This window comes from Danio rerio, chromosome 5 (genome assembly GCF_049306965.1).
Source record: "Danio rerio strain Tuebingen ecotype United States chromosome 5, GRCz12tu, whole genome shotgun sequence".
NCBI classification, from domain to species: Eukaryota; Metazoa; Chordata; class Actinopteri; order Cypriniformes; family Danionidae; genus Danio; species Danio rerio.
The window spans coordinates 48,709,040-48,853,218 of NC_133180.1; the positions used below are offsets into that span (position 1 = coordinate 48,709,040).

At 42.6% G+C, this 144,179-nt stretch overlaps 2 protein-coding genes across 12 annotated transcripts; both read right to left on the bottom strand.

Annotated features, from left to right (window-relative positions):
* Positions 1–10,722: 10,722 nt before the first annotated feature.
* LOC101884613 (uncharacterized) lies at positions 10,723–82,621 on the bottom strand. 11 transcript variants are annotated; one of them, XM_073951397.1, is made up of 24 exons: positions 82,529–82,621; positions 81,763–81,949; positions 81,340–81,498; positions 80,719–80,814; positions 50,556–50,706; positions 48,939–48,995; positions 47,136–47,828; positions 46,929–47,010; positions 43,612–43,686; positions 43,129–43,210; positions 42,931–42,964; positions 42,425–42,478; positions 42,287–42,308; positions 42,051–42,080; positions 13,569–13,740; positions 13,215–13,449; positions 12,864–13,137; positions 12,599–12,716; positions 12,432–12,508; positions 12,089–12,269; positions 11,746–11,993; positions 11,449–11,620; positions 11,221–11,369; positions 10,723–11,127 (listed from the first exon to the last, which is right to left on the bottom strand). In XM_073951397.1, the coding sequence occupies exons 18-22, from the start codon at positions 12,615–12,617 to the stop codon at positions 11,567–11,569; spliced, it is 579 nt and encodes a 192-aa protein (XP_073807498.1). In that variant the 5' UTR covers positions 12,618–12,716; positions 12,864–13,137; positions 13,215–13,449; positions 13,569–13,740; positions 42,051–42,080; positions 42,287–42,308; positions 42,425–42,478; positions 42,931–42,964; positions 43,129–43,210; positions 43,612–43,686; positions 46,929–47,010; positions 47,136–47,828; positions 48,939–48,995; positions 50,556–50,706; positions 80,719–80,814; positions 81,340–81,498; positions 81,763–81,949; positions 82,529–82,621; the 3' UTR covers positions 10,723–11,127; positions 11,221–11,369; positions 11,449–11,566. The 11 variants fall into 11 exon arrangements, with proteins under 11 accessions (XP_073807498.1, XP_073807492.1, XP_073807490.1 ...); XM_073951391.1 differs by having other exon boundaries at positions 12,599–12,766; XM_073951389.1 differs by lacking the exon at positions 42,425–42,478 and having other exon boundaries at positions 12,599–12,766.
* Positions 82,622–94,083: 11,462 nt separating this feature from the next.
* Positions 94,084–95,680, bottom strand: cox7c (cytochrome c oxidase subunit 7C). The gene is given in 3 exon segments (NM_199995.1): positions 94,084–94,171; positions 94,332–94,469; positions 95,546–95,680. Coding segments are annotated over 2 exon segments (192 nt in total). The 5' UTR covers positions 95,621–95,680; the 3' UTR covers positions 94,084–94,171; positions 94,332–94,352.
* Between the last annotated feature and the right edge of the window lie 48,499 nt (positions 95,681–144,179).

The following is a 144,179-nucleotide window of genomic DNA, read 5'->3' on the forward strand; positions in this document are numbered from 1 at the left end:
ATATGACAAAATGCTGACAGTCATTCTGTGTTAATGTATAGGGTGCCACTACCATGTGTGTGATCTTAAAGACACTGGTTTCACCCTAAAAGTGTGCCCTAACATTCTAAATTGTTTTATATTCAGAAGAATTGACACTGAGTTTTGTGCTGGATTTGCTTTTGAACCTATTCTGAGTTTAAGCAGTTATAGTGACCCCGTGTGGTGATTTTGAGAATCATCTTGGATGTAAGTTGAGTGAAATCAAATTATCAACTGTTATTTGTTGAACCATTGATTTAAACCTGTTATTTGTTCAACCTTTGATTTAGAAAATGTTAAAAATCACTTAAGATCACAACCAAGAAAATCCAAATAAAAGAATGAGTAAAATACAAAAATGTATTTGAGCAAATCTGAAACCTGACTGTGTCAATAGATTTATTTTGTTAACTGTCAACATGTATATAAAGGAAGATCACAAGCAGATTAATTGTGTATGTTGAAATGCATGTTTACTGTAAGCAAATGGCAGAGATGTGTATTGGAGCTGTGATGAATTCTGCCATGCCAGGAGGAGTCATCCCATGCTTGGAATAGCATGTAATATTTTCTCAGCTTACACTATACTATATAATATGTATTTATATGTATTTTTGAGAATATCATAAAGTGCCAGTGTGATAAAATGGGATGTTACTTAAAGGGCATATGTGATGAAAATCTAATTTTGTAAGCCTTTTGTGTAAAGGAGGCCAGCTAGTGAAGTGCTGTGTAGGTAAACCTCACTCTGTTGACCGCTAAAATGTGTTCTAGCGATAAATGCTAGAGGTCATGGTCTTTAGCCTCCTTGTTAGAGCAACTGTCTCCCATGCAGAGAGTTGCTGGTTTGATCCCAACTCGGAGCGGGTTGGGTGGTGTAGGACCGGCGAGGTTACATTTGAACTGTGTGTAGCTACAGTGGGTCCACAGTCATACTGGTGTAATATAAGCCCAACAAGTCTCTCTTTTTCTTTTTTTTCTGACGTCAAAATAGAACACACATCCCAGTGATTTTGAGGCCTACTGCAACGTAGAAGTGTGGTTTTCCCTGCCAACCGAATTGACAGACGCCATGTTTCTATAATAATATATATTAATATTTAGTTTACATATTAATACATCATTATTCATGTACTGTTATTGTAAAGTGTTACCATAATATGCCCACAGAACATTTTTTGCTAATAAACAGTTTAAAATACTTGTTCCAACTTTCTAGTCTCAATTTTTCTAAGTTTTAAAAGTTCTAAACATTTTTAAAACAGCTTGTTTGTAATAAAGACAGTAAAATTACAGTCTAATTCTTAACCACAATAGCCACTACGGCCGCATGGTGTCGCAGAGTGTAGCTGTGTGTGTTGCTCTGTAAGAATGTGTTTTAACCATGGCAGTTCGAACTGTAGTTCTGCCGAGCGACTAAAAAGTTATCAGCATGATGGTAAAAAACTGTACAATCTAGTCAAACCATTCTTCTGTAATCTTATACCAAAAAAAAAAAATAAGAGCAGTTTTAATAGCTTAAAATGTGGGAGAGCATAGACATTATGTGATTGTATTGTATTTCAGTATGGAGGAATTAAAGGGCCATGACACCCCCCACTTTCGGTTTAAGTCTACTTCAGAATTTTTTCAAAAGATGCATGATTAATGTGCGTGGAGTTCCGTGAGCATCGGGCAGGAGTGGGCGTGGCCAGCAGGGGAGAAGGGGAGCCAATAACACAAACCGTGAGGAGACGCATGAGTTTATAGTACAGTTAAAATGAAAAAGAAATAAACAGTAATTTAATGCCCTGCTACATTTGTTATTCGTAATTTCATATACACATAACCACAATTTATATCATTATAAAGATAAGGTGTGTTCATGTGAACACTATGAATGAGGATTCGCCCAAGATCCCCGTGTCTAAATTATAGATCTTGAATGCAGACTCAGTGCAGCAGGTCTCCTCAACTGTCTATTTTAACCATTAGCCCTGCTGGTAATATAGAGGATTTAGGCAAACACAGCAGCACGGCGATGTGTCTGAATGTGAAAGAACTCCTGATAAAAGTCAACGTCCGCCCTTCTTCAATTCTCGCACTGCTCTCCCGACAAAAATGCTTGCAGCACACACAAAGCTTTGCTGTATGATCGGCCCTGACAGGATCGCGGGGAAAAACATGCAACAAACCCCGTGGATCATGGAAACAAAGACATACGAGCCTTCATAAAAGCGGTTGATCTGTGTCTCACAGCTTGCTTGAAACTGGCAGGTCTGCCTTCGGAAAGCACGTACTCTCATGAATAATTAAGCAGCCAGCTCTTCTCATAGGATAAGAAAACTCCGCTATGAATAATAATGAGAAACCGACGCATCATCATTGCACTTGCAGTACTGCGCTACGTCGCCGATTTTGATCCCGCCCCAAAAATTATTTTAAACCCGGAAGCTGAAATTAGCTGACAAAAGCTCAAAATTATCAAGTTTTCCCCACAATTAAAGCTGACAGGTGCTAACATTGTCTTAACTGATGCTCAACACACACAAATCTGTTAATATAAAAAAAGAAGTTCTCCAGGGTGTCCTGAACCTTTAAGTGTTAATGTTAAATCAAAAGTAATTCACAAACACTTGAATATGAAATTATTTAATGACAATAATTCTCTATGGTTACAACTGAATTAATTACAAATTACTGTATAAAATTATAAATTATGAAATGATAAAAATGTGATAATAATTGTACCCAGCTTAAATATAAAAAATAAAGTTACCCGAGGTAGAAGACAGGGGGAGGGAGAGAAAAAGAGATTCTTAGGCCTCAAAAAGCCTGAGAGCAGTAGAGCCAGAAAAGATAACCTCCAGAGCAGGAGAGAAGCAGAGCAGGAAAAGACCAGGACAGGAAAAAGGACAGAGCTAAGTTTACCACCTATTTTGTATCTTTCTTGACAATGTGACCAAAGCCTATATACTAAGACAATAAAACTGACCAATCAACATGTGACCACATCATAAAAAAGTCCACACACCTGGCCATCTTATCCGTATCTGCCTTTGGAAACAGTATGGACCTTCTTTGGTGAAAAAGAAATGCTTTGCCATATAAACAAATGCATATGATAATTTTAATTCCTACAAGTCCTCCCTGTCACCATACCTTGCGTTCTTGCTACCTTCCTCTATTTAGTGTTACAGATCACCTTTCTCACCTGCTTTTATTTGCAGTCACAGGAACACCAGTCATTTTGGCTAATTCTTTCCACCTGTTTCTCATTTTCTTTTTCCCCATTTATAGCACGTTATTTCCCTTCATGTTTGTCAGTATGTTGTCGCTTGTGTGTCTGTGTGAAGCATTCTGTTACTCACCCTGTATATGTGTTCAGGACTTCCAGTGAGCGAGCATCCCGTTATTGTGGAGTTTTTCTGTCCCAGTGTTCCCTCACCTTCTCGCTCCAGCCATCTTGCTTTCCCCCAGAGACTTCCAGGGTAGCCTTTACTATAATCCTCCTGACTGGCCGGGCCAGAGAATGGGGGACGGCGATGTGGGAAAACAAGAATGAATACTGCAACTCATTTAAAGCCTTCTCCGACAAACTCAAAAAGGTGTTCGACCGTTCCCCGCTGCAGACCGAGACTGCCAGAGCACTAGCGGCACTTCAACAAGCGGACCGATCAGTGGCGGATTATTCCATCGAGTTACGCACCCTGGCGGCAAACAGCGGCTGGAATGTCAAGGCTCAATGGGACCACTTCCTTCACGGCTTGGCGGAGTACATTAAAGACGAGATTTTCTCGCTCGAGCTGCCGTCCAGTCTGGATGGGCTCATTGATCTCGCCATCCATGTTGACAACCGGCTCGTGCTCAGGGCGCGTCATAGCAGAGGCGGAGTCAACGAGTTTTCACCTAGCGCGCTGGATGTACTCGTTTCACAACAGCCCGAATTTTCGGAGGAGGAGCCGATGCAAGTCGGAAGAGCTCGTTTGTCAGCGACGGAGCGATGCTTTCGCATTTTCTAACCTTTCGCATTTCTAGGGGGACGGGGCATCAGGTGGCCGCGTGCCTTGTTAGAGAGCGACATAAGCCATCTAAGGGCGGAGTTACGGTGCACTGCCCAGGGGTCGGGCGTCGCTCCAAGCCTGGTTAAATGTTAAGGGTCTTGTTAAGCAGGTGTCTGCCCTTATTGATTCCGGTGCGGAAGGGGACTGGGTATTTCTATGGTCGCTCTGGATAACCCCATTTCAGCCAAAACACTTTGCGGCTCTCACCTAGCTTTTATAACTCACTGCACTGTTCCCCTCACACTCACACTTTCAGGCAATCACGTGGAGCAGTTACAGTTTCTCCTCATTCACTCTCCCACGGCTACACTAGTGTTGGGTCACACCTGGCTAGTCAAGCATAACCCTCATATTGATTGGGCTCTTAGCTCTGTATCTTCATGGAGTACCTATTGTTTGTCTCAATGTCTTGGTTTTGCATGTTCTCCCTTTTCTTCTCATTCTATGTTGCAGGAGGAGGTGAGCGTGACTGGCGTACCTGTCGCTTGCCATGATTTGTGAGCGGTATTCAGTAAGTCCCGGGCTTCATCTCTTCCTCCTCACCACCTGTACGACTATGCTATTGACCTATTACCCGGTACTTCTCCACCTAGGGGACGTCTATACTCTCTGACTAGACCCGAGAGGGAGGCCATGGAGAAATACATCCACGATTCTCTAGCAGCAGGTATTATACGTCCTTCTTCCTCTCCAGCTGGGTCGGGGGGGTTTTTTGTGGAGAAAAAAGATGGATCTCTGCGCCCCTGCATTGATTATCGGGGGTTGAATGATATCACGGTAAAGAACCGTTATCCATTGGCACTGATGTCATTAGCCTTCGATCTCCTGCATGAGGCAACCATCTTTTCTAAATTAGATCTCCGCAACGCCTACCACCTAGTTCGGATTAGGGAGGGGGACGAATGGAAGACCGCCTTCAACACCCCTACTGGTCATTTTGAGTATCTTGTTATGCCCTTTGGGCTCTCAAATTCACCGGCGGTCTTCCAGGCACTCATCAATGACATGCTCAGGGACATGGTAAATCGCTTTGTGTTCGTCTATCTTGATGACATTCTGATTTTTTTCCCAGAATGAACAGGAGCATGTCCAGCACGTCAGGCGGGTGCTTCAGCGGCTGCTGGAGAATCGTCTATTCGCCAAGGTGGAGAAGTGTGAGTTCCATACACAGTCGGTTTCATTCCTGGGGTTTGTTCTGTCACCCGAGGGATTGCGAATGGATCCTGCCAAGGTAAAAGCTGTTGCGGATTGGCCAACCCCAGACAGTCGCAAGGTGGACCAGCGGGTTCTGGGGTTTACCAATTTTTACAGGCGATTCATACGCAATTTTAGTCAAGTTGCTCTACCTCTGATTAATCTCACCTCCATCCACAAACGATTTGAGTGGTCCCCTCAGGCTCAAACTGCCTTCTCTGAATAAAAGAGGCGCTTTACTTCTTCACCCATTTTGGTTAATCCAGACCCGTCCTGTCAGTTTGTGTTGGAGGTTGATGCATCAGAGGTAGGAATAGGGGCCATTTTGTCCCAACGGTCATCATCAGACGACAAAATACACCATTTGCCTTCTTTTCCCACTGACTAACCCCTTCGGAGCGAAACTACGACACCGGAAACAGGGAGTTACTGGCTGTCAGGTTGGCGTTGGGTGAGTGGCGTCACTGGCTAGAGGGATCGGGGGTCCCCTTCGTTACCTGGACCGACCATAAGAATTTGGAGTACATTAGATCTGCCAAACGACTTAACTCTCGTCAGGCTCGTTGGGCATTGTTTTTGGGCCGGTTTGATTTCCACATCTCCTATCGCCCGGGGTCCAAGAACGGTAAAGCTGACGCCCTGTCGCGTTTGAGTGAGGTTGAACCCAAACCCACCTCTCCGGTTGCTGTTCTCCCACCCGAACGTGTGGTTGGAGCGGTAGCCTGGGGGGTTGAGTCTTTAGTCCACAAGGCACTCCGCACCATCGTTGCGCCCACAAAGTGCCCTAGTAATTTGCTTTATGTGCCTGAGTCGGTCTGGACCAAGATTTTACAGTGGGGTCACTCATCCGAGCTAGCCTGCCACACAGGAGCAGATCGCACCATTGGGTTAATTAAGCAACGGTTCTGGTGGCCCTCGATAGTACGGGACACTCGTGAGTTTGTGTTGGCTTGTCCGGTCTGTGCGGTAGCCAAAAGCTCTAATCGACCCCCAGCAGGGTTTCTCCGGCCACTGCCTGTCCCTTAGCGACCCTGGTCACACATAGCTATGGACTTTGTCACTGGATTACCCCCATCCAGTGGCAACACTGTAGTCCTCACTGTGGTGGACAGATTCTCGAAGGCGGCACACTTTATTCCCCTCCCCGAATTGCCTTCAGCGAGGGAGACAGCAGCCATCGTTTTGGACCACGTTTTCCGTATTCATGGCCTCCCGGTTGGCGTGGTTTCAGACAGGGGTCACCAATTTGTGTCCAGGTTTGGGCAGAATTCTGCCGACAGCTGGGGGCGAAGGCTACCCTTTCTTCTGGGTACCACCCACAGACCAACGGCCAGGCCGAACGAACTAATCAGGACCTGGAGAGGGTCCTGCGTTGCGTTGCGTCAGGGGAACTGTCATCTTGGAGTTCCAGGTTAACCATGGTCGAATACGCTTATAACTCTCTCCCGGTCTCGTCTACGGGGTTGTCCGTAAGGTCATCGGACCTTTTCCCATTACCAAGGTGCTCAGTCCTGTGGCGGTTCGACTCAAATTAAGCCCTTGGTTCAGTAATATTCACCCAGTCTTTCATGTGTCTAAAATCAAACCTGTTATTCGCTCCCCCCTGCAGCCCTTAACCTCTGCCCTCCCACCTCCCAGGCTGGTTGAGGGTGCACTTACATACACAGTGCACCGTCTCCTGGATGTGAGGAGGAGAGGTAGAGGTTATCAGTATCTGGTAGGCTGAATGGGTTATGGTCCGGAGGAGAGATGTTGGATCCCAGCTCGGGATATTCTGGATATTTTCTCTAAATTTGAGTTCTTCTTTGCCCGTGACACTCCCCTGGCACTGTTGTGACACATAAAGCAAAAGCTGACATTAAAGATGAAAATATGCTTTCTGTTGTGTGCTGCTGTCATCTTCAGAGTCCCTGTTCAGGCTTGTTGCAGGTATAAAGTTGGTCAATCTTTGTTGTCCTGGTGTAGCACTGTTTGTATGCAAATGGTCCTTCATAGTCGCACAAGAATAGGTGCTGAGGAACGCAGGGAATCCCTGCTCTTCTCTTGAAGTAAATCAGAAGACGTGAACCTTTTCTGCTTGGATTCTGTATTTGAAAACAGCAAATAGCACAAAAACAGCACAAGCAAACACATAGCATTTGTCATTGATAAAAGGATTGATGTAGCCAGTTTGAGTTCTTTTCAAGCAAAATGCACAAATAGCATTTCTTGTAGAGATGTCAATGTCACAAATGCAACAATAATTCAGCATTTTGGATTTAGAATCCTAATTTACATTTTGATATAACTTTTTGAAACAAATAACAAGTAACTGGTTAAATAATCAAAAGAAATCAAAATAACCAAATCATTGGAAAATTCATAATTATGATTAAGCCTGAAGACTTAAAAAACATGTAAAATCTATATGAAGCAGAGTCAGATAAATTGTGAATTTGACTGTGTGTGAAGATTTGAAAAGTTGTTCTCTGTGTGACAGTGTTCCAGCTGGGGCTATGTGTTTGTGTAAACATGCTCCTTACAAAGGGTTAAAGTTTTACGGCAGTGTTGTAAAATTTAGTCTTGTTGTAACAGGGATACAGCGTGGAATTTGAGTTTGAGATGTGTGTAATCTGGTTTAAAATACTTCCAAATCAATGTTCTTTAAGGAGCATGATAAAGTGCAATGGTCAAGGCTGAAACCTGTAAAAAAAGCATTTTCATAATTACTGCAATTATTACACTGGAGCCACAAGGCAGTTATATACTCCTGTTTGTAGTTAAAACTGCAGCTATATTGAGGATAGCAGAGATTTCCACTTTTAGGAGATGAGACTCATCCCACATAGGAAACACAAGTACCTTAAAATTAATGAATTTTAGCATACAGTTAATGCCTTTTTATACATGCAGTCTAAAATGCATTTGTGGCTTCCTAAACCTCAAACCTGGGTGTTTTTTTGGAAAGCACGATATATCGGTGACCATATTGTAATTGTACAGAACTGCCTGCCTCGCGCACACGTGGGCGGAACTTGTTTAGACTTGTCCAATGTACTATAATGGAGCTTTTCTCACATTGTTTATTCTTTCAAAGTCCGTTCTTTCTTCATGTGGTATTGCTATGCATTAATAACTCAGTAACCATATTCATCATCATTGTACTCATTAATTCTTTGTGTCATTGTGTATTTTGCTTTAAATCGCCTCAGGAAAAATATTTACATGTGCAAACATCACATACACATGTGCTTAACAACTCGTTGAGTTGTTTGTAATCTAATATGATTATTTGATATTATCAACGCGTTGCTTGCCATGTGTTGTTAATGTAAGAATGTATTCAGTTTGATCAGAATATTCATATTGATTATAACGAGTGCCCGTGGGGACTGTCACCGCACACACACACACACAGGCTGATCTAACAGCCTTCAGAGCAGCACGAGGGAGAGGTGGGGTGTGCTGGTCACTGAATCCAGCATAGGAGCTCTCAACTCGCCGCACATTCAGTCTTTATATTATGCTCTGCATTTGTCATAAAGTCATCTGAGCTCAATGCTTAGCTGCTCCTTCTGCAGTTGAGTAAAACTCACAGCAGTTTGTCATAAACTTTTCATCGATCATTTTTCCCGCAATTGACAGCAAGAATGAACATAGAATCATTGTCTGTATCAAGCCTTTTGCTTGTACAGTGGCTCTGAACTGTCAAAACACCTCTAAAAATGGCTTTTTCGGACATGACATATTTGTACATGTACATTACTGTAACACATTTTATTCAAGAACATTTGAGCTGGTTTTAGTCCCTAGCTCTTTCATTTTCATTTTGTTTAAAATATATTTAACTTGCTTGTTGATTAAATCTCATTTTGTTATTTAACCTATTATTTTTATGCAACAGTCAAGTTGCATGTTAATTTGCTATGAAGAAAAGGAAGTAATTAATTTTTTGCATGCTGATTTATGTGAAATCGTGAATATAGGTCTGTATAATCACCTTGCAATTTTGAAATCATAGCTTTTTCTGCTTTGAGTATAAACTATTCAGTTCATAAGAGCAGTTCAATCTTTCATGAAGTTTGCTGTATAAAAATGTTACATTTTGAAATATTTTATAATTATCGGCCTATATGTATCAGCTAACGGCCTCCAAGTCTTAAGAGTTATCGGTTATTCGGGTATTACTTAGTCTGCATGTACATGTAGTATCCCAAAATACCATTGTGTTCTATAGCAATAAAAATAAGTATATCACAAATATAACAAATATAAAAATGCAAACAGAATCAGAAATTATTAACTTTTATTGCTATTAGGCTACTAAGCTGCCAGTAAATGAAGTTAACAGTTGCAGGCCTTGTATTAACAATGCAGTTAGTTTACTTAGTGTGTTATTAGCAGATTTGCAGATGAGCCCCAGCATTTACAGCGAGGGAATGACATCAGATGCGGTGCAGAGTTTGTTGTTATCTTAGAAACAAGATATATTACTTACACATTATATATATTATTTACATAATGCTTACAGCATTCAAAGTAACATGGTAAACAATATAGAGACTGCTATAGGATTGAATGTGCGAATATAAAACCAACTTTACTTCTATAGTGAGGAATGCTATAAACTAACACAATCCAAATTTGAAGTAAATTTGTTTTACATCTATACAAACGTTTGAAGCACTGAACAGTCAATTTGTATTATTCATATGTATATAATTTTATAGCAACGTGTTTAAGAGTGTTAATGTTTTATACCAGTAAAAACATTAGTATAGCAACTTGTGTTGGATAGTAATAACCTCTTATGTCAATACAAATATTTGTTATTATAAGTTGTTATACAAGTTAACAAAGAAAACAAATTTCTATATTTATTATTTGTTTATGGTCACATAGACAATTTTATTTGTCTACTGAAGTTAATATGTATTATTCATATGTAACTATATATCATAGCAAGCTGTTTTAGATTTACGTTTTATGCCACTACAAACATTTATGTTCTTGTAAGTTATTATAAAAATTTACATTTTTTATTTATTGTCACATAGGAAATTGTTTTGTCCACAAAATGTAATCATTATTATTCATATGCATAAACATGTAATATCATATCAGTTTGTTTTGGAGTGTTAAAGTTGTATGCCAATCCAAACACTTATGTTATTATGAATTATTATACAAGTATTTGTTGTCTGAAAACTTCACCCCCCCCCCCCCAATCTTACCATCGTAGGTTACAAGAAGGATTAACCAGATTCCAGACCCACCAACATGCATGATACACCATCCAGGCTTTGAACCCAACTGTCTGAATCCATATACACTGCAGAACATCTATAACATTTACCAATGTGATTATGGGCGTCTAAGGCTTAGAACAACAGAGTAAGTACATTTTGTTTAACCCCACAAATAATAACATTAGTGCAACCACTTTGATATGGGATAAAAAGAACATGTAAATCATGACAATTGATTCAGATATGTTAATCAAACGATCTTTATTCCCAAAATAAATTGTCACACAGATTTTTAAAAAAAAGTCTTTATTTCTTTTAGGCAGTTCCGCTACCTGGCGTACCGCAGTTTTGTCAGCTGGTGCTGGGGCTACTTGGGTCGGAGTGTTCGTGTTGTAATTCCGTGCTGTGTTGTAACCCGGATACGGCAGGCATTTCCAGATCAGGCTGGTCGGTATGTTGGCTTCCGACCCCCTCTTGACTGAACCGAGACTTGTGATGGGCAATGGCTTCTTCCTTTGTTGGTCTGTCGTATTCTGCACAAAGGGGCTTGGGAATGGGAATTTTCTTCAATTCATCCACAAATGGAGAGGGGTCCATAATGATGACCTCGAAGACCAGTTTCAGTAGCTCCTCAACATATCCTATAATTATAATTTATATTGTAATTTTGTTATATATTTATTGAATGTAAATTACTTATTTATTTCTAAAAATAAAACTGTTTTATAACTTACTATAGGTTGGTTCTGTTTTTAATGCCCGTGTTGTCCATTCCCCTCTTTTTGATTTTGGCAACACCATTTTGTACATTGCTTGTCCTGTAGCGGTTGTGGCTTGTTGACGGTTTGCGTTTTCATTGTGATGAAACGCTGCAAGGTACAGTCTATAATAGCAAAGCAGACAATTAACAAAGAGAATAAACAAAAAAAGCAAACTGATATATGTTGTAATATTTTGAGTACCTGCACAGCATTCCCATGAACAGGAAAACAACGTTTTTTGGTGTAAATCTTAGAATAAGGCTGTGGAAAGCCTCAAGTGAAGATGTCTGATAATGATGACTCAATTTCTCAACATCCTTCAGCACCCTCTTGTTGCACAGTACTCTTTCAACTTTGAAGAGAGCCTGTGACCCTGCATTATTAGAAACTGTAAGTAATAGTACTTTCTCTTGTAGAATTAACTTCACCCAATTATTCATTCAATAAGTAGTGCAAGAAACACAAAGTGTATAAAAGTGACAAATTAACAATAACTACCTGGTTGAAACCATTTCTTTGGGTCCTTTGAAGCTCTAAGTGGATGTGCACACTTGGGAATAAAGCATTGTCATGCGTGTGCACATTCTGGAGGTGGTTAATCAGCGAAGTCCACTTGGCCACCTTCTCTGGTCCCGATGTAGAGGAAGTGGCGCACCAGTAAACATGATTTCTGATGCTACGTTGCCACTTCTTCACCAATTCACACTCCTTGTTTTTTCCCAGTTTATTTAATTTCTTAAACAAACCTGTTAAACAAAAAAAAATGAATAATAATAAACAATAATGAATAAAAACCTATTTCACTGTACATTCAAATGTGCTTAGAATGTCAAATACTAACCCTTCTCGAAGTGCCATACATCGTAGAACTGGGTTATCTTGCGCTCCCTGAGGTACTTCTGGATCTGTGGATGACGGTCGGTGACAATGTAATCCACCTCTAACCCGTTGTTCTCCAGTAGATCCAGACATCTCTTCAGCCCTTCTTTCTCCATATGGTAGCTACCTCCAACCTCATTGCTCTAAAAATGCATAGCAATATTAAAATTGGTTTATTTAAAAATTGTAATACATCTTTAGTCAATGTTATATATATATATATATATATATATATATATATATATATATATATATATATATATATATATATATATATATATATATATATATATGAATTTACACACCTGAACAAGCTGGAGGTCCACAATTGTATTACTCTGCATGTCCATTACTGTGTAGCTTCCAAATTTGGCTGAATGGCCTACACCAAAAAGTGGGAGCATAAATAAAATTCAACGTGAGAATATACTAAAATAATGGTTTAATAACTTAAGAAAAACGCATGACATACCTGGTGAGTCTGCACGCATATCTCCAGCAATAGCAGTCTTTCCTCCCTTTTTAACTTTGCTATTATGTTTTGCTGCTCACTTTTCCACTTATGAACAATTGCTGGTTCCAAAAAACTTCTGCAATGTCGATGAAATGTGTCATACTGGAACAAGTTTAATTGCACAGCCTTAAAAATATATACAAGAGAAAAAAAATGTGTATTCATAGATAATATTAACAATTTTGATTTCATAAAATCAGATATTCATAAAATAATTTACTACCTTCTGTAGTTGGATAAATGAGCCTCCTGTAAAATAAGTGGCTGCTTATAAGAGGACGTTTCCAACCGGTGTACTTCCAACAATTGGCTGGCTCTGCCACTTCCTGTTGTACATACACTTGGGGCAAATCTGGCTGAAAGCAACATATGTGCCCATGCGGTGTTGCTCCGTATCACACTTTGATTTGCAAATTGGACACGTTGCAAACAGCTCCCGCAAACATGTTTCAAAAACAATGTATTTTGCATCTCCATACATGGGCCTTTTCACAATCCTAGTAAATAAAGAATTATTTGTAAATTTTTAAAATAAATCCTCTTATAATAAACCTATAAAAAGGATATTACTTACAACATTTCTGATTCCTGTGAAATGGTTGTGTCGTCTGGTTTAAAAGTTGAGTCATAAGGTTCTGTCTCAAAGTCTATGTATGAGTCTTCCTCTTCCACCTCCTCCTCTTCCAATTCCAGATGAGGTCTTTTGGTTGTGCTGACACCAAGAGCCTTTATAGGTGTTGAGGCAAATGGTACATCAAAGGACGTCGTTATTGTGCCAACAGTTTCACATTTAACTGTTGCCTGTGACCCTTAAAAAGACAATTATGTAAGTTTAGTTTCAACAAATATAAGCTTTAGAGAGTGTTATTAAAATAAATTAGAGCTTTATTACTGAATGAAAATACAACAACATTTATACAAATTATACCTTTACTCCGAAAGTGCGACTCTTTCTGCGTTCTTAAGGACAGCTGTGTGCCAACAGATGTTTTTGTTATATCATCCGTTTGTGTAGTCACATTCACAGTTTCTAGAGAGTCAGTCTGACAAGCCACATCTACACGTGCACATCCACTTGAAATGGTCTGCTGTGATGTACTCTATACAAAAAAGGACAAAAAAAAATCTATAAAAATTACATGGGGCATAAACATAATTCATTTAAAATATCAATTTATTAAGAGGTAAAGTTGGTTTTATGTTCAGATATTCAGACATTCTCTATAATAATATTTCAGAAAAGTATTCTTTGCAAATTCTAAATAGAAAAAACATATTAGCAGCAAATGACTCTCCAAGTCATTGTTCACAGTGAATTAGGTTAATGTTGTTTAGAACTCATACTTGCATGCTTATTTCGATCTAATATATACAGTTACATGGTAAACAATATAGACTTCTAATTAAACGAATGTGCGAATATAAAACCAACTTCACCTCTGTACTTTAGGTAGGGAAAAAAGCGTTACTTTTCCCTCACACTTAAGAGCACAGTGTCTACGCGACATGATTCAACCGGAATTTGCTGCAGCGTTCGTGGTCTACCTCTTTTTGTTGTTATCCTGTTGTTGTGGGCGGGGCCGGTGGAGTTTCGATTTTCCCGGGTTTGCGCGTGCACGTGAATAACTTGGTTTCGTTCATACGTCATGGCGAAACACCTAATGATTCGGTATCAAGGCGACTCGTTTGAAGCAATAAGAGTCGACTCTTTTATATATGAATCAACAGTTTAAAACACTGTACATTTACAGATTTAAGCCTTAGCTGGACATTTCACTTCACATAGAGCTGTGTGACACACTAAATGGAAGGTTATTTTCAAAAAACCATAATATGGGCTCTTTAAAGAATTTCACATCTTGACCTTCTGGGAACATTACAACGGCCTTAACACCAAGGATGTTAAAAGAACGTTCTGAGAACGTCACATTATCCAATAAAGTCTGGCCCCCTATACATTCTGTAAAGGTCCCCCAAATAACGTCCCTCACACCTTTAAAGAACTCAACATTGTGACCTTCTCAGAACAATCTGGGAACGTTACTAAACAACGTCCTTAACGCCGAGGATGTTAGTTTAGTTTAGTTTAGTTTAGTTTGACTTTATTAATCCCCGGAGGGAAATTCACATGTCACAGCAGAGCTCTCCATACTAAAAATAGATAAATAAGTTACATACATATAAAAACAATAATAAGATTACATTTCATACTGCACACCTTGGTTCCAAAAACAACGAGTAAACACTTGTACATATCCAATATCTAATTCAAGTTCAGCACAATTCATGTTATAAGAACGTCACAATTTCCAAAAAAGTATGGTCGCCTAAACATTCTGAGAACGTTCTGAATGTTCTGTAAAGGTCCCCCAAAAACGTTTCCCACACCTTTAAAGAACTCAACATTGTGAACTTCTCAGAACGTCCTGGGAACATTTCTTGTTCCCCTTCGGGGGGAACTCCAGCACTATAAGTGGATTTGATTGTTAAAATCCACGTATTGGGAGATTCGGTTCAGAAGCTACTCGTCTGAAAGAGTATTGAACGGGCCTATTAAGAATGAATTGGCAGCGCAAGCCTGCGCAGGTGAGCGGCATAAGCAATCAACTGAGTATATAAGCTCACCTGGCGCCAGCAGACGCTATCCTTTTCGCTTCAGAGACTTTTCTGATCGAGCTTCATGAGGGTTCCTCCTGCTGTCTACAGCCACTTCGAGCGAACGAGTGTCTCCCGGTCCAGAGCGAGTCCACGCAGCGGCAGATGGTCGAGCTGGGTTTCTCCCTTGCCTGGCGTCCCTTTGGGTCCGGTCCTCCAGAGCGGTGCGTATTGTTGCAAAGCATCCTAAAAGAGCAACACAGTCGTGCAGCACGTCCTTTTCAGGACGGCGCTCCGCCTGTGCGTTTCTGGTTGCGGGGGTTTCCTGGCTCCGGATGATGGGCACGATCACTGCATTACATGTTTGGGGGTCCAGCATGTTAATGTGGTGCTCGGGGGCGGTTCATGTCGTCACTACGATGCCATGACCGTCGCACAGTTGAGATCGCGGCAAACTCTCGTGAGAGAGCGAGCCACCCCAGTCGCCTCCTGTTCTGCAGCGGGCGCTCGGGCAGATCTGAGGGTTCCAGCGAGAGATAAATCCGCCTCCTAAGGGCTCGCGGACCTCTCGCTCCTCCAAGCGCTCCATCCAAGCTTCGGGCGCTGGGAGTGATCCGTCTAATCAGATGGTAGCTCTCACGCTCGCTGACACCGGAGATCAGATGTCCTCCGCGGCATCGGAGGGTGGGCTTTCATTGTCCGACGATGATCCGGACCCGCTCGCCCCCTTCGGGCAGGTGAGCGCTGTCAAAACGGATACTGAAACGGATGTGTTAGCCGTGCTTTCCCAGGCTGCTTCGGCCGTGGGTTGGAGATGGTTTATCCCCCAGCTCCGCGGCCGGACCGACTAGAGGGGCGTTCCCTTCTTCCCGGCGACGCACAGTAGGCTCACGCGGTCTTAAAGAGCACCTTTTTTCTGCTCGTGCTGCGTGTCCCTCCACCCTCACCACTCTTGGTGGTGGAGCGGCCAGGGGGTATGTGGCGATTCCTCAGGTTAAGTGTGCGATGGCGGTTAATCCGCGCAGCGCCTCTTCTTGGCGGGGTCTGCCTCGTCTCCCATCCAAAGCCTGTGAGTTTTCGGCTCCCTCGGAGCTAGAGCTTACAAAGCTACGGACCAGGCTGCATCCGCCTTGCATGCGATAGCCACCGACCAGCGCTACCAAGCGCAGGCGCTGGCCGAGCTGCACGAGGGTGGGTCCAACCCAGGCTTATGAGCTTCGCACCGCAGCCGACTAAGCTCTTCGGACTACTAAGTCCGCTGCGTGTGCTTTGGGGAGGACGATGTCCATACTAGTGGTCCAGAAGCCCCACCTCTAACAAAACTTGGTTGATATGCGCGAAGTTGACAAAGTCCTCTTTCTTGACTCACCCATATCCCAAGCTGGTCGGCGACACAGTCTGCGAATTCACCCAGGAATTCGAGAAAGTGAGAGAGCAGTCCGATGGGTGATGTCTAATCGGCGGCCCTGTAAGCCCGCTCCGCCCGCCGTGCCATCCATACCTGCTCCTCGCCGAAGGCGCCCGCCTACGAGAGCTGCACCGCCCCCGCACTCGCCTCTGGCGAAGCGAGCGCGTCGAGCACCTCGGAAGCAGGCCACTCCCCCTGCCCAGAACGCCGCTAAGTCTGGCAACGGACCGCGAAGCGTCCCTGGGACAGGTCATCTGGAGAGGAGGGAACTTGCTCTTTCCCCGCTGGAGGGCGGGGCGCCATTTCCAACGGCACTTTTTACTGCCATGAAATGAAAGGGCACTTTTCCACTTCTCCGGAGGTGACAGCCTGAAATCTGCCAGTTTGAGCTCAGCTCTCTAGCTCGTAGGTTCAGTGCACTCCGCCAGTGGCTCACGGGCACTGCAGGCCCAGCCAGCCTGGGACGCGCCGCCTCTCAGCTTGCAAGGTCTGCATGCTCCGCCAGCGGCTCACGGGCGCTGGGGGGACGGTCTCCCTTTTCCCAGCCCCCAAGCCCCCCCTCCGGAGTCAGGGTGCGGAGCCAGAGCGAATCGCTCTCCTCCAGCTCGCGCTCCCCGGATCAGCACACCCGCTCCTCGCTGCCCCTCCGCGGGTACGTCAACGATTGCTGCGATGACGTCATTAGCGAGGGCTCTGCCCGCCTGGTTAGCGCGGGCCAGCCCCTCGCGGTGGCTCATACGCACGATCAGACTCGGCTACGAACTACAGTTCTCCAAATGGCCTCCCAGGTTACGGGCGTGTATTTCACCAGGGTCAATCCCCTGTCCGCCCCTGTCTTGCGAGAGGAGATTGCTGCCCTCCTGGCGAAGGGTGCAATCGAGCCGGTACCTCCAGCCGAGATGGAGAGCGGGTTTTACAGCCCGTACTTCATCGTACCCAAAAAGAGCGGTGGGTCACGGCCAATCCTAGATCTGCGTGTTTTGAATCGCTGCCTTCACAAGCTGTCGTTCAGAATGCTTACGCAGAGGCGCATCCTCCGATGCATTCGTCCTCAGGATTGGTTTGCAGCCCTAGACCTGAAGGACACGTATTTTCATGTCTCCATTCTTCCACGCCACCGTCAGTTTCTGCGGTTTGCGTTCGAAGGTCGAGCATGGCAGTACAAGGTCCTCCCCTTCGGGCTCTCTCTGTCTCCGCGGGTCTTCACCAAACTCGCGGAGGGTGCCCTAGCGCCTCTGCGGCTTGCGGGCATCCGCGTACTCAATTATCTCGATGACTGGCTGATTTTAGCCCACTCTCGGAAGCAATTGACTGCGCACAGAGACGAGGTGCTCCGGCATCTCCGCCTATTGGGGTTGCAGGTCAACTGGGAAAAGAGCAAACTCGCCCCGGTGCAGAGGATCTCTTTTCTCGGGATGGAGCTGGACTCGGTCACCATGGTAGCACGCCTCCTTGAAGAGCGCGCTCGCCTGCTGCTGAACTGTCTGAGGGAGCTCGACAGCAAGTTAGTGGTCCCACTGAAATATTTTCAGAGGCTCCTGGGGCATATGGCTTCTGCTGCGGCTGTCACGCCGCTCGGATTGCTCCATATGAGACCACTTCAGCACTGGCTTCAAGATCGAGTTCCGAGACGCGCATGGCATGCGGGCACACACTGAGTCGCTGTTACTGCGCTGTGTCGCCGCACCCTCAGCCCCTGGAACGACCCCTCGTTCCTGCAGGCCGGTGTGCCTCTGGGACAGGCGTCCAGTCATGTTGTTGTTTCGACAGATGCTTCCAGCACAGGCTGGGGAGCCGTGTGTCGCGGGCATGCAGCTGCGGGCCTGTGGGTAGGTGCCCAGCTGCATTGGCACATCAATCGCCTAGAGCTGTTGGCAGTGTTCCTTGCTCTTCGCCGTTTTTCTCCGGCGCTGGGGCAGCAACACGTGCTGGTCAGGACGGACAGTACGGCGGCGGCGGCGTATATCAACCGCTTGGGGGGTATGCGCTCTCGCCGCATGTCTCAGCTCGCCCGCCGTCTGCTCCTCTGGAGTTACCCGCGGCTGAAGTTGCTGCGCGCCATTCACATCACAGGTATGCTCAACCGTGCAGCTCTCACGGCAGCAGATTCACTCTGGAGAATGGAGACTCCACCCCGAGTCTGTCCAGCTGATATGGGCGCGATTCCGGGAGGCCCAGATCGATCTGTTTGCTTCCCCCGAGAACGCTCATTGCCAGTTGTTTTATTCCCTGACCGAGGGCTCTCTCGGCACGGATGCACTGGCCCACAGCTGGCCTCGGGGCGTACGCAAGTATGCGTTTCCCCCAGTGAGCCTGATCGCGCAGTTAATGTGCAAGTTCAGGGAGGACGAGGAGCAGGTTTTGTTAGTTGCGCCCCTCTGGCCCAATCGAACCTGGATATCAGAGCTCTCCCTCCTCGCGACGGCCCTCCCTTGGCAGATCCCTTTGAGAGAGGACCTACTTTCTCAGGGACAAGGCACCGTCTGGCACCCTCGTCACGATCTCTGGAACCTCCACGTGTGGTCCATAGACGCGAGGAAGACATAGGTAAGTTGCCGCCCGCGGTGGTTGATACCATCACTCAGGCTAGAGCCCCCTCCACGAGGCGCGCCTACGCCCTGAAGTGGAGTCTATTCACTGAGTGGTGTGGAAGACCCCCGATCTTGCCAGATCAGTGTTGTGCTCTCTTTCCTTCAAGAGAAGCTGGACAGCAGGCTGTCGCCCTCCACTCTCTAGGTTTATGCTGCTGCCATCTCCGCTCACCATGACGCGGTGGCTGGCGGCACCGTGGGAAAGCATAACCTCATCATCCGGTTCCTCAGAGGCGCTAGGCGAATTAATCCAACTCGCCCCCCTCTCACGCCCTCTTGGGATCTCGCCCTCGTTCTCACGAGCTTGCGATTTGATCCCTTCGAGCCACTCGATACAGTATCTTTAAGATTTCTGTCCCTGAAGACAGCTCTGCTGGTCGCGTTGGCCTCCATTAAGAGGGTCGGGGACCTGGAGGCATTTTCGGTCAGTGACTCGTGCCTGAAATTCGGGCTGGAATTTTCTCACTTTATCCTGAGACCCCGTCCGGGTTATGTGCCCAAAGTTCCTACCACTCCTTTTAGAGATCAGGTAGTAACCCTGCAAGCGCTGCCCCCGGAGGAGGCAGACTCATCCCTGTCCTTACTTTGTCCAGTTCGCGCTCTGCGCATTTATGTGGACCGTACTCAGAACTTTAGATCTTCTGAGCAGCTCTTTGTCTGTTATGGCGGAAGGCAGCAGGGAAGTGCCGTGTCTAAACAACGTTTATCCCACTGGATTGTGGAGGCCATTTCATGTGCTTATTTGAGCAGAGGCCAGCCGCGCCCCCCAGGAGTGCATGCGCACTCCACTAGGAGCGTTGCATCCTCTTGGGCGTGTGCGCGTGGCGCTTCTTTAACAGACATTTGTAGAGCTGCGGGCTGGGCGACACCCAACACATTTGCAAGATTTTATAATCTGCGAGTGGAGCCGGTTTCCTCAAGGGTGTTAGGTACCTTTGGTGATTGAGGAAACAACTCGTTAGGTGTTGTACACGCTTGCGGTGCCTTTTTTCCCTAACACGGAGAGATGTGCACCCTCCTCTCTGTCAGTAAAGTTCCCCATTCGGTGAGCCCTGCAGATTCCTCCGAGGCCCCCAGCACAGACTCAGCGCAGGAGTCACTTGCTGGCCCATTACGTAGTAGGTCTGCCCGTTGGTCAGCCCGCGTTTTGGGTATAGGTGCCTGCTATTTGTTTCCCCCTATTGGGTGCGGATGGTCTCCGCAGCGTCCTCCCTACTGGGATGGCACGCTTCCCAACGTACTGTCGTATTTTCCTAGAATTATCTAGACGCTAGCGACTCCCAAAAAAGATACCTATTCCGTAAAACTTCTTTTTGAAGTGGGATAAGTTAGGGCCAAGGGCACGTTGGAGGACCACGCCTCTCATGATCTGGGTGCGTCACGCTTGCCTGACCACTCTCTCATGGTGGGTGTTGGTAAGGTGCAGTCATTATGGCGCTTTCAATGGGCTCCCAAAACGTGGATTTTAACAATCAAATCCATTTATAGTGCTGGAGTTCCCCCTGAAGGGGAACGTTCGAGGTTACTAAAGTAACCCTTCGTTCCCCGAGGAGGGGAACAGAAGCACTATACTCCGTCGCCATAATGACTGTCCCTTAGCTGTTAAAAGTCTCTTCAGCTTAAAAAGGATGGCGTCTGCTGGCGCCAGGTGAGCTTATATACTCAGTTGATTGCTTATGCCGCTCACCTGCGCAGGCTTGCGCTGCCAATTCATTCTTAATTGGCCCGTTCAATACTCTTTCAGACGAGTAGCTTCTGAACCGAATCTCCCAATACGTGGATTTTAACAATCAAATCCACTTATAGTGTTTCCGTTCCCCTCCTCGGGGAACGAAGGGTTACTTTAGTAACCTCGAACGTTAACATCCTTAACACCACCGGGGATGTTATGGGAACGTTCTAAGAACGTCACAATTTCTAAAAAAAAAGTATGGTCCCCTAAACATTCTGAGAACGTTCTGAATGTTCTGTAAAGGTCCCCCAAAAACGTTTCCCACACCTTTTAAGAACTCAACATTGTGAACTTCTCAGAACGTCCTGGTAACATTTCTTGAGAACGTCCTTATACCGCCGGGGATGTTATGGGAACGTTCTGAGAACGTCACAATTTCCAAAAAAGTATGGTCCCCTAAACATTCTAAGAATGTTCTGTACAGGCCCCCAAAAACGTTTCCCACACCTTTAAAGAACTCTACATCTTGACCTTCTCAGAACGTCCTGGGAACGCCCTAGAGAACGTCCTTAATACCGATGGGGACGTTCTGAGAACGTTCTGGGAACATCAAATTTCTAGCTGGGTAAATTAGTCCAAATCAACAACATCTATGCTAGATCCTATAACACCTAATTATTAAAACAATTGTTTCCAAAGTTTCTGGACCTGTTCTTAGCATTTTGAATTTATCCCTACTTTTAGAATATGTTCCTAAAACCTTTAAATTAAGCCTCTTGACAAAAAAAAAAAAAAAAAAAAAAAAACAGCTTGATTCCTAAGAACTTGTAAATTTTAGACCCATTTCAAACCTGTCCTGTCTATCAAAGATACAAGAAAAAAAAAGTATGTGCTCAACTATGTTCACTCCTACAAAGAAACAATATTTATGAAAAATTTCAATCTGGATTTAGAGCATTTCATAGCACAAAAACAGCACTCCTAAGAGTTACAAATGACCTCCTCCTGTCATCCAATCATGGTTGCATTTCTCTTTTAGTGTTATTGGACCTTTTTGATACAATCAATCATAAAATTCTCCTTGATAGGCTAGAAAGTGATGTTGGTATTTTAGGAACTGCACTGGCCTGGTTCAGGTCTTATCTATCTGAACATTATCAATTTCTATCAGTTAATGAAGAGGTATCATACAGATCAAAAGTTCAATGTTGGGTACCACAAGGCTCAGTTCTTGGTCCCTTACTGTTCACACAATAAATGTTACCGCTAGTGATATTAAAAACATGGAGTTAGCTTCCACTGTTATGTTGATGACACACAACTTTATATCTCCTCTCAACCTGATAACTTGTATGAATTTACAAAATTAACAGATTGTATAGCTTATATCAAAAATTGGATGACTAAAACTTCTTATTAATAAATTCTGATAAAACTGAGGTCTTGCTTATTGGACTCAAAAACCTCACACACAAAAACCTAAAACACTGTTTAACCCTTGATGGATTCATAGTTCAGTCCTCATCTTTGTGAAAAAAAATTTAGGGTGTTTTTTTTTATAGCAACCTGTCAGTTGAAGGCCAGATTTCAAGCATCTGTAAAATCGAATTTTTTCATCTTAAAAATGTTGCTAAACTTTCACATATGCTATCATCGTCTGATGCGGAAAAGCTTATTCATGCTTTCATAACCTCTCGATTAGATTATTGTAATGTGTTACAAGGTGGTTTCCTGGCTGGCCTTATTAACAAACACTCTAGAACAAAGAAATATAATCATATTACTCCAGGTATTTCATCATTGCATTGGCTCCCTATTAAAATTTATACTTTTTTATTTTATTTTATTGACAACTTACAAAGCCCTGAATGGCTTAGTAGCCCAGGATTTGAAAGAGCTCCTGGTGTATTATAGCCCCTTGCATCCACTACGGTTAATTAATTCTGGACAATTGATTATTCCCAGAATATCAAAATCAACTGTAAGCAGTAGATCTTTCACCTAAACTCTGGAACAGCCTCCCTAGTACAGTTCGGGAAGCAGACACACTCTTGTCAGTTTAAGTGAGGTTTATTCATAAACTAATTTCGAGAGGATCATGTGCTTATGATTTATCACAGCCGGTCCCATATTTTGCTAATCACTATCTTCCAATGATATGAGCCCTAAGCTACTATAAAAACCCATAGTTACCAGCTCATTTTATTTTCGTTTAGAAGAACGCTCTGCTCCGCTCATCAACTAAAAAAAGCTACAAATGGTACACAAGCTACAAAAGCTTCAATCTACAAGCTTCAATCTACAAGCTTCATTTACATTTAGTCATTTAGCAGACGCTTTTATCCAAAGCAACTTACAAATGAGGACAAGGAAGCAATTTACACAACTATAAGAGCAACAATGAATTAGTGCTATGGGCAAGTTTCAGTTATGTAAAGTCTATAAGAAGGAAAGCATTAGTATTTTATTTTTTCTTGAGTACAGTTAGTGGTATAGCCAGAGTGGCAATTGCAGATTAGGAAGTGAAGTGGAGACTACATGGTTGAGTTTTTAGTCGTTTCTTGAAAACAGCGAGTGACTCTGCCATTCAAGCTACAGCAACAACAACAACTACTATTACAACTATTTCAACAACTACATCAACAGCTTAAACAACAACACCAAAACCTTCCACTGCAAAGTACCTCCACAACGCATTTGCTGTGTCTTCAACCATATTTCCCAGCAAGATATCAGCCAAAACTCCAAAGCTATTGCCATAAAACTGAACCCTCACCTTTTCCTAACAGTACAAATGCGATCCATTATTTAACAGATTGTTTGATGGAATGTGTTCAGCCATTCCAATAGCCATTTGACTTCTGAAAAGATTATTACCCAAGCAGTAAATATTAGCCAGCTATTGGAAAACAGTATGCCATCAAGCACAGAAGTCCAATTGTCCACTTTTATTCTCCTTTTTAGACCCAACCACAAAGCTCTGATCCTCGCAGTGGTACCTTTGAGCTCCAACTCCCGCAGGATTTACCCAGAATCCTCTCTTCTACACTCTACTTCCAATCACCTCTTCTCTCCTGTTTAGACATGACCCCAAGCTCTTACCCCCACAGGGGTCCTTTTGAGCTCCAACTTCCGCAGGAGTTACCAGAATCCTCTCTTCTACACTCTACTCTATCTACCTCTCTTCTCCCCTCTAGAAGGGAGGCCTTTTTACCCATCTTACTACATTATGTCCAGCCCCCTTATAGCTCCAGTCTCTTTACCCTTTATAACCCTACCTATTTTATGTCTCCTGCTTGAACCTATCTTTCATTCCACTTTATATCTAGCAGCCGGATATAGCTCTATTCTTTTTGCTTTTTTTTTTTTTCATAAATACGCGGCTGCTGTCCCGAGTGATTAATTACTGCAACTTGGGGAGTTCTGAGATTCACCGAGCTCAGGCTCCCCTGTCGCTCTGCCAACGGGAGAAAACCCTGGGCTCGAGGATCCCTTGAGCTCGGGGCTCTCTCCCGGGACAGCATGCCAAACAAGCTTGTATAAATTATCAGCTAAGTGTGAACTCTTAAAAAAACAGATTAAAGACACATCTCTTTGCATTAGCATCCACATAAAACACAAAAGCTGTAGAAATTCAAATCCCCTAAGAGATTGTTAGTCTGCATTATTTAGGACAACCAGAGTCGGGAACACTTCCCTAAAGGCATTATAATTTGAATAGCACCTGCGCTTATTTTAGACTTGTTTTTTTATTATTACCGAGGTTTCCATAATCCTGGACCAGGCTGTATCCTGAGCAGCTGCTGGGGGTTATGGAGAGGTGGAAATCATTGCGACAGACAAGACCTCACATTGAACCTGAAGGGAAAGCCTACATCAGCCATTGACCTCTCCCACCTGACGCTTCTCCACGATGGACGTCTGGCACTGTGGCGCTTGAACTGCAGCTCTGTGAAGGAAGTTTGGCCATGAGAGTGGTGGTTGTGCATGGCCTTTTTGCCCTGGGTTTTTATAATTCTTCGCTATCACCGGTTGGTGGGTTTATTTCCTCACCGTAGTCGTCACTGGCTTGCATGGTTTAGGGCCCGTGGAGCTGCACATCTGTGGAGTTTTTCTTCAGTGTTTGAACTCTCAGCAGTAAAAATTAAACCACAATGGACTGAACTAAACTGAACTTGCAGGTGTAATAAGTAATAATAAGTAAAACAAAATGCACAAATATCTGCAACTGTTTTGAATGATTGAAGTTTGAATGGTTAAAATGTTCAAGGTCTAAATGGTTGCAAAGGTCAGTGTCAAGCTCTTTGTTAATTTTTCTTTGGCTTAGTCCCTTATTTATCAGGGTCGCCACAGCAGAACAAACCACCAACTATTCTAGCACATGTTTTAAACAATTATATTAAATGCATTTAAAAAAAAAAAAAACTGCTCCATTTTCCTTCTTTCTGTAAAACTGCTTGGAGTCATGGCGAATCATGGCGAACACAGACTCCATTAATATTGCTCACAGGTCCTCTAGTATTTTTTTTTTAGATCTTAAAGTTAAGCATATAAATTGTTGGGGAGCAGCACAGCTGAACCTTGATGTAATTTTCTTATGCCAACTATTTCCCCCGAGGGAGTCTGACCAACTCTGCCTGAAATTAAATTAACAACCTGCTGGTGCATATGATCAGACCACTGACTCTATTTTCTTCAGATTGTTCTTAAAGACATAAGAGTGCCTGGAACTTTTATTAACCCGATATCTCACAGACTTGGACAGAAAGAGATGAACTGATATTAGGGAGAGATGGCATGACGGCTACTTATTCAATCTGCTGCTCAACCCAATGGATACATCTTTAATGAAGAAATGATTAATCTATTTTATAAAAGTTGAGAATTATAGAACGCAGCTCATTTATCACTGGCTAAAACCGAATGGTTAATTCCAGCTTGACTTACAGTGAGCCTGAAAAAGAACTCATTTAAAGCATTAGTCTTAGAAATCAGTGTCGTATGGAAGACATTTCTTTGAACTTTATAAAAGCAATGAACTTTTCAAAACCAGTTTTCATGTCAATCCTTGCAAAAATCATAAAAAGCGATTCAGGAAGGAACAACATATTACTATATATCACTATATCCACTATAGGGGAAAATCAACCTAAAGCTTGCAGCCTTGGAAATAATTTAGCAATGCAACAAAGTTAAAGCAGTAGCCAGTCAAGAACAAAACTGAAAAGGCTCAAAGAGCAATTGAATAATTTCATTAATGAAACTATTCAAAACAAAATGATTGAGAAATTTAGGCTGTCATTTATTTACGTTTTATAGGTTAACACATCAAGAAGCACACTGTCCTGATAATAATTTGCTTTTTGAGACACAGATCGAGTCATTGCGCAAAACATTACCTTACGCTAAATAAAAGTAAAGCAGCTTAACATAGCAGACATCAGTTGCAGACAGTTGGGAAATGCCATTTCCGGGGGATACAGAGTTGATTTGCGGGAGGTAGCAGGAGAGTGGGTGCTTGAAGAGCAGTGGGGGTGAGTTGCACATAATGTACCTGAAGAGCTAGGAGGGATGCGGTGGAAAGGGGTGTGCAACACATTTAAGGACCAGGCGGGAGATTATTCATTCATTTGCGGGCATCCGGGAGTCTTTTTGCATTTGCGAGATACTCCTGCAACTTCCAGAAGACTTGGGATATAGAAGCTCCAAAAATTTAAACTATGTCATTCTAGTTTTTAGAGTTGAAGTTAAGTTTAGTTCAGTTCAGTGTGATTTAATTTTCATTGCTGGAAGTCTAAAAACTGAAGAGCAAATCCATCGATGCTCGGCTCCAAAAATGCCAAACCAAACAAGCCAGTGGCGAGGAACAAACTTCACCAACTTAAGAATGTGAAGGACACAAAACCTTGAGAGAAATCAGGCTCAGTTGGGCATGACAATTTCTCCTCTATCCAAACGTCTTGTGCAGAGCTGCAGTCTAGTCAACGGAGCCTGGAAAACGCTGGACATCCATCATGGAGAAGCTGCAGGTGTAATGAGTAGTAATAAGTAAAAGAAAATGCACAAATACCAGCAATTGTTTTGAATGACTGAAAAGTTTAAATGGTTAACATTTTTGAAATTTTAAGATTCTATCTGTGTTCTGAATGATTTTGAGATATTGAACTTTAAAGTTTTTGCATTCCATACAGCAAACAGTATGTGAGTGACAATTGTTTTTAAATATAAAGTCTTAAAATGTAAACAACTTATAAAAAACACCCCATACGTACGATACGACGATACATGTTTAAATAGATCAGTGGCAGTCCCTAAAGAGCAGGATTCCCTAAAGCGGAATGAACAACCAACTATTCCAGCATATTGTTACGGTGAGGTGTGGCACGATTGACATTGAAATCATTCAATCAGCAGGTAGCACCACCTTTTTAAAGCCTGATTGGCTGTTGCTTGAGATGCGTCACGTCCTCTGTGCTTTGGCTTGGTGCATGTCTTTCCAGCTACAGGTAGATGCATGATGTTTTTTTTTATTTTTTTTTGTCATTTGTTTAAATGAGCCAATATTAAGATTTGCTTTTTGGCATTGTTATAGTGCATTGTGTGGCTGTGGAATTTTTCTGGGCTATTGTGGCTTGGATGAATGTTCACCTTAACAGTTATGTGGTAATGCTTTTAACTGGATAGATAATCAAGCAGCAACCTCCCGCTCTCCCTCGAAGCCAATACAGAAGTAACTGAAATTGTGCTCACAAACCATTCACATGGGCTCCGTTTCCCAGGTGAGTGAAATTATATACTTATGCAATCTCTATAAATGTGTTTGTTTTATTTAAGATCATTTATCATTTATATTTTTCTTTAGACCTGTAAAGCACACCAGAATCTGACAGATTGATTATAAAGCTATAGGCTCTAGAACATCATCTGAAGCATTATCATACAGTGTTATGCTGTGTTCACACCAGACGCGGAATGTGCAGATAAATCTTGCCGCGTGAACATTTATGTTTTCTCGCTTCATTCGCGCATCAAACCCCGCTTCATTTGCGCGTCAAATCCCACTTCATTTGCGCGTTAAACCCTGCTTCATTCGCGTGTCAAATTCACTTCAGAACAGACGCGGATTCGCGTGATGGGCAGGGCTTCTGTCTGCCCAGTGACTCTAGCTTCATAGCTAAATGGCTAACATAGATTTTATGAAGAAAATAACAGTGTTTATGTGCTTTATGAAGACTAAATAATAGCGTCGATACGTTTAGGGTCATGTCTGAGTCCACTACATCCTTTCATAGGTCCTTCCAGAGGTACATCCTTCCAGCTCTGTGAGCTCATAAACTCCTCCAGAAACTGAACCTGAATGACGGAGGCTTTCAGCGGTGCTTCTGACTGAGCCAAGCCCAGTTTGATGACTTGTTGTTGGTGTCAGCTGGAAGATTTCCCCCAGGACACCATCAACAGGTTCTACGTCACAATCATGCCCCCACAAGAGCAAGCTTCAGATTCTGAGTTCGGGTTTTCGAACTCGCGCGTTTCGCGCCGCAGGATGTCTATTCTCGCTTTTGCATTAACTTAACATGTAAATCACTCGCGCTTGACGCGCGTTCCGTGTCTGGTGTAAACACAGCATTATACCTGGATTTCATAAATAGTCTTGCATTTACTAACGCAGTCTATATCTGAAGTATTTGACAGTAATTCAAACAGTGATTTTAAAAGTCTAAACACTTTATTGATATATTGTACAACCAAGCACATGTGGTCAGAACACAAACGAGATCACAGGAAATGAAGTATTAAGCATTTCTCCCATAAGAAAGCCTTTCTAAGCACAATGCCAGAATGCATCTTTAGCTCCACTCACGCTCCGCATCTTTGCACTTATTTGGCATCTCCTGGTTGGTGTGATGACGCACAAACAAAATGGCGATGGTTGGCCACGCCCACTGGTAGCTTCTTTTAGGTTCTTTATAAACCTATGGGTGATGTCACGGATACTACGTCCATATTTTTACAGTCTATGTGGATAACATTCGAGGTTACAGAAGTAACCCTTTGTTCCCCGAGGAGGGGAACGGAAGTGCTATTAAATGGATTTGATTTTTGTGAAAATCCACGAAATGGGAGGATTCAGATCAGAAGCCGCTTGTCTGAAGAGTATTGAACGGGCCAATGAATGAAATGGATTGGCAGCTTAAGCTTGCGCAGGTGTGCTGCATTGCTAATTATCCCCAAGGGGGGATAGATGGCAGAGTTTACATATGGACTAGCCCTAAAAAGGGGGAGTACGCATAGCAAAAGAGTGGTTAGCGGAGAGGGAAGACATGGGTCCGCCCGGGGGGGGGCTTAACCGTGGCGGAACAAGCATATGGGATCGCCTAGTGGGGATCACGCATAGCAGGCACCTATACCCAAAACGCGGGCTGAACAGCGGGCAGACCTACAACGTAGTGGGCCAGCAAGTGACTCCTCCGCTGAGTCAGTGCTGGGGGCCACGGAGGAATCTGCAGGGCTCATCTGACAGGGAACTTTACAGACAGACTGACAGATAAAAAGGTGCACGTATCTCAGTGTTAGGGAAAATAGCGCAGCAAGCGTGTCTCAACATCCTACCGAGTTGTTTCCTCAATCACCAAAGGGTTACCTAATACCCTTGAGGAAACCGGCTTCACTCGCAGATTGTAAAACTTTGCAAATGTGTTGGGTGTCGCCCAGCTCGCAGCTCTACAGATGTCTGTTAGAGAGGCGCAGCGTGCACGCGCCCAAGAGGATGCAACGCTCCGAGTGGAGTGTGCACGCACTCCCGGGGGACACGGCTGACCTCGACTCGAATAAGCGAGTGAAATGGCATCCACAATCCAGTGGGATAATCTTTGTTTCGATACGGCACTTCCCTGCTGCCGACCGCCATAACAGACAAAGAGCTGCTCAGATGATCTAAAATTCTGAGTACGGTCCACATCAATGCGTAGAGCGCGTACTGGACAAAGTAAAGAAAGGGCTGGGTCTGCCTCCTCCCGGCACAGCGCTTGCAGGTTCACTACCTGATCTCTAAAGGTGGTGGTAGGAACCTTGGGCACATAACCCGGGCGGGGTCTCAGGATGACATGAGAGTAATCCGGCCCGAATTCCAGGCACGAGTCACTGACCGAAAATGCCTCCAGGTCCCCGACCCTCTTGATGGAGGCCAACGCGACCAGCAGAGCTGTCTTTAGGGACAGAAATCTTGAAGATACTGATTCGAGTGGCTCACAGGGATCTGCTCGCAAACTCGTGAGAACGAGGGCGAGATCCCAAGAGGGCATGAGAGGGGGGCGAGTTGGATTAATTCGCCTAGCACCCCTAAGGAACCGAATGATGAGGTTATGCTTTCCCACGGTGCTGCCAGCTACCACGTTATGATAAGCGGAGATTGCGGCCACGTATAGCTTGACAGTGGAGGGCGACAGCCTGCTGTCCAACTTCTTTTGAAGGAAAGAGAGCACAACACTGATCTGGCAGTTTCGGGGGTCTTCTCTGCGCGAGACACACCATTCAGTGAATAGACTCCACTTCAGGGCGTAGGTGTGCCTCGTGGAGGGGGCTCTAGCCTGAGTGATGGTATTAACCACCGCTGTCGGTAGGTTACCTAAGTCTTCCTCACGTCTAAGGAACAAACGTGGAGGTTCCAAAGATCAGGGCGAGGGTGCCAGATCGTGCATTGTCCCTGAGAGAGTAGGTCCTCTCTCAAAGGGATCCGCCAGGGGAGGGCCGTCGTGAGGAGTGAGAGCTCTGATATCCAGGTCTGGTTGGGCCAAAGGGGCGCAACTAGCAGAACCTGTTCCCCGTCCTCCCTGACCTTGCACAGTAACTGCGCGAGCAGGCTCACTGGGGGAAACGCGTACTTGCGCATGCCCCAAGGCCAGCTGTGGGCCAGTGCATCCATGCTGAGAGAGCCCTCAGTCAGGGAAAAAAACAACTGGCAATGAGCGTTCTCGGGGGAAGCAAACAGATCGATCTGGGCCTCCCCAACTCGCGCCCATATCAGCTGAACAGCCTCGGGGTGGAGTCTCCATTCTCGCACGATTGAGCGTGCATGGAGCGTGAATGGCGCGCAGTGATTTCAGCCGAGGGTGACTTCAGAGGAGCAGACGGCGGGCGAGCTGAGACATGCGGCGATAGCGCATACCCCCCATGCGGTTGATATACACCGCTGTCGCCGTACTGTCTGTCCTGACCAGCACTGGTAAAAAGCAGTGGAGAGCGAGGAACACTGCCAACAGCTCTAGGCGATTGATATGCCAATGCAACTGGGCACCCTTCCACAGGCCCGTAGCTGCATGCCCGCGACACACGGACCCCCAACCCGTGTTGGAAGCATCCGTTGAAAAACAACATGGCTGGACGCCTGTCCTAGAGGCACACCGGCCTCTTGGAACGAGGGGTCGTTCCAAGGGCTGAGGGTGCGGCGACACATCGCAGTAACAGAGTCCTGGTGTGTGCCTGCGTGCCATGCGCGTCCTTGGACCCAATCGTGAAGCCAGTGCTGCAGTGGTCTCATATAGAGCAATCTGAGCGGCGTGACGGCGGCTGCGGTTGCCATATGCCCCAGGAGCCTCTGAAAGAACTTCAGTGGGACCACTAGTTTGCTGTCGAGCTCTCTCAGACAGTTCAGCAACAGGCGAGCGCATTCCTCGGAGAGGTGCGCTACCATGGTGATCGAGTCCAGCTCCATCCCGAAAAAAGAGATTCTCTGCACGGGGGCGAGTTTGCTCTTTTCTCGGTTGACCTGAAGCCCCAGTAGGCAGAGATGCCGAAGCACCTTGTCCCTGTGCATAATCAATTGCTCTCGCGAGTGGGCTAAAATCAGCCAGTCGTCGAGATAATTCAGTATTTGTGTTATCTTTGTGTTAGTTCATTCATTTTATTGTCGGCTTTATTTTGTCCCTTTATTAATACAGGGTTGCCACAGTGAAATGAATCACCAACTTATCCAGCACAAGTTCTGTGCAGCAGATGCCCTTCCAGCTGCAACCAATCTCTGGGAAACATTCATACACACTTATACACTATGGACAAATTTAACCTACCCAATTCAGCTGTACCGCATGTCTATGGACTGTGGGGGAGCACCCGGAGGAAACCCACGCAAACTCCACACAGAAACACCAACTGACCCACCCAAGGCTCGAACCAGTGACCTTCTGGCTGTTAGGCGACAACACTACCTACTGCGCCACTACGTCGCCTTTTTGTGTTGTGCCATGTTTTTGTTTTGAGTTTTGTTAATATTATTTTCAGTTTGGGGTTTTTTGTTTTAAATTTATGCAGAGCATTCCTTGTTTAAGTTTAGATATTCTTTTGTGGGTTTATTATCATTATTATCGTCAAGTCTGTTGGGTATTTGGATCCAGAGTGTGTTTGGATGTAAGATGCTATGATTTACATCTAAAGTATGTTTTTTCACCTGATTGACCCACATATTGATCTTGGATTGTACTAAAAGAGCATTTATTTTTTCGTGCATTTATATATTTTTGATTTATTTCAGGAACTGAGGCCTTCCCCTGTGGATGACTGGACTTTTCCAAACTGGTGGTGGTGCTATTTACTGTGTGCTGTGGGACACTGAGTGCTTGATAGTGTGATTCAAGTGCACTGTGGTATGAGCATGTGCTGGGGTAAAGTCAGTCTACTTGTATCTAGTCAGTGGGAACCCAGATAGCAAGAACATTTGGGCCAAATGTGGTAGCGGGCACATGTGGCGTAGGTATGGGTTGGCTGAACAAATATGGGCCAGATTATTTCCATATATGTTTTGCAATAAATTCAGAATAGGCAGGGATGTTCTTCTGGTTCACAGCTCTTTTTGAAGTATGTGGCCCAGTTAACAAAAAACACATAAGATCCTAGTACAATTCAGCCATGGTTGACATCAATAAACATCCATCGACTTCTATCTGACTTTGGGATTGGATTTGGAAAACATGCAAAACTAAACAGACATCAGGCATGCCACACTTCAGAGTCCAAAACTACCGTGCAAGTTTGACATTCTTACCCCGTCATTTGCTGTAGGTAAGTGATTGTGGAGGGGTAAGCATGATCAAATACCCAATGTGTGGGGAGAGCATGCTCGGAGCCCAGCGGCTAATCAGCAGGCCAATAAGAAAAAATAAATAACACCTGTTTATTCTATTAATTGGACCTGAGAGACACCCTTCTTATGCTGTGTTCACACTAGACGCGGAACACGCGGATTAATCGCGCTATTTGCGCGTAAATAGCCGCATTAACATTTCAGTTTACTCACTTCATACGCGCGTCAAACCCCGCTTCATTCGCGTGTCAAATTCACATCAGAACAGACGCGGATTTGCATGATGGGCAGGGCTTCTGTCCGCCCGAAGACTCTTCTCTAGCTTATTAGCTAAATGGCTAACATGGATTTTATGAAGAAAATAAAAGTGTTTAAGTGCTTTATGAAGACTGAAAAACAGCGTCGATACGTTTAGGGTCGTGTCTGAGTCCACTACATTCTTTTAGAGGTGCATCCAGCTCTGTCAGCTCATAAACTCCTCCAGAAACTTAACCTGAATGACGGAGGCTTTCAGCGGTGCTTCTGACTGAGACAAGCCGAGTTTGATGAAATGTTGTTGGTGAAGGCTGGAGTATTTCCCTCGGAACACCGACAACAGGTTCTACATCACAATCACGCCCCCCAAAAGAGCAAGCTTTTGATTGGTTAACGCGGCGCAAACGTACGCTGAAGTTCAGATTTTCGAAATCGAGAGATTCACGTGAAACGCTCGAAACGCTCAATTCGCCCTGCGCAATTTGCGTCATTCGTGCCGCGGCATCCGCGCGTATCGTGCCGCAGGATGTCTATTTGCGCGTTTTCATTGACTTAACATGTAAATCACTCGCACTTGACGCGCGTTCCGCGTCTGGTGTGAACGCAGCATTAAGGAGAAGAGAGGGAGCAGTCGGTAGAAGACAGCTACGCATGTTGTGCATTTATAAAAATAAAAATATATTACTTACCTGATATCGCCTACCCTGTCTTCTTCTTCCCACACCTTAACGAACTTTATCACAGTGATGCCGAAACCCAGGAAGAAGGAACTTCGCTGCCAGAATGTTCACTCCGTCTACTAGTCCACATGCGGAAGTCATCCAGGCACTCGCTGTTCACCACCAAGAACAACGTCATGTGCAGGTGGAATTGAAGAAAGATCTAGAACATCGTTTCCAAGTACTCATGGAAAGCTTTGGTGGATGTTGGGTGTAATCAGACCTTTCATCCACCAAAGTCTGCTTCAAGACCCGACATTGGTAACAAATCACACTGTAAGGGTAAGGTGTGTACACGGGGATGTAATTCACTACGTCACACGTTGACTGTAAAGACTTTCCCCTTGAGAAGTTGCGTGATGAAACACTGAGACATGCACTCAAAAGAATGCAGGTTAAAGATAGGCAAAAACTCCAGCCTGATTGGTCTCTCTCCTATCCATATTTTGTGATCATTAAAAACAGGGTGTATCAAGTTACCCTAGACGCTTAGACAAAAGAAGATACAACTCAATTATTAGTACCAAAGAGCCATCGAGAAATTCTTTTCCAGGCAGCTTATTTTAATTCTATGGCCAGACATTTAGGTCAGGCGACCGCACTAAATTGCCTCATGACCCGATTCTTTTGGCTGGGCATTCATGGTGATTCAGCTGGTGAATGCACCGGCCACCCATTGCGCCCGTTACCAATTATGGAGATCCCCTTCGAGAGAATCGGTATGGATCTCATTGGGCTATTAGATAGATTCGCTCGCGGGCACCAGTTTGCATTAGTTCTAGTGGATTATGCAACCCGATACGCTGTGCGGGAAGTTCCCCAAGCCACGGGGTTTCCCCTTTCGAGCTTTATTATGGCAGACTGCCCTGAGGGATTTTGGATGTTGTTAAAGAGTCTTGGGAGGATGAATCTCCGCAAAGTAAAAATTAAATTCAAAAATCCTGGACCTACGAGCAAAATACCACACACTGGGGTGGCTCTCTATAGAGAACTTGCTCAAGGCCCAGGATAACCAGGGAACGGCCAAGCACTCTAGTCACCTGGGGCGATCATCTCTCAGCAAGCCAGATCCTCAACATCCAGCACCTCCTACGTGAATACTCTAATGTGTTCTTGCCTCTGCCTGGTCATACTAACCTGATTCAGCACCATATCGAGACTGAACCAGGCATGATCTATAGGACCCGGCCGTATTGCCTACCTGAACACAACTAAAAAGTAGTTTAGGAAGAATTGAGTAATATGCTGCTGCTTATTTAGATAACATCATCAGTTTCATTAATGATTGGCAGCAGCATATGCAACATCTGAGGGCGACATTGTCAGCGCTGAGAAAAGTGCAGCCAGTCCGAGAAGCAGGTAAGACAGTTTTTGGCACTGGCGGGGTAGTTTTGTTCCTTATTATTCGGCCCTCGTCAGCTCATTGACTGAGCTCACTAAAAAGGAGGGACCGGATACCTGACTTTGCTCTACCCTTTATTTTACAGAAGTATACTTCCAGTAGGGTCTGGGGACGGTTCTCTCCTAGGAGGTGGCAAGAGTGGAACGGCCGGTGCTGTACATTAGCTGCAAACTCAGTAAGAGTGAGGCTAAGTACAGCACCATAGAAAAGGAGTGTCTGGCGATCAGGTAGGGCGTTCTAACTCTTCATTATTACCTCCTGGGCAGAGAATTCTTCCTCTGTTCAGATCATGCTTCTCTCCAGTGGCTCCACTGCATGAAGGATACCAACATGCGGATCACCCGTTGGTGTCTAGCGTTACAGCCTTTTAAATTCAAACTGGTCCACAGGCCGGGTGCACAAATGGCTGTAGCCGCCTTCCTCTCTAGGGCGGTAGCTGGGGAGGGCTGCAGGCCGGATGGCTCCCCGGCCTGAGGCGGGTGGTGGGGTATGTAGAGATGTTAGCATGATCAACACCCAATGACGGGAAAAAGCATGCTCTAAGCCTGGCGGCTACTCAGCAGGCCAATCAGAAATAATAAATAACACCTGTTTATTCTAGTGATTGGACCGGAGAGACACCCTTCTTAAGTCGAAGAGAGGGAACATTCGGGAGAAGAGAGAGCACACACACACAGCTACGCGTGTTGTGCATTTATAAAAAATAAAAATATATTACTTACTTAATATCGCCGACCCTGTCTTCTTCCCACACAACAACAAACTTTATCACAGTGATAATTTGACATTTAAAGTGATTTTAGTTAAATATTCATTTTTAAATGTAAGTCGCAACTCATTGAGTGATTATTTATTCTATATTTAAGAAATGCGTCAAGTTGAATAGTATTTTCTCTTTGAAAGTGGTGCTTATGTAACGTTAGCGCTCCAACAGTTTGCGGTTTAAATTAATGTTATTGCCAATTTCCAATTATGACAGAATACATTAATTCATTTATTTTCTTTTTGGTTTAGTGGCTTTATTAATCAGCCGCAACCCATTTCTGAGATAAATTCACACACACTCATACACTACGGACAATTTAGCCTACCCAATTCACCTGTACCACATGTCTTTGGACTGTGAGGGAAACCGGAGCACCTGGAGGAAACCCACGTGAACGCAGTGAGAACATGCAAACTCCACACAGAAACGCCAACTGACCTAGCTGAGGCTCGAACCAGTGACCTACTTGCTGTGAGGTGACTGGCACTACGTACTGCGCCACTGCGTCACTATGACAGAGTAAGGTTTATTTATCATAAATAAATAAATTTGTAAAAATGTTCAGTCATGTTTCTGTGTGGTTTAGAAAGGTTTAAAATAAAAGCAGTCTCGTCAGGCTTAACATGATAGTGGAAGTCAAAAGAAAAAATGTCTTATGATTGTAAAATGGACTAACAATATAGGTATAATGTTTCTGTACAATATAGAGCCAGAACTCAACAACAAACTTTTATGAATCATTGTATTTTTGTTGTCTAATGGTAATTTAATATAATTAAATCTAATGTAACTGACTTCAATAACCCGGTTTGACCAGCGTGGTGCTGTAAAGAAGACAGTTTTCAGCTCTTCTGGGTTCCGTTCGAAAGAAGAGACCTTTACTCTTACGCCCCGTGTGAATGAGTCAATGCTTCCCATTCACTTTGAATGGGTGATGTCAGGCGTTGCCGAACTGCATTGTGGATCCGTCAGCGCCGCTTCAGAGGCGTTGCTCGCTGCAGAAGTTGGGACTAGCTCAACTTTTTAAGCGCCGACGGAAGCGTCAGCCAATCAGATCGCTGTATGCAAATACACCAGCTAGACAGTGGCCTATTGCTGACTGAATTTCATTGGCTGACGCTTCTATGACGATCGTTTCAGCTCGATCTTCAGACACGCCTTCAGTCAAGCATTGACGCTAAAGCCCCATGTGAATGGGGCGTTAGGCCCAATCCCAAATCTACCCCTTAGCCCTTCCTCTTACATTCACGTTCTTATGAAGGGGTAGGGGTGTCCCAGTTCCCTTTAGTTTGAAGGCATAGGGCTAAGGGCAAGGGGTAGATACCTCATCGAACAAAGATTTTTTAGGATCACACTCGAAACCAAAGGGTTAGAAAATTTTCCCATATTACACCAGCCACAGCTGCACCCGGAAGTAAGGAGATCCACAAAATAATATTTTTTGTCATTATGAATTTTTACAACAAACAAGGCCATGTTTTAATATATTCAGATCTGTGTTGGTCTTTTGCCATCATGCTTTAAAATAAATAAATAAATAAAATAAAAAATGCAAAATTTTGCGGCCTATAATCAATAATAATAACAACTCCTGTACAGCAGTTTCACAACATTCTGATAATCGATGACACTTCAATACACTGTCAGAAAAGTCTAGTGACTGAGAATGAGCTTTTTACTGTGTCTGCTATAATGTCAATGTTGTTTTATATTTAACGAATATCTCCACAATGTAAATGTGAAGTACAGTTATGATCTTATTGCCACATTATATAATTGTGATAACATAATATATGCCTTCAGCTATTTCCTGAAGGTAAATACTTATTTACATGTAATTTACATTACTTATTTACATTTACACCTGTGCTGTATGCTTTGTAAATACACAATTAGCAAGTCAAAATTAGCAGGTCATCAAAAAATTGGATACAGTCACAAAATTGGAATTTACCATCAAGATCTGCAGTGTTAATGCAGCCTGAGAAACACAGCCTAAACAAGCTAAATTGGACTTTTGTGCAGGATCGGGAGTAAACATATCTTCTGAATGTGAAGAGATGTGTAGCTGCTTATGGGGCCATTCACATATTGCATCTTATGGGCGAGCACGGGTTCGCATTGGGATTGCATATTGTGCACGCTCAAAATTCCCAAGCTCACCCAGTTGAAAACCATTAGTCACATGGCAAGAACTGACCGATCAGCTTCAGGCTTTGTATAGAATACCAAGAGGCGCAAGTACATCAATTAAATAAAAAATCATTGACGCAGCTTATTCTATCACAGAAAATTCTGTTTTTACTGTTGATATTTGGCGCAAGTAAATCAGGGAGTGACGATTGTGTTCTCCTCGACTTTTTGGATAAAAACGCTGCTTTATTTTTAGACGTTATAGTTTTGCACAAATTTATGTAATAGCCTATATTTTGATGGAAACACAGCTATTGCCTACATTTTTGTCACACACAGAACAAAGTCACGTACGAGGCTTGTCCTTTTTTTTAAAAATAATTAGCTTAACTTTCGACATGCACTGTTACTAGATTAATGGGATTATTATTCTGTCTAAAAATTATTTTATTACTGATTACCTTCTTAATGTTATATTAACCTCTATCACTTGATGAATAAAAAAGCAGACACATAACAAGTGCACTGTTAAATCTATTAAAACTATTAAAAGTGTATAAAAGTTTAGAAAAAAAGTATAAATCAACTCAGAGTTCAAGTTTAAACTCTGTGTTGTTTGAACCTCCATACTGAAACAGGCCCCTGGTCAGTCAGTTCTTTCGTTATAAAAGGATCTGAATTAAGTAATGTGCAGTTTTGTTGCTTCCGCACAAGAATGTAACTGCAACCTCAAGAGTCAGGAAACATGGTTTTGAAAACCTCTAATGTTCTCAATTGATGTGAGAGAGTGGTGAGCAGAGATTGTTTTAAGGTCTGAGTTGATTTACCGAGAGATTAAAAACTCTGAGTTTTCGGTTTCAGAATAGCTGATCTGAGTTGGGTCAATCAACTTTGAGTAGACCAACTCAGAGTTAAGTGCGCACACCGTGACTATAAAAAGGCATTATCAATGGAGCGCAGATATTAGGAGTGACTATGGCAACATCTCAAAAAAAGAGATCACCATTTCTTTCCCCAGCTGAACTTGATCTGCTCATGCAAAGTTATAGCACATATGAGTTTATATATTTGAAAAGAAGCAACCATCAGTGAAACAGAGACAGTTAGCATGGGAAAACAGCTGCTCAAGTTAATGCGTAATTTTTAATTTAAAGTATTTAAACATTTAAGTATAATAAAATAAGTAATGCAATGTGTGACGTTTATACTTTTTTTCTAAACTTTTATACACGTTTATCAGTTTTAATAGATTTAACAGTGCACTTGTGTGTCTGCCTTTTTATTGATTAAGTGATAGAGGTTGATGTAACATTAAGAACGTAAGCAGTGCTAAAAATAATTTTTAGACAGAATAACAATCTTATTAATCTAGTAACAGTGCATGTCGAATGTTAAGCTAAATATTTATGGAAAAAAGGACAAGCCTCGTACGTGACTTTTTTCTGTGTGTGACTAAAATGTAGGCAATAGCTGTGTTTCCATCAAAATACAGGCTATTACATAAATTTGTGCAAAACTGGAATAACGCCTAAAAGATGCGAATAAAGCAGCGTTTTTATCCAACGAGTCAAAAAGAACACAATCGTCACTTCCTGATTAACTTGCACCAAATATCAACAGTAAAAACAGAATTTACTGCGGTAGAACAAGCTGCGTCAATTATTTTTTATTTAATACTTGCTCCTCAAAAGACAATTGACACACAATGAACACGTGGGGGCATTTGAAGCCAGACGCGGAGACTCTTGACACGCTCCTAATGCTCGGAGGTAATTAATAATATACACTAATACTAAAACGGTTAAGGCATTGTAGAATGACTAAAACAACATTTAAGATGTTCTGCAGTGTGCTCAGTCTGCTGGTTTGTCCATTCACACACATTTTCATCATCATCTCTAACAAACTTTTTTTTAATGTACATACTGTAATTTAAGTGCACTTCGTAGTTTATGCACATCTTTTCTTATCAAATAAAAGTTTAACCTACGCAGTTATGCACATGTTTTATTATGCATATTTTCAAAAGTTATGTGAATCATGATGTTTCCATCAATCGTTTTTATGGGCGTCTCCAAAATGAGCTCTAAAATAGGTGGGTGGAAACGTAAGGCTCAGGCGAGAAATAAGCTTCATCTTTAAAAAAAGGGGAGGAGACCGACAGAAACTCAGAGTTTAGCATTATGCATATATCAATGTTTATGTAGGTTTTAAATAGTTACATTTAGAACTAAGACATTTGCTGAATCAATGTAATGGTTTAATAATGTTTTCTTAAATCATCAGCACATAAAAGGCACATCCACAAGAAAATATACAATGTGTTTCACCTTAAACATATTGGCTGGGTTTGCTGTTGGAGAAATGTGTTTTCCTAAAACAGTATGCAGCAATACACAGTGCAAAAAAAAAAAAAAAAACTACTTGTTTTTTTACACACTAGCTCTCACTAGCTATGTTTTCATCCTAAAATGCAAGTGAACTTTATGCGCAAACTGGATTATCACATGAAAGACGTGTGAATAAAGCAGCATTTCCATCCAACAAGTCAAAGCGAACAAAATTGTCACTTTCTGATTAACTGGCGCCAAATATCAACAGTAAAAACTGAATTTGCAGCAGTTGGAGAAGCCGCGTCAATCTTATATAATATATATAATAAATGACTTGCGCCTCAGAAAGCAATCCTGACACGCAGTGAACACGTGGTGGTGTTTGAAGGAGTCAGATGCGGAGCAGACACTCTTGATTCTGGAGGTCATTAATAATATAATATCACTAATAATGAAGTGGTATGGCGTTTTAAAATGACAAAAACAACATTTCAGATGGTTTACAGTGTGCTCAGCCTGCTGGTTTATCCATTCACACACATTTTCATCATCACAAAATCTCGTATAACAAAATCACATGACCTTTTTTTAATGTGCATACTGGAGTTTGTGCAGTAAGTGAGTTTATACGCATCTTTTCTTATCGAATAAAGTTTATCCTACTCCGTTATGCACATAAGTTTTTTATGCGCATTTTCAAAATGTATGCACATCATAACGTTTCCATCAAACATTTTTTTTGCGCATATGTAAAATATGCATAAAAATAGGTGAATGGAAACGTAGCTACTGAACATGCGATACCATAATACAAATAAAATGATTAAAACTCAACTGCTGCCGGTCAATAGACAGAAACAGACCAAAAAAAAATGAAAATGAGAGAAAGACAAGCCATACTGACAAACATATTGTCACATTTTGAACTTGCGTAGAGCCACTTGGTCTCATCATTTAAGCATTCTTCAAACAACTGAAAGTTCACTTCTGACTCCATTTTATTTCATGGATGAAGACGACTTTCCAGGGTCAACAATGGCAGTTAATCTTTTGATGTCATCTTTTAGAACATAAATTAATCTAAAAAGTTTCCTTTGAAATTCTTAAAGAGATTAATAGAAACTATACAGTATAGCTTGAACATAAGATCAATAGAAGCAATCCACATAATTTAAATGACACCAAGCAAAAACACTGGTCTGAAATCACAGCAAACTAAAGCAGTGACAACAAAAACTTGAAACAAATAATAAATGTTTAGAACACAATTTTTGCTTTTATACAATTTGTCAAAGGGTTCACTGAAAAAGTTGTGTTTCTTGCTTTCATTTAATAGGGGGTGTGCACTTTTTGAGGCTCTGGTGCCACTGTGGCCTGTTTCATATTTAACAAAGTTTAATATGTAAATTCTATTTTAGAGAGGACAACCCAATTGCTGTAACAAAAATTAATAAACATACCATTACTTCTGTGTGCTCTCCCAAATGTACCTGTAAAAAATGAAAAAATTTAACACTCTTTAAAAAATGAAATTAAATTCTTGTACAGGTGGGATCTACAACTCAGCGTAGTATAACTAAGCAATGATAAACTCTGTATATGTAACTGTAGGAATTTAGTTTGCCTGAGATACTTTTATACATTATTTTTATAGCCCTTAAGCCTATAAATAAGATCCCCCTGAAAGTTTACTTACCCTTCGTTTGCAGGAGACAAAACTAGACATTACAAAATAGAGAAAACCAGCATGTAAAATTTAAGGTACAAAAGAACACCATAATGAGCAACACACACAATAAACCTTTATGCAAAAGATATAAAAAAAAATGCATGCCTCTTTCAGTTCTGCCAGTTGGCCTGGAGAAAGATTTCTGAATTCTTCGTCTAACTATGCGAGTAGATCCAAATCCATCAATAAATGTAATTAAATTATATAAATTGCACCACAAAAAAAAAAAAAAAAAAACAATTCACATGAGTGATGTAAAAGCAAAACAGCAAACTATGTAAATATGTTTCACATCCCAATAAAGGATAATACTTGAAGCATATACTCTTGGGTCAGAACAAACTATAGCTAAGAAACAGTGTAAAATTTAATGTTCAAAGTCATTAAAACAGTTTATCAGTAAAGTGCGTAGTTCTTAATAAATCATCAGTGGAAAATAAAATAAAATAAAATAAAATTATAACATAGTCCAGTGTATTATAAGCACTTATAAGTTGGAAAAAAAAACTGCAAATATATCAATTATTACAAGACATAAAAATAAACATGAGACTAATTCTTTACATTCTGACTGAACATACTAAAATGGAAAAACAATTACTTAATATTACCTTGCCACATGTGAGACCTCATGTTGTCTCCTCTCTGACATGTGCAGTTTATCATAGAGGGTTTCGTCATTGGCATAAAACCAAATATAAAAATACATACACAGACACATATGAACATACATGCACCTACATACATCCATACATTAATAGACATGACCAATTGATAAACTTTATGGAAAAACAGTTTCTCAATATTACCTCAAGTGTGTGAAGCTGTGGCCACATGTGAGACCCCATGTCTCCTCTCTGATACATGCCGTTTATCATAGTGTTACGTCATCTGCACAAAACGTGTGTATATATTTAGAAAAACAAACTATAAAAAGCATTTTTTTAAATAAAAATTAAAAAATAGTACACGTCTCCAAGTTTGGCTGATGATACCTGGAAATTTATCAATCATACAACCTTCGTCAACATGTTCACAAATGCGAGAATCACCCGTGAAAGACCAAATCTTAATATTTCTATGTTTTCTTAATGTTTTTTTTTTTTTGTCTTTAGATATTGCAACAGTTACATTAATTAAACAGTTACATTAATTAAAATGGGTTACTATCTTTTTTTTTTTTTTTTTTGCATAGCCCAGTAGATTGTGAGCACTTTGACCAAAGTTGTATTCTTGTATTTTGTTGCTCAATTGTCTTTAATCGTTGATGACTTCTAAGAAACTGCACTTACTTCTATTTAAAGCTGAGGCAATTGGTGATGAACCATGCAGCCTTCTCTCTGATTTGGTTATGCGTGTTAGCTCACCTGTAAAAAAAAAAAAAAAAAAGAAAAAAAAAAAAGAAATGTTATCAATCTGAAATCAATAAAATAATAATAATTTCACAACTTTATAAAATTCTTACCAAATAAGTTAAGCTCCCCAAAATTGATTAATTAATATTTATTAATAAAGCTCCAATTGTTAAATAGAAACTAACAACATAGGCTAAACACTGTGCAGTTTAGAGCCAAGAAATTGTTTTTTACACCCTGTGAATGTACTTTGCACAATGTTGCATTCCAAGAATATACTGTAGCTCGGTTGCTTTTTTGTCTACATTAATCAAGCCTGTTATCACCAACTGTAACATGCCAATTAATTTTAATGGCTTTAAAAGTGTGCGATTTATAATTTGTATAATATAACAATAATATTATACTATAATATGTAACATGAAATTAGCTCATTTTATGAATATTAATAATCAACAATAACGGTTTATTCTTAATTATTAATATTCCGGCTTAAGCTTCAGTCAAACAAACATATGATTGTAAATGATCATGCTAGCGCGACCAAGCGGATTCCCAGATTATGAATATTAATTATCAACAATAACGAATTATTATTAATCATTAATGTTCCGGATCAATTTATTGTTAACTTGACAAAACGAACACAAGCAGAGCCGCCGCTCTTCCGAGCGGACACGGTAATCTATTCATTTAGAAATAGGGAATTTAATTGCTACTTCTTGTGAAGTAGATTAATCATTCAAAAGTTTTAAACAACTTATAATAGATAGGCAGGGGAATCGGTATTTCAGTGACATTTTCTCGTGAGGCAAACAATACAATTCATTTGATTATAAATGGAATTTATTGACTAGTCAGACGTAACACACAAACATACATTAAACACAAAACAAAGGTAAACCACGTGGAGATATCGGGTCTATAGAACGTGTAACAGCAAAGTGAAATGGTAAAGCCAGGAAATATAGATTTCAGATAAAAGAGTGACAAAACTTTCAGTTCCACACGCACCATTACGGACCACCAAGGTTATAAAAAACACCTTTTTGATAAAAGGGGCACAACTTAATCGCATAACTAAAATCACCTGGGGCCTCATGTATCAACGCTGCGTACGCACAAAAACTTTGCGTACGCCAGGTTTCACGCTCAGAATCGCTCACGTTTGGATTTACTAACAATGAACTGAACGTGGGAATGTGCGCAGGTTCACGGCAGCTTTCTGGCAGGCGTACGCACATTTTTTGTGCGTGTCTGTTTTATTTCCATTGGCGACTCCTAGAGGCAGTTGTGTTAAATTCTTCTCTACAAAGTGTCTGATCCTTGCAATGGCGTCTGTATGAGACGGGTTCATATAGTAGGTATGTAAGATTTCCATACCATACAGTTGACCAGCTAAACATTAAAGCACAATTTGCAGCAGTCGCCTGTTTTCCCAATGTAATCTGAGTAATCTACTGCACGCACATTGCTATAAAGACACTATGTGAAGATGAATTTGCATGCGTGAATCAGAAACATTTCCATTTAATAAATGTGCAAATAAAATATGATGCACAAACTTATTGATGATTCCTACTTGTCTTTCTCGTGATAAATAGTGGGCAAAATCTGATATGTAGCGGGGAAAAAAAGAAGAAAGAATTCATCAGACGCTGGATTCGAGCCGAGTTTATGCTCGAATGTGTCAGTACATGAACACATGTTTCTTATGAGGTGCGCCACTGAGACTGCTAAGGGTGCTGCAACATTTCACAGATATAAACCACACTATTTCTTTTTTTAAATGCACTCAGTGCGATGTTCAGACCCAACTGTGTTAACCGTATCAGCTAATCTCTCCCACTCTATTTTTTTCTTTTGTTGTTAATTCCGGAGAACAAACTTGCAAATAACACCGCTTTTCTCCGGTCTACCTCCGAAAGCAGCACCTCCATTTCACATTCTGTTCAAAGTTTCTCTTTTTGCTTGATTTTGCCGTTGCTTTTTCGTTGGGTTTTGCCATTAGCATAGTCATTAGCATATTCATACGGGGGAGGAGGCAGGGAGGGGTTTTGTGCTCGTGCATGTTGCGCTCAGTTTCACGTTCATTCAGATGTACAAAAGAATATGCGTGAGATTCGGCGTACGCAGTGTTTCATACATCTGAATTTTTTCTGCGTACGCACATTTACAGCTTTGTGCGTACGCAATGTTTTAGTAAGATTTCTACGCAAGTCTTCGTACATGAGGCCCCTGGTCTTTCATGTCTGGAGGTCTCTTTTATGCGTCTCTCTTCCGTCGTGATGAAACTCGATGTCCTTCTTAATGCGTGGAGTTTGTAATGCAGTTCGGACGAACACGATCGCACACTTTAAACTGAGTTACTTTTGCCGGAAAATAAAGAAAACGTGGCGGGAAAGTCCATGCGGCTGTGAAGAGCCGTGTGGCCCTTAAAGGGACCACCGTCAATGATGTTCCTTTTTGGGACGTTCTCTTTCTGCCCAGATGTTTGGGGGGAAGTGTGCTTATACCTGCGGGTCACGTGACAAACCGTACAGCATTCTGACCAATGATTTCAGGGGAAAGTTTGCGCGCGAACCTTCCTTTGTCTCGGGGCTGCTCATATGCAAATTTGAGTGTCCGCCTAAAGCATGCGGACAGGCATTTAATACAGGGCTTTAAAGAATAAAGCAATGCGAGTTATGCTCTCGCTCTATGCATCATGTGTTGTAAAATGTCAGCAGAAACCCATCGGTACCAAACATGGGGGGGTTGAAAGTACATCAACATAATTTTTCATATCCTTACAATATTTATGCTTTACAAAGGCCTAAATGGAACATGCATACAGGTTATAAGAGAGGTTACACAGGTAAGAAAAGTCAGAAATGAGATACAAAGTTTACAAAACATAACACATTGGTTTTGTGCTGGTTCAGGATTTGATGAGTCCATTTTCTTTCTGTCAGAACAGCCTCGTGGGGGTGTGTGTGTGTGTGTGTGTGTGTGTATGTATTTGGGCAGGAATGTCTTTGAAGCTTTCCTGCTCATCTTTCCAGTCCCCCCTGAACAACTTAAGCTGTCACGAAAATCCAGACTTCTTGGAGCCAGGAGTCGTAAAACCTTCTGACCAAAGCCAGACCGTGATAAAATCAATAAGAAATTTTATCTGTGGACTGTACGCTACAAATAGAAGAATCACTTTGACTATCACTAACAATTTCTGTAAATAACACAACTATTGTTCATCTCTTTAACAAGGCACTTACATCTTAATGAATGTTGATGGCTGTGAGACACATCTGGGGTTCTGGGTTGCAGGTGTTCACCCCTAAATGTCTATTGCTGTAACTACATGGTGAAATAAAAAAATGCAAGTAATGTAAATCTTGTACTGTAAATTTTAAATGGTTTCAAAAGATAATAAAAATTCCATATAGTAGGTCAATCAGAGCAAAAAAGGGGAGGTGGCATACCTCTGGGGGTACCTGTCAGTAGCGTATGCGAAGTCCGGCACCTCCCAGACGCCTTGCCCTGCTGGCAACACCCAGTAGTCCCGCCCTGCCGGCACCTCCCAGATGCCTCGCTGGAGGGCTGGAGGCAACTGGACTAAAGCCGGCTGGTCTGGAGGTCTTTGGGGAGTCGGCAGAGCTGGAGGCGACTGGACTGAAGACGGCTGAACTGGAGGCGACTAGACTGAAGCCGGCTGGACTGGAGCACTGTAACGAGCTGGCAGGGCTGGAGGCGACTGGACTGAAGCCGACACTGGAGGGCGCTCTGGGGCTGGAGCAACCCTCACTGAAGAAGCCTTTCTCTTCAGCCTCCGCTTTTGGGTGCAGGTTAACCCTTGGGGGTTGGTCATGGGCTGGGAGATGGTGCTTTTGGTGGTGAAAGGGGTCCATTTCCCCTCCAGGATCTTCCTCTCCTTCCTCAGGTAGGAATACTCCACCACCTCCCCTCAAGTCCATGTCTCAATTTTACCCAGCTCCCAATCGAATGGTTCATCCAATCCAGCCAGAAAGATGTGGATGAGGTTGGTCTCACTGAACCCAAGCCCCCGGACTGCCTCAAGGAGATCTTCGGCGAAGATGCCGAAGGGGGAGGGTTCTGCTGGTGAGGCAGTCCTCTGGCTAGGGGCTGGTCGTTGGGTTCTTCTTCCTGGGAGAGAGCTGGGCGCAGAAAAAAAAAAAAATTTCTGCTGAGTCCTCTGTTGGCCAGTTCGTACTGTCATGGTTTGGGTTGGGGAAAAAGGAGCGAGGACTAAAATACAGCAAACTATGGGTATTTATTAATAAAAATAAAAAGCAAAACAAACTACCCCGATGGGGAAAACACTAGCAAAACAAATAAACAAACAAACAAACTTGATTGGGCAGGCTGGTAGGGATCAGGGCTGGAACATATGACAGGACAAGGAGAGAAACGATGACATACAGTGACGAACTGGCACAGGACAGCAGACATGAGGGGATTATAAGCTGTAGCAAATTAACACACAAACAGATGAACATAATTAGTTAATAATGGGTTAACAAGGAGGTTGGGACTAGACAATAGACAGGAGAGCACATGACACAGAGACAACATAAGCCATGTGCTCACATAATACAGGACAAGTACAAATAGCCAATGAGAGAACTCATTAACCACACGTTCACAATAACAGGACAAGACGAAGCAGGCAGCCACAATGTAAACACATAGCCACGTGCTTGGAAAACACAAATAGACAAAAGACACGAGCACACGAAAGATGAACACCTTACTGTGCACTCACACATATGCAACGCGCATGTTTTATCTCAGCGTCAACCAAAACCGAAACCAACTAGACGAAAACACTGAGAAGGAAGTGCAATGCCACCAGAACAAAACACAAACACGAGTACAAGAGCACGCGCATCCGAGGTACGCAGAGCCTGCGCGGCCGCATCAAGCGGGAGCGCGCACGCTCTGCGCACACCAACGATGTCATGCGCGCACACAGAGACACACACAATGACAGAAACAGGACAAGACAGAGCAAGTTTCCGGACTCTGCCACCAATACAAGAATTCACAAGACCAGAGTGGCAGAACCCTGACATTTTTTTGTAATGATCTAGATGTGAAAAACTAACAATTTAACTATTAAATAGTTCAAGTGTTGGGCAGGTCACATCTAAGTGTTTTGGGCAGTGAATTGGACATCACATAGGACATATGGAATTTTAAAACATGAACAAATTTGTGCAGTGTTTATTTCACATATACACAACTAATCCCAGTTAACTACCTACCTTCTGTGGCTGAGCTTGACGGGGAAAAGCTTCAAAGTTGACTTTCTTGAACGTCAGCTGTACATATAGAGTAACTTTTTAACCATTTAAATAATCACCAAAAGCAGAAACAGAAAGGCAGTTTAATTGAAAAAGTATACTTAGAAATTGAGCAGTTTTCCTGTCTTGGGCTGTAGATCTTTAAATTTTGTCAGACGATCCGGCAAAGACACATTTGGTGTTAGATGGTTTGAGTTGAATTTGAGTACTTGTAGCTGAGGGAATATTGCAAATTCATGTTTGTAAGGGAGACACAATGCCTTTCTGTAGACATTCTTTCTGCTTCTCAGAATTATACTTCTTGCCATTTTCAAGTCACGACTGACGAACATAATGTTGAACAGCTTCGAATTGCATGACTTTTCAAACACACTATCACAGTCTGTTTCTCAGAGCATATCAATCCTTAGTGTTCCATCACTTTTTTTTCTCTGATAAATCCCACTACATTATCCATGAGTAGCACACAGTTGTCTGACATCTTTGATGTGATCTTTGTTTTTCTTAGTAATTGTCTTGCATGCATTTCAGTAGACTCTCTTTCTGCAAGTCTTTTTGTGACTTGCACCAGTGGTTGTTTTCCACTTCTCACAAGTTTTTTTTTTTTTTTTTTTTTTTTTTTTTAATAACCTGCAGGTGGTTCTCAAATGTAAAACAAGATATGTGGGTTAAGGAGCTGCGAAAGTTAGCTAAGTCATCAGCCAAGTGTTTGATGGAATGGTTGTTGTATGGTGGTAAGGTGGGTCCATAGAAATCCACTGATGTATCCAAAAAGTGCTCCAAAATGTCACCTGCATATCCTAGATAACATTCTCTCTTCCCATCCATGTCTTCCAAAAAAAATGTTCATGCCAACACTTAGACAAAGAAAGCGATGGCACTGGTCTTTAGTAAGTGCTTCCTTTAGGATTATCGGTCCTGTGTAAAGCATGAACTGACGTAGCTCAGTATCTTTCCACCTGTCTAATTCTGCCATGCCTCTTGGCTGCCTTGAAAACTCAGCGGGCAAAGCACCCTTCAAAATGACTGATGTTCATTTCTAATTTCTTAGAATACTCAGTCGACAGATCTGAGGGCCACACCACAAATATGTAAGAAGTCTTTTCGTAGCTTCAAGGCAAACAAGGTGCATGTAGTCAAGTGGAACCTGTTTGAAACATAAAATACCAGGTCTTACCAGAGGCCATACTTGCTTTTGATGGTGAGGTTATCCAGCTTGGTTGAACACCTCATCTTCTCTTTGTTCTGAAGGACCGTATGTTAAATACACTGCCTTTCCCTCCACCATTTGTGCTACTGCAATGCACTGCTCACATCCGTGCAAACTATTATGACTTTTAATGCATTTTAGAAAGGACCGTACAGTTATACAGTTTAGAGGATGCAAAATGAGTTGACAACGTCCCAAATTAATTCTAATACTTCTAAGAAGATCTTAGAATCACACCTGAGAAACCACAAAAGCAGAGATGTGGCTTTTCTTTAACTGCTTAAGATCAATCTGCACTAGATCAGCAAGAGACAACATTAGTTTGTGTTACTTGTGTCTATTTGCTGGAAGTCCTAAATTTCCCTCACCGGCTGGCCTTGGGGAAACACGGTGCTCCAGATTGGCTTGTGGCTTCGGTGACGTCCTTGGGATTCGCTCGTGGTCGGCTGTCGTTTACCGAGTTGACGGACTGATGAGAGTCGGTTTGTGGAAGTTCATGCAGTTTCGGCGGTCCTGAAACTTAATTTACATAGAGAATTTGTGGTGACCCAATAGCGTGGCGGAGCGGTGTCCGAGCAGGTGAACAGGGGCAGAAAGCAATAGCATGCGCAAGCCAGCTAATGCAAAAGCAAAGTTTCTTTGTTGCAGGGTGTTTTTAGGTGACCTGGTTTGGTCCATCCCCATGGCACTGTCTTTCAATGAACAGTTGCCATAAAGGGCGGGGCCATGCCCGTACTGACGTAGGAGGGGTCAATCATTAACAGACTGCATGTAGATTTAACGTGGCAAGTTTGTAACTTAATCACATTAAATGTTACAAGATCAATACTGTTTGCGCTAGTGATGCGCGATACTACTGATTTCCGATCCAATACCAAGTAAAATCAAGGCGAGTATCGGTGATACAGATCAGATACCGATACTTTGCCTAAAAATTACTGTTTGGGAAATTAAAGGAACAAGTAGTGTACTTTAAAGTGTCACTTCATACTGAATACGAGACATATTACGGGTTATTCTTGTTTATTGTTTATTGATAAAGACTTATCATACAAAAAAGAGCCAACTTACATATTTATCGACAGCATCTGAGCATGTATATCTTAAAATGCCTGCCTAAACATCTAACACCCATAATGATGCTCTGAAAGGCGTGGAGTAATAATTTCTTTAGAGAAGAACCCTATAATTTCTTTCTTCAAATGATATTGTTTTACACACACACGCATTTAAAATAATTCCAATATTAGTTTTGGTAAAAACGTGCACTTTATTTTCCATATTAATTGAAATCTATGCAAACGGTTCATACAGGACCAATTAAAACATAAAATCCTTTACGAAGGCTAACATGTATTCTAATTTCATATATAAAGCATATAAATAAATAAATAGATAAATAAATAATGAAGCTATTTATTAAGAAATGAAGTTTAATACTTTTTATTGATTAGGAAAAGAAAAAAATCATACTTTTATAATAATATTAATGGTGATGACGATTATTATTATTATTAAGTAGGATATTGTTTATTTAAGTTTTATGAAAAGTCTACTTTTACAATTTGACACATGTAAAAAGCATTAACGTATCCTACATTTTTTGTTTTCGCAAGCTTTAGAGACGTAACATATATTCTGTTTTAAATAATAGTTCACCTATAGCTTTTGCCATGAGACAAAAATGTGTTCCAAATGGCATCAATGTTTTCAAAGTGCACTGCGAAGGGAGCACAATTGTAAACATGAAGATTGCTAAAACTGACTTGAAAAATGCTTTGAACGCAAATTACACCTAAGAGTGATGACTTTAATGCTTTATTTAAAAAAATAATTTCAAGTTTAAATGTTAGAATATTCTGAATGAATAGGATATAGGGGGGGAAAGTGGGAATAGAACTCAGCCAGGAACTATGTTTCTATCTACAGCTCCAAAGGTATTGTTATAGCAAGCGAATGTGACGCGAGGGAATATGGGGGGAGAGAAGGGATTAACAAATCATCCACAAAGCAAATCCGACTACGCCACCTGAGAAGTTTTCTCCCAGGAAATAGAAACTGGCTCAAACATTACTCTTAGGCCACACAGGTTCAGTTCTCATATGAATAGGCAAGAGACGTGAGTATAGTATAAAAGTACAAAATTTATTTCCAGAATTTGTGGCAGATTAAAATAGTCACATAAAATTCTCTGAACTTTCTGCCAACACCTCCCTCCAATGTAACTGCAGTAAATAAAAAAAATAAAGAAAATGAATTTATAGAAAACAACAACAACAACAAGTTATTACAAAGTAAATATGAAAACTAAATTAACCGGAGAAATAAATTGAATAAACTAACTTACAGGGCTGAGGTCACACATAGGAGGGATCACCAGTGCTTCATATTGTTCAAAAAGCACACTTCCACACACACACACCACACCTGCACACTAAATTCACACACTCCACACGCCCAAACTGTCCACAGCAAAATTTCAAGTGCAGCGACACCACCACCACCACCTCAAGATCCTGCACCAGTGGGACCTCAGTTCCTGCAAGGAAAATCAAATCAAGTCAATATACGTGATAAATTATACAAGAGGAAAAAAACAAACCAAAATATTGTTGCGGGGGATTTTAATCACTCAAACTTAAAGACAGTGCTCCCTAAATTCCATCAAAACATTCTCTGCCACACAAGGGGAAACAAAACATTGGACCATGTTTACACAAACATAGCTGAAGCATACGCTGTGACCCCCCTCCCCCACCTGGGTCAGTCAGATCACCTTTCTTTGTTCCTTACCCCCAAATACTCACCCCTCATCGACCGTGTGAAGCCATCAGTGGGGACCATCAAAGTGTGGCCAGCGGGGGTAGACTCCACACTCCAGGACAGGTTTCAACGCACAGACTGGGGTATGTTTGCTTCCCAGGCCACACATGGCTCTCACACAGATATTGACAGTTACACTTCCTCTGTTCTGGAATATATCAACACCACCATAGACAGTGTTACAACCCAGAAACAAATCACCACATACACGAATCAGAAGCCATGGATGAACAAGGAGGTGTGCCTCCTGCTGAAGGCACGCAACACTGCCTTCAGATCATGGAATGCACAGGCCTACAGCACTTCCAGGGATAATCTGAAGAGGGGCAATCAAAAAGGCCAAGCACTGCTACAAGCTTAAGCTAGAGGAGCACTTTCCAACTCTGATCCTCGGTGTATGTGGCAAGGCATCCAGGCCACTACAAACCCAGCCAGTCCACACCCACAGCCACTGATGTCTCCTTCCTGAACGAGCTAAATGACTTTTATGCCCGCTTTGATAGAGACAATAAAGAACCCTACACCAGGATCACTTCCTCCACCGACCACTCACCTATCACTCTCACCTCCTCAGAAGTACACAACGCACTGAGTCATATCAATAGGCGTAAGGCTGCTGGACCAGATGGTATTTCTGGGCGTGTCCTCAAAGTATGTGCAGAACAGCTCGCTGAGGTATTCACAGACATTTTCAACCTGTCGCTCAACCTAGCAGCTGTGCCAACATGCTTTAAAACCACCTCCATTGTGCCAGTGCCCAAACACTTCAGCCCAACATGCCGGAATGACTACCGGCCTGTAGCACTCACACCCATCATCATGAAGTGCTTCGAGCGGTTGGTCCTGGCACATCTAAAAGACTCTCTGCCATCCACACTGGACCCACATCAGTTTGCCTACCGTGGCAACAGGAGCACAGATGATGCAGTCTCTATAGCACTGCACTCTGTACTCACACACCTGGGGCCTCATGTACTAAGATTTGCGTGGAAATCATACCAAAACATTGCGTATGCACAAAGCTGTAAATGTGTGTACGCAGAAAAAATTCAGATGTATGAAACACTGCGTACGCCGAATCTCAAGCATATTCTTTTGTACATCCGAATGAACGTGAAACTGAGCGCAACATGCACGAGCACAAAACCCCTCCCTGCCTCCTCCCCCGTATGAATATGCTAATGACTATACTTTGGCAAAACTCAACGAAAAAGCAATGGCAAAAGCAAGCAAAAAGAGAAACTTTGAACAGAATGTGAATTGGATCAGGCCACATCTGCTCCACCACCGTCACACTCAACACTGGTGTACCACAGGGCTGTGTGCTGAGCCCCTTCCTCTACTCCCTTTTTACCGTTGATTGTAGGCCTGTTAATAGATCCAACACCATCATCAAATTTGCAGATGACACCACAGTGATTAGTCTAATCAGCAACAATGATGAGACGGCCTACAGGGAGGAGATACAGCATCTGGCCACTTGGTGCACAGACAATAATCTGCTCCTTAACACCATTAAGACCAAGGAGCTCATTGTGGACTTCAGAAAGGGACGAACAGGCTCACATGATCCCATCCACATCAATAGGATGGCCGTTGAGCCTGTCTCATCCTTTAAGTTCCTGGGGACACACATCTCCAAAGGACCTTTCCTGGTCCACCAATACCTCCAGCCTGATCAAGAAGGCTCACCAGCGCCTATTCTTCTTAAGGCAACTGAAGAAGAACCAGCTTTCATCAGCCGTCTTGGTGAACTTCTACCGCTGCACAATAGAGAGCATTCTGACAAACTGTGTCACAGTCTGGTATGGAAGCTGCTCTGTTGCTGAGTGTAAGGCACTGCAGCGGGTGGTGAAAACTGCCCAAAGCATCACAGGGACCACACTGCCAGCCATAGAGGACATCCAGAAGAAACACTGTTTGCGATGAGCACGCAGTATTCTGAACGACACCTTTCACCCTGCTCACAGACAGTTTTCTCTCCTGCCCTCTGGCAGGCGCTTCAGGCTCCCCCGGACAAAAACCAGCAGACTGAGGAACAGCTTTATCCCCAGAGCTGTCTCCTTCCTGAACTCTGCCCCACACTGACTCTTTTGCCCCCCCAATACACCCCCACTCTCCTCTAACTTAAACTCCTCGCAATAACAGCGGCGCGTCTTCATTGGCTATCCGCTTGTTAAGTGGTGATGTGTTTGTGACGCATGTATACTGTTTCCAGGTCCAAGCCGCTATTCATTTGAGTGGAGAAATCATTCGTTTATGATCGCGTTTTATTCCTATCACACATTAAAGTTAATTTTACATAAAGTCATAGTGTACACTACTATCTCTGGGCTTGCTGCATAACAAATACCAAAATTTTAACTATTTATAAAACAATGAATCACTTTCTGGCCATCAGATATTAGGCATGGACATATATATTGCGATTGTGACTTTCAAAAGTATTTAATCGCTTTGTAAACATTTTTTCATTACCATTTCATGAATCTCCCCATTCAGTTGAATGGCAAGAGAGTGAGAGAGTGCTTGGACCCGGAAGCCGCTCCGCTCCGCTCCGCTCACACTTAAAGGGCCATGACACCCCCCTCTTTCGGTTAAAGTCTACTTCAGAATTTTTTCAAAAGATGCATGATTAATGGGCATGGAGCTCCGCGAGCATCGGGTAGGAGTGGGCGTGGCCAGCAGGGGAGAAGGGGAGCGAACAACTGCTATTGTCAGTTAGCTCACAAAATGAGACACAAAGAGGAGACGCATGAGTTTATAGCTCACAAAGTTAAAATGCAAAGAAATGAACAGTAATTTAATGCCCTGCTACATTTGCAATTTGTAATTTCATATACAGACAACCCCAATTTATATCATTATAAAGATGTGTGTTCATGTAAACACTATAAATGAGGATTCTCCCTCAATCCCCGTATCCAGCAGACTCAATGCAGCAGGTCTCCTGACCCGTCTATTTTAACCATTAACCCTGCTGGTAATCTGGAGGATTTGGGCAAACACAGCAGCACGGCGATGTGTCTGAATGTGAACGAATTCCGGATAAAAGACAGCGTCCACCATTCTCTAATTCTCGTGCTGCTCTCCCGACAAAAATGCTAGCAGCACACACACAGCTTTGCTGTATGATCGGCCCTGACAAGATGGGAAAACATGCAACAAACCCCGTGGATGATGGAAACAAACGCATATGAGCCTTCATGTATGGCTAAATACTGTGCCGTGGTTTCCGTGTCTCAGCTCGGGCTTGACACTGACAGGTCTGGCAGGTCTCATGAATAATTAAGCAGTCGGCTCTTCTCATAGGATAAGAGAACTCCGCTATGAATAATAATGAGAAACCGACGCGTCATCATTGCACTTGCAGTTCTGCGCTACGTCGCCGATTTTGATCCCGCCCCAAAAATCATTTTAAATCTGGAAACTGAAATTAGCTGACAAAAGCTCAAAATTATCCAGTTTTCCCCACAATTAAAGCTGACAGGTGCTAACATTGTCTTAACTGATGCTCAACACACACACATCTGTTAATATAAAAAAAAAAAGTTCTCCGGGGTGTCCTGAACCTTTAACAAGCGGATGACGCGGTTCGGCAGCAAGCAATCAGAATGAAGTAGTCATTCTGTAATCAGAGAACACAGACCTGTGAACTTTGGTTCCGACCACAGTTGTTCCCAAGAGTTTGATTATTGCGGGTTCTGGAATTTCAATTATTGAAAATCGCGACGACGTGGGGCCCCCTAATCACACGGGCCCCCCCCCGCGGTACGTGCCCTGCGGGCTCGTCCGCTACGCCACTGCTAGCTAGCGTGATCTGCAGGTGAACAGTGCTTTATTACGCACATGACTTGGCAGGCGGAAGAACAAGTAGTTCCGACTAAGTTGGAAAGTCACTAGCTTTCGTTCAATACCAGAAATCATACATTTTAGACTCAAACAGATCATTTTAATCTGCTAAAAGGGTTAAAATAACACATTGGTTAACCTGGTTGGTTGGAATATGAGGAAAACTATGGCATATTATTCAAAGATACATCTGCCTAAGTTCTAACCTTTTAAGAGATTGTATTTTATTCGTATGCATTATTTCTCTTTATCTCTACGAAATTGTACATCTGGCAGGATGTGCCCAAGGTGAGCACATGACCATGTAGAAGAGTCATTCAAAAGAGTCTCGTGGGGCAATTACTTAAGTTTTTCCAATGAAAATACTGTTAAGCCCCATTGTGAGTAATTTAAACATTTACTAAGTTAACTGAAAGGCACCAGAACATCTGCGGCCAAACTATTGATGCAACTATTCAAGTCTATTGGCGCTCTGTTATAGGGATGATTTAAGACTTCAAGCCAGTTCAATGACAGGCAATTTGGCACCCGGTTTTCAAGCCTGATTCGAACTAGTTTTGAGTTCTGCAACATTCTTAGCATTTCAACAGATGTATTGATTTGGGTTAGTTGTGCTCTGCTTTTGTTTTGAGTTTTGTATTATTTTCAGTTTGCTTTTTATTTTCAATTTTTGCAGAGCATTTCTTTTTGTTTTGTTATTTAGATATTTCTTTGGGTTTATTATTGTTATCATTAGTATAATTATTTGGAAGATTATCAACATTTATGTTGATGTTGAACCAGAATATGTGAGATGCTGTGATTCCAAGCTGTAGCTGTCTCTCAACCAGGGGGCTATTTAATAAAAGGTGGTTAAGAAAAGTGGGGATTAAAATCAAAAGCCTGACTTCAATTAGCCAAACTAAACGTCCACGCTTAAATTGGTTCCATAACAGCAAGTTGAAGATTATTTGATCAAACTTAGTCTGAGTTCAGTTTAAATAATCTAGTCAACTGCTCATGCATGTTTCTGTTGTGAAACCTTAAAAGTCGAGCATAGATACATCGATTATGTTGTGCACCACCCAGGCAACTTCGAGAACTGAAAGAGCTCTGAAATGAGACACAGCTGTTCACAGCAAGTGTGTCACGACTCTTAGACAAGGAGGATCCAAATGCGTATTTCAATGAACAGAGGACACACGAAAGTTCAAACAAAAGAGAGCCACAGGCCACACCGAAGACATCAGACAGCGGAGGATACTGGGAGACAACAGTTAGGAACAAGGACAAACAAGGACAACAAACGGACTGATAACCAGCACATACCACAGGAGGAATTATATAGCCAGCCAAATGAGGTTCAGCTGTAAGATGATAAGTCAGCTGATGACATCAGGGGCCTGTTTCAGAAAGGAGGTTAACTGAAAACTCAGAGTATTTTAACCCTGAAATGAGAGAAACTCTGAGTTTTCCGTTTCAAAATGGCAGGTTTGTTAAACTCGAGAAAGCAGGGTAAGTCAAGCCTGTTTCTGAAAGAAAGGTAACTTTAACTCAGAGTCAGTTACTGTGGTAACTTACTCTGTGAATCTAACCTGGTCAGAAGCAGGTTTTATTCTCTAAACTCAGAGTTTCTGTCGGTCTCCTCCCCTTTTTTAAAGATGAAGCGGTATTTCTCGCCTTAGTCTTACGTTTCCACCCACCTATTTTAATGCTCATTTTGGATACGTGCATAAAAACGATTGATAGAAACGTCATGATGCACATAACTTTTTAAAATATGCATAAAACACGCGCATAACTGAGTAGGATAAACTTTTATTCGATAAAAAATGTGCGCATAAACTACGATGGAAACACTTTTACTGAACAAATTACAGTATGTACATTAAAAAAAGATCATGATCATATGATAATGAAAATGTGTGTAAATGGACAAACCAGCAGGCTGGGCACACTGTAACGTGTCTTAAATATTGTTTTAGTCATTCTAAAATGCCTTAACTGTTTCAGTATTAGTGTATATTATTAATTACCTCCGAATGTCTGGTGCGTGTCAAGAGTCTCCGCGTCTCATGGCTTCAGACGCCCCCACGTGTTCATTGTGTTTCAGCATTGTCTTCTGACATCGAGGCACAAGTACATTAATTAGGCTAAATAAAGAATTAATTGACGCAGCTTCTTCTACCACAGTAAATTCTGTTTTTACTGTTGATATTTGGTGCCAGTTTAATCAGGAAGTGATGATTTTTTTTCTCTTTGACTCGTTGGATGGAATTTTATTTGCATCTTTTATGCAATATTCCAGTTTTGCACATAAATTTATGTAATATATTTGGATGGAAACATGGCTATTGCCTACATTTTAGTCACACACAGAAGAACTGTACGAGAATGGCTTATCCTTTTTTAATAAATAATTAAATTAAATTCACCTTCGACACGCACTGTAACTAGATTAATGGGATTATTATTCTTTCTAAAAATTATTTTTAGTACTGCTTACCTTCTAAATGTTATATTAACCTCTATCACTTGATCAATAAAAAAAGGCAGACACACAAGTGCACTGTTAAATCATTTAAAACTAATAAATGTATAAAAAAGTTTAGAAAAAAAATATAAACGTCACAAATTACATTACTTATTTTATTATACTTAAATATTTAAATACTTAAAAAGTGAAATTAGGCATTAACTTGAGCAGCTGTTTTCCCACGCTAACTGTCTCTTCTTCACTGATGGTTGCTTCTTTTCAAATATATACACTCATATTTGCTATAACTTTGCATGAGAACATCAAGTTCAGCTGGAGAAAGAAATGGTGATCTCTTTTATAAGATGTTGCCATAGTCACTCGTAATGTCTGCGCTCCATTGATAATGCCTTTTTAAAGTAACGGTGTGCGCGCTTAACTCTGAGTTGGTCTACTCGAAGTTGATTGACCCAGCTCAGATCAGCTGTTCTGAAACCGAAAACTCTGAGTTTTTAATCTCTCGGTAAATCAACTCAGAGTTCAAGTTTAAACTCTGAGTTGTTTGAACCTCCTTACTGAAACAGGCCCCAGTTGATCCTAGCACGCTGTCAACACAAAAGGTAAACAAACACACACCCTCACACATGACAACACACAAGGCATGATACATAACATACAGGAGGAACACACAGATCCATAAACCGTGACAGAGTGAGCAGATTGTTCAATAGGCTACATTTGTAGCAATATATTTTTAAATATAGGCTATTATTTAGGCCTATTAACATGAAATTAAATATTTGTTATACAACACAGTAATTGTGCTTGACCGCACACATGTGCGTGAGAGAGAGGATTTGCGTTACTGCCAATTGTTGCTTGCAAGGAAAAGTTTTAATGCATTGCAGGCTCACTGTAACATACAAAATGTTCTAAATGTAAGCACATAGGTTTAAAATAAATAAAGAGTCGTGCACGCACAATCGGTGGGATTTTTAATTTGCTCTTGAATCTGCTGCAAATCGTGCTTTTCCTTTGCCACTTGTTTCCCGTGGCCCGTGGGAAAATAACATTACATTAAAGTGGCGCTGCTGCTCAGCACGGATCATCTCCTGATTATTCGGCTCATTTTATATCTTTGAAGTCATTATTTAAGAAATGTAGTCTTCTTCTTTATATTAATCAGTGTCTTTCTTACCCCCGTGCTCGCGTGGGTTTCCTCCAGATGCTCTGATTTCCCCCAAATCCAAAGACATGCGGCATGCGCTATAGGTGAATTGAATAAGCTAAATTGGCCATAGTGTAGGAATGTGAATGAGTGTGTATGGATGTTTCCCATTGAAGGCGTCCGTTGCATAAATCATATGCTGTATAAGTTGGCCGTTCATTGCGCTGTGGTAACCCCATTAATAAAGGCACTAAGCCGAAAAAAATGTGTGTGTGTGTGTACAGTATATATATATATATATATATATATATATATATATATATATATATATATATATATATATATATATATATAATTAATTTTTTTTTGCTATTGAGTGAGTATAAAGTTTTAATCATTATTAAGAGGTTAAGTGAATTAAAATAGCATCAGAATATGGCAGGTGAATGTTAACATTACTTTGATTAAGCTTGAACTTAAGACTTAGTCTGAGAGTTAGCCTGCCCCGTACCAGGCTAGTTTCCCAGCATAAATTGCCAGGGTAACTAAGTTTGAACTATCGTAAATTTGATTTATGAAACTGAATCCGCCATTAATAAACCTGACTTACCAAAATAAGCCTGGCTTTTTCTGTAAGCTTGGTTTATGGAATAGCCCCCAGATCATAAAAAGTACATTTTGTTCACCTGAACAAATCTGTTGGATTGTGCATTTAAGATATTTTCAGTTATTTACTTTAATTTCAATCTACTTCAAGAACTAGGGCCTTTCCCAGTGGACGACTGGTCTTTTTTAACTGGTGGTTGTGGTTCTTTACCCTGTGCTGTGAAACACTGAGTGCTTGATAGTGTGATTCGAGTGCACTGTGGTGTGAGCGTGTGCTGGGGTGAAGTCGGTGTATTTTTATTTTGTGCACATGAAATTTTTTTGTGAATATAAATAAATATTTTACGCACGTGAATTTGATTTTATGCATGTGAATTTGGCTACACATGTGTACATTGTTTCTTTTGCGTGAATTACTTTTGAGTCTTATTTGACTCCATAAAGAATAAGTTAATCATTATGTGCCCCCCAAGTAAAGTTTTGACATAACAATACATTACGCCTGTTTCACAGCGTAAGCGAAAGCAGTGCGTGATCAGCACGTGCGCAGCGCATATGTCGAGTAGCAGCAGCAAGCAGGCGTTTGCCTTTCCCACCAGCTGCATCTGCAGCGCGCAGTTCCTTTAAAATAATTGTTTCGCGTTTCATGTTTCTTTAAAATAATTAAAATAGTTTTTATTTACTAAACACGTTGCAATTTAACATTGTGCAAAAGGAACAGGAACTTTCAGACGTGTTTGTAACGTAACTGTTAGCGTTAGCATACATTAGCTCGTGTTTCGTGTTTCTTAAAGCAAGTTACATTTCGTATCAAATTGTTTTAAGTTACTAAACAGTGTTACAACCAAACACTGTGGAAAATGTTTTAAGCTCTAATTTCACAAAGCAGTAATTAGTACACAAGCAGTAAAAACCTTACCTTTCTGACCGGGGGCCTGTTTCAGTAAGGAGGTTCAAACAACTCTGAGTTTAAACTTGAACTCTGAGTTGATTTACAGAGAGATTGAAAACTCTTGAGTTTTCGGTTTCAGAATAGCTAATCTGAGTTAGGTCAATCAACTTTGAGTAGACCAACTCAGAGTTAAGCGCGCACACCGTGACTATAAAAAGACATTATCAATGGAGCGCAGATATTATGAGTGACCATGGCAACATCTTAAAAAAAGAGATCAGCATTTCTTTCTCCGGCTGAATTTGATCTGCTCATGCAAAGTTATAGCAAATATGAGCGTAAAAAGAAGCAGCCATCAGTGAAACAGAGACAGTTAGCCTGGGAAAACAGCTGCTTAAGTTAATGCGTAATTTTTAATTTTAAGTATTTAAATATTTAAGTATAATAAAATAAGTAATGTAATGTGTGATGTTTATAAAATGTTTCTAAGCTTTTATACACGTTGATCAGTTTTAATAGATTAAAAAGTGCACTTGTGTGTCTGCCTTTTTATTAATCAAGTGATAGAGGTTGATAACATTTATAAGCAGAACTAAAAATAATTTTTAGAAAGAATAATAATTCCATCAATCTAGTAACAGTACATGTCAAATGTTAAGCTAATTATTTATGGAAAAGGACAAGCCTCGTACGTGACTTTGTTCTGTGTGTGACAAAAATGTAGGCAATATCTTGTTTCCATCCAAATATATTACATAAATTTGTGCAAAACTGGAATATTGCAAATAAATTTTTATCCAATGAGTCAAAGTGAACAAAATCGTCACTTCCTGATTAACTTGCGCCAAATATCAACAGTAAAAACAGAATTTACTGCGGTAGAAGAAGCTGCGTCAGTTAATTATTTATTTGACAATTGTTTGAAGCCTCCTGACACTCGGAGTTAATTAATAATATACAATAATACTGAAACAGTTCAGGCATTTTAGAATGACCAAAAACAACATTTAAGATGTTCTACACTGTGCTCAGTCTGCTGGTTTGTCCATTCACTCACATTTTCATCATCATCTCTAACAAACCTTTTTTTAATGTACATACTGTAGTTTGTTAAGTTTATGCACATCTTTTCTTATCAAATAAAAGTTTAACATACTCAGTTATGCACATGTTTTATTATGCGTATTTTCAAAAGTTATGTGAATCATGACGTTTCCATTAATCGTTTTTATGGGCATCTCCAAAATGAGCTCTAAAATAGGTGGGTGTAAACGTAAGGCTAAGGCGAAAAATACGATTCATCTTTAAAAAAGGGTAGGAGACCGACAGAAACTCAGAGTTTAGAGAATAAAACCTGCTCTGGACCAGGTTAGATTCACAGAGTAAGTTGTCACGGTAACTGACTCTGAGTTAAAGTTACCTCTCTTTCAGAAACAGGTTTGACTTACCCCCATTTCTCGAGTTTAACAAACCTGCCATTTTGAAACGGAAAACCCAGAGTTTCTCTCATTTCAGGGTTAAAATACTCCGAGTTTTCACTTAACCTGCTTTCTGAAACAGGCCCTGGAATTCACAGGAAAGTTTTGAAAAACCAAACAAATTTTTTTTCTTCATGTGATCTTCATGGCGGTTGGCAACCAGCTTTTTGGAGCATTATCGCCACCATCTGGAATAGAGTTTGGATCAGGAGTTTACTCATGCATGTGTTTCTTATGAAACCAACTTCTGCTTTAAAAAAACAACAACAGTCAGAACAGGAGCAAGCTATCTCGAAAATAAGCGCATTTTACACCCTTTTTCCAAGATGATATGTATAACCCATTTGTAAATAATATTGTTTTGTTTGCGTCTAAGCATTGCGACCATCCACACAAAATATTCTTATTATTTTGTTTCTGTTGTACCATGAATATTTTCTCAAATTATCATTAAATGTGAAGCTAACAGATTACTAGATAAAATAAGAATTTAATTGGTTGCCGTCAGCCGAGTCTTTGCCAGAAGCGGCCCGGACTCTACATACAGACTCTGGCCGGATATGGTTAACAGGAATCGGGCCAGTGCTTTACAGCCGCATCACACATGCATGTGCGCGAGTGAGCAGCGGGCCGCACTTGGCCCGGATAACACTCGCCGATGCCGAGTCGGAGCCGGCGGCGCCGAAGATTTGTAACTGGAGTCAATTAATGTTTCTTAAGATTATGCAGTGATTTATGTATATACCTAATACAGTACTGAATGCATTTCTGTGTGGAGTTTGTATGTTCTCCCTGCTTTCGTGTGGGTTTCCTCCTGATGCTCCGGTTTCCCCTTACAGTCCAAAGACATGCGGTATAGGTGAATTGGGTAGGCTATATTGTCCGTAGTGTTTGAGTGTGTGTGTGTAAATGTTTGCCAGAGATGGGTTGCGGCTGGAAGGGCATCCGCTGTGTAAAAATGTGGGACTAAGGGACTAACCCAACAACAAAATGAATGAATGAATGTTAATCACTCACCACACTTAAATGAATTCCTTTTAGATCTTAAAAAAGAATCAGTTAATAAGACAGACTTATGCAGTGTTTTACGTATACACCTAATTCATTTTCTTTAATTTTTACCTATGTTAAATAAACCTACTGCCTACTGTATCTGAACAAATTAAGTTTTTTATGTTTATTTATTTTGTTTTAATTTTATAACTATATAGAGATTAATGTCATTGCTGTGAAATAAAATTTAAACTATTAACCATTATCTTGACAGGGTTTTTTATGCTGGCTGAATGGCATGGTTATCCACACACAGTAAAGAGTACCCTAGTATCCATGTGATCTATCAGCCCTATATTAATATTCATTCATTTTCTTTTTGGGTCACCACAGCGGAATGAACTGGCAACTATTCCAGCATATGTTTTACGCAGTAGGTGCCCTTCCAGCCACAACACATCACTGAGAAACATCCATACACACTCTTTCACATACACACAGACACACACACACACACACTATGGTCAATTTAAGCATACCCATTTCATCTATACCACATGTCTTTGAACTTGTGGAGGAAACTAGAGCACCTGGAGGAAACCCACGCCAACACAGGGAGAACATACAAATTCCACACAGAATTGCCAACTGACCCAGCCAAGTCTCGAACCAGCGTCCTTCTTGCTGTGAGGCGAACGTGATACCCACTGCGCCACCGCGTCGCCCCTATATTAATAAGACATTTTAAATGTATACAAATAAACAGTTTGTAATTTTTTTGCTCATTATATTTATTTATGAAAAAAACAATCATTGTCTGGACAGATAGTAAAAGAAAGCAATTACAACTTTTTTACACAACATCACAGAAACCAAAGTAAATTTGGAATTAGAAAAAAAGGAAAAAGTCAGAAAGTTAATATTTCACATATAGCAAAAGCTTTCATGATATTTTATATTATGTATATCACTTATATTTTGATCTATATTGGCTTCTTATTCTACTGTTGTCATAAATCAATTTATATTTTAATACATATGCTTTTTTTTAAATGCTGCAGGTCTTCAGCCTGCTGTACAGCCAACCAGGGATACGGCAGTCTTTTCTAAATATTACTTCGAATATTGCAGAAAAAAAATAATACAAATATAATAGTTAAATTTAAGTTTTAAGTTTGTCTTTTAACATGTTGAAATAAAGCTATAGTTCAAAAATATCAGGTTAATTTACTCAACTGCTGTGAGTTTTTCCCTTTTTTCAGTTGAACATTAAAGAAGATTTCGCTGAATCTGTAGTACGTGGTGATTTATAAACGTCATTCAATAGCGATAGCTAATAATATTGTAAATAATGTAAAAAAAAAAAATTGATAATTTTTCTTTACAAGACTTCATTATATCATGACAAGCCAAAGTTATGGATTTGTACCTGTTTGTATGTGCTTATTTTTAATCTGAAAAACATCCCTGTTTGGGGGCATTATACAGTATGAATCGCTACGGATTCAGCTAAAATACTTCCTTAATGTTCTACGGAAGAAAAAAGTCTGGTAACACTTTATTTTGATGGTGCGTTTGAGTATTAGACTGTCTGCTTAATATCTGTTGATACTGCTCGTTCAACAGACATTTAACTCACTATAAGAAACTTTGCAAGTACATATCAACATACACTAACTCTAACCTCAACCCTAACCGTCTACTTATAATCTAAAGAGAATTAGTTGGCATGTAGATGTAATGAAAGTTAAGTTTAACTAACGGACCATCAAAATAAAGTTTGACTAAAGGCCTCCTACATCTTGGATGACCTGTGGTTGAGTAAGTTCTTTTTTTGGGTGAACTCTTTAAGTATACATGTTTTTTAAATTATGCCTAGTTCATGTAAGATACAATATGTAGTCATTCAGTCATTCATTCGAGCAAAGTTACATAACTGGTTTCTTTTCTAAAAGGAGTACCCACTGCACAATTATCTCTTGAACTAGCCAAAAAAACAATTGAAATTCAAAAGGAGAAGATACTTCATTTGCAAGAGAAAGTTGACTTTCTGATGAACGACGGGAATTATCTCCATTCAAGACTGGAGGATGGTACATTTTTGTGTTGTTTACGTGTTATGTTAACTTGTGTGTGTTTTTTATTAAGGTAACACTACTTTACATACCCTATCATATGAATGGTTTTTGACATCATGCTAACGTATTTGGCATATATTATAAAAAGATTAAGAAAAAGAAATCTGCCTTTTTTAAGTATCACTACATTAAGTGTAATTAAATGATTTAATGCCTTGTAGTTTTATGTTCTCAATACATTGTATTTGTTCTCTGTCATAGCCCTTAGTCTGAGGTGTGAAACTGTTAAATCACCTGCCCGAACTGCATCATCACCCACTATTGCTTTATCACAGAAGAATCAGTCCACTAATACATCTTCAGATTCATCAGAATCAACAGACTGTTTTCATAGAAAGCATTTTTGTTTAAAATTTGTATAATAGTTGTACAAACATATGTCTTGCCTAAAAATGCTGAACTTGAGCTGTAGATCAAAATCTACTAGATATCTAAAATATAGGCCAAAAAAGGACTAGTCACACTTGTTAAACTAGACAGGATTAAATGAATGTGAAGTTTGTTGAGTTAGTATGTTTGATATCTAGTCAGTATGTCGAGGGCATAGTTCCAATCTCAAGTTTGGGGTTAGTACTATTTTGTTCTTAAAAACAAGGTTTTCTGTTTATGAAGGCTGCATATATTTGATCAAAAATAGTTACAAAGTTACAACAGAAAATTGTAACAGGAACACAAATGTAATGCAAGCGCCCATTGCTGAGTTGGCAACAGCAAACCACACCGAATTCAAGTGTTTAAGGGCAACCTTCAAGAAGGGTGAAAGCGTTCAAAAATTTGCAAATCTCTATCTCACACATTGTCTTGCTCAGTCTAATATGGAGATAATAAAGCAGTTTAAAGAGAGCAATGCCCAGCTTGATATTTTTAAAAAGTTAGTCTTTATCTGAATTATGCTAGATGTGAACAAGGCAGTTTATGTTTTTCACAATTCCCAAGGCTGTATGTTTGCATTGATGTTGTTTTTTTTTTTTTTTTGAATTATTGAAATATTTAGTTAATGCAGTCTTAGATTTATAAAACATTTTGATTAATGTTGATCTGAAGTTGAAAATTTGAAAAAAAAAAAGTTGTGAGATTAAAATGATCTGATCTAATAATTCAGTTGATTTACCTGACTGTTGTATTTAGTTAGAGTGCAAATAAAAGTTATTGGTGAATGTTAATAATGACTTCAGTTCATCTACATCTTAGTGATGGAATGCGCCTGCACATACTGAGTTGTCTGTACACATTAACTCATTCTTAACTACTCATAAACTAATATGAACTCATGAGTTGTTAATGTATTGTTATGTCATGACTTTACTTTGAGGGGCACATCATGATTAACTTATTCTTAGCTACTCATAGACTAACATGAACTCATGAGTTAATATATTGTTATGTCATGACTTTACTTTGAGGGGCACATCATGATTAAATCATTCTTAGCTACTTATAGACTAACATGAACTCATGAGTTAATGTATTGTTATGTCATGACTTTACTTTGAGGGGCACATCATGATTATAGACTAACATGAACTCATGAAGTTGTTAAGGCACATTATTGTAAAGTATTATAAATTAGATGTTATTAAATTAGATAGATTATATTATTAAATTAGATACGAACAATAGATACAAACTTATCCGATGCCAGGAGTGCTGTGTTTAAACAGCACAATATGATAAAAGGGCAGAATACACAATAATTTCTGACACAATAAAGCAGTAACAAAAACCAGACCCAGTAAAGAAGAATGAAAGCATCATCTGTAGGCTAAAGCTGAGTTTTTATTTGCGTGGTAATGTCTGCTTCACGAGTACATGTTAGTGTGATACTTTGGCTTTAAGGGCAATTGAGTAGTGCCTTGAGGCCCGATGCACTGTTACCACTCACAGTCAAAACATGAATAATGAACATGTGATTAATAAACAGTTGTTGTTGTTTTTTTTTATATTGTGCCTTCCTTGAGGAAGATAGTTATTCCATATATAATATGAAAAATATATAGATAATTAACATTCAATGGTGTTTTTCGTGTACACTAAAGGTATTCTTTTTCAAAGCAACTTATATTTAGCTTAATCTTAAGTGTTAATTAATACATTAATTAACAAACATGTACTAACAACTAATTAAGTTAGCCATTATTCACACATGAACTCATGTATATCATGCTGTAGTTAAGGTTAGTTCATGATTAGTTTATGCATTAACTCATCATGAGTTCATACTAAAGTAATGGTTAATTTATATATTAGTACATCATAATTCATGTACTGTTATTGTAAAGTGTTACCGATTAAAGATACAGATAAGAGGTTTGCACTGACTGGGCTATATGGTATGTGTAGTTTTTGAAGCCAAGTATGAACTAAATGCATGCTGTGTGTAGTTTTTCTGTAAATGGTAACTTATTGGAGACTGTAAGGGTTTGTATGTGTTCATATATGTATTGCATTTATTTATTTAATTTACAAAATCGCAGACCTTACAGCAGGCTATTTCACACCATCATTGATTTGCAGTTATAATCAATTCATGTTCATAGAAAGGAATTAACATTTATACACAATAATTTATGTGTATAAAGCATCTGTTTTGTAAGAAGTGCTTCTTATATAATATGTGAACAACCCATACAGCTTTACTTGGACATTTCCTCAAGCAAGAATGACGTTGACTGAAACGTTCTGCCATACACCACCCCCACTAAAAGGTTACCCTTTATGCAGTGAAAACACAACCTGATAAAGGTGACCCATACTGTAACATACTGTACCAATCAGTGGAAACGACCATTACTTACCTGCTTATTACAACACTACTGGTAGTTTAAGTCTGTTAATATGCCAGAGTGAACTTTCCTGAAAATGCATTAGTAACTGTTTGCTTGTGCTGTCCAGAAATTGTTTTTTTTTTCAAGAAATGTAAAAATCTGGTCTAAAATTATATTGTGCAAATCAAACATTTATAAGCTTGAAATTTTCCATGGCCTCTCATAAAAAAATAAATGAGTGTATAAATAAATAAAACTCATTTCTTTAAATCAAAATAGATATATTTACTAAAGTAAGCTTCTAAATTTGTCCTCGCTTCTGCTAATGATTCTCAGCAAAGACAAAACAAAAACATTGATAGAAATTTTTTTTTTTATATGAAGCACAGACATTGTTGTAAGACATACATCCCTCAATTTATCTTTGCTGCAATTTATCTGCTTTTCATTAAAATGTCAGTTGTGCTCGAAAGACACAGAGAAAGAATCTTATTTTACTGCAGTGGCATGAAGGACAGACTTATAATAAAGATAAGTGTTTGCCACCTCTCCAGTGGAACACATATTACATCTGGGATTTGATGACTTGTTTTGTGAGGGCGTATTTTAGAGGCCAGATGATGCACGAACAACCACAGGTAGAAACTAACAGATCTCAGAACAGTCAAGACATCAAGATCAAAAGATATCTATTTCTGTCCGTGGGTGGGAAAGAGAGCTGGAAGCTGCGAAAAGGAACAAATAATGATCCACAAACAGCCTCCCAAACACCATGCAAAAACAACATTGTGGCCGAGGAACGGAATAATGGGAGAGTTATATACTCTCGAACAATCCTATTTACTAAAGAAAAAGATATATCCCCACCCTCTCGATATCTCATTAGGCTCTGGCAGTTTTAACTGTAAACACAATACATCTCCAAAACAGAATTCAAATCTGCTAAGCTCGTTTTAAAGATAACACCATCCAAAGGTAACAGCATGTACCATAGGTATTTACCTTTTCAATTATACTTCTACATTAACTTTTTAAAGCGAGAACAGGATATTTTTGGGCATTGTTATTTTAGAAAGGACAGTATAAGGGCAGTCTGGGAATTGGAGCAGTAAATGACCTGGAGTTGTGACTCAAACTCAGGTTACCCAAAGTGCAACAGTACCATATGTTGGAATTATTTTAATTCATCGACATCAAAAAGCCAATAGAGAATTGAAACCAGTACATTCCATCGGTGCGCCGATGTTCTCCTCTTAATCTGCACCTTTACATCGCATAATGTTACACATAAATTTCTTTTTTAATTCACTTACAGTGCAATGTTCAGACTCCACTGTGTTAACCACGTCAGCTAAACTCTCCCACTCTATTTTTTCTTTTGTTATTAATTTCGGAGGACAAACTTGCAAACAACATCGTTTTTCTCCAGTCTACCTCCGAAAGGAGCACCTCCAATTCTGTGAAGTTTCTCTTTTTGCTTGCTTTAGCCATTGCTTTTTTCGTTTGGTTTAGCCAAAGGAAAGTCATTACCATATGTAGTATTGGGAGGCATGGAGAGGTTTTGCGCTCATGCACGTTCACTCAGTTTCACGTTATTTCAGATGTACAAAGAGAATATGTGTGGAATTCCGCAAATGCAGTGTTTTATACATCTGATTTTTTTCACTGTGTATGCACATTTACAGCTTTGTGCATACACAAAGTTTTAATATGAATTAAACACAAGTCCATGTACATGAGGCCCCAGGAATTACTTTTTATTACTTTTCCATTACTTTTCCCTACCTGACTGAGGTTTGATCTCTTTCAGAATGAGCAGGTGTTTTGTCACCTGTTTTATAGAGAAGCTCTGCATTTAACAAGCACCTATGTAACCAACACCTTCATTTTATTTAAAAAAGGAACTTTCTGAGCTTTCTACTTTTGTATGTCTGGTGTTATTAGTTAAGTAAATTCACTGTCTGTTGGGATAAGGATCACAATATAGCCTACGAGTACTAACAAGAAATAATTTTTATTAAGGAAAAACAGATTTTAAACCTTTAAAATGTTTAATAACCAAATGAACAGTAAGACGATGAAAAAAAAAAAAAAACATCCCCAAATGAAGATAAATCTTTGAGCTTTACACACTGGATAAATTTCTTCACGTGGCCTTAAAGGGGTGGTCCACTACGATATCATATTTTAAAAAGCCCATATTATGGGTTCCCCTTCGGTTGGGGAACTCCAGTACTATAAGTGGATTTGATGTTCTAAATCCACGTACGGGAGATTCGGTTCAGAAGCTACTTGTCTGAAAGAGTATTGAACGGGCCAATGAAAGCAATGAATTGGCAGCGTAAGCTTGTGCAGGTGTGCTGCATCGCCAATTAACTGAGCATATAAGCACACCTGGCGCCAGCAAACGCTATCCTTTTCGCTTCAGAGACTTTTCTGATCGAGCTTCATGAGGGTTCCTCTTGCTGTCTACAGCCACATCAAGCGAACGAGTGTCTCCCGGTCCAGAGCGAGTCCACGCAGCGGCAGACGGTCGAGCTGGGTTTTCTCCCTTGCCTGGCGTCCCTTTGGGTCCGGTCCTCCAGAGCGGTGCGTATTGTTGTTTCCTAAAAGAGCAACACAGTCGTGCAGCACGTCACTGCATTACATGTTTGGGGGTCCAGCATGTTAATGTGGTGCTCGGGGGCAGTTCATGTCGTCACTGCAATGCCATGACCGTCGCCCAGTTGAGATCGCGGCTAACTTTCGTAAGAGAGCGAGCCACCCCAGTCGCCTCCTGCTCTGCAGCGGGCGCTTGGGCAGATCTGAGGGTTCCAGCGAAAGATAATCCGCCGGCTTAGGGCTCGCGGACCTCTCGCTCCTCCAAGCGCTCCATCCAAGCTTCGGGTGCTGGGAGTGATCTGTCTAATCAGATGGTAGCTCTCACACTCGCTGACACTGGAGATCAGATGTCCTCCGCGGCATCGGAGGGTGGGCTTTCATTGTCCGACGATGATCTGGACCCGCTCGCCCCCTCTGGGCAAGCGAGCGCCGTCAAAACGGATTCTGAATCGACCATGTTGGCTGTGCTTTCTCGGGCTGCTTAGGCCGTTGGGTTGGAGATGGTTCATCCCCCAGCCCCGCTGCCGGACCGACTAGATGGGTGTTACGTAGAGGACCAAAAGGCGAAGCCTTTGAAGCCTCTCGTCCCCTTCTTCCCGGAAGTGAACAGTAGGCTCACGCAGTCCTGGAGGGCACCTTTCTCTGCCCGCACTGCGTCTGCCTCCGCCCTCACCACCCTGGATGGTGGAGCTGCCAGGGAGTATGAGGCGATCCCGCAGGTGGAGCGCGCCATTGCGGTCAATCTTTGTCCGCGTGGCGCCCCTACTTTGCGCGGTCCGCCCCCTCTCCCGTCCAAAGCCTGTAGGTTATCTGCCTCCCTCGGAGCTAGAGCTTACAAGGCTGCGGGCCAGGCAGTTCCCGCCTTGCACGCGATGGCCCCCTACCAGCGCTACCAGGCGCTGGCCGAGCTGCACGAGGGTGGGTCTAACCCAGGCTTGTTACACGAGCTGCGCACCGCGACCGACTATGCTCTCCGGACTACTAAGTCCGCCGCGTGCGCACTCGCCACCTCTGGCTAAACCTGGCAGATATGCGCGATGTTGACAAAGTTCGTTTTCTTGACTCGTCCATATCCCAGGCAAGTCCCCTTTCGGAGTCAGGGTGCGGAGCCAGAGCGAACCGCTCTCCTCCAGCTCTTCTGTGGGACCCTCGCGCTCCCCGGATCAGCACACCCGCTCCGCGCTGCCCCTCTGCGGATACGTCAACGATTGTTGCGATGACATCATTAGCGAGGGCTCTGCCTGCCTGGTCATACGCACGATCAGACTCGGCTACGAACTATAGTTCTCGAAACGGCCTCCCAAGTTCACGGGCGTGTATTTCACCAGGGTCAATCCCCTGTCCGCCCCTCTCTTGCGAGAGGAGATTGCTGCCCTCCTGGCGAAGAGTACAATCGAGCCGGTACCTCCAGCCGAGGTGGAGAGCGGATTTTACAGCCCGTACTTCATCGTACCCAAAAAGAGCGGTGGGTCACGGCCAATCCTAGATCTGCGCGTTTTGAACCGCTGCCTTCACAAGCTGTCGTTCAGAATGCTTACGCAGAAGCGCATCCTCCGATGCGTCCGCCCTCAGGATTGGTTTGCAGCCATAGACCTGAAGGACGCGTATTTTCATGTCTCCATTCTTCCACACCACCGCCAGTTTCTGCGGTTTGCGTTCGAAGATCGAGCATGGCAGTACAAGGTCCTCCCCTTCAGGCTCTCTCTGTCTTCGCGGGTCTTCACCAAACTCGCGTAGGGTGCCCTAGCGCCCCTTCGGCTCACGGGCATCCGCATACTCAATTATCTCGACGACTGGCTGATTTTAGCCCACTCTCGGGAACAATTGACTGCGCACAGAGACGAGGTGCTCCGGCATCTTCGCCTATTGGGGTTGCAGGTCAACTGGGAAAAGAGCAAACTCGCCCCGGTGCAGTGGATCTCTTTTCTCGGGATGGAGCTGGACTCGGTCAGCATGGTAGCACCCCTCTCCGGAGAGCGCGCTCGCCTGCTGCTGAACTGTCTGAGGGAGCTCGACAGCAAAGTTGTGGTCCCACTCTCTTGGGATCTCGCCCTCGTTCTCACGAGCCTGCGATTTGTTCCCATCGAGCCACTCGATTCAGTATCCTTAAGATTTCTGTCCCTGAAGACAGCTCTGCTGGTCGCGTTGGCCTCCATTAAGAGGGTCGGGGACCTGGAGGCATTTTCGGTCAGTGACTCGTGCCTGGAATTCGGGCCGGATTTTTCTCACGTTATCCTGAGACCCCGCCCGGGTTATGTGCCAAAAGTTCCTACCACTCCCTTTAGAGATCAGGTAGTAACCCAGCAAGCGCTGCCCCCGGAGGAGGCAGACCCAGCCCTTTACTTACTTTGTCCACTTTGCGCATTTATGTGGACCGTACTCAGTACTTTAGATCTTCTGAGCAGCTCTTTGTCTGTTATGGCGGACGGCAGCAGGGAAGTGCCGTGTCCAAACAAAGATTATCCCACTGGATTGTGGAGGCCATTTCATGTGCTTATTTGAGCAGAGGTCAGCCGCGTCCCCCAGGAGTGCGTGCGTTGCATCCTCTTGGGCGTGTGCACGCGGCGCCTCTTTATCAGACATCTGTAGAGCTGCGGGCTGGGCGACACCCAACACATTTGCAAGGTTTTACAATCTGCGAGTGGAGCCAGTTTTCTCAAGGGTGTTAGGTACCTTTGGTGGTTGAGGAAACAACTCGGTGGGGTGTTGTAGCACGCTTGCAGTGCCTTTTTTCCCTAACACGGAGAGATGTGCACCTTCCTGTCTGTCAGTAAAGTTCCCCATTCAGTGAGCCCTGCAGATTCCTCTGAGGCCCCCAGCACTGACTCAGCGGAGGAGTCACTCGCTGGCCCACTATGTTAGGTCTGCCCGCTGGTCAGCCCCCGTTTTTGGGTATAGGTGCCTGCTATGTGCGATCCCCGCTGGTGATCCCCATATGCTTTTTCCGCCACGGTTAAGTCCCCCCCCTGGGTGGACCCGTGCCTTCCCTATCCGCTAACCACCTTCTTATGCGCACTCCCCCTCCTTAGGGTTAGTCCATATGTAATTCCATTTGTCTCCCTATTGGGTGCGGATGGTCTCCGCAGCGTCCTCCCTACTGGGATTGCACGCTTCCCAACATACTGTCGTATTTCCTAGAATTATCTAGACGCTAGCGACTCCCCAAAAAAATATACCTATTCCGTAAATCTTCTTTTGAAGTGGGAATAAGTTTGGGCCAAGGGCACGTTGGAGGACCGCGCCTTCCATGATTTGGGTGCGTCACGCTTGCCTGACTGCCCTCTCATCGGAGGCATTGGTAAGGTGCAGTCATTATGGCGCTTTCAATGGACTCCCATACGTGAATTTAGAACATCAAATCCACTTATAGTACTGGAGTTCCCCAACCGAAGGGGAACGTTCGAGGTTACTGAAGTAACCCTTCATTCATCGAGGAGGGGAACGGAAGTACTATACTCCGTCGCCATAATGACTGTCCCTTAGCTGTTAAAAGTCTCTTCAGCTTAAAAAGGATAGCACTTGCCGGCGCCAGGTGTGCTTATATGCTCAGTTAATTGGCGATGCAGCACACCTGCGCAAGCTTACGCTGCCAATTCATTGCTTTCATTGGCCCGTTCAATACTCTTTCAGACAAGTAGCTTCTGAACCGAATCTCCCATACGTGGATTAAGAACATCAAATCCACTTATAGTACTTCCGTTCCCCTCCTCGGGGAACGAAGGGTTACTTCAGTAACCTCGAACGTTTTTGAAAATGCCCTTCCATGTAGTTTGTAACACAGCTCTAAGTGAAGTGAAGTATCCAGCTAAGGCTTAAATCTGTAAGTGTACAGTGTTTAAAACTGTTGATTCATCTATAAAAGAGTCGACTCATAGTGCTTCAAACGAGTCGCCTTGATACCGAGTCATTAGGTGTTTCGCCATGACGTACTAACTAAACCAAGTTATTCATGTTCACGCGCACACCTGGGAGATTTCAAACCTGCGGCCCCGCTCTTTGACACAGAAACCCAGACACACACACAAACATGCCGGTCGATTGAAGTCACACTGCAGATGAATATCATTGAGTCTCTACCCAAAGATGAAACCTCAGCATTATAGCCAAGCAGTTGTAAACTACTGGAAACTTCTGGAAACTACATGCTACAAAGAATACTTCATCGGCGTTTGTTAAAGGGCCATGAAACCCCCTCGTTTCAGCAGGGTGTTTTCACACCTCTACTTTCGAAAAAGTCAGAAAAGTGGGCGTGTCCAGCTCTGTTTAGGGGGGAGTGTCGGAGGAACTAAAGTGGGATGGTGTGGGAGTGTCTGTTTGTGCACGCGCGAGTTTCAGAGTCAAAATACACACCCACACAGACAGGAGAAAGCGATGGTGTTTAACCTACATGGACATCTGTAGTCGAATTATTTGCTGAATTAATAAATGTTGGACTTTAACTGCAGTTTGGCTCTTTCATTCAGGGAATTCATTCATGCCCCTCACGACAAACGAGATATTTGATTCGAGGAACTGCTCTAAGCGTGTATTTTTCATGCAATGTTTGATACCGCACGGCGAATGAGAGAAAAAAAAAACTCCGCATTTCCCGGAAACTTAGATGCATACGGCAGGTAGCGTCAGAAAGCCGCGTGTGTTATTCCGGTCACTAAATGCGGTGCTAACATTTCTGCACTCAGTGCAATAGTTAACTTAATTCGATATGAACAAACTGAATAAACAAAGAGCACTGGTCGCTCACTTACCAAATCTGTAGAGACAGGACAATCACCAGCAACTAGAGCCGCGTCTATATGGAGAGAATACTACAAGCAAATCCAGATTTCAGCGTTTGCAGATGAGAACAGCTCTCAGGTAAACAATAATCCTCCTTAGACACGTAAGTTATTGTTATCGAGCGTCGCGTACACTGTTAATCCACACGTGATCCAGATAAGCTCTCACAGAGAGAAAATGAAAACGAAACTTAACGGCAGCAAACTATAAAAGCAACACTTCACGCTTGTTTTGCCAACACAACGTGGCGTCTTTGTGGTGTAAACACGGTGACACAAATGAATATTAATGAAGTTGCACAATAGAGCGCGCTGATTGGTTTGAACCAAGCCTTACTCATGCATTAATGTATCACACTGTAAGACGTAATAAGACTCACTCTGGCACAGACGCCCAGTCTGCACGCTGGAATACATGCTATTATGTCATGTCCAAGACGCAGCTTCAAAAATTTGTTTCAAACAGGAAGTACGAATTTGCTTGAAATAACGCAAAAACAACCAATTTACACTTTTTAGTGAAATATAGGTGTCCTAATAGTGTTTTTAGCAGTGTGGGACACATATACGACTGTCAAAAGCTCAAAAAATGTGTTTTGGTGTTTCGTGACCCTTTAAAGAATACTTGGTGTTTTTAAGATCATTCAGAATGCTTAAGTACACGATTAATAAACTATTCAAATTAACATTTAAATATCCTAATATTAAGGTATGTAATAATAGTTACTTTGTATGTTAGTATATGCTTTATGAGCTTAACTTCATCCAGTTGTGACCTAATCTAAAGTGAGGACTATTTATGCTTTATAAATCCCTTATGAATGACAATTAAAGGCTCAGTTATATTCTAAACAGGACAATAAACAACTTTCACAATTGAAACTGTATCAAATAAAAGTAAATCTTTGCAATTTTATGTAAAATAAAAGTTTAAAAAATGGCTAAATATTAAAAAGTTGTCAATATATTGTTCAATTATTATATATTATAGACTATTCAAAGTGTTACTGTTTGTATGTACGAAAGTATTACATGTTTTTATTTTCTTTGCATAATAGTAATAACATTAATAAGTAGTAATTAATATTACACATCAATTAATTTTCCCATTACTTAATCTCCTATAAGGACACAGACCCTGAAGACCACAGCACCAGAGATTAAAGGATTGGAATCTTCACTGTGGTGGAAGATGATAATGGCACTTCTGCATCCCTGCAATATGTGATGAACCTCGCTAAAATCTTGGAGGAGGCCATAGTACTTCAGGATATCACACATCTGCCTGCAGCCTTCGCTTACTTGTTCAGCCTCTTGTATAGACTGAATATGGAACACCCAAAAGAACTCAAATATACTTTTTAAGTGATTCAGCATGTTTTATGGAGGTTGGTGGCACATGATCTGCGAGAGTTCAGTTCATTCATTCATTCATTTTCTTTTCGGCTTAGTCCCTTTATTAATCTGGGGTCGCCACAGCGCAATGAACTTGTTTTACGCAGCGCATGCCCTTCCGGCTGCAACCCATCTCTGGAAAACATCCATACACACTCATTCACACATACACTATGGACAATTTTAGCCTACCCAATTCACCTGTGCCACACGTCTTTGGACTGTGGGGGAAACCAGAGAACCCAAAGGAAACCCACGTGAACGCAGGGAGAACATTCAAACTCCACACAGTAACGGCAACTGACCCAGCTGAGACTCGAACCAGCGACCTTGGTGGGAGGCGAAAGCACTTCCTACTGTGCCACTGTTTGAATGTTTTGAGGTCTGTTTTTGGACTTGATGTACTTTGTTGACAAAAGTGCAGTACACTTTAAAGACTGTTTGAATGGAGTGGCTTTTAGGGTTTACTCTGATTAGATGATTGTATATTCACCTGGTTTGAGTGTTTGGACACACTAATAGCTTGGTTTTAGTAAGGTTGCCAGTTATTTTATGTTGAGGCAGTGTACAATCTTTTCAAATCTGGAAACATTCAGTACTAGTTGTGTACAAACTAGCCCAATGCTGAACACGGCTAATGTCAAATGCTGATTTTGTATGCAAATGTTTTGGATTGTGATTTGAACACAGTTAAAAATAAAAAAAGTGAATTGACTATTCTTGTGTATTTAATTTGAATCCTAAAAATTAATAGTAAATGCATAATGAATCAGTTTGTTTTATTTTGTTCAGTAAACTAAAAAAATCTTGTTGGGTAAACATGATAATTTTTGTTCAGTAAACAAAAGATCTTGTTGAATAAACGTGAAAATTTTTGTTCAGCAAACAAAATATCTTGTTGGGTAAACATGATCATTTTTGTTCAGTAAACAAAAGATCTTGTTGAATAAATGTGAAATTTTTTGTTCAGCAAACAAAAGATCTTGTTGAGTAAACATGATCATTTTTGTTCAGTAAACAAAAGATCTTGTTGAATAAACGTGAAAATTTTTGTTCAGCAAACAAAAGATCTTGTTGAGTAAACATGATCATTTTTGTTCAGTAAACAAAAGATCTTGTTGAATAAACGTGAAAATTTTTGTTCAGCAAACAAAAGATCTTGTTGAGTAAACATGATAATATTTGTTCAGCAAACAAAAATATGTTGTTGGTTAAACAAGGAATTCAACAAAATATTTTAAGTCGACTTAGTTAACTCAAAAAGCTGTGTGTGATCGGTTGCCTTATTATTTTAAGTTTATTCAACTTTTTTTTTTTTACAGTGTGTAAGTACAGGGAACAAGGAGGGAACAAATACTGTATTTACCCTTTAACTACAGGGAACAAGCACAGGTGAATTGGGTAGGCTAAAATTGTCCATAGTGTATGTGTGAATGAGTGTGTATGGATGTTTTCCAGAGATGGGTTGCAGCCGGAAGGGCATCCGCTGCGTAAAACAAGTTCATTGCGCTGTGGCGACCCCAGATTAATAAAGGGACTAAGCCGAAAAGAAAATGAATGAATGAATGAACTGAACTCTCGCAGATCATGTGCCACCAACCTCCATAAAACATGCTGAATCACTTAAAAAGTAAGAGTTCTTTTGGGTGTTCCATATTCAGTCTATACAAGAGGCTGAACAAGTAAGCGAAGGCTGCAGACAGATGTGTGATATCCTGAAGTACTATGGCCTCCTCCAAGATTTTAGCGAGGTTCATCACATATTGCAGGGATACAGAAGTGCCATTATCATCTTCCACCACAGTGAAGATTCCAATCCTTTAATCTCTAGTGCTGTGGTCTTCAGGGTCCGTGTCCTTATAGGAGATTAAGTAATGGGAAAATTAATTGATGTGTAATATTAATTACTACTTATTAATGTTATTACTATTATGCAAAGAAAATAAAAACATGTAATATTTTCGTACATACAAACAGTAACACTTTGAATAGTCTATAATATATAATAATTGAACAATATATTGACAACTTTTTAATATTTAGCAATTTTTTAAACTTTTATTTTACATAAAATTGCAAAGATTTACTTTTATTTGATACAGTTTCAATTGTGAAAGTTGTTTATTGTCCTGTTTAGAATATAACTGAGCCTTTAATTGTCATTCATAAGGGATTTATAAAGCATAAATAGTCCTCACTTTAGATTAGGTCACAACTGGATGAAGTTAAGCTCATAAAGCATATACTAACATACAAAGTAACTATTATTACATACCTTAATATTAGGATATTTAAATGTTAATTTGAATAGTTTATTAATCGTGTACTTAAGCATTCTGAATGATCTTAAAAACACCAAGTATTCTTAAATAACTGGTTTGTAAATAATGCAATACTTAAATTAGTAATACAAATGAATCATTAAAGTTAAAAAATACAATCATTGAGCACTTCATGTAGAGTTATGCTTAACAGAAAATAAATTAACTATTCGCTAATACTAAATAAATTATTTATAGCGTGCAGCTATTATAAGTGTTACCAAGCAGACTAATAAATGTAGAATAGGGTATGAAAATGGGTAACTTACCAGACATATCTTGAGAAAGCAAGCAGAATTTTTACGAAGAAAAATTGGCAATCCCTCAAGAGCTGCTCTTTCTCGATCGGTGACAATATCAGTGACCTAAAGGAAAGTCATTTACAAAGGGTGTTTTACAATCTTATTGTTTTGTAAGTAAAAATGTACTTAGTACATTTAAATGAGCATAGTATTTTATTCATGCTGTTGAAAAAACACATGGCTTCATTTTTAAAAAAGAATTTTGTGGTTTCCATACAATGGAATTTGATAATGGTTGTGTTGGCAAATTTAGAAAAATGTTTAGTTTCATGTGACAATTACTTTGAGTTAAAAACTACAGCTATTATTTTCTATTTTCCTCTTTGAATGTATTCATTTGAAATGGTCACTCAAAACAAGTGAAACATCTGTTATTTATCTTACTTCCATCTCACAATCAAAACACAACTTGACACAATTAAAATTAATGCAAAAGGGCTGGACAATTAAATTGTTGCAATCACGTTTTATTGGACTGTATTACCTGAGCATGAAATTCATGCTTTTGTGTTTGACAGGACAAAATATGTTGCACATGTTAAAAACATCAGACGGGTGTATAAGAAAAAAAAAAATCTTAATGAGTACCTGCTCATTCATCTTGTTTAAAGTTGTATCCATCTCTGGACCCATTGAATCCCTTCTTTTTCTGTAGAGTTTCAGGAGAGGTGCTGTATATTTATCAAGTCACTCGATTAACTGTCTCAGGAGATCTACATTACAGATCTGAGAAAACTCTTTGCAGATCTACAATATACAAAAAAAAACATACATATTAATATTTACACATAATATATATATATATATATATATATATATATATATATATATATATATATATATATATATATATATATATACATATATATTTGTAAATGTAAATATTTAAATGTTCAAATGCTGAATACAGATGTATTTTGAATTACCTATAATAATAATGTTGTTTGTTATTTTTAGCATTATCATTACTACCTTGAATGAAACTTAAGCAATAGCAATATAGTGACTTACCTCTTCCTTAAAGTCCAGGTTATCTCTCTAATTTCTTCCTGGCTAAATCTCAACAACTTCTTTTGGGCAAAGAGAAAAGGTTTCTTGTATCTGCTGGTGAATGACCGTCAAATTTCACTGATGATAGCAAGTCTCACCTCCTCAAGGAAATCTTGCATTGAATTATGTCATTGTCAATATTTCAGTCCTTTTGAGCAAAAAGAAAGAAAAATATATATTTAGCCCTTTATATTTTTTATGTAAATAAAAGCTAGCTGACTGTTAAAGCAAGTTGGTCTGAATATGATAGACATTTAGTCGAGCTAACTAATATACAAGCAAATCAAGCAATGAATTACATGAAAATCACACGATTTTCACACAAATTACACAGTTAAACACGTCACCGTTTGTTCCACTGGCTCTGGTTCGAAGGGAAAAATGGTTATGATGTGCGCAATGCTGACAGCAATCTAGATAAACAGGACATAATGTTATATTCGTTTTAGCAAGGAAATTTGACTTGGATACCTGATCTGGTATGTTATATGATACTCATTGTATTAATCGTGAGTTATTAAAGCAAATGACTCGATTGAAATCGCTATTTGTTTCAAATACATTCATTAAAAACTTTTATTGATGTAAATAGCCAAAACCAAGTGCACGAAACAAGTAACTCACGGCTAAATTATAACAAATAGTTCCGTATTAGGATACACGCGCACATCAAAGCCAACATATCAAATAATATAACGTTAGATGACAACAAAAAAGACATACATACCTATGATTTAGTGATGTGACGTTGTGCGCCGAGGCTTCGAAGCTTGTATCAAAAAAACGATACATCTCGCTGTGAAGCAGTGTACCGGAGCTTGATTCGTTTTGCCATCATCACGTGATCAGTGATGTCCGAAGCTTCATTTTCGCCTTTACCCACGTGACTGCTTCGAATTTTGATTCAAAGGTTTAAACACCCTCAAGTGTATAGCTAGAGAATTGGCGTCTATTACATACATTTGTTTCAAAGCACTGCACCAGTCCCAAACACCAGTAATTAAACTAAACTACAATAGTATTTTTTAGTAAAAAGGTTTTGAACAATACTAAAGTGTATTAGCGTATTTTTTTTATGACTATCTTTAAAGAAAACCACCGCATATCGTAGTATTGTGTTTGACAGAGAGCATCTGGTGAATGCAACCTTGAAACATCGTTCATATAGCGTCCTCCTAGAGCACTCGCCTCCCAATCAAGAATCCCTGGTTCGATCCCTGCTTGGAGCGGGACTAATTGTGTTATGATAAACTTTTGAATACCTTGGATTTTACTACAATCATCAGTTGTGTAATGTAATATATCTTGTGTAAAAACTACAGTAATTGAGTAATTTGTTTATATTGCTGTTTTTGTATTACTACATGAATGAGTTGGTCAGTTGTGAACACTTGACATTATGGCAACACAGTGCTTTCCCACACTTTCACCAGAAGAGGTCCTCATTGAGCTCTGATTTAGAAAGCTTCGAGTAACGAACCTTTTTCCGATACAATTGAGTCGAGCGCTTCACTGGTTCAGAAAGCTTCATTTGACCATCACTACTATGATTTAGCAGAAACGTCGTTGGCCTGCTCTTAACCGCTCTATCACGGTCTCTCACATCATTAATACACTGGTAAAATAGATCGGGCAGTCAGATGGGTAGCACATCGCACAAAAAACATGTATACAATTATATACAATCGATTATGAAAACGATTGACACGTAGCTCCGCAGAAAGAAAGATGGTTCGTTTTGTCGCGCGCACGTGACAGGTACCCCCTGCAGTGAGCTATGGAAGTAAATTGCGCATGCGCCAGAAGCTTATAAGGCGCATGCGCCAACAAGAAGGGCACGCATCAACGCAAAACTAAGAATTTTGTATTAGTTCAACGAAATATTTTAAGTTTTTCACATTGAAGCACCATATTTCTTGAACAAACTAACTATTATTTGTCAGCATTTCAAATGAAGATATTTAAATTCAGTTAACTTATTAATCTTTGTTCAGAGGACTTTTTGAAAGTTGGCGTTTTTACAGTGCATGTACCTACAACTTAGACACATGATAAATGATTTCCTTGCAAAAGGTCATATTTCACTGGAATTATCCAAATTAGAAAACATTCTAGAGAATAGCCCAATGTTGAAGGGAAAGATATCTAAGATATATACAATTTTAAGAGACCAAGCTGATTCTTCTTTAATCTCATTAAAAAACGTGTGGGGAAAAAGACCTCGGTTGTAATTTTGTTGATGATCAGTGGGAAGTTGTATACAAATGTACATCTTTTTCATTTTCAAGTAACAAAATAATTGAACAAAATTACAAATTTATACAAAGAATATATTTGACCCCAGTTCGCCTTAGTAGGATATATCCCGGTGCTTCGTCTTTATGTAACCGATGTAAGAAACATAAGGTCACCATTATGCATATTTTTTGGAGCTGTAAAAAACTAAATGAGTTTTGGGATTCAGTACATGAGTTTTCTATGATGATCCTGGGAAAGAAATATCTCAAGACTCCTTTAATATATCTTTTTGGGGTGGATTTGAATGAGGTATCAGACCCTTTTTTTACCAAAAGGATAAGTCTAATATCTTATGTATCTATGTATTCTGTTAAACTGGAAACAGGAACTCCCTCCAACATTTGAATTATTTAAAAATATCATAAATGGCACGCTGCATTTGGAATATTTAACATATAGCCTAAAAAACAAAACACACATATTTTTAAAAACCTGGAAATTTTTTTTTTTGACTCTTTATGAACCCTTTGACCTGAGCCTGTATAATATCCATTGTTATCATACTGACCATTCACAAGCTGTTATTTGATTTCTGTTTTATCTAGTAACATAAACTGGATTTGTTGATGTACATGTTTCTATATTTGTATACTCTGATGCTACACTTAATGCTGAATATTCTTTTTGTCAATTGTGTTGTTTGTTATACTGTAAAATGAAAAATAAATAATAAAAAAAAGAAATGTTGAGGAACAAAAACAAGCAAATTACAACCTCAGTAAAACCATCAAAGCAGCAAAAGGTCAATACAGAGACAAGGTAACAAGGTAGAGGGTCAATTTAACAAATAACGCAAGGAGCATGTGGCAGGGACTTATATACATCACAGACTTTAAAAGTAAAGAACCTTATAATTCTAAAGTGACAATTGCTCAAAAAGTCGTCCTATGTATCATCATCTTGACGCAAACTCACAGCATTTACAATGTAGTTTTTATACTTAATAATACTTATAATACTTGTTTTATATTTGTAATATATACATATAATATACGAAAAAAAAACTTTTGCCTGAGGCTAAAGCTGCTTATTATCTTTCAACATTAGCTTTCATACATAACCCACTATTTCTGTGTTTATTGTTGTTATTTTATTTGATGAATAAATGTTGATTCTGTAACAGTTTTCAGTCACTTTGCTCCGTTTCTCAGATCAGAATGGAAATTCTCAAAACTACCTGTTTGTCTTCAGATCGTGACAGTTGTGCATATCAGAAAAGCAGTTCCAAATGCTTTTTACATCCAGGTAAACAAATATGTGCAATTCTCTATTGTTTCCTACATTATCAGTTGCTCATGTCATGTTGATCAAAATGTATTATTTTGGTCTCTGTTGAATAGTCTCACCTCCCACAACATTTAATTGTTTGTTCATTATGGACGCCCGTTTCAGCCACTGAAGGATGGAACTCGGTTTATAACTCGGAATTCTGATTTAATTAATTCTGACTTTATAACTTGGAATTCTGACTTTATAACTCAAAATTATGATTTAATAACTCACAATTATGACTTTACAATTTTCTTTTTCCATTATTATTATTATTTTTTTTTTATCATTCAGTGGCGGAAATGGGTTTCCATAGTTCATGGTGTAAGTTTTTACATGAAAAAAGTTGTAAAGTTTTAAAAAGTTGTTAATTTAATAATAAATCAATAAATTAATTAATTAATTAATTACTTTGTTTTCCAAAACTGTCAGTGTTTGTAGTAGTGACTGACAGTTCACATTAAATTTTAATAGTCAGCCATGCAGACTTTAATCTGAAATTGCATACTGCCCTTCTATATAGTGTGTAAAAAACAGTATGCAAGCCGAGTAGTATGTCCAAATACACAGTAGCCGAAGTACAGGATGTCCTATTACTTTTGATGAGATTGTGTAGTGTGCATCCAGTAGACGCTACACTATCCCATTATGCAATGCAGGAGAATTCATGTAAGGGAGTGAACCGATACAACTGATGTGGTTAGGTCATGTGATAATGACAAATGGGGGATGTAGTACGTCCAAGTTCCATTCTATTCAAATTCATACTATTTAGAAGCCCTAATGCCACAAGAAAATCAAACTAGTTAATGTACATTGCCTGTGACAAACTATGACAGTTGAATTTACAAGCTGAAGAATAAGTCAGTAAAATAACATAAATATTACAGAGTGCTTTAAAAAGAGCATGGCATATAAGAAAGTGGACATGAGTCTCTAATATAACAAGCTGTTCTGATTATTCCCTTTGTGCTATTTTATTTTAGTTTATTTTCACTGGTATTTTGTTTTTGAAGTTCAAATTTGCACTGCGGGCGAGGCAGTGGCGCAGTAGGTAGTGCTGTCGCCTCACAGCAAGAAGGTTGCTGGTTCGAACCTCGGCTCAGTTGGCGTTTCTGTGTGGAGTTTGCATGTTCTCTCTGCCTTCGCGTGGGTTTCCTCCGGATGCTCCGGTTTCCCCCACAGTCCAAAGACATGTGGCACAGGTGAATTAGGTAGGCTAAATTGTCCGTAGGGTATGAGTGTGTGTGTGGATGTTTCCCAGAGATGGGTTGCGGCTGGAAGGGCATCCGCTGCGTAAAAACTTGCTGGATAAGTTGGTGGTTCATTCCGCTGTGGCGACCCCGGATTAATAAAGGGACTAAGCCGACAAGATAATGAATGAATGAAATTTGCAAAGACTGTGTTGCCATACAAAAAAAGTGCAATTACTCTGAAATCAAGAGGGTGGGCAACAAATATGCTTCATTAATTAACTAAATGAGGGGGTAAAGGAGTGGCGCAGTAGGTAGTGCTGTCGCCTCACAGCAAGAAGGTCGCTGGCTCAGTTGGCATTTCTGTGTGGAGTTTGCATGTTCTCCCTGCGTTCGCATGGGTGCTCCGGTTCCCCCCTACAGTCCAAAGACATGCACTAGGCTAAATTGTCCTTAGCGTATGAGTGTGTGTGTGTGGATGTGTTTGTGTGGATGTTTCCCAGAGATTGCAGCTGGAAGGGCATCCGCTGCGTAAAAATGTGCTGGATAAGTTGGTGGTTCATTCCGCTGTGGCGACCCTGGAGTAATAAAGGGACTAAGCCAATAAGAAAATTAATAAATGAATAATTAACTAAATGAGGGTTTCTGTGCAACTTTAGACTGATTTCACGCGGCCGCCATTTTCAAAAGCGAAATCAAGGCTGCGGTGGGAAGAAACCTGGAAGTATCATTGGGAGTTACATAGGAATGTTGTGTAACTGGCTATATATCTTATCAGCGAAGACAAAGTGACACAAATTTATCATTTCTCCGCCTTCCGGGTGACCCGAAGGTCCGTTCTGAATGAATGGTAAATGTGAAAAGAGATATCAGAGCTCATTTTCAGCTAAGTTAAGGGAAATGGCACTAGTTAGCTAACATTTTCTTCCCCAAACACACGTTTTAGATGGCATTTATCAAACTTGAGTTAATAAACTGATTCTTTCACTATTTGACTTGTCACGATACTGAATTAAAAGAAAGACCGGCAATTTCGCGCTAACATTTAAGGTAATCACCAACATTTAATAGAGCTGATTACGGCGCTAACAAGGAGCCAGCCGTGTTGATTATAAGCACATGATCCTCTCGAAATTACTTTATGAATAAACCACACTTAATGTAATTGATATTTATTTATTCATTAAATCTATTATTTGTTTATTTAGCTTCTAGTTTTAAATTTTTGAAAAAAAAAAAAAGCATTATGAATTAAGCAATGAAAGGTATTCATTCATTTATTTTCTTTTCGGCTTAGTCCCTTTATTAATCCGGGGTCGCCACAGCGGAACGAACCGCCAACTTCACCAGCATCCACACACACACCCATTCACACTCATACACTACGGACAATCTTAGCTTACCCAATTCACCTGTACCGCATGTCTTTGGACTGTGGGGGAAACCAGAGCACCCAGAGGAAACCCACACGAACACGAACGAGTTTTTCACTCCAGTTATCTTCGTCTTGAAGCTCCCCCCCTTCCACCCCTACATCCTCCCACTTTTTCTGATCGGGCGACACGGTGGCCCAGTGGCTAGCACTGTTGCCTCACAGCAAAAACAACACCGGTCCAACCCATCGGGCCGGTTGGTGTTTCTGTGCGGAGTTTACATGTTCTCCCCGTGTTCGCGTGGGTTTTCCCCGGGTTCCCCGGTTTCCTCCCACCTTCCAAAAACATAAACCATAGCCAATCGACTAAAACAAATTATCAACCAATACAACCCGAGTTTACACTTTTCACGGTGACAAGCAGGGGAGTTCTCGAGACCTACCTGACCTCAAATTCTCCTCTTGCCCTTCTAACCGGAGGGAGCCCCGGGCTCCAGGATATTACGAGCTCAGGGCTCTCTTCCGGGACAGCATGCCAAATACGCTTTATTGATTATCAGCTAAGTGTGAACTCTTGAATGCATTAATAAAAGCAAACTACAATCTGTCATTTTGGTCCGAAAAAAGAGAAAATATCCAGTGAGCAGCAGTTCTGTGGGCGCAAATGCCTTATTGATGCCAGAGGTCAGAGGGGAATGGCCAGACTGGTTCCAGCTAATAGAAAAGCAACAATAACTCACATAGCCACTCATCACAAATGAGGTATGCAGAAGAGCATCTCTGAACGCACAGCATGTCCAACCTTGAGGTGGATGGGCTACAGGCCCACAGGCTCACAAGAATTGGACAATAGTAGATTGGAAACACCATGCCTCTTCTGATGAGTCTCAATATTTGCTGTGGCATTTAGATGGTGGGGTCAGAATTTGGCATCAACAACATGAAAGCATTTTTTGATCCTCCCTTGTATCAATGGTTCAGTCTCTTGGTGGTGGTGTAATGGTGTGGGCTTTAGAACCAATTGAACTCACTGTACTTAAATGTCCTCCACAGTCACCAGGGGCCTCATGTACGAAGACTTGCGTGGAAATCATACTAAAACATTGCGTACGCAGAAAAAAATTCAGATGTATGAAACACTGCGTACGCCGAATCTCACGCATATTCTTTTGTACATCTGAATGAACGTGAAACTAAGCGTAACATGCACGAGCACAAAACCCCTTCCTGCCTCCTCCCCCGTATGAATTTGCTATTGACTATACTTTGGCAAAACTCAACGAAAAAGCAATGACAAAATCAAGCAAAACTTTGAACAGAATGTGAATTGGAGGTGCTCCTTTCGGAGGTAGGATGGAGAAAAGCGGTGAAAAGTTTGTTCTCCAGAATTAACAACAAAAGAAAAAAAATAGAGTGGTTTATAGGTGTAAAATGTTGCAATATTCATAACAGTCTCAGTGGCGCAGCTCATAAGACACATGTCTTTATGTTTTGACACGTTCGAGCATGAACTCGGTTCGAATCCAGCATCTGATGAACTCTTTCTTCTTTTTCCCCCCGCTACATATCAGATTTTGACCAACTATTTATCACAAGAAAGACAAGTAGGAATCAATAAGTTTTTGCATCACATTTTATTTGCACATTTATTGAATGGAAATGTTTCTGATTCACGCATGCAAATTCATCTTCAGATAGTGTCTTTATAGAAATGTGCGTGCAGTAGATAGCTCAGATTACATTGGGAAAACAGGCGACCGCTGCAAATTGCGCTTTAATGTTAAGCTGGTCAACTGTATGGTATGGAAACCTTATATACCTGCTAGATGAACCCGTCTCATACAGCTGCCATTGCAAGGCTCAAAGACACTTTGTAGAGTGCAATTTAACAACTGCCTCTAGGAGTCGCCAATGGAAATAAAACAGACACGCACAAAAAATGTGCGTACGCCAGCCATAAAGGTGGCGTGGAGGTGTGCACATTCCCACGTTCAGTTCATCGTTAGTTAATCCAAACGTGAGCGATTCTGAGCGTGAAACCTGGCGTACGCAAAGTTTTTGTGCGTATACAGCGTTGATACATGAGGCCCCTCATCTTGATCCACTAGAGCACCTTTGAGGTGTAGTGGAATGAGAGATCCGCATCATGGATGTGCAGTCGACAACAGCAACTGCAGGATGTTATTATGAGAATATGGACCAAAATTTCTGAGGAATATTTCAGTACCTTGTTGAATCTATGCCATGAAGAATTAGGGCAATTCTAAAGACAAAAGAGGGTCCAACCCGGTACTAGCAAAGTGTACCTAATAAAGTGCCCGGTGAGTCTATATTTTTTCACATCTGAAAAACTTGGGCTTCAAATCGAATATAATGTTGAACACACAGTGCTTCAGTATACCCCTTGAAAGTTCTTGGTAGAGGTCAAGCCAGTTAAACCAATTGCAACAGCCAAAGTATAAAGGGAGAATGAGTAATGCTAATAAAAATAGCTTATTATTCCAGCAATTAACCTAAAAAGCTAGACACATTCAAACATCTTACTGCATACAAAACATAAAAAGGCCCAGAGGTAAAATGGCAGCTTTCTATAAAACAGAATAAAAATTCATGCAAAATGAACGTAGTTTATATTTGCCAGTGCTTTTGTTGCTTATGGCAAATTTGATGGTACATTAGCTTTAGAGTGCTCCATGACGGTCCAGAATCATTAAACATTAATACACAATTATGGAATAGATTTTTAATGGCTCTACTTTGTTTTAATCAGGGCCTGTGTCCAGGGAAGAGTTATCATAGAATCTGGCTGACTGATTTAGGGGTGGCTGGTTTTTTAATGGCCTGTTCTCTATGACCTTAGCATTCTGGCACCGGCTAAGATAGCATCTTTGTTCTCAAGGACACAGTGTTATAGTGATACATAAACGCTTACGCTAAGCCACAACACTAAGAGATCTAGGAAAGTCACGCTGACAGTAGAGATAACATGCTGCTCACGACATTAAACAAAAGTTTGCAGTGATACAACTACTTAAAAGTGAATGTGGAATTATGGCTCATTTTTGTCATTCAAGTGGACATTAACAAAAATACATTATTTTTGTCATTGTCTGCACACTGAGTCTGACAACAGCCAGTGCTCTACACACAGATCTGATCTGCTAATCATCCAGTCTGTCTGAAATTTACATAAAGAAACTGAGACAAACTAAATCCGGAAGAACTTTGGCAACGTCTTTAAGATGTGCAAAAAAAAGTAAACGACAGTAAACATTGGTAAATATTCGCTGCTAGCCATTTAGATTCGGGTATGAGCTAACATTACACTAAAACAACTGGGAAAATAAAATAAATCTAATCTGGTAAACGCACAATTTCTGATCGGGACAGTGGCCTCTGTAAGGTCTAGCCAGTTAGTCCAACGACGGTGTATACTGGTGGACGAAGGTTCACTGGATATTCGGCCTTTCCGGTGCACAATGTTGATTTACTTTAAATTTAACTCATATCTGACTCCAATTTTAGTATGAGGTGGTTTAGAATATTAATATATTTATTTTAGTTTTATTTGACTCCAATTATAAAATATTTAATGAGATTATTTAGTTTTTTTTAATATTACTTTAGATTATGATTGAATAATTTCTTTGATTAGTTATTGTATATTATTCCTGTTCATTCGGATTCCTATAACATCCTTAGTCTTGTACCAGCCGAGTATAAAATCTCTTAAACACAAGCATGTCAGTCTTGGTCATCAAACAGGCGATTAACCACTATTCTAAAAAGGCAGAAACCAACTTGCTCAGTTTACAATATTTGTTGTGTGGTCCCCATAGATCTGTTGCCTACTAAATCACAAAACTATTTACTCGAAATCATAATCAGCAATGCAACGATTGGCTAACGCACAGCAGCGTAATGACATCATCTGATTGATATTCAGTTATCCATGCGAGCAAAATTACATAAAATTAGAAGTAAACGGTTTGTTAAAAATCCCACGCAATAACTTTCCACATCTGTTGTGAGCTGCAGGCTCTGCACTTTCATGTGTCAAGAGTAATCGTCATGTATTGCAATGCATATCAATGTATTTTGAAAGGAATAACTGTATAAATTAATTTTGCATCATAAAAGCATTTTGATATCAGTAAAGGTGTCTACAAGCAAAGCCTCAAATCATTGGTATATTAGCAGTCACAACAAGTGAATGACTGCATAAATTATCCTTTAAAAATAAAGTCAAATATTGTGCATCTACACATCGGTATTTAAAATGTTAATATCAATAAATTTAACTTTGAGCCACCAGGTGGCAGTCTTTGTACTTTTATTTTGAAGTGCACATTGCATAAATTGTATTAATATATATATTTTTTAACTTATGTATGTATGTATGTATATATATATATGTGTGTGTATATATATATATATATATATATATATATATATATATATATATATATATACACACACACATATATACATACATATACGGTAACAAAATATCAGCATTTGGTACATACTTTCAGTCAGGGGCGTTGCTAGACATAAAGCTCTACTGAGGCACGCACCCCATTCCCCCTCAAAAATCAATAAAAGTTTTATTGTTATTATACAATTATTTTTCTAAATAATCTTAAATGTACCTGGAAAACAATGTTAAGACAAGATGCTAAGATCATTTAAGAAATCTTTTGCACAAATTTTAATTTGAATGAAATTCTAAAGACAATTCAATAAAATACAAAAAAATAAATGTTTTATAGAATCATCTGTTGTCTTAGACTTGACTCATGGCAGGAAATTAGGTTTTTTAAGTCTTACCTACCTGACTTGTCATCCCTTCTTTTTGCTTCATACAAAAAAAAAATCTACCAGGAGGCATGCTTAGTGAGATCACAATCAAATTGTTTAAACTTTAGTTTTGTCAACTTGCAAAACTAAAAAGGCGGTTACTTTGGTTTTACAACGCATTAGTGCCGCGTGAGCAGCAAGTAACTATCGGGACTCGCACTTGGGAGAAGAGCAGCTCATGCGAGAGGCGCACGGGATCTCTGCGCGCACACACAGAGATGCATCAGTTTGCTTTTTGATTAAAGTACATTGCTTTCACCAGCGTTGGTTTAATTGCACATAGAGAATAACATTTTTATTTTGGAATTACCACACTCAATAAACACACTTGTATATGAAGTAAATCATATCTGCATGTGCCCCTGCTTTCAGTATTATATTTGTTTGAACTCACCCGATCTAATCCTGTTTATATAAAATGAACCTGTTCATAAGCAGGTTTAAGCTACCAGAACTGTTGCTATGACAACAAGTCTCAGATGAGTTTTGAAGAACTAAACGATCCTGGATCATGTCAAATCATCAATATTCAAATCCAGCTAATTGAGTAATCCACGTATGAAGAACAGACCCCTGGTGCTTCGTTTTCCCCCAGCCAAAAGACATGTGGTATAGGTGAACTGAATATGCTAAATTGTCCGTAGTGTATGTGTGTGAATGCAAGTGTGTATGCGTGTCTCCCATTGCGTTATGGCTGTAAGGGCATCCGCTACATAAAACTTATGCTGGATAAGAAGGCTGTTCATTCGCTGTAGCGACCCCTGATTAATAAAGGGACTAAGTCGAAAAGAAAAAAAAATATTATATTGTATAACTGCAGATAAGCTGCATACATGCTTCACAGCTGTACTGTCAACTCTACTCACACCTTATTTTCTTATGATTTTGATTGTAATGAAAATGTGCACGTTTTGTATTTAACCTATTTTGCAATGTGGAAGTGCACTTGCTTGTTTTAGAACTTCCGATTCATTTGCCTATGGGAGAAATGACTAGTAATATTAAATGGCATAAATCAGTACTTGCTCTACAAACAAGTGTTCATTTGTAAACATAAACTTTAGCATTATTTAATAAGAAAAAAAATATCAGTTTACAACAGCCTTGAACTAGCTAATCAAGCTCTTTTTATATACTAAAAACTTATGGGCAAGTGTGTTGAAGGAAGTTGAAGTTAAACTATGCAGGACACCGGCCCTCCAGGACTGAGTTTGAAGACCCCTGACTTGGATTGACAGATGGGCTTTCTCATTTGAAAAGAAAGCCCGGTATAATGAACGAGTGAAAACAGTATTTAACTGGTCATTTTATTTACAATAACATAATAGAATCCACACCAGAAGAAACAGAGCTGTGTTGTGCAAGAATCACACCCGACCTAAAAAACAACACACAAAATAGCCATGAGAAATATTACAATGACATTACTGAATCTGAATATTGAGACATCGTGAACCACATAATTTCAAATTGTAATTGATTGATTGAACATTAAAAGGTACTTGTGCTCAGAATGTTTATGATGCAATGTTACTTACAATGTATGACTGGTAGGAGCTTCACTTCTTCAGGATCTGATGCCTGACAACAATGAAGGGGAAGGCGAATCCACTGCCGAAGAACAGCACCATCATGCCAAGAAGCCTCCACTTGTTCTCTACTGAGAAAGGCAGGTTCTGCAAAAAAATAAATAAAAAATACAATAAATAATTTGAGAATTACTGCAAACACAGAGTAAGAATATGAATGCTAAAAGTTGAATTAGTTTTCAATTCCCTGATAAAAGTTTTCGATTGCAATAGAGAAGCAAAATTGATCACAACTTCCTGGCATTGCTAATGAATAAGTTAGACATGGTCATTAGACTTACTTATTCAGACGAAAATTAAAGAGCAACATCTTTTTAATTCTATTTTTAACAGCTACATAAAACATAATTATCAAAACTATTGATAAAAATTAAATAGAAAAGATGATGACCTGCAACTTAATTTACATGATCGAGAGAAATCTGTAAAGCAGGAGGGCTAGGATAACCAGTTAAAGGACGTTACTTACAATTGCACAATAATACACCTTTAAGTAGCTTACACTTCACCCACATTGCCATTTGCATACCTTTTATTTATTTAATACCTGTTTTGAGTTTTTTCTGTTGAACAGAGGATAATTTGAAGAAAACGATAAAATGGGTAACCATTTACTTTCATGGTAATTGTTTATCCTATCATGGAAATCAATGGTAAGTTTTCATCTAAATATCTTTCTTTGTTTAACAGAAATAAATACACTCAAATAAACTCATAAAGGTATAAAAATTTGCGCGGGTAGAGTACATTTTCATTTTTACACTAACTATAAAATTAAAGTCAATTTTCCTGCATTTACGTACTTTTATTTGATATTCATTTCTTTTGATATTCATTAAATGTCTCTGTCTTGTAAATAAGCATTTACTACATAGGCACATGCTAAGCTAAAGTAAGCTAACGTTATGCTATGCTAATGAAGCTCATGCATCCGGTCTATGGAGATAAATCATAATACAACAAGCAATACGTTAAATTTACAGGACGTTAATTCCATTAAGTACAAAGCAAACAAACCAATTATTTATAACAAACGTTAAGCACTTAAAACGTCCTCTATTCAGGCTTTAGATGAACATCAGGCCTCTGCCGGCCAAACATACATCCGCTAAAGATTTAAACAACAATTGGATTGTTTATCTCGCATCCGAAAACCTACGTACCTTTCCTGGTCCCTCCGCATAGTGACTGGAGCGAACCGCGGACGTGGCAAACCGACGAACAGCTTGTCCGAGCATTGTTTTCAGCTGAAGTGTTGGATCTGCGCGACCTGTATATGACTCTCAACGACCTTCCTGTCTGTAGATAGAGGGCGAACAGTCTTATGGGTAACGCGACACACCGCAAGTTATTGTGGGAAATGGAGTTTCAATGCAGGCGCTTTCAAAGTCACGTACACGAGGACAAAACAATATCAGAATAAATCAAGAAAATTAATAGGGCTTTAGTTGTCTAAATGCTTTGACCATTGTTGTATAAGTAGTGTAGGATACTCTAAAGTAAATAGGTCTAATCTTTAGATTAGAGTTAAAGTGAAATTTCTATAGTTTATAACCATTATAAAATAATTTCTGTGGATCTCCTTATGCCTTTTCTTTCTTTCTTTCTTTCTTTCTTTCTTTCTTTCTTTCTTTCTTTCTTTCTTTCTTTCTTTCTTTCTTTCTTCCTTTTTTACAAAACGATTTTTCTTGTGTGTGCAAACAAACTTGGCAACAAATCTTTTTTTTTTTTTTTTTTTTTTGGACATGCTCAAAGAGTGGTTCAAATAGAAACGGGATGAAACAATGAAGATTTTCAGATTCACAGTCAAGGCCTAATAGAGTGAAGGAACTATGACATCACTTTGTAGACAGCTGCTAGCATAAAACTGGTTCCCTCGATAAAACCCCTATAGAATTTTCCCATATGCTTTTTGAAGATTGCAAATAATAAGCTCTGTGTTCAAACACAGTTCATTACACTTAGGCTACACGTTTTGTCCAGCCAGATAATTCTCACACGAAAATACATCTTTGAGCACTTTTGGTTCTTAAATGCAATTGCAAGATCTGAAAAGCTAAAATTAGGCTATGCATGCCAGCTTGTGGTAAAGAGAGGTTTTGGCTGTCTTCTAACATAATCCATCCAAAAAGTTTGCTTTGTTGAGCTGTTTGAAATTAACTGTAAAGAAACTGAATAAATAAAGAAATAAATAAATAAAGTTTGAAATAGGCTTTTAAATGTACTACAAATTGGCAGTGTTGGGGAGTAATTAGTTACATGTATGTAATTTAGTTACAAAACAAATGTAACAATAATTTGTTACAGTTACTGAGAAAAAAATTGTAATTAAATTACAGTTACTTATGAAAGTTGTAAAGATTACAAATGATATATATATATATATATATATATATATATATATATATATATATATATATATATATATATATATATATATATATATATATATATATATATATAAATTTACAGTAGTAAAGGCTAAAGTATACTGTGGTAATTACTATTTAATATTTACAAATGATACTACATTATAGTGTAATTTATTAATTAAGAGTTGTAAATATATATCCAATGCTTATTCCTAAATATTTCCCTTTATATTAAATTACTATAGTATTTTAAATGTGTAACACCTGGTTTTAATGCATTTTTTGTTTGCCGTTATATACTATAATTTGTTTGTTTAGTACAGCATATTATTTACAGCAGTGGTTCTCAAACTTTTTTCACCAAGTACCACCTCAGAAAAAAAATTGTCTCTCCAAGTACCACCATAATGACCAGTATTAAAATATAGTAGCGTTGAAGGCCTAATTAAGCAGCTACAGCTGTTCACAGTTCAAAAACGAGGCAGGTTAATTCATCTTATTAAGAATATTTATTATTGTCAGCCACTTTTAACACAAATAGTTTGACCATTAACACTGTGCTTGCAGGCAAAAACAAACAAACAAACAAACAAACAAACAAACAAACAAACAAACAAACAAACAAAAAAAAAAAGGTTTAAATTAAAATGTGCTTTCTAAAGTTCATTAAAAATGGCACTGTTCTTGAAAAGCAAAAAGAAAACTGCTGTACTTAAATCTAAAGTATTAACATAGTAGCCCATTCATCAAAACCTGGAAATGTTGCTTGGACTTTATAAAGAAAGGCTATGTGTCATATTTATACACTTTCTGACTAATTTTGAAATATGTTGCATGTAAATATGACAGGGTTACTACAGACACAGCCTAATGAAAATCAAGGACTTTTAAGAACTTTTTCCCCTATTTTCATATTCAAGACCGACATGCTATGTATTGAACACCTGAATTGTATTCTAAGCAACCCATAAAACATTGCATAGGAATTTATACAAATAAAATCCATTAATAATAATAATATTTATTAATCATATATTAATCATAAAATAAACCTGCACTAAATGTGTTTGTGAAATGTTTTGTACTTAAGTAAAAATACTATCACACTGCTAAAATAATAAACATTTTAGTAAATAATACTAATATTAGGTAAAAGTACAAAGTACTCTTTTAAAAAGTACTAATTAGTTACTTAAAAAAAATAAAATCATGACAATTAATCTTTTTCAATAGCACAGCCAAAACAACCACATACTCTATAACAGGTTCTCGACCTTTTACACTTCGGGACCCACTTCTTTTTCCTATCAATGTTTGAAGTCCCACCTGTCTGACATTTTCTCTAAAATATTTGTATAAAATGTTCATTTGAACCTTTATTTATTAACAATATACAATATATTAACAATATTTTTTTCAACACATTTGTAAACATAAGAGTTTTAATAACTCATTTATTTGATCTTTGCCATGATAACAGTAAATAATAGTTTAATAGAAAATTTTTAAAACACTTCTATACAGCTCAAAGTGACTTTTAAAGGCTTAACTAGGTTAATTAGGTTAACTAGGCAGGTTAGGGTAATTAGGCAAGTTATTGTATAATGATAGTTTGTTCTGTAGACTTACTACAGAAGAAAAAAATATATTATCAGACATGCTGTGAAAATTTCCTCGCTCTGTTAAACATCATTTGAGAAATATTTAAAAAGGCAAAAAAAAAAAAAAAAGATTAAATAATTAATTTAAATAATAATTCTGACTTCAACTGTGTATATATATATATATATATATATATATATATATATATATATATATATATTACCTTTGTTGTGCCTTCTGTTGATTTCTGATGATTTTGGTCATAATTGTAATTACAATTATTTAAAACGATTATTAGATGAAGTCAAAATTATTAGCGCTCCTGATAATTTTTTTAAAAATAAATATTTCTCAAATGATGTTTAACAGAGCAAGGAATTTTAACAGTATTTCCTCTTATATTTTTTTTTTCTTCTGAAGAAAGGCTTATTTGTTTTATCTTGACTAGAATAAAAGCAGGTTTAAATATATTGAAACCTATTTTAAGGTCAATATTATTGGCCCTTTTAAGCAATTTATTGTTTGATTGTCTGCAGAAGAAACTACTGTTACACAATGACTTGCCTAATTACCCTAATTAAGCCTTTGAATCGCACTTTGAATCTGAATGCATATATTTTAAAAAACATCAAGTAAAATATAATGTACTGTCATCATAGCATAGATAAAATAAATCAGTTATTTAAAATAAGTGATTAAAACTATTATATTCAGAAATAAGTAAAAAAAAAAATCTTCTTTCCATTAAACAGAAATTGGGGAGGAAAAGGGCTGCTAATGTTTAGGAGGGCTAATAATTCTGACTTCAACTGCATATATAGTTGTTTTCCACCCTGCAAAAGAAAGAAAAATAAATACACTAGAATAAAAAATATGGAACAAACTGTGCTTTTAAGCATCTTCACTGTAAGAAAAACGTCAGAATTAAAAATTAAAAAGACGTGACTTTTTAGGGGCAGTTTCATATGGATTTATTAATCATTCTTACTGTTTAGTGAAAGCAAACTGCCGTAGTTTATTAAAGACGAAATCTCACAGCACGACAGCTGCACCTTCAGCAGACCTCCTCATTCCTGCAGCACGAGGGCTTTATGCTTGTTTATGAGTGGCAGATCTGTTCGGCGAAATATCTGTCTGCGTGTCACCGCATCTCAAACGACTGAAACGATATAACTAGAGCAAACTCCACTGTGCTGCTGAGTGAGTGAGAGAGCTTCTCACTGAACAGCGCAGCAGCGATGACGTAAGGGTGCCGAGGCCCGATATGGTGTGAGTGCGGGCGGTGGGGGAGACGGGAGGGGGGACAAGCGTGCTTTGGCCTGGTTCGAGGCAACTGTACCTAGTGTGAGTACGGCCTGAGACCGAATGCTGATCGCATGCTTCTGACTGACTGTGTGTGCGCGGTGCACACACACACACACACACACACACACATAACCATACAGTATTTCGCGCTTTTAAAGGGTCACGAAACACCAAAACACATTTTTTGAGCTGTTGACAGTCGTATATGTGTCCCACACTGCTAAAAACACTATTAGGACACCTATATTTCACTAAAAAGTGTAAATTGGTTGTTTTTGCGTTATTTCAAGCAAATTCGTACTTCGGGTTTGAAACGAATTTTTGAAGCTGCGTCACGGTCATGACATAATAGCGTTGTATTCCAGCGTGCAGACTGGACATCTGTGCCAGAGTGTGTCTTATTACGTCTTACAGTGTGATGCATTAATGCATGAGTAAGACTTGGTTCAAACCAATCAGCGCGCTCTATTGTGCAACTTCATTAATATTCATTACTGTCACCGTGTTTACACCACAGAGACGCCACGTTGTGTTGGCAAAACAAGCGTGAAGTGTTGCTTTTATAGTTTGCTGCCGTTAAGTTTCGTTTTCATTTTCTCTCTGTGAGAGCTCATCTGGATCACGTGTGGATTAACAGTGTACGCGACGCTCGACAACAATAACTTACGTGTCTAAGGAGGATTATTGTTTACCTGAGAGCTGTTCTCATCTGCAAACGCTGAGATCCGGATTCGCTTGTAGTCTTCTCTTCATAAAGACGCAGCTCTAGTTGCTGGGGATTGTCCTGTCTCTACAGATTTGGTAAGTGAGCAACCAGTGCTCTTTGTTTATTCAGTTTGTTCGTATTGAACTAAGTTAACTATTGCACTGAGTGCAAACATGTTAGCACCGCATTTTGTGACCGGAATAACACACGCGGCTTTCTGACGCTATCTGCCGTGTGCATCTAAGTTTACGGGAAATGCGGAGGGTTTTTTTTCTCTCATTCGCCGTGCGGTATCAAACATTGCATGAAAAATACACGCTTAGAGCAGATCCTCGAATCAAATATCTCGTTTGTCGTGAGGGGCATGAATGAATTCCCTGAATGAAAGAGCCGAACTGCAGTTAAAGTCCACCATTTAATAATTTGGCAAATAATTCGACTACAGATGTCCATGTAGGTTAAACACCATCACTTTTTCCTGTGTGTATTTTGACTGAAGCTCGCGCGTGCCCAAATAGACACTCCCACACCCTCCCACTTTAGTTCCTCCGACACTCCCCCCTAAACAGAGCTGGACACGCCCACTTTTCTGACTTTTTCCAAACTAGAGGTGTGAAAACACCCTGCTGAAACAAGGGGGTTTCATGGCCCTTTAAGAGCAACAAATGTGTACAACTGGAAAGGGGGTGGTATATGATGCAATAATTGTTATCTCGATTAATTTTATTTTTTATAATTGTTAGAAGCTAAAATGCTTTTTGCGCTGCCTTTTAAAATGTATTTAGAAGAGTGACAGGTCAAAGGCGTAGTGATGGGAAGTTCGGATCATTTTACTGACTCGGATCTTTGAGTCTCGTTCATCAAGATGAACGAATCTTTTTTTGAGTCATTTCGTTCATTTGGTTCAATTTGCCAAAACATTATTAAAATGTTACGAATTGCTTCCAAACACATCTAGCCCAAAAGGTTGATTGCAGGACAAATAAGTCATAAGTAGAAGATAACAAGGAAAAAATAATAATTCAATGTTTACCTGCTCTTTTGTCTATGAAGGCATTGTTGTCTCTTTGCTCAGCTCAACTCTTCAAGTCTTCAAATGTCAGGGGTTCATTCATGTTACACTGACAGTCACATATAATCTTAATCAATGCACAGTCTAAGCCGATAGGAGCCATGATCGTTCGTTCATCATGTAAAAGAATGACTCAAACCTGAGAACTCGAGAGATGAACGGTTCAATTCTTTTTCCGGCTCTAAACGGGTATGATTGGCCCGTGAGAAACGAGTGACTCAGGCCCGATAGAGGACTCGAGAGATGAACGGATCAATTCTTTTTCCGGCTATAAACGCGTATGATTGGCCCATGAGGAACGAGTGACTCAGACCCGACAGAGGACTCAAGAGATGAACAAATCAAAACTTTTTCCGGCTCTAAACGCATATGATTGGCTCATGATGAATGGCTGACTCAGACCCAATAGAGGACTCGAGAGGTGAGCGGATCAATTCTTTTTCCGGCTCTAAACGCATAAGATTGGCTTCTGCCAATGTGATGAAGACTTGAAATGAATGATACTACCTGCACAAATGTGCGCACGCGTGGATGAACGAATCACTCCCTGAGAGGACTCGTAGTTCCCGAGTCATATTGAAGATTCGTTCAAAAAGAACGACTCGTTTATGAACGACCCATCACTACAAAGGCGAGTCAACTCGCTGTTGGAGAGAAGACAGCTAAAGTGTGTGTGTTTAGATCAGGGGTGCTCAATCCTGTTCCTGGAGATCTACCTTCCTGCAGATTTCAGTTGCTACCCATATCAAACACACCTGAACCAATTAATTAGGACCTGAACACCACTTGATAATTACAGGCAGGTAATTTTCAGTGAAAATATCCGAGAAGCATTATTCCAACAAAAAATTTGTTTTTAAGTTGTTTTTTTCTGTCTCGGCAACACAGAAAGGCCTTTGCCCCGCACTTACGTTTCACGCAAAACTAGACAAGGTTGACTGTGATTGGCCACTTTTCATGTCAGTCAAATCATTGCTTCGGAATCAATTCAAACTTCGTAAACTGATTTTTAGCAGCTTATGACACAATGCACTAAAATATAAACTAAATATTCTAAGCACATCGCTGTGATTGTACGCTTCAGGGAACAGCCAGTGCTGATCACATCGGTTATATTATGCATCAAAGGAATAAAAATGTTAATTGTTTATTTCATTATTTAGAGACTCCTCCACATACCACTAGGAGGAAGCCCGTGTACCACAGTTTGAGAACCACTGATTTTCAGTAAACAACTAAACAATTATGCCTCATATGTTTTTAATTGACAATTTTATTGATCTCTTAGATACAGTTGATTTGGATTAAAGTTGATTCGATTTAAAAATTAAAACTGCAAAAATAGCTTAGAAATATTTTTTATTGCAAATGTCCAAAAAATAATAATAACCCTGCACAACTAACTAAAACTTAGATTTTGTAACAACAGTAAACTTTTTTATTATGAGGGTTGTTTTGTGATGGCTCTACTTTAAAATTAAATTAATATAATTTTAATTCAAGTTATGAAAGACTTTGAAATTCTAACAGTAAATAGAGAGCTAGGCTACTGTTGTAACGAGGAGTCTGACACAGAGGGATCCATTTGCAGTATATTTATTAAACACAGTTTAATAACAATCACACAGTAAGCACTAGTGTGCGAACTCACATCAAACGTAGCAATATTGGGTCGATAGGCTGGTGGCTGGCTGTCAAGGATAGTGATAGCAAGCATGGGTAAGAGGCAGGCAGCGTGGATCAAAGGCGTTATACAAGGCAGGGTTCGAGGCAGGCGGCTTGGATCAAAGTCCAGGTACAATGCAGGGTTCAGGGCAGGCAAGGCAAGGCAAGGCAAGGGCAAGGTCAAGGTCAAGGTCAAGGTACAGTCCAGGTCATAATGGGGAGATCAGGCAAGGGAATGAATGCTCAGAAATGTCAGCAAGGGCAGAACAAGACTTCGCACTGGAGTGAGTGTTTGAGCTGCTTATATGTGTGTGCGTGGGTAATCAGTGAGATGTGCTGCAGGTGTGTTGCAATCAGTGTTTGAGGATTATGTAATGTTTAGAAGTCCGGTGATGGTGACCTCTGCTGGCCAGCGAGGTGAATGACTGGGAACCGGGTCGGTGACAACTGTAAGGTCACACCTGCTTGGTATAAATGCTTGAAAATGATTTAGTTGAAAATATCCATTAGAAATTTTGGTCCCACTTTATATTGTGGCCTTAACTAACATGTACTTACATAGGAATTAATAGTTTGTTACAATGTACTTATTGTGTTAATACATGTATTTACTTTGTACTTATGCTTGATTAAATACATGTATGTAATTACATCTGTAATTACCTTTTGTAATTACATTTGTAAATACACTTTTGATTATCCCTTACACCTTAACCCACCCTTAAACCTACCCATGCCACCAAACCTGTCCATAACCCAACCTCTATGCCAACTCAAAAGCACCACAAGTGTTCTCAAATAAATTATAAACACAGTAAGTACATTGTATTTATTTTTGTGATGTAAGTACATAGTAGTTAAGGACACTTAAAGTGGGATCGAAATTTTTAAGTAATCAAAAAGTAATCAGATGTAATCAGTTACTTTTATAAAGTAGTTTAAAAAGTACACTACTTAATGCATTTTAAATAGGGTAATTTGTAATCTGTAATCTTTTACATTTCCAAAGTAACCACCCAACACTGAACATTGGACATCTTCAAGTCTCTCATGCTGTATTGGAATTAGTCCTATTTTAGTACTATTTGAGTGTGCAGCACTTTGTACTTTAGAAGTCCATCTATTAGCAAATGATGAAACTAACAGCATGGTCAAAGGTTAAATGTGTGTAAGCCTTTCTCTAGTGCCTTTTAAAAGAATTCTGTTATTTATTAGAATAATTTTGTTTTTCTTTTCAGCTCCGAATTTAATCTGACTCCAATTTTCCATCAAACTTAGACTTCTAACACATCACATTCATCATTTATGACTCAGTTTACAGTTTTGATTTACATCTGATTCCATACTCTTCAGTTATACGTTCATTAGGGTCCCAATCAGGCCCGGATTGGCTAATCGGGAGGACCGGGAGAATTCCCGGTGAGCCGGTCCGTTTTTTGGCCGCGAGGGCCGGTGTCCCTAGTTCCAGAATGCTCTCAGCAGTCACACTTTTTAAAAATAATTTATTTATTTACTTGACCACAGCCTTCTTATTCATTATTTTACCGCAGCTCTGCTCTTTTTATCTATTTTCTCGTAGCTTCGTGAGCAGGATGCAGCCTGCAGGTTAATGATGATATAACCAGATATGTCACTATACATCATACAGCTGTTGTGGTACAGTGGTTAGTATGTTAGTTTAAGACGCGGTCAACCTGGGTTCGGTCCTTGTCTAAGTAACAATTTTTTTTTTTCATTTTTATTGTTAAGACATAATACTGTAAGGGTTGTTGAACATTTGAAGTTCTAAAAGAGCTGTTTTCTCAAAAAAAAGACGTAATAGTGTAATTAGAAACTGAATTGGAAATAACCTTATTTTAATATAGTCAGTGGTGAACTGAGGTGGGCCGGTCTGAGGCTTGTAACTCCAGGGCTGAAAAAGAGTCCCACTCCGGCCCTGGTCCCAATGTCGCACAGAGTTGTCACGCCCCAGGATTTGTGTACATTCTCACGGACAGGATCTCGACATTCTGAAGTTAGTCAGAGGATGCAGGGTTAACTAATATCCTATTAGTCCGGTTTCCCACTCGTACTAAAAGTGTAGTTTGGCTGGCTTGTCAAAAGCCAGACTACTGAAATTCTATTAAAAACTTAATATTTAATTTTGGAATTTCCATACAACTTGCTAAATTAGCAATAACCAGAAATCGAATAGTCTCCGCACTTATGTGCCGATTGCTCCATACAGTGTTGTGTGATTTGTTTGGATATCATGTACATAGATCAAGGTAGCACCAGCCTCCACATAATCTACTGGATATAAAAGAATTCAGGAAAATTCAGAATGAATCAAAAGGTCATTTGAATAATCTCACATCAGAAAGTTCATTGTTTTAGTGCCTGGCAATTCTCATGGTCTCACCTCATAGAATTTGCACAACAGTTCTCATGGTTTAATATTATGGCCTTACAGTACCAAGTGTAGTGATGTACAAATTCATAGTGGATGTTCTGACATGCACACTACCAATCCCTCAATGTATCACTATAACAAGAAACTGTACAGCCGATGTAAACTCAGCAGCTAGATAATTCCCATAATGAACTATAAGAGATTTCATCTGACCACAACATAGCATCCACTGAGGAAATATAATAGTTTCTAAATAAATTATTATTCAATTGTTAAATTAACATTTGTATACATAAAATAAATCAAAATACTTTGTAATACTTATTAAAATAAACAGACAGCTAGCTTAGTGTTAAGTAAGTATCACAGGGTCTGATCAAGAAGTTGGTCTGAGGATTTTATTACCCAGCAGAACCGAAACAAAACACCATCCATTCTGGTGCACTCAGTGCTCGAATTCACTCACTCCTTTCCTTTAGGGTGAGTAAATATTGAGTAAATTTAAATAGGAGTCCCATTCTCGCATAATCGTTTTTTGATGGTGAGAGATGCGGCTTTGCGTCACATGCCACCAGCTAGACCAATAAGATGGCCTAACGGATGTAAACATGGTCCAAAGGCAGCGCCCTTGTCTTAACTATTGAGTAGCGAAGAGGATGATAGTACGGTCAGACCTTCACCAAAAAGCAGTAAAATGGTATATAAACAATGCTATATGCATCTCACGTCCAGAAAGGAAGAAAAAACAAAGTATTTTACACACAAACTGTGGGTTACATTTTGAAACTACATCAAACGGTGGCTTGGCCTGCAGGATGAGAGTCAGAAAATAGCAGAAACATACAAGCAGTGTCTAAAAATTGAGCTTTACTGTGTGCCCTAAGAAGCTGGGTTTCAATCGACTTGCTACATGCATTTTATTGATATAGAGCACTTGGATGCGGCCGAGAAACGAGTTTCACGGCGCCTTGAATCTGGTGGTGATCATCACATAGTCCACTCTGTCATTGGGAAATAATGTTTTGTCAACGGATTGACCATCAATTTGTTCGGGTCCTGTACTTTCTGTTTGGTGCATAATTTACAAGTAAACGGACAAGTACATCATTGTGGCAGGCAAACGGCAGAAGGACCATCTTTCACAAGCAGAGATGCTGTCAGCTGGTATAAACAAAGCACACACAAGCACACGTTTTAACTTTGAAGTTATATATGCCTACTATATGCTGAGAGCCATAACTAAATTTCAAATATATTACTATTTACATTACATATATAGACCATTTCAATATGGTCATGCCATTGACCCTTGAACAATTACTGATTGTTATCATATCATAACTATAACAAGTGGCAATTCAATCATATTTTCAGGTTAAAACAGCTTTCACAATGTTATATAGGGGTCAAGTTGGTTTCATATTCACACATTCAGACTTTCTGCTTGGTAATATAATTTCAAAAAAGTATTTACAAATTTTACATGGTGTAATTATATTAGCAGTCAATGACTATCAAAGTAGAGCATTGTTCACAGTCAGTTACATAGTGCTAATATTGTTTTGATGTCATCCTTGCAAGCTATTTCAGACTCAATAGTCAACTTAGTGTGGTAAACAGTATATGGGCCATTAAATGAACAAATGTGTGAATATCAAACCTACTTTACCTCTATTTATGTTATTTATCAATATGTGGACCTTTTCGGATTCTCGGAAGCTATGAAAATTAAAAATGTAAAACAGGAAATACATCAGGACCATTGTTATTATTTACATTCCTTAAAATGGTCAATATTACAATTTTTATTGGACACTCCAATTGTTTTTGCATACATATGCTACTTGAGCAGTTAAAACTTGTATGCTTAATTTCTTAATACATATTTATTTACAATTTCTGTTTTTTACAGGTCAGTTGCTTAAAACAGCTGAGAGAAAAGAAGACAATAGCATTTTTGTGCATATTAAAGACAAAGACTGTGTCTCTGGAAGTACTATATCACAAGTTCTGTTACAGACAGTGCATTAGGTTCTTGACAAAGTCTACTGGAACAGTTACACAGACATCAGAAGAACAGTAATTTTTTTTTTTTTTTGCATTTTAAAACAATTTAATATTTAATAAAAATAAATGCTAATTTTAAAAGCTAAACATTAATCTACACGGACCACTTGTTACAATAATTCAGCATAATAGAATATCTTGTCAATTGCGAGGGGAAAAGAATGTTGAAACAATTTGTCAAAGTATTCTCCTTCTGAAGAATAAAAAAAAACTCAATTTGCTTGGTCAGTTGCTCTTAGTTTGTACATGTACACAATATATGCATTCCAAATATAGAAGCCAGTGTAAATGTTGCAGAACATAAATAATATTTATGTTTTTTTAAGAAATGAGCTAACCTACGGTGTAAGCTACAAGATCTTCTCTGAGAGAGTCATCCACCATCGAATAATTGTAAACCAAGAGGTGTTGACAATGACACGGCTTAGAAGAATATGGTAAAGAGCCATGAAGATCTTGTTGCTTCAAACTACAGGTAATTTAAAATACCATAAGTTTCTTTTGCAGCTTTGGAATGAAGATTTATGCAACCTTTCTCACAAAATGAGTAATCATCATTTAATAAATAATAATAATCCTCTTTTTTATTGTAAAAAGCTGACAATGGTTTTTTTTATATTTTGTGATTATAATAATCATTTACTGTATTTTTATTTTTTCAGTCAGGATAAATTAAAGTGTAGGCTCTCCCATGATTTCCCCCAGCTGGTGTTTCACTCTCCTAACCAGCACAACATCAATGAGTTTTTTTTTGTTGAGACCCTTTCTGCAGATTGGTAAAACCAATACCTCATCTGGTAGAAAAAATACCTCATCCATCAGTTACAGAAACAACTGAGTCAAGGGACGTAACTAGCCAAAGTGATGGTGGAAACACAGCAAGAAGAATAGCTAGTACTGCAGAGAACATAAGGACACTTCATTATGCAGCATTGATACTAAAGAGAATGGTAGATGACTCTCCTTGTATGACACGTCCATGGACACCCACATCTGACGATTTAAATATTAGTGCAGCAAAATCTGTTGTGCTATTTGAACTGTTAAACCTAATTTCATGGATTATTGGCGCAACTGAAAAACCAAAACTGGCCTATTATATTGATATTCCAGATGATTTGAACCTGAAAGTTATCTCCATTTGCCATGACCATCGTTTATCTTGCATCTAAAGGCCCGGAGGCAGACACCTAAATCATTGTTTCTGGGTGTAACTGTTTAATAAAAAAGGATCATTTAGTGTTAGTCTTTAATCAAGCTATATATGCCAAAGCTTGTAGTGATTGAATTAAATGAGTTTCACACTTGCATGTGTTACCTGGGCATTCTGGGGAAAAGGTTTGGAGATGCAGCACTGCAAGATATACTCATTGATTCAGAAGTTGTTGCTCTAGGATCTATCAATGGAGTAATGAGTGGTCATCACTATAACCAAACACACACAGGGCACCGGCACACAAACATCTGTATGAGAGTATGCAGCTCATCAGATTTTTCAGTTTCTTAGACTCTTTGCCACCAGAAGACTGAGATGAGTGTATGACTGTCATAAGTGAGATCACATGTGCATTCTAGAACAGGACAATGGATATTTTGAATGAAAATGAAAAATTTGTCAAAATGTGTGTTTAAAATGTAGCTCTCAGGTTCTGATGATAGTGATAAGTGATAGTGATAGTAGTAATGAGTAAAAAGGATCTGTGTCACATGTTAGTTAGATTTAAGCTGTAATAAAGTTTCCTTAAAATTTTATACGTTTACGTTATTGAAGAATTTGTGCAGCAGAACAGCATTTCATGTCATTTTAGCCAACTTCAACAAAAATTTATTTTATTTTTAACTTTGTGTGATACCTAAGTGCTAACTGAACATTTTTGAAAAATAAAACATAACAAACATGTTCAAGTTCAAATATCTTCTTCAGTTTTATTTAGTGCCAATCTATAAAGTTATGGTGGGTTGTAAAAAAATGCTTAATTTAATGGTCTTCATTTAAAATTGAGTAGATTAATGCATCAGTACTTGTCTCATATATGTAGCTAAATGTATAAAAGTGGATTTGACACATATTGTGTGTTGCTAACCTGCATATTAATAAAGTTACAAGCCAATCTAGCAGCATAAGATTTTCGTTTTTTGTAAATTCCTAATTATACACATTTAAGCATCTTGATAAAAAACTGCAGTATTTTGTATGGAGAACTTTTACCATAACATCCCTAAGGGTGCTGTCTATCCAGAAATTCATTAAAAAAGTAGTTCCCAGATGTGGGAACGAAAATTATTTTCTAGCCACTTTTTCTAGGTTCACCTTATGGCCTATGTACCATTAGTGTCCAGACTGTGTAAAGCTGTTAATTTTCCACTTGTTTCTTTGACTGTCGACATTCACATGTCAACATCAATGAAAAAGACCCTTTAAAACATAGGACAAAGCTTCCAGTTGTAGGACTGTTCTAAAAAATATGGGACAGCTGGTCACCCTACACTTGAACTATCAGCATCTGTTGTGTCACTTTATCACCATCTAAATTCATATTCTGTGGCCTCATGGGACAGCAAGTTGTCCATTATATGCACACTTTTTGTCAAAATTTTATTAGTATACTCTGGATTTACTGTGTGGATTTGAACATAATATCCTTCTTTTGTCACACACTGTATATAATTTTACGCTAAGTAGTTGTAAAGCAATTTCAATCAATTTTCCAAATTATTACAATTTTTTGTTGAAATACAGGTAATGTATTGTTTAAGGAAATCAACATTCACAGTAGAAGAAAAAAATAATGGGATTATTCCTTCCAGACAGTTTCACTATATAACAGTTTGCTTATAATGTTCACAGTTTCCTGTTGTCTTGGTAAATTCTGCTTGCTAGTAGTTTATAATTTACATGTCTGTGGCACCTTGTGTTGCTAAAGTAAAGACATTTTCCTTAATAAATTATTCAGGGCTCATGAACTATGCAGATTTGCTCTTGTGACAATTGTGAGGACAAGAGAAAAAAGATATGATATAATCTGGAGCAATTACTCTTAATGTTCACATGCCTGTCTTAGATAAATACAATAAACACTGTAAACTACTGGGGCTGTCACCTTCCACAACATGCTGTTATTCCCCATTTAGAATGTGCAGTAACTTTAGGAAAAGACGTTAATCAATTTACCAATTTGCTTTGGCAGCTGTGCCACCAGCTAACATGTCTTGCATCATTGCCGCTGACATTTCTGAGCTGAAAAGATTACATTATGTTTGTACTGGTAAAAATGCAGTGGGCTGAGATTGGCTTTAACTTTTAAACCTCTGTTTCTCCAGAGGCTGACATATTGCACACTTTATCGGGTGACTTCTCCTTTTGGCATGGGCTTAGGGTGACATCTTTATCTGTTGTTTCCCAAGGTTAGAAAAAAGAGATGAAACGTTTCTTTTATACCCCAATACCTGGGCTTAGAGAGTCTCGATACAAATGTCTCAGACCGAGTTGAAGTTTCAAACATATTAACATAAAAATGATGGAAACATAATATCATTAATAAATCCCCTACCCTCATAAGTTAGGGCAGTTTACATGGGCACATTGTAAAATAATCATGCTCGTGAGCAGACTGTTTCTCAACACCATGTTTTACCATTAATTTTCGTAAATGTGTGGTGCAAAACAAGTGAAGTACATTGCTGTGTAAAATATGTTTTTCACAGCAGTTTTAGGTCTACTTTAAATATAGTTTGTTCAACTTAAAAATGTAAATTAAAAGGTGATCATGAACGTAAAAGACATGTCAATTAGGTTAAAATTAAATAAAACTAACATAAAATGTCATGAAATGTAAATTTAAAGAAGCTGATTTCTAGTTCTAGTTAAAGTCTGATTTAAAATGTTGAAATTAAGTGTGTGTGTTTATCAAAAGATTAACAAGAAGACATAAATTAGACTTTAATGTTGTTCTTTGTTGGGATTCAAAAAGGTAATTGTTATTTGGAAGGTTACCATTGTGGGGAAGATTAGAACATGGAATCAGCTTTCACTGCTACGCAGATGATACTCAATTATAAATTTCAACGAAACCTGATGAGATGTCTAAACTGTCTAAACTAACTGAGTGTATTAAAAATTTAAAGACTGGATGACCAATAGTTTTCTTCTCTTAAACGCAGACAAAACAGAATTATTACTTATTGTGCCTAAATCCTGTACACAGAAGATCTCGCAACTCAATCTACAATTAGAGGGATAAAAGTTAGTGTTAGATCTTCTACAAAAGATCTGGGTGTCATATTAGACAGCAATTTAACTTTTGAAAATCATATATCCAATGTCACAAAAACTCTTCTTTCATCTGAGAAATATCGTTAAATTACAAAGCATGCTATCCATCTCAAATGCAGAAAAGCTAGTCCATGCTTTCATGACTTATAGGCTGTACTACTGTAACTGTTTGCTGGATACCCAGCATCCTCTATTAACAAACTTCAATTAGTAAAAAACGCAGCTGCCAGAGTTCTTACCAGGTCTAGAAAATATAATCATATCACCCCAGTTGTATCCTCCTTACACTGGCTGCCCGTTAAGTTTTTTTTTTTTTTTTTTTTTAAATATTGCTTACATATAAAGCTTAAAATAATCTAGCTCCTGTTTATCTAACCAACCTTTTTGTCTTGCTACAATCCAACTCTGTCTTTAAGATCTCAAAACTCAGGGCTTCTGGTAGTACCTGGAAAAGCAAAGTCAAGCAAAGGAGGTCGAGTCTTTTTGTTTATGGCTCCTAAACTCTGGATTAGCCTTCCTGATAATGTCCAAGGCTCAGACACACTCTCCCAATTCAAAACTAGATTAAAGACCCATCTGTTCAGTAAAGCATATACTCAGTGCATCACTTAGCGGGTTTCCACACAGGTTTCTGCATTATGTTAATGTACACTAAGAAAAGCAGCTACGCTAATTATTCTCTTTATTCTCCATTTCCACTTGGGGATACTCTTCCACCTGAGGCCCTCAGATTAAGCAGAATCATTGATTGATCCAACACCAGCAATGAGATGATCCCAAGGTGTCTATATCTTGGACCAGGCTGTATCCTGAGCAGCTGCTGGGGTGGAGAAGTGGAGAGCATGCGACTGATTCCTGTGACGCTCCAGGGACAAACAAATATTCGCTGAGGCCCAGCTTCTAGCCTCTAACACTGAGACTGCAGGGGCCTCATGTACGAAAACTTGCATTGAAATCATACTAAAACATTACGTACGCACAAAGCTGTAAATGTGCATACGCAGTAAAAAAATTCTGATGTATGAAACACTGCGTATGCTGAATCACACGCATATTCTCTTTGTACATCTGAATGTAAAACTGACCACAACATGCACAAGCACAAAACCACTCCCTGCCTCCTCCCCATATGAATATGCTAATGACTCTATTTTTTATTCTAAGAAAGCAAAAAGAGAAACTTTTAACAGAATGTGAATTGGAGGTGCTGCTTTCGTAGGTAGACCAGAGAAAACAGTGTTATTTGCAAGTTTGTGCTCCGGAATTTAATAACAAAAGAAAAAAAAATAGAGTGGAAGAGTTTTGGATTCAAAAAGAAAAAAAATGCGATGTAAAGCTGTAAAATTTTGTATTGTCCTTAATATCGTGAGTGGCGAAGCTCGTAAAACGCATGCCAACATATATTGACATTATTTTGCATGAACTCGGTTCGAATCCAGCGTCTGATGAACTCATTCTTTTTTTTCCCCGCTACATATCAGATTTTGCCTATACTCTTCATCATGGAAGACAAGTAGGAATCATTAATAAGTGTGTGCATAATATTTTATTTGCACATTTATTAAATGGAAATGTTTTTGATTCACATATGCAAATTCATCTTCAGATGGCGCCTTTATAGCAATGTGTGTGAAGTAGATCACTCCGATTACATTGGGAAAAACGGCGACCGCTGCAAATTGCGCTTTAATGTTTGGCTGGTCAACTGCATTGTATGGAAACCTTATATACCTGCTAGACATGCAGATGACCCCGTCTCATAGAGCTGCCACTACACGGCTCAAAGACACATTGTAGTGTGCAATTTAACATAACTGCCTGTAGGAGTTGCCAATGGAAATAAAACAGACACACACAAGAAATGTGCGTACGCCAGGCATTAAGTTGGCGTGGACCTGAGCACATTGCCACGTTCATTTCATCGTTAGTAAATCCAAACGTGAGCGTGAAACTTGGCGTATGCAAGGTTTTTGCGCGTATGCAGCGTTGATACATGAGGCCCTAGCTCTGCACAAGACGTTTGGCCAGTGGAGAAATTAAAATGGTCGTGCCCAACTAAGTCTGATTTCTCTCAAGGTTTTTTTTTCTTCACTCTTGCCAATTGGTGAAGTTTTTTCCCCTCTCCGCTTTCGCCACTAAATTGCATGGTTTGGGATCGGTAGAGCTACGCATCGATGGATTTGCTCTTCAGTGTTTAGGCCCTCAGTAGTGATTATTAAACCACACTGAACTGAGCTGAACTGAACTTAAATACTAAATACTGAACTACACTGCTTTAATTTACTATGATCTTTTATGTGAAGCTGCTTTGACAGTCTACATTGTAAAATCGCTATACAAATAAAGGTGAATTGAATTGAACATTTGGTTAAGATTATGATGGATTTGAAATAAAACGTACTCCATATACTGGTGTAAATAATACTCCATATACTGCATGATTTATTACACAGTGGTGTGTGAAGTGTGTGTAAATACACATTTTATGGTACATTAAAATTTGCTTAGGTTTGTGTGATAGTTTTGTGAGAGATAATGAGAGACGAGCGTAAGTTAATTATTGAAAAAACACTTGAATTGACATAACATTTTAATGTAATGAAATGTGTGTTTTTATAGCACATTTATTGTTTGTGGCCATACACCTAATGCACTTCACAATCATTAGGGATGTAGGAACTTGCCATGTTTATGGCGGAATTAAAAATCAGCAGTCATGGAAGCCTCATTGCGCCCCTTCATCTCCTACTTAAGTATCACCCGGAGCTTAATTCCAATACACACTCTTCTTCCCTCTTTATAAGACAAAGAATGTGTTGTCGCCATGAGTTACTAAGTAATGGCCCATCGGGGAAATCTGGCCACTTTGGCCCTCACATAACTACGTAAATTAAATTTTACACCCAAATGAAGAAAATACATATGTGTGTCTCTGTGTGTGTGATCTCCTGCCCCTCTTCCTGTCCGGAGTAAATAGCTCTGTTATTTTCTCGGCACAAAAGCCCACGCGATTTTCGGACATTTCACATTTAAAAGTCTGTTTTGCCTTAATGTTTTATTGCTAATAGTTGTGTATGTTTTACTATGTATGTAAGCAAGTGTATTTACTATAGGGTGCATGTAATTGAAACATTGTAGCGTGTCTAACGCATGTAATTAACTGTATGTGATAAAGGCTGTGATGATGTTTGATGTCAAACTAGAGCTATAAGGCTTCAAAGAACATGGGTTTAAATGAAAACTGTATCTGCAAATAGTGGTCAATTACTGAGCTTTGTTGAGGTTTTGATATTAGTAAGTGGAGTTTATTGCCAAACGCATGACCACAGGTCTTCCCCTCCATGGGCGTAGACAACCAGGGAAAAGAGAGGCCTGGTCTCGCTCAGTAGCCACGGGCATTGGACAGTCACAAAGTGGGCTGGTCTAAACTCTGCCCACTATATAACTTCACTGATGTAAACTTTCAGGGCTTTCGCTTTGGCTTCACGAGGGGTTTCTACACACTAACTTTGAGTTGCACGCTTCCTGTCTTTGTAACATGCCTGCCGGATACCGGTCTTGGAAGAACTACCCGGTACAGCCTGCGTCTGTCCGCCGTTACATCACTACGGCAACGAGAACCCATTCACAGGAGCTCAAGCTACTTCTGTGTAAGTTTGTGACTTGCATGAACTTCTCTAAACTCTGACTTCCTAAGTCTTGCAGTTCTGCTAAGGAGCAGGTCACTGGAGGAATCCACATTCAACAAACTTCCCGTGTGTTGACGTAAAACTCACCGTCACCGTGACAACAAATCTTACGCCCCAGAAGACAAAGGAAAAACTCTCTCCAGTTAAGGACATCCCAGCCACGTCAATGCGCTGCAACCAATCATCTTTGCCGGGGTTTCCCTCAACCAGTTGACGAGTGAGACTGGTCATCAAAACGCAAGTAAACAAAAATCAACTTTTCACTCCTTGCTAAAGTTGGTGTTAAGTTTAAGCAATAAACCTTAGTCAGATTCTGTGCTTGGCGGTTTTCTCAGGTTGCAATGCTGAGAACTTAGCAAGTGCAAGACGTTTGGGACATCCTCAGTTGTTCATCCACCAGTGTGCAGCATCCACTTGAATGATGCAACGGCAGCCACAGGACAACGGCATCAGTGTGCTCACCACACACCAACTATAGGTGGAGTGAAGATACAGTGATACAGCCAGTTCGGTGGATGGGGATGATGGGTAAGGGCCAATAGTGGGAATCGGAAAGACTGTGCTCACTGATGGTATAGCATCCCCTTCCTCTACTGGCCTTGCTAACACCACTTCCAACAGCAACCAGGTTTTCCCATGTGGTCTCCCATCCAGATACTGCCCAGGTTCAGCCCTGCTTAGCTTCAGTTTTAGTAACCACTGAGTCTTGGGCTGCAGGTTGATATGGCTGTGGCAATATTAAGTTGACAGCTTTGATTTACTAGGTACATTTAATTGGTCTTTTGGTATTTTTTGTTAACTGGTATAATTAAGTTTACAACTAATATTTTCCTGCCAATTTTTATGAGTGTTAAGTAAAATTTTCAAGTGTGATGCAAAAATGGTGCATATATATATATATATATATATATATATATATATATATATATATATATATATATATATATATATATATATATATATATATATATATATATATTATAATTAGTAAAGCATAAGTAAATTCAATAATTCTAAGTGTTGGGTCCCCAATACATTTCCATTGTGGTCTGTGCTATCTACAGCATTTTTCTGTGTTTGTTTGTGTTGAAGTTACCTCAGACAAGTCATGTCATGTCATAATTTGTGTTTTTCTCTCCAAACTTGCTCTGCGCATATTAGAATGTATGTCCATGATCTGATACATGGCTCCCTATGAGTACATGTCCTGTCAGTATGAACTAAAGTAGGAGGCACTTTCAAAAAATAAAAATAATAATAATAGTCCAGAAGACCACGCGATGCGAAGGAGAGTGGTGAGGAGGAAAGTTACGATTCACAAATGAAGTCTTGTTTTTGAAGAAATTGTTTTTTGCAACTTACTCATTGTGCTCCATCTGTGCTGTGTATTAAAGTAAAAATATCTTATTCTTGCTGTTTGTTTTCAATATTAATCAAAGAATAAAAGTTAATAAATTACTCACTCTACTCTTGACTGAATTGCTATATAGCTCAGTAATAGATAACCTTTATTGAATTTATACATTCATTCATTGATTCATTTTCTTGTCGGCTTAGTCCCTTTATTAATCCGGGGTCGCCACAGCGGAGAGAACCGCCAACTTATCCAGAAAGTTTTTACGCAGCGGATGCCCTTCCAGCCGCAACCCATCTCTGGGAAATAAATTTATACATTGAAGCTTAAATAATATATGCAGTGTTATTTTTAAATATATTTTTCACTTTATGTATCTAAAAACTATTATTAGGTATATGTAAAACCTGAAAAGTTGTGTTTATTTATTATTATCTTTGATTTTAAAGTGATAAAACTGAACATTAACATCTGCACTGAAAAAGTATTACATATATAAAGTATCTGAGATCTGAGTTAAGCTAATATAAACAGTTTTATTCTGGACTTTCTTTCAAAGTTCCACTTTGTCTAAATGTGTTATTTTGTAAATGTGCTCTTAGATTTATCATTTAATAATTCATGGGCTTTATAGCTAACAGAAATATTCAACATAGTTGTTCATTATATTCTCAAATAAATTTTTCTCACACTTATTCTGACTCTCTAATGCCCTTTCAAGCACCACACAAAACAAAGAGAATGTGAAAATCACAGTGACGCAGGTATAAACCCAGGGCAACAAGACCAGCGGCTCTCCTAAAAGAATTTATGATCACTTGATGTAAAACCATGAATATACACGAAAGCTGACCTGTGACCTTTATTAGCATTTATATGTGCATTCCAGGGACTCTATGCTTTACTAAAAGATAACATTTCTGTGAGGGACAGAGCCAGCACGTACAGTAAGGGGCATACAAAAAGAAGATTTTCAAAATAATAATTTTTAATAAAGTCAAAAAAGTTTACAAAAATTATAAAAATAATAATAAATGAAACAATTAAATCAATTGAAAAATCAATAAACTAAACAAAGAAAACAAAACTGAGTTTAAACCAAACAAATCATGTCTAAACCAAAAACAGAACTTTATGAAATGACAAGACAGACCAAATTTATACCACAGGAACTAGTCCACAGTAAACAAGAAGGGGGAGACAAAAACAGACAATTTACAACAACAATAAACTAAGTCAAATATCTAAATACAAATCTAAAAATAGTTCAACAAATTCTAAATAAGGCAGAACTAAATATAAATCTAAAGAAACAAACATTGCAAATCATTATTGAACTAAAACTAAACATCAGCTCTCCCTCCAAGCCATCAAGCCAATGGTATCGGCAGGCGGAACCAAAAGACGGCACCATGCAGCACGTCGGCCCTTTAGTTTGACGGACCACACCCGGAAACTCCGTTCCTCGTCGGCACTGCAGCACGGTAACTTTAACTCAAAAGAAAACTAAATGATCCAAATCATCTTCAGATGTTACCAATGTGTTTGGAACAGGAGTTGTGCGAGCCTGCACCTCAAGCTGCAACAGCCCAAACTGATGTTGGAGAGCTTTAAATCTACGTTCCTGCTAAGCCAGCTCTGCCATCCTTTGTGCTTCCTGAGCCTCCATTTTTGGCATGTGAGCTCTCAATAAGCCTGTCAAGTCAGCCATTGTTAGTTCTGTGCATTCAGTCTCCACATCCAATTTTCTCACCTCTGGTAATTCTTCATCCTCCAGCTCTTGTGCGACTTCATCCTGTTGCTCCATTGAAACTGAAACAGCCTTTGGGTCTCCTTTTCGCCCTCCTCGGTTCATGGCCCAGAAAGTTCACCAAAGCAAAAAAAAAAAAAAAAAAAAAAAAAACCTATGCCCCCTACTGGCAAATCCCACTTCTGACACCACTTGTGAGGGACCGAGCCAGCACGTACAGTAAAGGGCATACAAAAAGAAGATTTTCAAAATAATTATTTTTAATAAAGTTAAAAAAAGTTCAATAAATAAATAAATAAAACAATTAAATCAATTGAAAAATCAATAAACTAAACAAAGAAAACAAAACTGAGTTCAAACCAAACAAATCATGTCTAAACCAAAAACAGAACTTTATGAAATGACAAGACAGACCACATTTATACCACAGGGACTAGTCCACAGTAAACAAGAAGGGGGAGACAAAAACAGACAATTTACAACAACAATAAACTAAGTCAAATATCTAAATACAAATCAAAAAATAGTTCAACAAATTCTAAATAAGGCAGAACTAAATATAAATCTAAAGAAACAAACATTGCAAATCATTATTGAACTAAAACTAAACATCAGCTCTCCCTCCAAGCCATAAAGCCAATGATATCGGCAGGCGGAACCAAAAGACGGCACCATGCAGCTTGTCGGCCCTTTAGTTTGACGGACCACACCCGGAAACTCCGTTCCTCGTCGGCACTGCAGCACGGTAACTTTAACTCAAAGAAAACTAAATTATCAAAACATACAGTACAGATAACAGATTTTGTGTGCACCCAATATAGTAGTAAATGTACTGTGAATAATAAAGAAATGTAATGAGAAACCGAAAGTGTATATGTCTTATTTAAATCAGATATGAAACAAGCAAAATGTATAAACAATAACTGAAATGAACTTGACCAATAAATAATCTTAAATGAATATGTATAGTGTGTGTGTGTGTGTGTGTGTGTGTGTGTGTGTGTGTGTGTGTGTGTGTGTGTGTGTGTGTGTGTTGGTGTGTGTGTATGTATGTGCGTGCATGCCTCTCTCTCAATGTGTGGCCACCACACTGGCCACCAAAATTTCCAACAAGACAGATGCACTTGCTAAGCCAGATTTTTTATTGAGCCCTAAATAAACATGTATCTAGAGATCATAGTCAGTGCTTCCTCCGCTGACCTTTAGGGCATGGCGTACGGCAGGTCAACATGGAGTGTCTTACACCTAAAACTTGGGCTGTTGATCTGAAGTTCTGTAGTGAGCAGTAATGTGCAGAATCTGCCACTCTGAGAGAAATCGATGTTCCCAAATCAGAATATACCTAAGCTTCCCTTTAACCCTACTCCGCCTACTGGAAAAACTTTTATTTTCCATGTCTCATAAAGCACTTCAAAAATTAAAGTATTCTAAAACTTTTCTGCCAATCGAACTAGCATCACAATGTTCTGATACTTTTTAAAAAAATAAATCTAAATAATATGAGCTTTCACTGTATGGACTAGTGACATCCTTTTATATTTAACTTTTTTGTATTATTTACACCAGTGACATGTGACCTCATCCTCTTATTTTTTATTAGACCACTAATTTATTAGTATTTTTAAACTTTATTGTTATTATTATTATTATTATTATTATTATTATTATTATTATTATTATTATTAGCAACAACATAGCACATAAAGTATCACTCGACAGCATTTTATTTTTTAAAAATATTTATGGGGTCAATAGCGACTTAGGCCTTGGAGGTGGAGAGCAATGAGCCATCAAGAGCCCAGACTGCAAGCCCACACTCCAAGGGGGCACTCTAGAGCCCAGACTGCAAGCACAGGAAGTGTGGCTGGCCAACTTCAAGCCCAAGTAAACTGACCGGCCCCCGGGGCTGCCCGCTAAGGTCAGAGATCCTGGAGGTGTAAGGCAAGGCAGCCTTCAGGAACCAAGACTGCAAGCTTAGGAAAAGTGGCTGGACCCCAGGCCAGGCCGCTGATGTCAGACACCCTGGAGGTGGAGGGCAAGGGGGCCTTAAAAAGCACAAACTACAAGCCCAGAGAGAGTGGCTGGTAACCAGGACAGCTCACTGAGGTCAGAGACCCTGGAGATTGAGGGCAAGGAGCCCTCAAGAGTCCAAACTGCAACCCAGGGAGTGTGGCTGGCCCCAGGGACAGCTCGCTAGGGTCAGAAGCCTAGGGCGCTCTCTTGAGCCAAAACTGCAAACCCTGGAAGAGTAGCTAGTCCCAGGGACAGCTCGCTGGTCCAGAGAGCCTTGAGGTGGAGCGCAAGGGGCACTCAAGAGCCCTGATTGCAAGCCTATGGAGAGTGGCTGATCCCTTGGACAGCTTCCTGAGTCAGAGAGCCTTGAGGAGGAGGTCAATGGGCACTCAAGAGCCTAGACTACAATCCCAGGGAGACTGTCTTTTCCCAGGGACAGCTTGCTGAGCCAGAGAGCCTTGAGGTGGAGTGGAAGGGGCACTCAGGAGCCCTGATCGCAAGCCTAGGGAGAGTGGCTGACCCCTTGGACAGCTTCCTGGGTCAGAGAGCCTTGATGAGGAGGTCAAGGGGCACTCAAGAGCCTAGACTACAATCCCAGGGAGACTGTCTTTCCCAAGGGACAGCTTGCAGAGCCAGAGAGCCTTGAGGTGGAGGAGAAGGGGCACTCTTGAGGGCCGGCCCCTGGGGCAACCCGCTGGGGTCAGAGACCCTGGAGCTGGAGGGCAAGGTCCCTCAAAAGCCAAAAACTGCAAGCTCTGGGAGAGAGGCCGCCCCAGAGACAGCTCGCTGGGCCTAAGAGCCTTGAGGTGGAGGGCAAGGGGCATTCAAGAGCCCAAACTGAAAGCCCAGGGAGAGTGGCCGGCCCCTGGGGCAACTCGCTGGGGTCAAGGACCCAAAAGCTGGAGAGCAAGTGGTCCTCAGGAGCCATGACTCCAAGTCCAGGGAGAGTGGGTGGCTCCTGGGGCAGCCCACTGGGGTCAGAGACCCTGGAGCTGAAGGGCAAGGGGCCCTTAAGAGCCAAAACCTGCAAGCCCAGGGAGAGTGGCTACCCCAGGGACAGCTTGCTGAGCCAGAGAGCCTTGAGGTGGAGGTCAAGGGGCATTCAAGAGCTCAGACTACAAGCCCATAGAGAGTGTCTGGCCCCAGGGACAGCTTGTTCAGGTCAGAGGCCCTGTAGTTTAAAGTTAAGGGGCTATCAGGAGCCCAGACTACAAGCCCAAAAAGAGTGGTGGCCCCTGGGGCAACCTGCTAGGCGACTTCAAGCCTTGGGAGAGTGGTCGGTCACAAGGGCAGGCCACTGGGGTCTGAGATCCTGGAGCTGAAGGGCAAAGCACCCTTAATAGCCCAAACTGCAAGCCCAGGGAGAGTGGCTGGCCCCTGGTGCAACATGCTGGGGTCCAGCAAGTGCAACGGAAAAGGGCACTCAAGAGCCCAAACTGCAAGCACAGTGAGAGTCTCTGCCCCCTACCATAACTTGCTCATGTCAGAGGCAAGGGGCTCTCAGAAGTCCAGACTTTAAGCCCTACGAGAGTGGTGGCACCTGGGGTAGCCCACTGGAGTCAGTGACCCTGGAGCTGGCCCTCTAGATCCCACACTGCAATTCCAGGCAGAGTATCTGGCCCCTGGGGCAATCTGTTGGGGTCAGAGACCCTGCAGTGGGAGGGCAAGGGGCCCTCAAGAGCCCAAACTGCAACTCGGGGAGAGTAGCTGGCACCTGAGGCAGCTCGCTGGGCCAGAGAGCCTTGAGGTTGTGGGCAAAGAGCACTCAAGAGTTTGGACTGCAAGCCCAGGGAGGGGCCCTCAAGAGGCCAAACTGCAACCCAGGTGGGTGTTCAGCACCTGGGGCAACCAGCTGGGGTCAGAGTCCCTGCAGCTGGAGGGCAAGGGGTACTCAAGAGCCCATACTGCAAGCTTATGGAGAGTGGCTGGCAGACTGTAGACTATAGAGCTCAGACTGGGAAGAGCCCAAAGGAGCTAGAGGGCAAAGGGCCCTTAACCCTTAAAGACCTAGAGGTATTTTGTGGGCACCTAATGGGCCTATATTATTATTATTAATATTTTAAAGCAGTTTTATTTTTATTTTAGCAGTCAGCCTCAAGTGTCATAAATTATTTTAAACAGGAGAACCTGAAGTTTCAATCTGTATCATTTAAAGGTCCAGTCTAAAATATTTTTTGGTCCAAAAACATATGAATAGACAGAAAATATTCCATAATTTTCATGAAAACGGTTTTTAAAAAAGTGGCATTTTCTAGTTATTACAAACAAAACCTTATGAAGTTTTTTTTTTTTTTTTTTTTTTTTTTTTTTTAGAAATACATGCTATGATATTTTATACTTCCAAAATAAATTTTGTCTACATCCACCATTCCCTGAGCAAGTTATAGCAATTTATTTCAATGTTATTCCAAGGCATTTTTAAAGGGCCATGACACCCCCCACTTTCGGTTAAAGTCTACATCAGAATTTTTTCAAAAGATGCATGATTAATGGGTATGGAGCTCCGCGAGTATAGGTAGGAGTGGGCGTGGCCAGCAGGGGAGAAGGGGAGCGAATAACTGTTGTTGACAGTTAGCTCACAAAATGAGACACAAAACCGTGAGACGCATGAGTTTATAGTTCACAAAGTTAAAATGCAAGGAAATAAACAGTAATTTAATGCCCTGCTACATTTGTTATTCGTAATTTCATATACACATAACCACAGTTTATATCATTATTAAGATAAGTGTATTCATGTAAACCCTATAAATGAGGATTCTCCCTCGATCCCCGTGTCTAAATTATAGATCTTGAATGCAGACTCAGTGCAGCAGGTCTCCTGACATGTCTATTTTAACCATTAGCCCTGCTGGTAATATAGAGGATTTAGGCAAACACATCAGCACGGCGATGTGTCTGAATGTGAACGAACTCCTGATAAAAGTCAACATCCGCCATTCTTCAATTCTCACACTGCTCTCCCGACAAAAATGCTTGCAGCACACACACAGCTTTGCTGTATGATCGGCCCTGACAAGATCGTGGGGAAAAAACATACAACAAACCCAGTGGATCATGGAAACAAAGACATACGAGCCTTCATGAAAGGTTACTGCATGCCGTTGGTCTGTGTCTCACAGCTTGCTTGAAACTGGCAGGTCTGCCTTCGGAAAGCACGTGCTCTCATGAATAATTAAGCAGCCGGCTCTTCTCATAGGATAAGAAAACTCCGCTATGAAAAATAATGAGAAACCAACACGTCATCATTGCACTTGCATTACTGCGCTGCGTCGCCGATTTTGATCTGCGCTACGTCGATCCGACTTTGAAAAAGTAAGAAATAAGTAATAATGCGTCAAAGTCCGAATAAACATGGTGGATATCCTCAGTAAAAAAATAGATATAAATGTTTACTATACTATAAATAGTTACATAATCATTTTGAACTAGATTCAATATGGACCATCCTTAGGTTTTATGTGCCACCATGGATATGGTGTTGACCCTGCTGCTTCGCAACTTGCGTTGCAGACAAACAGCCGCACCTTCATTTGCGTCCTTTGAAAACAGGAAGACCAGCACTTCGTCTTTGCTGTGTCACTGTTTTGTCATGTTTCTGTGCTGTTGTGCATGTAAAAATACTTAGTATGAGAATTATTTCATGCAAAACTTTTTTTTTTTGTTTTATTTAGCCGTGCGTAAATGTACAGCCTATTTCTCATTCCGGGCTGTTAAAATAGCTGATTGCTGGTCCACAAAGCAAAACCTATGCTTATTGGATGAGAGAGAATGAGTTTGAACCTATCTGGGTATGTAGAATGGACAATGCATCAATGTATAATGTCTGGTTTGTCCGGAGACACAAGCCACGAGCGCTCCTTTGTCAAATCAGCGTTTTAAAAATTTGATGACGTAACCACACTGATTCCTGAGCCTCTGAAGGTCAGTGAATGTAATGTTTTACATCGCTGGAAAGCTGTGATTCTCTTCTTTATGCCAATCTTTGAGTTGTACGGATCAGATCAGTGGATCGAAAGTTATTAAACATTTAAGAACAATACTTATTTTTAGCCGCGGGTGGCTGTCTCGGTCTTTAAGGGTTAAGAGGCCGAACCGCAAGCCCAAGGAGAGTGGCTGGCACCTAGGGCAGCTCGCCGAGCCAGGGAACCTTGAGAAGGGATGCAAGGGGCCCTCTAGAGCCCAGACTGCAAGCCCAGAGAGTGACTGGCCCACAGGGAAGCTTGCTGGGGTCAGAGGACCTGTAATTGGAAAGCAAGGGCCCTCTAAAGGCCAAACTACAAGCCCAGGAAGAGTGGCTGGCCCCTGGTTCTGGCCGCTGGGGTCAGTGACCCTGGAGCCCAAACTGCCACTCAAGGAGGTTTGCTGGCCCCTCTGGCAGCTCGCTGGGCCAGATAGCCTTGAGGTGAAGGGCAAGGGGCACTCAAGAGCCCAGAATGCAAGCTTATGGAGAGTGGCTGGCTCCAGGGACAGCTCGCTGGGACAGAAAGTCCTCCACGTCAAGGCACTCTGGCCCTGCAAGCTGCCCCAGGAGCCAGCCACTCTCCCTGGGCTTGCAGTCTGGGCTCTTGAGTGCCCCTTGCACTCCACTTCAAGGCTCTCTGACCCAACGAGCTGTCCCTGAGGCCAGACATACACTTTAGGCTTGCATTCTGGGCTCTTAAGTGTCCTTTGCCCTCAATCTTAAGGCTCTCTGTCCCAGCAAGCTGCTCCAGGGGTCAGCCACTCTCCCTAGGTTGCAGTTTGGGCTCTTGAGGGCCCCTTGCCCTCCTGCTGCTGGTTCTCTGACCCCAGCGGGTTGCCCCAGGGCCCAGCCACTCTCCCTGGGCTAGCAGTTCAGGCTCTTGAGGGCCTCTTGCCCTCCAGCTCCAAAGTCTCTGACCCCAGCGGGATGCCCCAGGGGCCAGCCACTCTTCCTGGGTTTGCAGTTTGGGCAAGGCTTTCTGGCCCAGAAAGCTGTTCCTGGGGCCAGACACTGTACTTGTACTTGCAGTCTGGGTTCTTAAGTGCCTCGTTGCTCTCCACCTCAAGGCTCTCTGGCCCAGTGAGCTGTTCCAGGGGCCAGACACTCTCCCTGGGCTTGCAGTCTGGGCTTCAGAGGGGCCCTTGCCCTTCACCTCCAGGGTTTCTGACCCCGGCAAGCTTTTTTCGGGGTCCAGTCACTCTCTCTAGGCTTGCAGTTTGGGGTTTTAAGGAACATTTCCCCTCCTGCTCCAGGGTCTCAGACCACAGCGGGCTGCCCCAAGGACCAGCCACTCTCCTTGGGCTTGCAGTCTGGGCTCTTGAGTGCCCCTTGCACTCCACTTCAAGGCTCTCTGACCCAGCGAGCTGTCCCTGAGGCCAGACATAAACTTTAGGCTTGCAGTCTGGGCTCTTAAGTGTCCTTTGCTCTCAATCTTAAGGCTCTCTGGCCCAGCAAGCTGCTCCAGGGGTCAGCCACTTTCCCTAGGTTGCAGTTTGGGCTCTTGAGAGCCCCTTGCCCTTCTGCTGCTGGTTCTCTGTTTTCCACTATCAGGCCAGTGCGAGCCAGGGCTTATATCAAGCCAGGCCGGCCCAATCGCCTGGGAGGTTGAGCAGTAAGGCCGAAATCATGTCGCCTTTCCACTGTGGGGCTAGTAGCTCGCAGCGCGTCACGCAAACTCCGCCCCCAGAACATCCCCCGAATCGAACGTCACTCAAACCGCACACTTCAGTGAGAATCATACAGATAAAGCACACCATCACGAAACTATAAAAATTAGGACAACCAAAACAAACAAATGACACGTTATTGTACAGCAGTACAACGCATGTCTATACGCACATGCCTGTGTGTTTTCATTCATCATATTAATTTACTCGCCGACCGACTATTGGCATCGAAATCCAGTGGTCTTGCCACCAACGGAGGGACCCGCAGCACAGGGAGCGCACACATCCATAACATAACACCACATATATCAAATTATCCGTTAATAACTCTATATAAAATGTATTTTATAACATCCTCTAGACAGAATCTGTCCAACATTCATCCCAAATGCTCCGGAGAGAACTGAAACATGATTTATTTCCCTATAGGCTTTATGACACTTAATAGGTGATTCCATTTATTTAAAGATGATGCTTATTATATCTTAGGTAAAGGAAAGTGTTCAGTGTTTCAGCACATAAGAGCAGCACGTAATAAAATATAGCCTATATTTCGTTGCGCTCAGCAGCTATGCACTAATAAAGCTCTTTATGTATTTAAAATTTCCTTTTTTAATTTTACCACGTTATATAAAAACATGCACACTTGTTTGAGGACACAGAACACATTTTGAACTTGCAGTTTTCCCCGTCAAAAAAGTGCTGCGCGGCTGCAGACAGAAAAAAAAGGTCGCCTAGTTTCTGCTTTCACTCACCCTGAAAATTCTCTATTTGCATGATTTGATTAATTTCATCGTATCCAAATACTTTATAAATAATATTTAAAACATTCTCCGGTGTTTATTTATTTGTTTGTTCATTTTTTTAGAAAATATCCAAAATCTTTTTTTCAAAGAGGCTTTTGAAAAATGAAAGTTAAATATAAATTTGAAACAGTTTGATATAGTAGGCCTACCTAATTGTTATAGCTATAGCTTTTGTTAGTTTTATATTGTTTTATTTATTTAATGTGATTTTATTATAGGCCTATCTGATATTTGTATTTCCTTAAATTATCTCAATATAGGGCTATTTTATCTAGATATGACACTATTGTTTTGAGCCTACAAAAGTGGACATGAAATTTGTAAAGTTTAATGTCTTACTGTTGTATTTATATAGTGTATTATCACCAAAATAAATTAAAACAATAAAAATAAAAGAAAAAAGCCGCTCGCGGCATCAACAGAACTATGAATGGAGCGCTCTTTTCCTCGGTCTCACACACATACACAGCCATCTAAATGCGCAAAAACACACTTATTAAACTTGACAAAACCTCTTGAAAACCTTTACTGCCAGCTGTGTCTTTAATATGGTGTAAATATTATTATGCGTTATTGAAACATCAAAGATGCAGCAAAGAAAGATCATTTTATGCAACAGCCTTACATTTAAAAGAGAAACATAAGGGAGATCATATGCAAAAAAAAAAAAAAAGACCCAGCCTATAATTTGTTCCAGATGTTTTCTTTCCCTTATTTATTTATTTGTTTGGCGCATGTACTCGAGTGCGATCGGAAAACTGTGCCCGCCTCTCCTTTCACTCCGCCCCGAAGCCCCGGCTGGCCCTCTTTGGCCCAAGGTATTCGGCAAGGTATTCTTTGGCCCGATTAGGCCCCGGAAGTGACAGAGGAAACGCCACTGGCCTTGGCTCGCTCGCTTTAGGCGCGATAGTGGAAACGCGGCTTATCTAGGCTTGCAGTCTGTGCACTTGAGTGTCCCTTGCACTCAACCTCAGGGCTCTCTGGCCCCGCGAGCTGCCCCAGGGGCCAGCCACTCTCCCTGGATTGCAGTTTGGGCTCTTAAGGGACCTTTGCCCTACAGCTTCACAGTTTCTGATCTCTGAGGTTTTCCACAGGGAACAGCCACTCTCCCTGTGCTTGCGGCTTGGGCTCTTGAGGGCCCTTTGCCCTCCAGCCCCAGGGTCTCTGACCCCAGCAAGCTGCCCCAGGGGCCACTACTCTCCTAGGGCTTGGAGTCTGGGATCCTGAGAGCCCCTTGCCTTCTATCCACAGGGAGTCTGACACAAGCAAGCTGTCCCTGGGGCCAGAGACTCTTCCTGGGCTTGCAGTCTGGGTTTTTGATTACCCCTTGCCCTCAACCACAAGTCTCTCTGACCCCAGCGCTCTGCCCCTGGGGAAAATCACCATACTAGTCAACATTGGGAAAATAAGGGATTTGCCCAAAATAATATGGAATTCCCCCAGCCCCCCCTAAAAAAAATCCCCAAATTACTAAATATGTTCATTTGGAGCTGTTTCATTGTATATAAACAGTTAAATGGTCAGTAATATGTTTTAAAATTATTATTAATAAAAAAAATAAATATATACATTAGCAGCAAATCCATTACCAAACACTTCAGTTTATTAAAATTAATAGCTATTATAATGAAATAGAATCAAGCTATCAATCGCATTAGCCGTTTCTCCACTGTATAACTTACACATTCTGATTAAAGATCAACGAATAAATCTCTCATTTATTAAGATTTTTTTATTTAAAAATTGCACACATCTAACGTTATGATGAAAGCATTCAACTGATATCCCTAACTTTTTATGCACATTGAAGACAAAATTAGTTGTTTAAAAAAAAAAAAGGCCAGCCAAGATCGACATCCTTATATGTTATTATTATTAATTATGTGTGTATGTCTGTTCAAACACAAACCCAAAAGGCAGACTTTCTCTCCGCTTCATTTTTAATATTTATTTATAAGTGTTTTCATTCCTAAACAAAGCGAAAGCACAGAAGACTCACGTTTAAGAGCAAGGGGCGAACCCTGGTGGTTCGGCGGTATGGGTTGCGTATAGGGAGGCTCGGCTGTTCAAAGAAAGACTGAAAATATGGGAGAAATACAGGAAAATACCTTTACGGGATGATAGCGGGATAGAAAAGTAAAATACGGTAGAATCCCGGGAAAAACGCGAGGGCTGGTATAACAATCACTCTCCATGGGTTTGCAATCTAAGTTTTTTCGGGGCCCTTGCCCTCCAGGTGCAGGGTCTCTGACTCCATCGGGTTGCCCGAGGGCCAACCACTTTTCCTGTGTTGCAGTTTGGGCTTTTGAGGACCCCTTGCCCTCCAGCTGCAGGGTCTCTAACCCTGGTTACCCTAGATGCCAGCCACTCTTCGGGCTTGCGGTTTGGGCTCTTGAAAGCCATTTGCCCTCCAGCTCCTGGTTCTCTGACCCTAACAGGCTGCCCCAGGGGCCAGCCAGTCTTCCTGGGTTACAGTTTGGGCTTTTGAGGGCCTCTTGCCTTCCAGCTGCAGTGACGCTGAGCGCAGCGAGTTGCCCCAGGGCCAAAGTACTCTTCTTGGGCTTGCAATTTGGGCTCCTTCAGGCCCCCTTGCCCTCCACCTAAGGGGTCCCTGATCCCAGTAAGCTAACCAGGGGCCAACCTCTCTCCCTGGACTTGCAGTCTGGGCTCCTTAGGGCCCCCTTGTCCTTCACCTAAACACTCCCTGGACCCAGCAAGCTACCCAGGGGCCAACCTCTCTCCCTGGACTTGCAGTCTGGGCTCCTCAGGGCCCCCTTTTGCTCCAACTAAGGGGTCCTTGACCCCAGTAAGCTAACCAGGGGCCAACCTCTCTCCCAGTACTTGCAGTCTGGGCTACAGAGGGCCCCTTACCCTCCTCCTAAAGGGTCCCAGCTCCTAGCAAACTACTCATGGGCAACCCTTTATCCCTGGACTTGCAGTCTGGGCTCCATAGGGCCCCTTGCCCTCCACCTAAGGGGTCCTTGTCTCAGCAAGCTACCTATGGGCCCACCTGTCTCCTTGGACTTGCAGTCTGAGCCCCATAGGGGCCCCTTGCCCTCCACCTAGGGGACTCTGACCCCAGCAAGCTACACAGGGGCACACTTCTCTTCCTGGACTTGCAGTCTGGGCCCCAGAGTGCTCCCTTGCACTCCACCTAGGGGCGATCTGTGACCCCAGCAAGGTACCCAGGGGCCCACCTCCTTCTTTGTACTTGCAGTCTGGGCCCCAGAGAGCCTCCTTGCCCTCCACTTAGGTGTCTCTGACCCCAGCAAGCTACCTAGGGGCCCACCACTCTCCGTGGACTTGCAGACTGGGAGCCAGGGTGCCTCCTGGCCCTCCACCTAGGGGCGTCTGACCCCAGCAAGCTACCCAGGGGTCCACCTCTCTCCCTGGACTTGCAGTAGAGGCCCCAGGGTGCCCCCTGGCCCTTCAGCCAGGGGCCTCTGACCCCAGCAAGCTACCCAGGGGTCCACCTCTCTCCCTGGATTTGCAGTAGAGGCCCCAGGGTGCCCCCTTGCCTTCCACCTAGGGGCCTCTGACCACAGCAAGCTACCCAGGGGTTCACCTCTCTCCCTGGACTTGCAGTAGGGGCCCTAGGGTACCCCCTGGCCCTCCACCTTGGGGTCTCTGACACCAGCAAGCTACCCATTGGTCCACCTCTCTCCCTGGACTTGCAGAATAGGCCCCATGGTGCAACCTGGTTCTCCACCTAGAGGCCTCTGACCCCAGCAAGCTATGCAGGGGTCCACCTCTCTCCCTGGACTTGCAGTAGAGGCCCCAGGGTGCCCCCTGGCCCTCCACCCAGGGGCCTCTGACCCCAGCAAGCTACCCAGGGTTCCACCTCTTTCCCTGGACTTGCAGTAGAGGCCCCAGGTTGCCCCCTGGCCCTCCACTTAGGGGCATAGGACCCTTAGCAAGCTACCCAGGGGTCCACCTCTTTCCCTGGACTTGCAGTAGAGGCCCCAGGGTGCCCCCTGGCCCTCGACAAAGGGGCCTCTGACCCCAACAAGCTACCCAGGGGTCCACCTCTCTCCCTGGACCTAAAGTATAGGCCTCAGGGTGCCCCCTGGCCCTCCACCTAGGGGCCTAAGACCCCAGCAAGCTACCCAGGGTTCGCCTCTCTTCCTGGACTTGCAGTAGAGGCCCCAGGAAGCCCCATGGCCCTCCTCCTAGGGGCCTCTGACCCCAGCAAGCTACCCAGGGGTCCACAACTCTCCCTGGACTTGCAGTAGAGGCCCCAGGGTGCCCCCTGGCCCTCCACCTAGGGGTTTCTGACCCCAGCAAGCTACCCAGGGGTCCACCTCTCTCCCTGGACTTGCAGTAGAGGCCCCAGGTTGCCCCCTGGCCCTCCACCTAGGGGCCTCTGACCCCAGCAAGCTACCCAGGGGTCCACCTCTCTCCCTGGACTAGCAGTATAGACCCCAGGGTAACCCCTGGCCCTCCACCTAGGGGCTTAAGACCCCAGCAAGCTACCCAGGGGTCCACCTCTCTCCCTGGACTTGCAGCAGAGGCCCCAGGGTGCCCCCTGGCTCTGCACCTAGGGGCCTCTGACCCTAGCAAGCTAGCCAGGGGTCCACCCCCCTCCCTGGACTTGCAGTAGAGGCCCCAGGGTGCCCCCTGGCCCTCCACCCAAGGGTCACTGACACCAGCAAGCTACCCAGGGGTCCACCTCTCTCCCTGGACTTGCAGTAGAGGCCCTAGGGCACCCCCTGGCCTTCCACCTAGGGGCCTCTGTCTCCAGCAAGCTACCCAGGGGTCCACCTCTCTCCCTGGACTTGCAGTATGGACCCCAGGGTAACCCCTGGCCCTCCACCTAGGGGCCTAAGACCCCAGCAAGCTACCCAAGGGTCCACCTCTCTCCCTGAACCTAAAGTATAGTTCTCAGGGTGCCCACTGGCCCTCCACCTAGGGGCCTAAGACCCCAGCAAGCTACCCAGGGGTCCACCTCTTTCCCTGGACTTGCAGTAGAGGCCCCAGGAAGCCACCTGGCCCTCCACCCAGGGGTCACTGACACCAGCAAGCTACCCAGGGGTCCACCTCTCTAGCTAGACTTGCAGTAGAGGCCCCAGTGTGCCCCATGACCCTCCACCTATGGGCCTTTGACCCCAGCAAGCTACCCAGGGGTCCACCTCTCTCCCTGGACTTGCAGTATAGGCCCCAGGGTGCCCCCTGGCCCTCCACCTAGGGGCACAGGACCCCAGAAAGCTACCCAGGGGTCCATCTCAATCCCTGGACTTGCAGTAGAAGCCCCAAGGTGCCCCCTTGCCCTCCACCCAGGGGTCTCTGACACCAGCGAGCTACCCAGGGATCCACAACTTTCCCTGTACTTGCAGGATAGGCCCCAGGGTGCCCCCTGGCCCTACACCTAGGGGCCTCTGACCCCAGCAAGCTACCCAGGGGTCCACCTCTCTCCCTGGACTTGCAGGATAGGCCCAAGGGTGCCCCCTGGCCCTCCACCTAGTTGCCTCTGACCCCAGCAAGCTACCCAGGGATCCACCTCTCTCCCTGGACCTGAAGTATAGGCCTCAGGGTGCCCCCTGTCCCTCCAACTTGGGGCCTAAGACCTCAGCAGGCTATCCAGGGGTCCACCTCTCTCCCTGGACTTGCAGTAGAGGCCCCAGGAAGCCCCATGGCCCTCCACCTAGGGGCCTCTGACCCCAGCAAGCTACCCAGGGGTCCACTTCTCCTTCTGGACTTGCAGAAGAGGCCCCAGGGTGCCCCCTGGCCCTCCACCTAGGGGCCTCTGATCCCAGCAAGCTACCCAGGGGTTCACCTCTCTCCCTGGATTTGCAGTAGAGGCCCCAGGGTGCCCCCTGGCCCTCCACCTAGGGGCCTCTGACCCTAGCAAGCTACACAGGGGTCCTCCTGTCTCCCTGGACTTGCAGTAGAGGCCCCAGGGTGCCCCCTGGCTTTGCACCTAGTTGCCTCTGACCCTAGCAAGCTACCCAGGGGTCCACCCCTCTCCCTGGACTTGCGATAGAGACCCCAGGGTGCCCCTTGGCCATCCACCCAGGGGTCACTGACACCAGCAAGCTACCCAGGGGTCCACCTCTCTCCCTGGACTTGCAGTAGAGGCCCCAGTGTGCCCCCTGGCCCTCCACCTTTGGGCCTTTGACCCCAGAAAGCTACCCAGGGGTCCATCTCACTCCCTGGACTTGCAGTAGAAGCCCCAGGGTGCCCCCTTTGCCTTCCACCCAGGGGTTTCTGACACCAGCGAGCTACCCAGGGGTCCACAACTCTCCCTGGACTTGCAGGATAGGCCCCAGGGTGCCCCCTGGCCCTATACCTAGGGGCCTCTGACCCCAGCAAGCTACCCAGGGGTTCACCTCTCTCCCTGGACTTGCAGGAAAGGCCCAAGGGTGCCCCCTGGCCCTCCACCTAGTTGCCTCTGACCCCAGCAAGCTACCCAGGGATCCACCTCTTTCCCTGGACCTGAAGTATAGGCCTCAGGGTGCCCCCTGGCCCTCCACCTAGGGGCCTAAGACCACAGCAGGCGACTCAGGGGTCCATCTCTCTCCCTGGACTTGCAGTAGAGGCCCCAGGAATCCCCATGGCCCTCCACCTAGGGGCCTCTGAACCCAGCAAGCTACCCAGGGGTCCACCTCTCCTTCTGGACTTGCAGGATAGGCCCCAGGGTGCCCCCTGGCCCTACACCTAGGGGCCTCTGACCCCAGCAAGCTACCCAGGGGTTCACCTCTCTCCCTGGATTTGCAGTAGAGGCCCCAGGCTGCCCCCTGGCCCTCCACCTAGGGACCTCTGACCCTAGCAAGCTACACAGGGGTCCTCCTGTCTCCCTGGACTTGCAGTAGAGGCCCCAGGGTGCCCCCTGGCTCTGCACCTATTTGCCTCTGACCCTAGCAAGCTACCCAGGGGTCCACCCCTCTCCCTGGACTTGCAGTAGAGACCCCAGGGTGCCCCCTGGCCATCCACCCAGGGGTCACTGACACCAGCAAGCTACCCAGGGGTCCACCTCTCTCCCTGGACTTGCAGTAGAGGCCCCAGTGTGCCCCCTGGCCCTCCACCTTTGGGCCTTTAACCCCAGAAGCTACCCAGGGGTCCACCTTTCTCCCTGGACTTGGAGGATAGGCCCCAGGGTGCCCCTGGCCCTCCACCTAGTGGCCTCTGGCCCCAGGAAGCTACCCAGGGGTCCAGCTCTCTCCCTGGACTTGAAGTAGAGGCCCAAGGGGGCCCCACAGCCCTCCATCTAGGTGCCTAGGACCCCAGCAAGCTACCCAGGGGTCCACCTCTCTCCCTGGACTTGCAGTATAGACCCCAGGGTGCCCCCTGGCCCTCCACCTAGGGGCCTAAGACCCCAGCAAGCTACCAGGGGTCCACCTCTCTCCCTGGACCTAAAGTATAGGCCTCAGGGTGCCCCCTGGCCCTCCACCTAGGGGCCTAAGACCCCAGCAAGCTACCCAGGGGTCCACCTCTCTCCCTGGACTTGCAGTAGAGGCCCCAGGAAGCCACCTGGCCCTCAAGCTAGGGGCCTCTGACCCCAGCAAGCTACCCATCGGTCCACCTCTCTCCCTGGACTTGCAGTAGAGGCCCCAGTGTGCCCCTTGACCCTCCACCTATGGGCCTTTGACCCCAGCAAGCTACCCAGGGGTCCACCTCTCTCCCTGGACTTGCAGTATAGGCCCCAGGGTGCCCCCTGGCCCTCCACCTAGGGGCACAGGACCCCAGAAAGCTACCCAGGGGTCCATCTCAATCCCTGGACTTGCAGTAGAAGCCCCAGGGTGCCCCCTTGCCCTCCACCCAGGGGTCTCTGACACCAGCGAGCTACCCAGGGATCCACAACTTTCCCTGTACTTGCAGGATAGGCCCCAGGGTGCCCCCTGGCCCTACACCTAGGGGCCTCTGACCCCAGCAAGCTACCCAGGGGTCCACCTCTCTCCCTGGACTTGCAGGATAGGCCCAAGGGTGCCCCCTGGCCCTCCACCTAGTTGCCTCTGACCCCAGCAAGCTACCCAGGGATCCATCCCTCTCCCTGGACCTAAAGTATAGTTCTCAGGGTGCCCACTGGCCCTCCACCTAGGGGCCTAAGACCCCAGCAAGCTACCCAGGGGTCCACCTCTTTCGCTGGACTTGCAGTAGAGGCCCCAGGAAGCCACCTGGCCCTCCACCCAGGGGTCACTGACACCAGCAAGCTAACCAGGGGTCCACCTCTCTAGCTAGACTTGCAGTAGAGGCCCCAGTGTGCCCCATGACCCTCCACCTATGGGCCTTTGACCCCAGCAAGCTACCCAGGGGTCCACCTCTCTCCCTGGACATGCAGTATAGGCCCCAGGGTGCCCCCTGGCCCTCCACCTAGGGGCACAGGACCCCAGAAAGCTACCCAGGGGTCCATCTCAATCCCTGGACTTGCAGTAGAAGCCCCAGGGTGCCCCCTTGCCCTCCACCCAGGGGTCTCTGACACCAGCGAGCTACCCAGGGATCCACAACTTTCCCTGTACTTGCAGGATAGGCCCCAGGGTGCCCCCTGGCCCTACACCTAGGGGCCTCTGACCCCAGCAAGCTACCCAGGGGTCCACCTCTCTCCCTGGACTTGCAGGATAGGCCCAAGGGTGCCCCCTGGCCCTCCACCTAGTTGCCTCTGACCCCAGCAAGCTACCCAGGGATCCACCTCTCTCCCTGGACCTGAAGTATAGGCCTCAGGGTGCCCCCTGTCCCTCCAACTTGGGGCCTAAGACCTCAGCAGGCTATCCAGGGGTCCACCTCTCTCCCTGGACTTGCAGTAGAGGCCCCAGGAAGCCCCATGGCCCTCCACCTAGGGGCCTCTGACCCCAGCAAGCTACCCAGGGGTCCACTTCTCCTTCTGGACTTGCAGAAGAGGCCCCAGGGTGCCCCCTGGCCCTCCACCTAGGGGCCTCTGATCCCAGCAAGCTACCCAGGGGTTCACCTCTCTCCCTGGATTTGCAGTAGAGGCCCCAGGGTGCCCCCTGGCCCTCCACCTAGGGGCCTCTGACCCTAGCAAGCTACACAGGGGTCCTCCTGTCTCCCTGGACTTGCAGTAGAGGCCCCAGGGTGCCCCCTGGCTTTGCACCTAGTTGCCTCTGACCCTAGCAAGCTACCCAGGGGTCCACCCCTCTCCCTGGACTTGCGATAGAGACCCCAGGGTGCCCCTTGGCCATCCACCCAGGGGTCACTGACACCAGCAAGCTACCCAGGGGTCCACCTCTCTCCCTGGACTTGCAGTAGAGGCCCCAGTGTGCCCCCTGGCCCTCCACCTTTGGGCCTTTGACCCCAGAAAGCTACCCAGGGGTCCATCTCACTCCCTGGACTTGCAGTAGAAGCCCCAGGGTGCCCCCTTTGCCTTCCACCCAGGGGTTTCTGACACCAGCGAGCTACCCAGGGGTCCACAACTCTCCCTGGACTTGCAGGATAGGCCCCAGGGTGCCCCCTGGCCCTATACCTAGGGGCCTCTGACCCCAGCAAGCTACCCAGGGGTTCACCTCTCTCCCTGGACTTGCAGGATAGGCCCAAGGGTGCCCCCTGGCCCTCCACCTAGTTGCCTCTGACCCCAGCAAGCTACCCAGGGATCCACCTCTTTCCCTGGACCTGAAGTATAGGCCTCAGGGTGCCCCCTGGCCCTCCACCTAGGGGCCTAAGACCACAGCAGGCGACTCAGGGGTCCATCTCTCTCCCTGGACTTGCAGTAGAGGCCCCAGGAATCCCCATGGCCCTCCACCTAGGGGCCTCTGAACCCAGCAAGCTACCCTGGGGTCCACCTCTCCTTCTGGACTTGCAGAAGAGGCCCCAGGGTGCCCCCTGGCCCTCCACCTAGGGGCCTCTGACCCCAGCAAGCTACCCAGGGGTTCACCTCTCTCCCTGGATTTGCAGTAGAGGCCCCAGGCTGCCCCCTGGCCCTCCACCTAGGGACCTCTGACCCTAGCAAGCTACACAGGGGTCCTCCTGTCTCCCTGGACTTGCAGTAGAGGCCCCAGGGTGCCCCCTGGCTCTGCACCTATTTGCCTCTGACCCTAGCAAGCTACCCAGGGGTCCACCCCTCTCCCTGGACTTGCAGTAGAGACCCCAGGGTGCCCCCTGGCCATCCACCCAGGGGTCACTGACACCAGCAAGCTACCCAGGGGTCCACCTCTCTCCCTGGACTTGCAGTAGAGGCCCCAGTGTGCCCCCTGGCCCTCCACCTTTGGGCCTTTAACCCCAGAAAGCTACCCAGGGGTCCACCTTTCTCCCTGGACTTGCAGGATAGGCCCCAGGGTGCCCCTGGCCCTCCACCTAGTGGCCTCTGGCCCCAGGAAGCTACTCAGGGGTCCAGCTCTCTCCCTGGACTTGAAGTAGAGGCCCAAGGGGGCCCCACAGCCCTCCATCTAGGTGCCTAGGACCCCAGCAAGCTACCCAGGGGTCCACCTCTCTCCCTGGACTTGCAGTATAGACCCCAGGGTGCCCCCTGGCCCTCCACCTAGGGGCCTAAGACCCCAGCAAGCTACCCAGGGGTCCACCTCTCTCCCTGGACCTAAAGTATAGGCCTCAGGGTGCCCCCTGGCCCTCCACCTAGGGGCCTAAGACCCCAGCAAGCTACCCAGGGGTCCACCTCTCTCCCTGGACTTGCAGTAGAGGCCCCAGGAAGCCACCTGGCCCTCAAGCTAGGGGCCTCTGACCCCAGTAAGCTACCCATCGGTCCACCTCTCTCCCTGGACTTGCAGTATAGGCCCCAGGGTGCCCCCTTGACCCCCACCCAGGGGCCACTGACCCCAGCAAGCTACCCAGCAGTCCACCTCTCTCCCTGGACTTGCAGTAGAGGCCCCAGGGTGCCCCCTTGTCCTTCACCCAGGGGTCTCTGACCCCAGCAAGCTACACAGGGGTCCAACTATCTCCCTGGACTTGCAGTGGAGGCCCGAGGGTGCCCCTGGCACTGCACCTAGGGGCCTCTGACCCCAGCAAGCTACCCAGTGGTCCACAACTGTCCCTGGACTTGCAGTAGAGACCCCAGGGTGCCCCCTGGCCCTCCACCTAGGGGCTTCTGACCCCAGCAAGCTACCCAGGGGTCCTCCTCTCTCCCTGGACTTGCAGTAGAGGCCCCAGGGTGCCCCCTGGCCCTCCACCTATGGGCCTCTGACCCCAGCAAGCTACCCAGTGGGTCCACCTCTCTCCCTGGACTTGCAGTATAGACCCCAGGGTAACCCCTGGCCCTCCACCTAGGGGCCTAAGACCCAAGCAAGCTACCCAGGGGTCCACCAATCTCCCTGGACTTGCAGTAGAGGCCCCAGGAAGCCCCCTGGCTCTTCACCTAGGGGCCTCTGACCCTAGCAAGCTACCCAGGGGTCCACCTCTCTCCCTGTACCTGAAGTATAGGCCTCAGGGTGCCCCCTGGCCCTCCACCCGGGTGTCTCGGACCCCAGCGAGCTACCCAGAAGTCCAAAACTTTCCCTGGACTTGCAGGATAGGCCCCAGGGTGCCCCCTGGCCCTCCACCTAGTGGCCTCTGACCCCAGGAAGCTACCCAGGGGTCCACCTCTCTCCCCAGACTTTCAGTAGAGGCCTAGGGGGCCACCTGGCCCTCCACCTAGGGGCCTCTGTCCCCACCAAGTTACCCAGGGGTCCACCTCTCTCCCTGGACTTTCAGTAGAGGCCCCAGGGTGCCCCCTGATCCTCCACCTAGGGGCCTCTGACCCCAGCAAGCTACCCAGGGGTCCACCTCTCTCCCTGTACTTAAAGGATAGGCCCCAGGGTGCACCCTGGCCCTCCACCTAGTTGCATCTGACCCCAGCAAGCTATCCAGGAATCCACCTCTCACTCCGGACTTGCAGTAGAGGCCACAGGGTGCCCCCTGGCCCTCCACCTAGGGGCCTCTGACCCCAGCAAGCTACCCAGGGTTCCACCTCTCTCCCTGGACTTGCAGTATAGACACCAGCGTGCCCCCTGGCCCTCCACCTAGGGGCCTAAGACCCCAGCAAGCTACCCAAGGTTCCTCTTCTCTCCCTGGACCTGAAGTATAAACCTAAGGGTGCCCCCTGGCCCTCCACCTAGGGGCCTAGGACCCCAGCAAGCTACCCAGGGGTCCAACTCTCCCTGGACTTGCAGTAGAGGCCCCAGGAAGCACCATGGCCCTCCACCTAGGGGCCTCTGACCCCAGAAAGCTACCCAGGGGTCCACCTCTCTCACTGGACTTGCAGTAGAGGCCCCAGGGTTCCCCCTTGCCCTCCACAAAGGGGTCCCTGACCCCAGCGAAATACCCATCGGTCCACGTCTCTCCCTGGACTTGCAGTATGGACCCCAGGGTAACCCCTGGCCCTCCACCTAGGGGCCTAAGACCCCAGCAAGCTACCCAAGGGTCCACCTCTCTCCCTGGACCTGAAGTATAGTTCTCAGGGTGCCCACTGGCCCTCCACCTAGGGGCCTAAGACCCCAGCAAGCTACCCAGGGGTCCACCTCTCTCCCTGGACTTGCAGTAGAGGCCCCAGGAAGCCACCTGGCCCTCAAGCTAGGGGCCTCTGACCCCAGCAAGCTACCCAGGGGTCCACCTCTCTCCCTGGACTTGCAGTAGAGGCCCCAGGGTGCCCCCTTGTCCTTCACCCAGGGGTCTCTGACCCCAGCAAGCTACACAGGGGTCCACCTATCTCCCTGGACTTGCAGTGGAGGCCCGAGGGTTCCCCTGGCACTGCACCTAGGGGCCTAAGACCCCAGCAAGCTACCCAAGTTTCCTCTTCTCTCCCTGGACCTGAAGTATAAACCTCAGGGTGCCCCCTGGCCCTCCACCTAGGGGCCTAGGACTACAGCAAGCTACCCAGGGGTCCAACTCTCCCTGGACTTGCAGTAGAGGCCCCAGGAAGCACCATGGCCCTCCACCTAGGGGCCTCGTACCCCAGAAAGCTACCCAGGGGTCCACCTCTCTCCCTGGACTTGCAGTAGAGGCCCCAGGGTGCCCCCTTGCCCTCCACAAAGGGGTCCCTGACCCCAGCGAGCTACCCATCGGTCCACCTCTCTCCCTGGACTTGCATTATAGGCCCCAGGGTGCCCCTGGCCTTCCACCTAGGGGCTTCTGACCCCAGCAAGCTACCCAGTTGTCTACCTCTCTCCCTGGACTTGCAGTAGAGGCCCCAGTGTGCCCCCTGGCCCTCCACCTATGGGCCTTTGACCCCAGCAAGCTACCCAGGGGTCCACCTCTCTCCTTGGACTTGCAGTATAGGCCCCAGTGTGCCCCTTTGCTTTCCACCTAGGGGCCTTTGACCCCAGCAAGCTACCCAGGGGTCCACCTCTCTCCCTGGACTTAAAGGATAGGCCCCAGGGTGCACCCTAGCCCTCCACCTAGTTGCATCTGACCCCAGCAAGCTACCCAGGGGTACACCTCTCTCCCTGGACTTGCAGGATAGGCCCAAGAGTGCACCCTGGCCCTCCACCTAGTTGCCTCTGACCCCAGCAAGCTACCCAGGGTTCTACCTCTCTCCCTGGACTTGCAGTATAGACACCAGCGTGCCCCCTGGCCCTCCACCTAGGGGCGTAAGACCCCAGCAAGCTACCCAAGTTTCCTCTTCTCTCCCTGGACCTGAAGTATAAACCTCAGGGTGCCCCCTGGCCCTCCACCTAGGGGCCTAGGACCCCAGCAAGCTACCCAGGGGTCCAACTCTCCCTGGACTTGCAGTAGAGGCCCCAGGAAGCACCATGGCCCTCCACCTAGGGGCCTCTGACCCCAGAAAGCTACCCAGGGGTCCACATCTCTCCCTGGACTTGCAGTAGAGGCCCCAGGGTGCCCCCTTGCCCTCCACAAAAGGGTCCCTGACCCCAGCGAGCTACCCATCGGTCCACCTCTCTACCTGGACTTGCAGGATAGGCCCCAGGGTGCCCCCTGGCCTTCCACCTAGGGGCTTCTGACCCCAGCAAGGTACCCAGTTGTCTACCTCTCTCCCTGGACTTGCAGTAGAGGCCCCAGTGTGCCCCCTGGCCCTCCACCTATGGGCCTTTGACCCCAGCAAGCTACCCAGGGTTCCACCTCTCTCCTTGGACTTGCAGTATAGGCCCCAGTGTGCCCCTTTGCTTAACACCTAGGGGCCTTTGACCCCAGCAAGTTACCCAGTGGTCCACGACTCTCCCTGGACTTGCAGTAGAGGCCCCAGGGTGCCCTTTGGCCCTCCACCTAGGGGCCTCTGAGCCAAGCAAGCTACCCAGGGCTCCATCTTTCTCCCTGGACTTGCAGGATAGGCCCCATAGTGCCCCCTGGCCCACCACCTAGGGTCTTCTGACCTCAGCAAGCCACCCAGGGGTCCACAACACTCCCTGGACTTGCAGTAGAGGTCCTTGGGTGCCCCCTGGCCCTCCACCTAGTTGCCTCTCACCCCAGCTAGCTACCCAGACGTCGACCTCTCTCCCTGGACTTGCAGTAGGGGCCCTAGGGTACCTCCTTGCCCTCCACCCAGGGGCTTCTGACTCCAGAAAGCTACCCAGGGGTCCACCTCTCTCCCTGGACTTGCAGAATAGGCCCAAGGGTGCCCCCTGGCCCTCCACCTAGTTGCCTCTGACCCCAGCAAGCTACCCAGGGATCCACCTCTCTCTCTGGACTTGCAGTAGAGGCCCCAGGGTGGCCCCTGGCCCTCCACCCTGGGGTCACTGACCCCAGCAAGCTACCCAGTTTTCCACCTCTCTCCCTGGACTTGCATTAGAGGCCCCAGGGTGCCCCCTGGCTCTGCACCTAGGGGCTTCTGACCCTACCAAGCTAGCCAGGGGTCCACCCCTCTCCCTGGACTTGCAGTAGAGGCCCCAGGGTGCCCCCTGGCCCTCTACCAAAGGTTCACTGACACCAGCAAGCTACCCAGGTGTCCACCTCTCTCCCTGGACTTGCAGTAGAGGCCCTAGGGCACCCCCTGGCCCTCCAACTAGGGGCTTCTGATCCTAGCAAGCTACCCAGGGGTCCAAAACTCTCCCTGGACTTGCAGTATAGACCCCAGGGTAACCCCTGGCCCTCCATCTAGGGACTTTTGACCCCAGTAAGCTACCCAGGGGTCCACCTCTCTCCCTTGACTTGCAGTATAGGCCCCAGGGTGCCCCCTGGCCCTCCACCTAGTTGCCTCTGACCCCAGCAAGCTACCCAGGGATCCACCTCTCTCCTTGGACTTGCAGTAGAGGACCCATGGTGCCCCCTGGCCCTCCACCCAGGGGCCTCTGACCCCAGCAAGTTACCCAGGGGTCCACCTCTCTCCTTGGACTTGCAGTGGAGGCCCCAGGATGCCCCCTTGCCCTTCACCCAGGGGTCTTTGACACCAGCGAGCTACCCAGGGTTCCACCCCTCTACCTGGATTTGCAGTAGAGGCCCCAGGGTGCCCCCTGGCCCTCCACCTAGGGGACTCTGACCCCAGCAAGCTACACAGGGGTCCACAACTCTCCCTGGACTTGCAGTAGAGGCCCCAGGGTGCCCCCTGGCTCTGTACCTAGGGCCCTCTTACCCCAGCAAGCTACCCAGGGGTCCACCCCTCTCCCTGGACTTGCAATATAGGCCCCAGGGTGTCCCCTGGTCCTCCACCTAGGGGCCTCTGACCCCAGAAAGCTACCCAGGGGTCCATCTCACTCCCTGGACTTGCAGTAGAAGCCTCAGGGTGCCCCCTTGCTCTCCACCCAGGGGTTTCTAGCACCAGCGAGCTACCCAGGGGTCCACAACTCTCCCTGGACTTGCAGGATAGGCCCCAGGGTGCCCCCTGGCCCTACACCTAGGGGCCTCTGACCCCAGCAAGCTACCCAGGGGTCCACCTCTCTCCCTGGACTTGCAGGATAGGCCCAAGGGTGCCCCCTGGCCCTCCACCTAGTTGCCTCTGACCCCAGCAAGCTACCCAGGGATCCACCTCTCTCTCTGGACTTGCAGTAGAGGCCCCAGGGTGGCCCCTGGCCCTCCACCCTGGGGTCACTGACCCAAGCAAGCTACCCAGTTTTCCACCTCTCTCCCTGGTCTTGCAGTAGAGGCCCCAGTGTGCCCCCTGGCCCTCCACCTTTAGGCCTTTGACCCCAGAAAGCTACCCAGGGGTCCACCTTTCTCCCTGGACTTGCAGGATAGGCCCCAGGGTGCCCCCTGGCCCGCCACCTAGTGGCCTCTGACCCCAGGAAGCTACCCAGGGGTCCAGCTCTCTCCCTGGACTTGAAGTAGAGGACCAAGGGGGCCCCCAGCCCTCCATCTAGGTGCCTAGGACCCCAGCAAGCTACCCAGGGGTGGACCTCTCTCCCTGGACTTGCAATATAGACCCCAGGGTGCCCCCTGGCCCTCCACCTAGGGGCCTAAGACCCCAGCAAGCTACCCAGGGGTCCACCTCTCTCCCTGGACCTAAAGTATAGGCCTCAGGGTTCCCCCTGGCCCTCCACCTAGGGGCCTAAGACCCCAATAAGCTACCCAAGGGTCCACCTCTCTCCCTGGACTTGCAGTAGAGGCCCCAGGGTGTCCCTTGGCCCTCCACCTAGGGGCTTCTGACCCCAGCAAGCTACTCAGGGGTCCACCTCTCTGCCTGGACTTGCAGTAGAGGCCCCAGGTTGCCCCCTGGCCCTCCACATAGGGGCCTCTGACCCCAGCAAGCTACCCAGGGGTCCACCTCTCTCCCTGGACTTGCAGTATAGACCCCAGGGTAACCCCTGGCCCTCCACCTAGGGGCCTAAGATCCCAGCAAGCTACCCAGGGGTCCACCTCTCTCCCTGGACTTGCATTAGAGACCCCAGGGTGCCCCCTGGCTCTGCACCTAGGGGCTTCTGACCCTACCAAGCTAGCCAGGGGTCCACCCCTCTCCCTGGACTTGCAGTAGAGGCCCCAGGGTGCCCCCTGGCCCTCCACCCAAGGGTCACTGACACCAGCAAGCTACCCAGGTGTCCACCTCTCTCCCTGGACTTGCAGTAGAGGCCCTAGGGCACCCCCTGGCCCTCCAACTAGGGGCTTTTGATCCTAGCAAGCTACCCAGGGGTCCAAAACTCTCCCTGGACTTGCAGTATAGACCCCAGGGTAACCCCTGGCCCTCCATCTAGGGACTTTTGACCCCAGTAAGCTACCCAGGGGTCCACCTCTCTCCCTTGACTTGCAGTATAGGCCCCAGGGTGCCCCCTGGCCCTCCACCTAGTTGCCTCTGACCCCAGCAAGCTACCCAGGGATCCACCTCTCTCCTTGGACTTGCAGTAG

What these genes read in the sequence shown, in the direction of transcription:
- LOC101884613 (XM_073951387.1), bottom strand. Translation starts at nt 42,316, where the DNA reads ATGTCTAGTTTTGTCTCCTGCAAACGAAGG. An exon ending in TTGTCTCCTGCAAACGAAGG is followed by an intron (nt 42,081 to 42,286) that starts GTAAGTAAACTT and finishes CATTTTTTACAG; the next exon opens with GTACATTTGGGAGAGCACAC. An exon ending in GAGAGCACACAGAAGTAATG is followed by an intron (nt 13,741 to 42,050) that starts GTATGTTTATTA and finishes TTTTTTGTATAG; the next exon opens with AGTACATCACAGCAGACCAT.